The 141,389-nt window shown below is 42.9% G+C and overlaps 1 pseudogene; it reads right to left on the reverse strand.

Annotated features, from left to right (window-relative positions):
- Window positions 1-23,677: 23,677 nt before the first annotated feature.
- On the reverse strand, window positions 23,678-114,600 carry LOC140210643 (deoxynucleoside triphosphate triphosphohydrolase SAMHD1-like; annotated as a pseudogene).
- Between the last annotated feature and the right edge of the window lie 26,789 nt (window positions 114,601-141,389).

Below are 141,389 nucleotides of genomic sequence, written 5' to 3' on the forward strand. Positions count from 1 at the left end.
GCCGTTACCTGCGGTTGGTTCTGTCCCTTCCTGTCCCTTGCCTTCGTTGGGTAAGCCAGGTCGTCTTACCGTTACCTGTGGTTGGATCTGTCCCTTCCTGTCCCATGCCTCCATCGGGTGGTGATCCGTGCCCTGCCCAGGAGGAGCCTGCCTAGCCTCAAGCCTGAAGACTCCAGCCTCCTGCCAAGCTTCGCCTCAAATCTCTAGCCTCTGGCCTCAAGCCTGAAGACCCCTGCCTCCTGCCAAGTCTCACCTCTAGCCTCAAGTCTGAAGACTCCAGCCTCATCCTGCCTGCCTGCCAAGCCTCGTCCTTGCCTAGTTCTGGGGTCCGAGCCAGAGGCAAGACCCAGGTACTGGGTCCTTGTCCAGTCTCTGGCTCGGAGTCCAAGCCCAGGCTCCTAGCTCTCTTGTCCAGTCCTGTTCCGGGTTCCTGGTTTTTGTGTCCATGTCCTTGCTCTCACCCTGTATCCTAGTCCTGTCCCTCGTCCTTCAGTGTCTGTGTCTTGCACTTGGGTCCGTTCCCAGCCACCTCCTTATGACAGGGAGGTACAGTTCCCATACCAGGCAGTGATGCAGTCAGTCACGATGCTCTCAATTGTGCCCCTGTAGAAAGTTTTTAGGATTTGGGGACCCATATCAAACTTCCTCAACCGTCTGAGGTGAAAGAGGCACTGTTGTGCCTTTTACACCACACAGCTGGTGTGTACGGACCACGTGAGGTCCTCGGTGATGTGGATGCCAAGGAACTTGAAGCTGGTTATCCTCTCAACCCCAGATCCATTGATGTCAATAAGGGTTAGCCCATCTCCACTCTTCCTGTAATCCAAAACCAGCTGTTGATGTATATTTGGATTTTCTGAAGGCCTTTGACAAGGTGGCACACATGAGGCTGCTAAACAAGCTATGAGCCGATAGTATTACAGGGAAAATTCTAGCATGCATAAAGCAGTGGCTGATTGGGTGGAGGCAAAGAGTGGGAATAAAGTGAGGCTTTTCTGGTTGGCTGCTGGTGACTAGTGGTGTTCAACAGGGGTCTATGTTGGGAACAATTCTTTTAACATTACATGTTAAAACTGCCCAGCAGATTATCAGCACCCAAATGCCCACCATTGAAAACATCTACCATAAATGCAACCTGGGCAGGATGAAAAGCATCATCAAGGATGCATCTCACCCTAACCATGGACTTTTTAACTCTCTTCCCATCGGGTAGGCACTATAGAAGCTTCTGCTTCCGCACCAGCAGGCACAGGAAGAGCTTCTTCCCTGAGGCTGTGACCCTGCTGAACCTCACATCTCAGCACTAAGCAGTATTGCACCCATATTGTTCTGTCTCAGTACTTTTATATTTGTGTGCTGTAGCATTTACTTTTTATTCGCTGTTATTTTGTAAATAATACTATTCTTTTGCACTTTTGGTTAGATGCTAATAACATTTCATTGGCTTTGTATCTGTACTCGGCACAATTCAATAACGTTGAATCTAATCTAATCTTAATGATTTGGATGAGGAAGTAGAGAGGTTATGTAAGGAGTTAGACAAATTAGGAGAATGGGCAAAGGAATGGCAGATGGTATACAATGTCAGGAAATGGAAAGTCATGCACTTTGGTAGAAGAAATGAAAGGGTTGACTATTTTCTAAATGGAGAGAAAATACTAAAATCTGAGGTACAAAGGGATTTATTTGGGAGCCCTTGTTCAGGATTCCCTGAAAATTAATTTACAGTTTGAGTCTGTGGTGAGGACGACAAATGCAATTTTAGCGTACATTTCAAGAGAACTAGAACATAAAAGCAAGAATGTAATGTTGAAATTTTGTAAAGCACTGGTGAGGCCTCACTTCGAGCATTGTGAGCATTCCTTTCGAAAAGATGTCCTGAAAATGGAGAGGGTTCAAAGGAGGTTCAGGAAAATGATTCCAGGATTGAATGGCTTGTCACATGAAGAGTGTTTGATGACTCTGGACCTGTATTTCCTGGAGTTCAGAAAAATGAGGGGTGACCTCATTAAAACCTATCACATGGTGAAATGACTTGATAGAGTGGATGTGGAGAGACTGTTACCTATGGTGGGAGAGTCTAAGACCAGAAGACACAATCTCAGATTGGAGGGGAATCCTTTTTGAATGGACATGTGGAGGAATTTCTTGGCAGCTGTGAAGGTTGTATGTATATTTGAGGCAGAGGTTGATAGACTCTTGATTGGTCAGGGCATGAAGGGATATGGGGAGAAGGCAAGAGATTGGGGTTGAGAGAGAAAATGGATCCGCCAGGATGGAGTGGCAGAACAGAATTCATGGGCCAAATGGCCTAATTCTACTCCTATATCTTTTGGTTCTATATACATACTTCAATAATGAATTGACATTGACTCTGAATTTACTTTGGAAAGCAGAAAACATTTTTGTGACATTTGACCTTGGATCACATGGCTTCATCAGTCCTGTTCAAGCACACCCAACAACCTCCAGTGGTTAGATGGTGACATTAATCTGTGAAAACTAAAGTGACAAGTGTGTTAGTGTCATGATACAGATGCACAGAATACACTAAACTGATCACAATTAGAAATGAATAAAAAGTTTAGTTAGTCAGTCCTTGTCAAAAAGGGTTTTCTGGCCATCGGTTCTCTGCTTTGTGACACTGTTTTCTTAATGTGTGATGTGTGGATCCTCATCGGCTTCACTTGCACCTTTAGAGCAATGTACCTAGTTAGCTGTACTTAAAATGGGCCTTCCCACCAAGGCTCAAGGCAATGGTTTCGTCAGTTCGATCTCACCAGTATCCCATCTCCAGGCTGGTAGGTGTGACTCTCTGAAGCCAGCACAATCTTCTGCCCTTTCAATACCTGTTAATGAAAACCTTTGAGTGTGTATCAGAGCCACACAATACAGCAACATGTTTTCACTCATGGTCTGGATGTCATCTGTCTAACCCAGAGGGGAGGAACAACTGGTAAGAGCATGAGGCATCCCAATACTTTCTCATTCATGGATAGGCCGGTCACATGACTGGGAGCACAGCACGTAGTCATGAGAACCAAATTACACTGTACTGTTGTCACAAAGCAACAACATTCATGATGTTTGCAAGAGAATAAACTTGAGTGTTTCCTTGAATGATGACAGTTCCTTGTTGAATTGTACTCCTGTGATCAGTAGTAATTAGAACAGGAGAAGGGTATTTGGACCCTCAAACCTCATGATTGATCCGATTTTGGCCTCAGCCTCTTCACTTTCCACCCTGAGGCCAAAATCTATCTGAGACTTGAATCTATTGAATGGCCAGTTTCACAGGTCTCCAGATAAAATGTTCCAGAGATCCAGGAACCTCAGAGGGTGAAACAGTCCAGTTCACCGTCTTTAGAAGTAATTCACTTAATCTGACCGATTGTGTTAAATGACTCTGTCGTCACTGCTACAACACAAGAACTGTACCAACAAAGTTACACACAATGAGATAGTGATCAGATTAAACCCAACTCTATTGATATTCCACAGTCATTAATTATATGTTGTAAGATTCAAGAAACAGGCAAAACATTAAATATTGCACTGTTGACGAAGAAAACCCAAATAAAAGGGTAAACAAAGAAGAGAAGGTCTGCTGATACTGAACAACTGAGCAAACTACACAAAATGCTGGAGGAACTCAGTGGGCCAGGCAACATCTATGAAAAAAAGTACAATCGACATTTCAGACTGGAACCCTGTTGAAGGTACATTTTTCCAATGATCATACAAACTCACTCCAGGAGACACATCTTAAACTGGGCTGATGGAGCTGTGTGATCCAAAGTCAGATGCCACAAAAATATTTCCCACTATCCAAAGTAAATTCAAATCAAAGTAAATTTATTTTCCAAGTCCCTATATGCTATTCTCATGAGATTCATTATCCAGCAAAGACTCTCTAAAGTGAGTCCATAGGTTGTGGATTCAGTTCAGTATTGGATAACTTCACTCACCCTAACAATGAAACCTATGGATTCACTTTCAAAGACTCTTACTCGTATTCTCGATATTTACTATTATTGTTTTGTTTTTTTTGTAGTTGCAGTACCTGTTGTCTTTATCACACAGGTTGTTTGTCAGGCTTTGTAGTATGCAGATTTTCATTGATTCTATTGTGAATGCCTGCAAGAAAGTGAATCTTGAATTGAAGAAAAAATATAAGGAAAAGGAGTTTAATGACATTCAGTTGTCCAATCACAGAAAACTTGTACATTCACACTACCCTGAAATACCCCAGTTAGGCAATTGATTGCACAGTGTTGCAGCCTGTGCCCCCCCAGAGATAATACCCTCCCACTTCCCGCAATAAATTGTGCAAACAGAGTGGCAGAATGCATTCTTGCATCTCTCTCTCTGTCTCTGTCTCTCTTTCCCTCCCTCCCTCCCTCCCTCTCCCACCTCCCCCCTGCCCCGGGCACAGGCAGGCTTCACCTGGGGAGCACCTGAGCTCCAGTAAACAACTCCCATATATACAGTAGAATTAAATTCACCTGAGACCATTTGGAATGGGGGAGGGGGGAATCAAAATGACTTCAGCTCTCCATTAACTGTCAAAAGGGCCATGGACAGTATTAGCAGAGACATTACCAGCTCCTCAGTGATCGATTATACACCACATTGTACTTGCATTGTCTACAAACCTGACCTGTTATCTTTCAGACGACCCACAAGATTCTTGCGTTGGCCAATCTGCACATTCTCTTTTCTCCCACATGCTTTGCCAAACAACGAAATGAATTTCCATGCTAATCTGGGAAAGGATGGAGTGGGGAGCAGTTGTCCATCGTTAACACCCATCAGGAATTATCAGTGGGGACACCGGACATCCTAGTTGCTAGTCAATCACAGAATTAATTCTGTCCTTCCATTTCCCCACATCCATGAATTTCACAAAAGACCATATGACCATAAGACAAAGGAGCAGAAGTCGGCCATTCGGCCCTTCGAGTCTGCTCCACCATTTTATCATGAGCTGATCCATTCTCCCATTTAGACCCACTCCCCCGCCTTCTCACCATAACCTTTGATGCCCTGGCTACTCAGATACCTATCAATCTCTGCCTTAAATACACCCAATGACTTGGCCTCCACTGCCGCCCGTGGCAACAAATTCCATAGATTCACCACCCTCTGACTAAAAAAATTTCTTGGCATTTCTGTTCTGAATGGGTGCCCTTCAAACCTTAAGTCTTCCCTTCTCATACTAGACTCCTCCATCATGGGAAACAACTTTGCCACATCCACTCTGTCCATGCCTTTCAACATTCAAAATGTTTCTATGAGGTCTCCCCTCATTCTTCTAAACTCAGGAATACAGTCCAAGAGTGGACAAATGTTCCTCACATGTTAACCCTCTCATTCCCGGAATCATTCTAGTGAATCTTCTCTGTACCCTCTCCAACGTCAGCACATCCTTTCTTAAATAAGGAGACCAAAACTGCCCACAGTACTCCAAGGGAGGTCTCACCAGCGCCTTATAGAGCCTCAACATCACATCCCTGCTCCTATATTCTATTCCTCTAAAAATAAATGCCAACATTGCATTCGCCTTCTTCACCACCGACTCAACCTGGAGGTTAACCTTAAGGGTATCCTGTATGAGGCCTCACAAGTCCCGTTGCATCTCAGAACTTTGAATTCTTTCCCCATTTAAATAATAGTCTGCCCATTTATTTCTTCTGCCAAAGTGCATAACCATACACCTTCCAACATTGTATTTCATTTGCCACTTCTTTGCCCATTCTTCCAATCTATCCAAGTCTCTTTGCAGACTCTCTGTTTCCTCAGCACTACTGGCCCCTCCACCTATCTTCGTATCGTTAGCAAACTTAGCCACAAAGCCATCTATTACATCATCCAAATCATTGATGTACAATGTAAAAAGAAGCGGCCCCAACACGGACCCCTGTGGAACACCACTGGTAACCGGCAGCCAACCAGAATAGGATCCCTTTATTCCCACTCTCTGTTTCCTGCCAATCAACCAACGCTCTATCCATGTATGTATCTTTCCCATAATTCCATGGGCTCTTATCTTGTTAAGTAGCCTCATGTGTGGCACCTTGTCAAAGGCCTTCTGAAAATCCAAATATACAACATCCACTGCATCTCCCTTGTCTAGCCGACTTGTAATTTCCTCAAAAAATTGTAATAGGTTTGTCAGGCAGGATTTTCCTTTAAGGAACCCATGCTGAGTTCTGCCTATCTTGTCATATGCCTCCAGGTACTCTGTAACCTCATCCTTGACAATTGACTCCAACAACTTCCCAACCACCGATGTCAAGCTAACAGGTCTATAATTTCCTTTTTGATTCCTTGCTTCCTTCTTAAATAGCGGAGTGACATTTGCAATCTTCCACTCCTCCGGAACCATGCCAGTATCGACTTTTGAAAGATCATCGCTAATGCCTCTGCAATCTCCACAGCTACTTCCTTCAGAACACAAGGGTGCATCCCATCTGGTCCGGGAGATTTATCTACCTTTAGACAAATCAGTTTCCTGAGTACTTTCTCTGTCGTAATTGTAACTGCGCACACTTTTCTTCCCTGCCATCCTTGAGTGTCCGGCATACTGCTGATGTCTTCCTCAGTGAAGACTGATGCAAAATACTCATTCATTTCCTCCACCATCTCCTTATCTCCCATTACAATTTCTCCAGCATCATTTTCTATCAGTCCTATATCTACTCTCACCTGTCTTTTACTCTTTATATACTTGAAAAAGCTTTTAGTATCCTCTTTGATATTATTTTCTAGCTTCCTTTCATAGTTAATCTTTTCCCTCTTAATGACCTTCTTAGTTTCCTTTTGTAAGCTTTTAAAAACTTCCCAATCCTCTGTCTTCCCACTAATTTTTGCTGCCTTGTATGCCCTCTCCTTTGCTTTAACTTTGGCTTTGACTTCTCCTGTCAACCATGGTTGCATCCTTTTCCCATTTGAAAATTTCTTCTTTTTTGGAATATACCTGTCTTGCACCTTCCTCACTTCTCGCATAAACGCCAGCACTGCTGCTCTGCTGTCTTTCCCGTCAGTGTCCCTTTCCAGTCAACTTTGGCCAGTTCCTCTCTCATGCCACTGTAATCTCCTTTACTCCACTGAAACACCGACACATCAGATTTCGGCTTCTCTTTTTCTAATTTCACAGTGAACTCAATCATGTTATGATCACTGCCTCCTAAGGGTTCCTTCACCTCAATCCCTCCAATCACCTCCGGTTCATTACACAATACCCAATCCAGTACAGCTGATCCCCTAGTGGGCTCAGCGACAAGCTGTTCTAAAAAGCCATCTCGCAGACATTCTACAAATTCTCTCTCTTACGATCCAGTGCCGATCTGATTTTCCCAATCCACTCGCATGTTAAAATCCCCCACAATTATCATAACACTGCCCTTCTGACAAGCCTTTTCTATTTCCTGTTGTAATTTGTAGTCCACATCCCTGCAGCTGTTTGGAGGCCTATAAATAACTGCCATCAGGGTCCTTTTACCCCTGCTATTTCTTAGCTCAACCCATAAAGATTCTGCACCCTCCGATCCTATATCACCTCTTTCTAATGATTTAATATCATTTCTTACCAATAAAGCCATGCCTCCCCGCTGCCTACCTTCCTATCCTTCCGATACACCGTGTATCCTTGGACGTTCAGCTCCCAGAGACATGCATCCTTTAGCCACGTTTCAGTGATGGCCACAATATCATACCTGCCAATCTGTAGCTGTACAACAAGATCATCCACCTTATTCCTTATGCTGCGTGCATTTAAGTATAACACCTTAAGACCAGTATTTGGTACTTTTCGCTTTGATTTCACTGCAACTTTATTGCACTGTAACTCATCCCAATGGCTACACATTTGCCCCATCACCTGCCTGTCTTTCCTGACATCTTTACTGCTCACTATCTAAGATTTATTTCTGTTTTCCCCTTCCTCCGCTCTATCATTCTGGTTCCCATCCCCCTGCCAAATTAGTTTAAACCCTCCCCAACAGCTCTATTAAACTTTCCCGCCAGGATATTGGTCCCCTTCGGGTTCAGGTGTAACCTGTCCTTTTTGAACAGGTTATACTTCCCCCAGAAGAGATCCCAATTATCCAAGAATCTGAAGCCCTGCCCCCTACACCAGTCTCTCAGCCACGCATTTATCTGCCTGATCCTACTATTCTTGCCCTTGCTAGCATGTGGCACAGGTAGCAATCCCGAGATTACTACCCTGGAGGTCCTGCTTCTCACCTTCCTTCCTAACTGCTGGAAATCTCTCTTCAGGATCTCCTCCTTTGTCCTATCTTTGTTATTGGTACCAACATGTACCAAGACAACTGGCTGCTCGCTCTCCCCCTTCAGAATATTCTGGACCTGATCCAAAAAAGCCCAAAACATCTTTCTTCTCTTGACTGTGGATTTACTAAATCCTTTAGTCAAATGTACTGCTTAAATATTTCTCATCATCACATTCATACAATGCTATATTTACACTAAAATAAGCTGGTGGGAAGACGGTGGGCACAGATGGCTAAGGTTACATCACACCCTGGTTACGACCTTTACTGCTATGTTGTAGGTATTTCATTTCAGCAGTTCTTTCTGTAAGAGCAGTTTGTTCTGCTTTCAGCCTGTTTGGGTTTGAGCTGAGTAAGGGGCTTTACTGTTCAACCCTGTAACTGTATGGGTTTCCTCCAGGTTCTCTGGTTTCCTCCCAGAATCCACAGAGGTACCGATAGGTTAATTGCTGACTGTAAGTTGCCCCATGATCCGGTGATGGTTAAATCAGGGGTTTCTGGGTGGCAGGTTTCGAAGGGCCGGAAATACCTGTTCCACGCATTATCTCAACCAGGCAATCAGTCAATGCATAAATAAACCTAATGAGCTGAATGACCATCTACGTCATAAGAAAATATAAAATGTTGATACCAGAACCCCACCAGACATGGGTTTCAGTCACCCGATAGAGACTATACTATGTCACCAGGGAATGCAGATGCTAGAATCTGAAGGAACTCAGAGGGGATTTGATCTAAAACATCAACAGATCCTTCCCACACTCCAACCACCCCTGACAGATTCTACTCAGCCTGCTGAGTTCCTCCAGCCTATTGCTTATTTCTCTTTCTACTGAGCATGGTTCTTTTTATCCAGAGTTTTCTTTCCCAACTTTTTGGTGCTTTTCAAGATTCAAGATTATTTATTGTCCTTCTTCAATACATGAATGTAAGGGAGCCTAACATATCGATGCGATTACAAAGAAGGCATGTCACCAGTTATATTTCATGAGGACTTTGAGGAGATTTGGTATGTCACCAAAACTCCCACAATTTTCTACCGATATACCACAAAAGCATTCTAACTGATTACTTCACTGTCTGGCATGGTGGGATATCTGTACAGAATCAGAAAAAGCTGCAAAAAGTTGTAATCTTATCCTGTTCCATCATGGGCCCTGGCTTCAAGGACATCTGAAAGAAGTGATGCCTCAAATAGGCGGCATCCATTATCAAGGTTTCCATCACCCAGGACATGCCCTCTTCTTATTACTACCTGCAGAGAGGTTTCAGGAACCTGAAGACACACACTCAACATTTTAGGAACAGATTTTTCCCCTCCATTATCAGATTTCTGAATGGTCCATGAACCCATGAACACTACCTCACTACTTTAGTAATTTCTAATTGTAATTTATGGTATTTTTCTGTATTTCACTGTCCTGCAGCCACAAAAGAACAAATTTCATATAAACCATATAAAACCATATAAAAATTACAGCTCAGAAACAGGGCATCTCGGCCCTTCTTGTCCGTGCCGAACTCTTACTCTCACTTAGTCCCGCTGACCTGCACTCAGTCCATAACCCTCCATTCCTTTCCTGTCCATATATCTATCCAATTTAACCTTAAATGACAACATTGAACCCGCCTCAACCACTTCTGCCGGAAGCTTGTTCCACACAGCTACCACTCTCTGAGTAAAGAAGTTCCCCCTCATGTTACCCTTAAACTTTTACCCTTTAACTCTCAACTCATGTCCTCTTGTCTGAATCTCCCCCATTCTCAATGGAAAAAGCCTATCCACATCAACTCTATCTATCCCCTTCATAATTTTAAATACCTCTGTCAAGTCTCCCCCTCAACCTTCTATGCTCCAAAGAATAAAGACCCAACTTGTTCAACCTTTCTCTGTAACTTAGGTGATGAAACCCAGGCAACATTCTAGTAAATCTCCTCTGTACTCTCTCAATTTTATTTACATCTTTCCTATAAATCGGTGACCAGAACTGTACACAATACTCCAAATTTGGCCTTAACAATGCCTTATACAATTTCAACATTACATCCCAACTCCTTCATTTCGTGACTTATAGCAATGCTAATAAACCTGATTCTGATTCTGACAGAGAATTATTGTTACTCTGGATCTGGTGCAGCGCAAAAAAAACACAATAAGCATAAAAACACAATAAATGTAAATATGAAAGCAATCCTATAAAACAATGAGTGTTGCTGTCCTGTATGTACATAAGATTAGCTTGTATACATAGCCTGATTGTATGTAGAGGTCGACCTTCACTAATCCAGCACCATTGGGACCTGAGGAGTGCTGGATTACTGAAAATGCCGAAGTACAGAAGGATCACATTAAGCAATAGCTAACCAACTCATCATACCTTTAAAACATCATGTAAATCACTACAAGTTAGATAATAATGAGACAGAAATATTAAATGAGTAGCAAGTGAAATTTTAATAAAGTAATATACTGTACAGGCACAGTTAAAATAAAGGGTACAGGTAAATGTACAGGAATTAACTTGTACAGAAAAGTTGAGCACTTCCACTTCTAAAGTGAGACTTTAATATACCTTCAGGCAAAGTTACATGTCTGCAAGTGTGGGGTTGTCAGGATCATCAACATCTCCATCTTGAAAAATGAATGACGCATCAGGAACTGGTGCTGAAACTGGCACAGCAGCTTCTTCAAAAGAGTCTAGCAAAGTCAGATGATCTCTCAATGCCTTATACCCTGTTGGCAATTCAGCATCTGCTGTTGTTAGTGTTCTTCTTGGTGAACATCTCCAATACAAAGCAGTCTCATCAGCATTGTACACCTGCTCGGGACTTAATTTTTCATCGGAGACTAACTTGGCGAACACGTCAACAAACTCTGCTGCTGCTTCCTTGTCTGCTGAACGTTTTTCACAACACACTGAACAAAATTGTAAGCCGTGACACTGCTTGAACTGATGAAGCCAGCCTTCACTATAGTCACTCTCATAATTTAGTCCTGGTTCTTCGTGAAACACTTTTGTTTGTTCCTTCACCATATCTCCAGATAGTTCAACACCTTCACTTACACTGTTACGAACTGCAACGTTTTAGACATGTGATTTCACACTGAGTCGGGTTTTAATGTTAAAACCATTATCTTTATTAGTAACTACTTATAATATCGTGACTTAACCAAGGTAAACTAAAGTTAACAGTGTTATGTGTGTAATATAGCTCCCAAATTAAGTTAAGCTTGGGGAAATAAAGCTTAAAGTCTTGAGATGATAAAGGAGGGAAAGTTCAGTCATCCACAGAATAAGTGATAGGAGAGAGGTATTTGTAATCCAGGGTGAAATGTAGAGAAGAGGTAATTACAAAGTATTCCACAGATTCTACGCTGGTAAAACGAGAGAACAGTCGCTGTAGATCTTGTCCGTCGTGTCGTTCCAAATCCACATACAAATTATCAGCGAAAGTGACCTGTCACAGGGATATCGTCTTCAAGTGATCACCACACAACATACCCAGGCAAGGGTTTACACATCAGCAGTCTCCATCCCAAACAAAATACACTCCTTTGGATTATCTGAGGTGACAGTCCCACATTCATTGTGCACTCCGAGCCGATTTTTAACCCACACTTGTGGGCATAAGAGAGTTCCAAACCCCAGCTGTGACAAGCTGAAGCTACTGGCTTCCCAGTCTCTCTCTCTCTCGACTGTGACTGTTTAATTTTATAATTTTATAATAGTTTTCTATATTTTAAGAGTCCATTTCACACACGGGCTGGCAATATTATTTATGTAACTTTGTAGGTTGTTATCTGCCAAAATTGCCTGTATGGGGATGGAAAGTATCCTCTCCTCAATGTTTTTCCATTGAGCGTCATATGATGGGTTGCACCAGCATATCACAGCTCTCAACTGTGCTGCAAAATAATAATCTCTACGAGAAGGTAGGCCCCATTTCCCCTTTTCCTTGGCTAATTGCAAAGTTTTGAGACAAACCCTAGGCCTTTTACCTTGCCATATATATCTTGATAGCATCTTGTTCCATTCATTGAATTGATTTTAGTTAATCTCTATTGGTAGGGTCTGAAAGAGATACAGTAGTCTGGGCAGTACATTCATTTTAATAGATTCAATCCTTGAACTGAGACCAAGAAAAGGAATTAGATCCATCTTGTTATATCTTCCTTAATTTTTTTAATACAGGCTGATAATTGCATTCTGATAATTTTGCCAAATCTTTTAGCATAATGATGCCCAAATATTTGACGGACTCTGTTTGCCATGCCCAAGGATATCTACTTTCAATTTCTCTTGATGGGCAATAGTTATATGAAAGTAGTTGGGTTTTATCTATGTTGATCTTGTATCCTGATAATTAGCTATATTGTTCAAAGGACTGCATCCATTTAGGTAAAGAGTATGTTGGTTTTCCTGGATAGATCAAAATGTCATCTGCATAACAGGCCAATTTATGCTCTGTCCCTTTAATAGTAATTCCCTGATACCTTCATTTTGTCTGATGTATTGAGATGATGGTTCCAGATATAATGCGAAGAGTAGCGGTGACCATGCACAACCCTGTCTCGTGCCCCTTTCTAGGGTAAAACTATTAGATAAATATCCATTGATTTTAGTCCTGGCAGTAGGATTGTCGTATAGTGCCTGTATAGTTTTAATAATTGTGTCATGTAGACCAAATCTATGTAAAACTCTGTAAAGAAAATTCCTATTAACCGAATCAAATGCCATTTCAGCATCCACGCTTATCATTATTGCTTCAATTTCATTTTTTAAAATATTATTCATAATGTGGTGTCCTTCATATATTGTCTTGTGTTTGGCGTTGTTGTATAAAACCTGTCTGATCATTATGTATCAGTGTGGGTAGAAACTCTTCTAATTGTTTGGCCATGATGGAGTTAAATATTCTATAATCCACATTATGAACAGATATTATTCTAAATGACCCACTTTCCATTTTATCCTTGCCTTCTTTCGGTATAGCTGAGATTATTGCCTCCTTCCAGCTGGGTGGCATTTGTGCATTTCTTAGGGCCCAGTTCAGTGTGGAGAGTAAAATAGGAATTAACTCACTTCTAAACTCTTTATACTACTCTGCCATATATAAATCTGATCCTGGTGACTTGCTTAATTTAAGCCTGCTAATTGCAGTTTTTAGTTCGGCTTCAGTTATGTCAGCAGTCATCGTTCTATTTTGTTCTTTGCTTAAAGTGGGTAACTCTAAAGAATTCAGGAAGTTGTCAATTTGGGTTATGCTTCCCCCTGGAACTTTGGAATATAGAATTTTGTAAAACATTTCAAAAGCTTCTTGAATTTCACTTAGCTTATTTTTTTAAATCACTCTTGTTCTTGGATCCTTTATTCTATGAATTGTATTTTCTGCTATCTTTTTTTTCAGTTTCCACGCCAGTATTTTCATAGATTTAGATCCACTTTCATAGTGTCTCTGTTTCAGAAACATTAAATTTTTTTCTAATTTCTTGTGTAGCCAAACTGTTAATTTCATTCCTAATTTTTAAAATTTCCTCTAGTGTATCCTGTGCCAAACTCAATTTGTGCTTTTTCTCTAGTTCCTTCAGCTTATTTTGTAATTACTCTAATGTTCTATTCCTTATTTTTTATATGAAGATATCGCTATAATTTTCCCTCTTAGACAGCCTTCAGAGTATCCCATAGAATGGGAGGTGAAACCTCTCCATTACCATTGAATTCTAAGTAAAGACCAATTTCTTCTTTAATTTGTTCCTTAAAATAGGGATCTTTGAGTCGACTTGAATTTAGTTTCCAAGTAGTATTCTTTGGTTGTAGGTCAAAATCAACAGATAAATATATAGGTGCATGGTCACTTACATCTACTGTCCCAATTCCGCAGGTGATTATTTTGTCTCTATCTTTTCCAAAAGTTATGAAATAGTCTATTCTTGTATATACAGAATGGGGGGCAGAATAATGAGTGTAATCCCTCCTGTCGGGGTAAAGGTCCCTCCATATATCAATTAGACCAACATCCTCAAAAAGAGTGTTAACTTTTTTATGTAAGGACTTTGTTTCATAAGTTTTTCTATTGGAAGAGTCTTACTTTGGCTGTAATTGTAAATTTAAGTCTCTCCCACATATCAAGAGACTTTTTGTTTCCGTTACCATAATATTAGAAATTTTCTGGAAGAAAGTAATTTCACTTCCTGGGGGTGTGTATATATTCAATAAAGTAACTGAATTTCCATCTATATTCCCCCTTACCAGAATATATCTGCCCTCCTTATCTCCAATTTCGAATACTTTTTCAAAATTTAGCTTACTTGAGATGAGAATAGCAACTCCTCTTCTATGTCCTGATTTATATGAGAAAAACAAAATCGTAAAGCCCATACTCTTTAATTTTCCATGCTCATTATCAGTTAAGTGAGTTTCCTGTAAATATACTACATGGACTTGTTCTTTTTTTGTTTTTGATAGAATTTTACTGCGCTTGACTGGATTCAACAGCCCATTGACATTAACAGAAATGAATTTTACTTTGTCCTTAGCTATGTGTATTTATCTGTTAGTATACAGTATCATTGAAATTTGCAGAGTATAACTTTATCGATCTACTCCCTGAACAAGTAAGAGCCAAGAAACGCGAATAAAAAAAAGGTAAGGAAGGTGTGGTTCCAAGGCTGGGGTTTCTAGATGACCCTGGGTTGGGCTGGAAGAAAAGTCTAGCCGTGGGGGATAATCCCTCCTACCTGTGGGTTGAGGGCCCCCACTGCAGTACCTAGAAAAGTAAAAAAAACTACGTCCATTACACAGAAATGATTTCCCTGTGTATTCCTCCCATGAATATATTCTCATGTAGGTGGGGAAAAAGGAATAAATAAATGAATTTTTAAAAAATTGAGTAATATGAAAATCACATTATAACACGTATTTCTCGAGATATGTATATCACCGTCTATTTTTGCTTTCGTTTAGTTTATCAGCACTTTTAAAGTTAGCCAAACCTTATGGCTCTTCTGGAGGAGGTGAGGGCTGCCCTCGGAGAACTGACAGTCTCTTCCTAATATCCTTCTCTCATCCTACTCCCGTCCCCAGCTTTCTAGGTTCTCTTACTGTTTGCCAAGCAGTTCGGGATAACTGCTCAGCCAGACTTTTCCGTGGTTTGACCACGCTAATGGACAGTCCTCTGTTGTTCATGTCTGTAGTTGCTTCTTCCACCGTCTGGTATAGTCGTATCCCTTCTTGGTAAAATACCCTCAGTTTAGCAGGGTACGGGGTTTGGAATTTAATCTTTTCTTGCTTTAATATTCGTTTCGCTTCGGAATACTCCTTCCGTTTCTGTGGGGGGGGGGGGGTAATCATGATCAAAGTATATTAACTTTCCATTCCAAAAAACCCTCTTCTTACCCCAGGCCCTTCATTGAATCTCCGCCTTGCTCTGTCTGTCTGTCTGTATCTTGTTTTACAGCGGTCGGCATCCAGCTTAATGGTTCATTACTGCCACCCTCTGCTCCGGAATGTGCACTAGACATGCATTCTAAATCCCTTCACCCGATCACACACACACATACACACCTACACTTTACCCTTCCATCTTTGACCATCCTAGTACCCTATTCCTGTTTATCCGTCATATCCTATAAAAAACCCCTGTACTCCTTAAAAACGCTAAAAGTACCCAGACTTGTGCTCTCTCACCCATGCCCAGCAACCCTTTTAATGTGAATTCCTGCACCCCCAACTCCCTTAATTTAATTCTCATCATCTCTTTCTGTATCCCATACTTCCTGCAACACAAAACTACATGTTCTACTGACTCCTCTTCCTGACATTCCTCACACAATCCTGTCTGGTGTTTCCCTATCATTTTCAATGTTTTGCTTAATGCACAATGCCCCAGCCTTAACCTAGTCCACACAATTCCCTCTCTTCTGTTTCCATTACCTACCCTAGTACCTGCAACACTCTTTTGTATTTGATATAAATGCCTCCCTTTCCCCTCTCTGTCCCATCTTTCTTGCCACATTCGGTTGACTTTTTCCCAGATTACACACTTAACCTCTGCTTTACTGATACTAATGTGCATTTCCACATTTTCTTTCTTTAACACCCTCTTTGCCAACTCATCCACCCTCTCATTCCCCTTCACCCCTACATGTGCTGGAACCCATAGAAATTTTACCTGACCTCTCTGATTTGCAATTCTTGTAAATAACTGAAGAACCTCATAAAGTACATCTTGCCGACTGTTTGTGTGAAAAGATCTTAAACTTGCTAGAACTGAGGATGAATCTGAACATATCAATGCTTTGACTTGTCTGGCTTTCTGCACCCATTGCAACGCAACCAACACTGCCAGCACCTCCACTGTAAACACCCCTAACTTATTAGATGTTCTTCTGCTGATTCCAATTTCTTTTGCTGGTATAACCACCCCAAACCCTGTCATTCCTGTTTCAGGTTCCTTCGCACCATCCGTATAAATGTGAGTATAATCACTATACTTTTCCATCACATGACAATTAAATGCATTTACCAAATCTGTTTTATATCTTTCTTTCCTTTTTATCTCTGACAAATGCCAGTCTATGTCAGGCTATACAAGTTTCCATGGAGCTACAACCGGATAAACTACTGAAGGACTTATCCTCAGATCAAACACTCCACATTCTTTCGCGATAGCATTCCCTACCCGACTAAAGGTATCCCTCTGAAACCTCCCATTTTCCCAGCACTCCTGCAACACTCCTTTAGCAGGGTGAGAATCATTGTGCCCCTGCAAGTTAGCCCAGTAGTTTGCCATCAGTTGCATCCTTCTTAGTTCCAAAGGCATTATTCCCATTTCTACCTGTAGGGCTGACACTGGTGATGTTTTAAAAGCCCCACTGCACACTCTCAAGGCCTGAGCCTGAATCACATCCAGTTTCCTTATAAGAGACCTAGCTGCTGATCCATATACTATATTTCCATAATCCAATTCAGATCTTACTAAAGCCACATACATTCTCTTCAAAGCTGAACAACTTGCTCCCCATTCCCTACCAGTCAAACATCTCATCACATTTATTACTTTTTTACATTTCTCCTCAACTTTCCTGATATGGTCTGCCCATGTTAATCGTGAGTCAAATATAACTCCCAGAAATTTAAATGATGCAACCCTTTCAACCCCTTCTAATTCAACCCCATACAACCTTAACTTCTTCCTTACCTCAACTCTTTTCCTGCTAAAAAATGCAGTCTGAGTTTTATCTACTGAAAATCTACATCCCCAATCATAACCCCACTCCACCACTTCATCAATTGCTTCTTGTAGTTTCCTGATTATATGGTCCATGTTCCTGCCTCTTTTCCACAAGGCCCCATCATCCGCAAACAGTGACCTACCTATATCCACTGGTACCTTTGTGAAGACATCATTGATCATAATGATGAAAAGTAATGGGCTAATCACACTACCTTGAGGTGTGCCATTTTCCACTATGTACTGTTTTGATAATTCTAATCCAATCCGAACTTGAATTTTTCTACCAAACAAAAAATCTTTAATCCAATTAAAAACTCTCCCACCAACCCCCATCTTGTGCAGTTTAATTAATAATCCTTCCTTCCACATCATATCATAGGCTTTTTCAATGTCAAAGAACACTGCCACTACTGACTCTCTATTTGCCTGGGCCTTCCTTATTTCAGTCTCTAACATTATCACTGAGTCCATGAAATTCCTTCCCTTTCTAAAACCACTCTGATAACTTGCCAGCATTCCCCTTTTCTCAAGCTCATACGATAACCTTTCTGTTATCATCCTTTCCATTATCTTACATATACTTGATGTTAATGCAATTGGTCTGTAGCTAGTGGGTTTTGATGGATCCTTGCCAGACTTCCTTATTGGAATTACTACTGCTTCTTTCCATGCAGTTGGTAATCTTCCCTCCTCCCACACTCTGTTATAAAAATGCAGCAACTTCAAGAGCGCTCCTTCTCCTAGATTTTTTAGCATCACAGAGCATATCAGATCTTTCCCTGGGGAGGTTGGTCTCGATCTCTTTATTGCTCTCACCATTTCTGCTAATGTAAATGGATCATCAATTATATCATCTGTCCCTTCCCTCCTGTTTAACACACCTGGGTGTTGGCTCATTATTCTTTCCCTTCTCCTTCTCCCTTCTTCAGACAAATTTTCTGAACTGTGTATCAGTACAAATGACTTGGCCATGATCTCAGCCTTATCCCTACTGGAGACTGCAGTTTCCTCCTCAGATATCATTACTGGATATTCCCATTCCCTTCTATCTCCTCCCATCCTCTTAATCATTCCCCATATCTCTCCCACAGGTGTTGTTCTTCCTATCTTGTCGCAAAAACTCCTCCAACTTGCCCTTTTAGCTTGACGTATAGTTCTTCTCACCACGGCCTGTGCTTTCTTATATTGAACCAAATGCTGCATATTATGGGTTCTTTTAACTAGCCTGAATGCTCTATTTCTGTTTTTTACAGCCTGACAATATTCCTCTGTCCACCATGGCACCAGTTTCCTATTCATCCTATTTTTACTCCTAGGTATAGATCCTTCTGCTGCCATGATAATTGCTGAAGTCACCTGACTGTTTAATTCATTTACATTTCCAGAAATATCAATCTTTGTCAACCTTTCTTCACTCAATTTCTGGAACTTACCCCAATCTGCTTTTCCAAACACCCACTTTGGGGTTCTGCCACCTGGTCTTACTTCAACTCTTTCACCCTTCCACCTTGCTCTTGAATTGAAGGAATTTAAGTACCCCCCGGCGGTCCTACAGAAACGTTAGGAATATTCTGAAGCAGCAACTCAATGACATAAAATCAGAAAATAGCCGTGGCAGAGACTCGAATTGAGAAGGTGGAAGATCGCGTGCAAAACGTGGAACAGATACTAAGTAAGATGATAAAAATATTAAATCAACAGGAAAGTAAACCTTCTCAATTCGAGTCTATTTTCTGATTGACATTGAGTTGCTGCTTTGTATCTTTTTGGACTTACCTTATCTCTGCCAAAATCTTTATCATATTTGCCGCTTCGCCTGCAGGAGGCCCCGCGTCACCTTTGCCGCCACGCGCACGTGTGGGAGAGCCGCACATTGTACCTCTCTATTCCATAGGCTCCGCAGTGATGCTTTTTTAATCTCCATTTTTTTCCCCCATTCTTGTCCCCCTTATCAGTTCAGATATTTTCGAATGATCTTGTATTTGATGGAATAACGGGGCAAAATATGCGTTTTTCCAGACGAGCTGTTTATTTAAGCTGCCATTCTGAACGATGATGTCACCGGACAACCCGAATAATTTCTAAGGTAGGGATATGTTCGGCACAACTTTGTGGGCCGAAGGGCTTGCACTGTGCTGTAGATTTTCTGTGTTTCTATGTTTCTATGGGTACAAGTGAGGAAACATGGCAGCTGAATAGTGGGAAACTGTTTTCCAACTCTGTTACCACAAGAGTTTGGTCAGCACCTGATTTTTCTCTCGTTACATGCTACAGATGTACGGTAGAGAACATTCTAGAATATTCTGACAGGCTACATTACCGTCAGGTATGGAGGCTCCAATACACAAGCTCGAAAGAGGATGCAAATATTTGCAGAATCAGCCAACTCCATTCACAGGCAATAGTTTATTGAGGACATCTTCAAATGGTGATGCCTGAATAAGGCAGCATCCATCATCAAGGACCCTCATTATCCAGGACAAGCTCTCTGCCCATCACTACCATCAGGGAGGAGGTGCAGGAGCCTGAAGATGCACAGTCAACCTTTGAGGAATAGTTTCTTCCCCTCCACCATCAGATTACTGATTGGTCCATGAATTCTTGAACACTAACTCACTATTCCAATTTGCCATTATTTATTTTTTATTACAACTTATCATAATTTTTAATTATGTATTGCATGGTACTGCTGCCACAAAACAACAGATTTCTCAGTGTACGCATGTGATAATAACCTGATTTTGTTTCTTTGAATTATGACAGTGCCTTGTTGGACAGGAGTTGGGTATTTGGCTCCTCAAACCTGATGATTGATCTGATTTTACCCTCAGCTCCTAACTCTCCACCCTGAAGCCAAAATCCATCCGAGCCTTGAATATATACTCAGTGGCCACTTTACGAGGTACACCTCGACAAGTGAATTTGAATGCAAGTATCTAAGCAGCCAATCATATGGCAGCATCTCAATGCATAAAAGCATGCAGACATGGTCAAGAGGTTCATTTGTTCTTCAGAATGGGGATGAAATGTGATCTGAGTGACTTTGTCGTTGGAATGATTATTGATGCCAGTTGTGTTGGTTTGAGCATTTCAGAAACTGTTGATCACCAGGGATTTTCATGCACAACCTTCTCCAGAGTTTACAGAGAATGGTGCGAAAAACAACAAAGCATCCAGTGAGCGGCAGTTCTGTCGACGGAAATTGGTTAATGAGAGAGATTAGATGAGAATAGCCAGACCGGTTCAAGCTGACAGGAGAACGATAGTAACTCAAATAACCATGTATCATAACCGTGGTGTTTAAAAGAGCATCTCTAAACACACAACACATCGAGCCCTCAAGTGGATGAGCTACTGCAACAGTCGAACATGAACCCACACTCAGTGGCCATCAGGGGCCTCCTCTACCTGATACAGTGGCCACTGGGTGTATTTGACACCACTTCCACAGTTCTCTGGGAAAAGAGATCCAGAGATCTAGGAGATCTCAAGTTGTGAAAAAGTCCCATTTGTAGTCCTTTGTAGGTAATAACTTAATCTGATTGATTCTGTTAAATTGACTTTAACTGTCGTCACTCTACAATACAAGAACTGTACTAACAAAGTTACACACAATAAGATATTGACCAGATAAGCCCAACTTTATTGATATTCCACTGTCATTAACTGTATCTCCACATAATTCAAGAAACAGGCAAAACATTAAATATTCCACTATGACAAAGAAAACACAATTAGTGTCTAAATGATTATGCAAACTCACTCATGGAGAGACCTCTTAAACAAGGCTGATGGAGCCGTGTGATCCAATTTCAAATGTCACAAAAATATTTCCCACTATCCAAAGTAAATTGAAAGTCAAAGTAAATTTATTATCAAAGTACATATTTGCCTCCAAATAAAACCGTGATTATCATTATCCAAAGAAATAAAGAAAATTATCAAAGAAGAGTGAAATGACGTTCAGTTGTCTAACCACAGAAAACTTGTACATCCATATTAACCCTGAAATACCTCAATAAGGCAATTTATTGCACAGTGTTGCAGCCTGTGCCCCACCAGAGATAAAACCCTCCCACATCTCGCAATAAATTGTTCTGCCAGCAGAGTGGCAGAATCCATTCTTCTCTCTCTCTCTCTCTCTCTCACTCTCTCTCTCACTCTCTCACTCACTCTCTCACTCACTCTCTCTCTCACTCTCTCTCTCACTCTCACTCTCACTCTCACTCTCACTCTCACTCTCTACCCCCTTGGGCACAGGCCGGCTTCACCTGGGTAACGCCTGAGCTTCAGTAAACAACTCACATTTGTAAGGTAGAGTTAAATTCGCCTGAGACCATTTGCAGTGGGGAGACAAAGAAAAGAACCTCAGCTCCCCACTAAATGTCAACAGGGCCGTGGACAGCATAAACAGAGACATTACCAGCTCCTCAGTGATCAATTGTACACCACAGTGTACTTGCATTGTCTACAAACCTGACCTGTTACCATTCAGACCACCTACACCATTCTTGTGTTGGCCAATCTGCACATTCTCCTTTCTCCCCCATGCTTTGCCAAAGCATCTAAATGAACTTCCATGCTAATCTGGGAAAAGATGCAGCGGGGAGTGGTTGTCCATCGTTAACACCCATCAGGAATTATCAGTGGGGAGAAGTCAATCACAGAATTAGTTCTGTCTTTCCATTTCCCCAACTCCATGAATTACACAAAAGCTCAAAATGTCTTTCTTCTCTTGCCTCTGGATTTACTAAATCCTTTAGTCAAATGTACTACTTGTATATTTCTCATCATCACATTCATACAATGCTATATTTACACTAAAATAAGCTGGTGGGAAGACGGTGGGCACAGGTGGCTAAAGTAACTTGCGATAAGTAACCAGTGTCTGCATGGACCAGTTTACTCTGCACAAAAACACCATTCAGTACAAAGGACTGACCTCACCTGTAATCTTCTCACTTACCCCCTTGGACACTAACCACCCAGATTGAGTAATAACTGTGCAGTCTGAAAATTTGGCTTCCAATGTTGACTAGTTTCTATTTCTGCAAGGATGAGATGTTTGTGATATCTGAACAAGATTCCGCATGTCATGAAGAGTGAAGATTCGAATGAGCTTGTATTTCAGAGCTGGGAATGAGGCAGGTTGGGTGGGGTTTGACACTGAATGGAAGTTCAAGGGACGATCTGAATACTTATCTACAGTGTTCCTATTTGAGTCTACAAATGATACCACATCATGATCACATTTATATCCATCATATAAAACATTGCATAAGCTCTCCATTATTGGTCAGAAATCCATAGTGTTCTACAATGAAACCTGGACACACTGGTCCATTCTCACCCTGCAGTGATTGAACATTAAGTGGCCAACAAAGTGGGAGGAGAAACTAAACTTGGCTTGAATTTTAACAGGTTTAAAGTTTATAAAAGCCACAAATCATAACTTTTAACCCCACACATATGGGCAAGGAATTTGCGTAAAACATGTTTTAATGCACTGATTTCTATAGTGCAAATCCAGCTGCCTTTTCACAAGATAAAAGCATCCTAAGGACGCTAAAAAGCAAGTGATTCCGCTGACGATTATTAAAAAGTGCAAAAGCAAAATGTCGCCTCAACTCCCAGAAGGGATGGAAGGTGTAGCTCCTCCACCCTGACGGCGGCCTCACCTTGGCTCAACAAGGTGTGGGGAATACAAGGTGTCGGAACAGGAATGGGAATCAGAATTAAGAAGTTTGGCCACCAGGAAGTCCTGCTTGTGGCGGACAGTGCGGAGGTGTTTGACGAAGCGGTTCCCCAGTTTATGATGGGACTTACCAATGTAGAGGAGGCCTCATCGGGAGCACCGTATACAATAGACAACGCATTTGATTTACAGGTGAAGTGTTGCCTCACCTGGAAGAACCATTTAGGGCCCTGAATTGAAGGAGGAGGTGAATGGACAGGTGCAGCCTTTAGGTTGTTTGCAGGGTTGTGTGCCTGGAGGGAAATTAGTGGGAAGGGAGAATGGAGAAGGGAATCGCAGAGGGAGTCATCCCTGCAGAAAGCTGGGGGGTGGGTGAACTGAAGATATGTTTACTGTGAATGTTGTATTCCACACACTGCAACGTTCTGCATGGTGACACAAACTACATGGTTTACAGTCTGAGGTTAGCTACCAACTGGAACAGGGAGCAATCAATCAATAAGATATTGTGTTAACAAAGAAATCAATTCTTCTCAACTACCCTGCTCCTAAGTCATTTAGATTTCAATTTCTTCGCACGAAGATTTCTTTTCACCATTGAAGCAAGCGCTCTGTTAACTGGGAATCAGAAAATAACCAAGGAAACTACGAGATTAAACCAACAAGGACGAGAAATAAAACAATTACATGATGCACAGGAAATTCCCCACTCTTCCTACTCGAAGAGCTACAACATTCTCTTTCTACTTAGACAGCTTTATCGCTCCACGCCTGACGATGTGATTGATCGTCACTCCTGGGCTTGTCACAACACCAGCGCAGGGTCAGTATCATCACTGTCCTGCAGGTAGATACAAACATGCAATGATTATCCACCATTCTGAAGAGAAAAGAAAATCACTTCATGTTATTTAAACTTGAAAAGGGCTTAAGAAAAACAATTTCCTTGCACTGCCACACATCTCCAAATCCACACTGATCTCAGCTTTCAACGAAAGCCCCTTCCACCCATCTTCTCCTTGTCATTATTTCTGAGGAAGGAAAGGGGACATTTCCACAGTCTCCCTGCATGACAAACGTCAAACTGTGACTGGAGAAGCTCACACACCCATAGCAGGCGAAAACCAACACTAATATTTCCTGAGTATAACAGCCAAACAGAGAAAGAATTGAGAGCATCTGCAAGAGGCAATGTCTCAGGACAGTGAGATCATTCAGCACCTCTTCCCTCTTCCTGTTGTTGCCATTGGGCAGGAGGCAGAGAGCAGCAAAAAGCTAATTTTGTGGCATCTGTATGCAGGGTATGTATGCCCATGATAGTCACACAACATTACAGCACAGAAACAGGCCTTCAGCCCATCCAGTCTATCCCAAACTATTAATCTGCCTTGTGCCATCAAACTGTACCCGGACCACCACCGTCTGTACCCCTCCCATCCATGTATCTATCCAAATTTCTCTTAAATGTTGAAACTAAGTTTGAATCCACCAATCCATTCCACAGTCTTATTACCCTCTGAGTGAAGAAGCTCCACTTCATGATCTCCTTAAATATTTCTCCTTTCACCCTTAACCCATAACCTCTGGTTGTTATCTCACCCAATCTCAAAAGCTTGCTAGCTTTTACCCTATCGATACCCATCATAATTTTATCTTACGACTTTGCAGAAGCTATTACCGTAGCACTGTGACATCTCACTCTTCTTACCCATGGTGGAGGTAAGTCATTCTCAATACACCATTTGGCAAAGTGTCTCCGTGCAGCTTGCACAGTCTCCTCGTTGGTCTCCTTGCAGTATACTTGGATCAGCTGCTCTGAAAACTTATCTGGTAGTATCTGAGATACCTGGGTGGGCACCAGAGAGAGAGAAGATTAATACCCACAACCACAAGGAGATATACAAACATACGAGGTTGTTGGCCACACAGTTCTTCGAGCCTATTGCACCTTCCAGTAAGATCACGACTAATCTGTTGTAACTTCCAATCTACAATCTTGACTACCCACAGTGACCACCCACTAGTTTATCATGCCTTTGTCTTAAAAATACTTAAGTTCTCTGCTTCAAAGAAATAAGTTCCAAGGATGCATGATCACTGAGAGAAAAGGCTTTGCCTCACCTCTTAAACAAGCAACCATCTATTTTTAAAAACTGAACACCTAGTTCTACAGTTTCAAAAAGAAAACATCGTATGTTTCATACGATTCTCCTCTCACATTTATAAAGTCCAGGAAATGCACGTTAAGCCTGTCCAAACTATCCTGTTATGACAACTGACCACAATAAGCTTCCTAGAGCAGTGGAGCAAGGTTCAGATGGAGACACACCAAGTTCAAAGCTGGATCCCAGTGAGACGGCCAAGATCTCCAGAGACTATGATGGCTGGGAAGCAGACTGAAAAGACTGGAAAGCCCACAATGAGACCAGGTCACACCCCCAGCAGTGGCCGGTACAAGGCTGGAAGGAAACAAGTTCACACGCTGCTTCAGCAGCCAGATGTGTTTATACCTCTGATGCTCGGGAGGTTACCTGCTCTTTTTTGATTGAGAAGGCCTTGTTGGGGTTATTCTTGCAGTAGAATCGAACATAAGTAATGGGGTTTTTCTCTTTCATCCCGTAGTTCATTGGAATAACCTAGTGTGAGAAATTTTAGTTATATTTATTCACGGTCAAAAACAAATTATTCTCTCGTAGACAGCCACAAAATAAAACAAACTGTATTTTTTATCACATTGGTCACAAGCCCATCGATTATGAAAGTTACTCTGTTAATAGAAGTGCAGTCTCTTAGTTCCACAGCGCAGGCTCAATCCCGAACTCCTGTACAGAGATTACACAATTTCCCTGTGAACACGCAAATTTCCCTGAGGTGCACCAGTTCCCCCCACGTGCCAATGACATATGGGTTAAATGTCTGTGGTAAATTACACCTACAGTGCGGGTAAGTGATAGAATCTGGGGGGATTTGATGGAAATGAGGGAAGAATCAAATGAGATGTGTACACAGGTGTTTGGTGATTGCCACAGAGTCAGTAACCCGGGTTTAATCCTGACCTCAGGGACTGTCTATGTGGAGTTTGCATGCTCTCCCTGTAACCAAGGGGAATTCCTCGGGGTCTCAGATTTTCTCCCAAATCCCAAACTGTGCACATTTATAGATTAAGTGACCACTGTAATGTACCCTTGGTGTGCAGGTGAGTGCTGGAATCTGTACTGAGTCAATAGGAACATGTGGAGAATAAAATAGGTGAGGGTAGGATGAGGTAAATGGGTACCTGATGACTGGCTGAAGGGCTTGGTTCCATAATGGCACAATCTGCCAGATGTATGGAGAACTCTCCTCTCCATCATTAACGAGCCAGTACTCACATTTACAATGAGATCCTCTGCCTCGAGTTGAATGTTCCCAGGTTCTGAGGAAACAGCTGCAGCCACTTTAGTCTTCAGATCATCAATCTCCTCCTGATGGAGAGAGAACATTTCAAGTGAGTTTGATTAAATTTGTAAATGTACAAATAAAATCCAATGTACAATAGAACACTGACCGCAGTCTGTGACAGTCAACGCCCTACAGGGATTGTAATGTTACAAATGACCGTCTAGGAGAGCAAACGTTTTTGAGAGCATATGCCCAAATTTTCTCGAATGCCATTATAATTTTGAGCAGGGATTATCAATGATTGATGAATTAGTAACAATAATTATGGACTTTTATTCCCAAGGAAATATAAAGGGTCCTGTTGCTTATTTACGTGCATTCATCGTGTAACACCCTGGTTAAGATTTTTACGATGCTGTAGTTATTTCATTTTAGCTGTTCTGTAAGAGCAATCTGTTCTGCTTTTAGCATGTTTGGGCTTGAACTAAAGATAAAAGGCGATGTTATTCACCTAGGAATGTTGTGTCAGCCAATCAGGATGGCGGGATTGGGAGAAGGTTCTAGAGAACACTGCATGGAGAGGTTTTTGTGATGGACACTGTGGTGTGGGTTGAGGTATTTTTGGTGAGAGCTGGGAGAAGATGGAGGGAAGATGATTGAGGATACCATCCCTGTTGCACAAGGTGCTTTGTTCAGATGAAAGGCTTCAAGGAGGAAGGACCAATTCCCCCGTGGGGGAGCCCATTTGTTCAAGATGAATTTTGAGTGACATGCCGAAGATGGTGTGTGCTTTCATGCAGACCGTGGTCCACCACGTGAGTTAAAAACAACTTCAAGATGAGCTCCAATGGATGTGCACAATTGGACTGGGTTAACTGAAATCGGCCCTTTTTAACTTTTTTTCTTTTCTTTTCCCTGCTGACTGTTTGATAAAGCTGACGTTTGTAAATATACTTTCTTTATAACTGTATGCAGTGCATCATCTGTTCTTTCTTGTCAACAGCTAATTGCATGGGGGCGGTATTTGCACGGTATTCACACAGATCAGGGTTCCATGGCTCAGACATCCCAACTTCCCAGTTTTGGTGGGGCCCAAGTCATACCAACCCTAGATATACGGAGTTTGAGGTGGGTGGTTTTCTCATTGCTGAGTCCACCGGCTGTCAGTGAGGGGCTAATGATACTTGTTAGAAAAGGAGTTGCAATTGCTTACTTTAATAAACGTATAACAGAGAGAGATTGAAAAAAATGAAGCATTTCAGAAAATCTGTTCAAAAATTATTGTAGGAGCAATGTATCTGTTCTCTCTCTGCTTTGTACTTCTATGCTGTGGGGTTTATTATGTTTATGATGGTAACTGGCTACATGAGTGGGGGTGGGGTAAATCGAAGGGACTAAGTTGCATATTCTTGTTTATTTCATTGCAGTTTATAGCTTGGGACTGATGCAGCTCATATTATTTGCTGACTTCCGAGATAACGCTCAATAATGCTTAGAAAAGCTGACATCATGGTGTAAAACAAACAATCAGATAATCACCAACACTTGGTTTAAACAACATCCAAGAAGGAAATGGACATGCAGAAGCCCAGATGGGAACAGCAAAAATCAAATTGACTACATAACAATCAATAACAGATTCAAAAACTCGATAAGTCAGTCTAAAAGCTACCCTAGAGCAGACTGTGGAAGCGACCACATACCAGTCATTTGCAAAATGAAATAAAGATGAGAAAATTAAAGAAACCAAAAAGATCAGAACCACTGGATTATCAACAACTACAAAACAACCCTCATCTGAAAACAGAATACACAATCAAGGTGAAAAATCGTTTTCAATTGCTGCAGGATGAAGGAGGCAAATCTTCCTGGGACATACTGAAGGAATCCATGGCTGTAGCTGCAAAAAAAACCATCCCACGAAAAGATCGGAAAAGTAAGAAGAAATGGAAAATTGAAGTTATAATACAATTGATGCAACAAAAACAGACCATCAAACCAAGAGACAGCGAAGAATACAAACAACCTGATAAGACAATAAAAAGAAAATGCAGAGAAGCTAAAGACAGATGGCTAAATGAGAAATGCTCAGAGATAGAAATGCAACAAACCCATAACTCTGGAACAAAGTTGATGCACAGTAAGATTAAAGAACTAACGGGGAAATTACCTTGCTCAGCAAGTGGATGCATCAAGGCAAAAGACGACAGCTTAATTATGAGCAAAGAGGAAATCCTAAACAGATGGACAGAATATATAAAAGAACTTTTTGAAGACCAAAGAGAGAAAACCGAACATAAAGAAGAATCTTGAAGGACATAGCATTCTAAAATCAGAAATTTGAGCAGCCGTAAATAAAACAAAACATAACAGAGCAACTGGTCCAGACAACATCGTTGTTGAAATGATACTGGCCTTAGAAGATTTTGGAATAGGGAAAATAGCAGAAATAGCAAATGAAACCTATGATCATGGGGAGATACCTGATGATTGAAGTAAATCAGTGTTCATCATCAAAGAAAGAGGGAGCAACAGAATGTGAGTTACATCGTACAATAAGCCCGATGAGCCACGTGGCAAAAATTATTCTCAGAGTAGTATGGAGGAATTTAAGGTGGGGGGTTACATGGGAGGCAGGGTTTAAAGGTCGGCACAACATCGTGGGCCGAAGGGCCTGTACTGTGCTGTACTGTTCTATATTCTATTTTCTATGTTTTAATCATGATGAGAGCAAGATGCTGTATAAAATCAGAAATCAGTAAAGAAAAATGCGGCTTTGTGGAAAACACTGGAACCAGAAATGCAATTTTCATGCTACGGATGATCTGTGAACGAGCAATCCAGGTACAAAAGGACATCTACCTATGTTTCATCGACTATACATAAACTTTTGACACTCTCAGACAGCAAGATCTCCTGGAAATGCTTCAAGATCTTGACATAGATGGGAAAGATATATGTTTCTTAAGAAACTTACACTGGGACCAGACAGCATCCATCAGAAAAGAAAAAGTAAGTGAGTATGTGAATATCGTGAGAGGAGTCAGGCAAGGTTGCGTCTTTTCGCCAGACTTATTCAACCTGTGTAGTGAAAATATCTTGAGAAGTATTAAAGACATCAAAGGATTCACAATTGGAGGCCATAATATAAATAACATCAGATATGCTGACGACATTGTACTAATAGCTGAATCAGAAACAAAACTTCAAGAACTACTCACTACAGTGGCAGCAGAAAGTAATCGCAGAGGCCTCTCAATCAACACCAAGAAGACAGAAAGCATGGTCATCTCCAGAAAGACAAACATCCCACAATGTGTGATCAAGATCGGAAATACAAACATCAAACAAGTCAACAAATTCAGATATCTTGGCAGCCTAATAACAAGCAATAGCATGTGCGACACAGATATCGAATACAGAATAGCAATGGCGAAAGAAACTTTCCAAAAAATGAAGACCATATTAACAGACAGAAAGATGAGCATGTACACTAAAAACAGAATACTGCAGTGCTACATTTATTCTATCCTGACTTATGGAAGTGAATGCTGGACCATTTCCCCAGCAATGGAAAAGAAACTAGAAGCAGCTGAATTATGGTTCTACAGGAGAATATTAAAAATATCATGGACCACACGCACCTCAAATGAAGAAGTTCTCAGAAGAGCCCAAGCAGTTCGATCACTCATACCAACAATAAGAGAAAGACAACTCAGATTCCTAGGACACATCATGTGGAAAGATGAACTAGAAAAACTCATACTCTCTGGAAAGATTGAGGGGAGCAAACCTAGAGGAAGACCTCGGCTTATGTACATCAAAAGCATAGCCAGGTGGCTACACATCGAGGAAATGGAAGTCATCCAAAAAACGAAGGATAGGTCTATATGGAAAACCATGGTCACCAAAGTCCGCATCGGATATGGTACCTAGACAGACAGAATGCCTAGTTACATGTTTGCTAATTGCTAATAGAGGGTCAAATGAAAGGTTCGACTTCTGGAGCAATCAGTGGAGCAGTGGGCACATCACCCAAGTATAACAGTCCATATGGTCGCAGGTAAGAGGCAAATGTTCTGTTTTGATTTTGGATTATTTTTGTCACTACTTTTCTGTCAGCAAAACTTTTCTAGTAGTTATACTAAATGAACATCAGCTTTTGGATATGCTGAGAAATTAGAAGCACCACAGCTTGGAGCAGCTTGTTGATTCATGTTGTGTATTTTGGATTTGAAACAAAGCATTGAATGGTCAGTGTTGCTGTGTCTGACTAGGTTGGAGTGAAAAGCTCTATAGTGTTTTCCTGAAGTGTTTGACCCTTAAATCTGTTGAAAAGTTGAATTGAAACTGCCATTGTTTTGTCTGGGACAAGATGAGTTCAGCTGGAAGCAGTAACCTGGAAGGCAACACGGAGAGTAATTAAACATATATGTGATGTGGAAGGTCAGTTCCCTGGGGAAAATGAAAATATTTACAAAGTCAAAGAACAGTCTGTAACCATGGATACAGCTGATGAGTTACAGGATGATGTACGCCCTGAGGAGAGTGTGTCTAACGCACATACAGCACGTATTGCAAACGCAAGCCAAACATCCCATGCGTCTGATACCACATCAGTATACATTAGAATAGAGGCTGATTTAGCTGTGTTATATGCAACACATATTAGACAATAGACAATAGATGCAGGAGTAGGCCATTTGGCTCTTCGAGCCAGCACCACCATTCACTGTGATCATCCACAATCAGTACCCCGTTCCTGCTTTCTCCCCATATCCCTTGATTCTGCTATCATTAAGAGCTCTATCTAACTCTGTCTTGAAAGCATCAAGAGAATTGGCCACCACTGCCTTCTGAGGCAGAGCATTCCACAGATCCACAACACTCTGGGTGAAAAAGTTTTTCCTCAACTTTGTTCTGAATGGCCTACCCCTTATTCTCAAATTGTGCCCTCTGGTTCTGGACTCCCCCAACATTGGAAACATGTTTCCTGCCTCTAGCGAGTCCAATCCCTTAATAATCTTATATGTTTCCATCAAATCCCCTCTCATCCTTCTAAATTCCAATGTATACAAGCCCAGTCGCTCCCATCTTTCAACATATGACAATCCCACCATCCCGGGCATTAACCTCGTGAACCTCTGCTGTACTCCCTTAATAGCAAGAATGTCCTTCCTTAAATTTGGAGACCAAAACTGTATACAATACTCCAGATGTGGTCTCACCAGGGCCCTGTACAACTGCAGAATGACTTCTTTGCTCCTATATTGAAGTCCCCTTGTTATGAAGGCCAACATGCCATTAGTTTTCTTCACTGCCTACTGTACCTGCATGCTTACTTTCAGTGACTGATGAACAAGGACACCTAGACCTCATTGTACTTCCTCTTTTCCTAACTTGACACCATTCAAATAGTAATCTGCCTTCCTGTTCTTGACACCAAAGTGAATAACCTCACATTTATCCACATTAAACTGCATCTGCCATGCATCTGCCCACTCACCCAACCTGTCCAAGTCATCCTGCATTATCTCAACATCCTCCGCACATTTCACATTGCCACCCAGCTTTGTGTCATCTGCAAATTTGCTAATGTTACTTTTAATCCCTTCATCTAAATCATTAATGTATATAGTAAAAAGCTGCGGTCCCAGCACCGAGCCTTGAGGTACCCCACTAGCCACCGCCTGCCATTCTGAAAAGGACCCATTAATCCCTACTCTTTGTTTCCTGTCTGCCAACTGATTTTCTATCCATGTCAGCACCCTACCCCCAATACCATGTGCTCTAATTCTGCCCACTAATCTCCTATGTGGGACTTTATCAAAGGCTTTCTGAAAGTCCAGGTACACTACATCCACTGGCTTTTTCTTCTCCACTTTCATAGTTACATCCTCAAAAAATTCCAGGAGGTTAGTCAAGCATGATTTCCCCTTCGTAAATCCATGCTGACTCGGACTGATCCTGTTACTGCGATCCAAATGTGCCGCTATTTCATCCTTTATAATTGACTCCAGCATCTTCCCCACCACTGATGTCAGGCTAACTGGGCTATAATTCCCTGTTTTCTTTCATCCTCCTTTCTTAAAAAGTGGGATAACATTAGCTACCCTCCAGTCCTCAGGAACTGATCCTGAATATATAGAATATTGGAAAATAATTACCAATGCGTCCACGATTTCTAGAGCCACATCCTTAAGTACCCCAGGGTGCAGACTATCAGGCCCTGGGGATTTATCAGCCTTCAGTCCCATCAGTCTATCCAACACCATTTTCTGCCTAATGTGAATCTCCTTCAGTTCCTCTGTTACCCTAGGTCCTCCGGCCACTATTACATCTGGGAGATTGTTTGTGTCTTCCCGAGTGAAGACAGATCCAAATTACCTGTTCAACTCGTCTGCCATTTCCTTGTTTCCCATAATAAATTCACCCATTTCTGTCTTCAAGGGCTCAACTTTGGTCTTAACTAATTTTTTCCTCTTCACATACCTAAAGAAGCTTTTATTATCCTCCTTTATATTCTTGGCTAGCTTGCCTTCGTATCTCATCTTTTCTCCCTGTATTGCCTTTTTAGTTATCCTCTGTTGCTTTTTAAAAGTTTCCCAATCCTCTGGCTTCCGGCTCATCTTTGCTATGTTATACTTCTCTTTTATTTTTATACTGTCCTTGACTTCCCTTGTCAGCCACGGTCGCCCCTTACTCCCCTTAGAATCTTCCTTCCTCTTTGGAATGAACTGATCCTGCACCTTCTGTATTATTCCCAGAAATACCTGCCATTGTTGTTCCACTGTCATCCCTGCTAGGTTATCTTTCCAGTCACCTTTGGCCAGCTCCTCCCTCATTGCTCCATAGTCCCCTTTGTTCAACTGCAAAACCGGCACTTCCGATTTTCCCTTCTCCCTCTCAAATTGTAGATTAAAACTCATAATATCACGGTCACTGTAATGTATTGTGTGAGTATTCGTAGCGTCAGAGTGCATATGACGTCAGGACATGGAAAAAGGGTTTAAAAAATGGAAGTCTGGTGAATAAACGAGGTTGTTCAATCTACAGCGGTGTCCGAGTCACATGAATATTACATGGTGTCAGAAGAAAACGCGAAAAATAAAAAGGAAGAGAAGACACGTAAAAGATGTCACAGTTACAGCCACCGTCAAGTTTAAGTCTACAAGGTAATCTTGCTGAAAACTGGAAAATATGGATCCAGAAGTTTGAGCTGTTTTGCAACGCGAGCGGCCTAGCTGAAAAGACAGAGAAAGTGCAGTGTGCTACGTTTCTGCACGTAGCAGGAGAAGAGGCAATAAAAGTTTGCAACACGTTTGTCTTCCTAGATGATGAGCAAGAAAAAAATTGAAGTATTGGAAAAAAAGTTTCAAGATTACTGCGAACCGAGAAAGAACTTACCTTCTTGTACTGTATTCTGCATTGTATTTTACAATACTAACAGCAGTGTATTTTCTTTTACTAACATGGACTAATCAACCTTTTATTTCACACCTTGGAACTTGTGACATGTGTGACTTTGCCTCAAACTATATGTCTAGTCTCTGTATCTAGCTGGAAGTTTGACTTGTCTCCCAACCCGTGTGTGATCCAACTGTGACTGTGCTTGACCTTCATCCGCGTCAGTCTCTCGAGTGGCCTCTGTGTCTTTGGGGTCGCATCACTCTTGATGTCGTTTGTTTCCATGTCTGTATATGTAGAAATGTCCTGTCCATCTGTGCATGGAAACTCACACTCGCCTGTCTTCAGCAGATGTTTCCCGTTCCTTGAGTACTGGTGCATTGGTAACCAACTGCTTCAATGTGTCAAAACTTTTCTTTTGTTTGTCTTCCCAATGCCATTCAGTGTTGCTCTCTAGTATCTTTCGGAGTGGAGTGCTGACCTCTGATAAGTTGTGAATGAATTTGGCAAGATACTGTATCCTGCCCATGAACCTCAATAGTTCTTACTTGTCTTCAGGTGGCGGTAGCTGTACCACAGCTCCGACCTTTTCATCATCTGGTTTTAGCCCATCAGCACTGAGCACATGACCTATGTATTTGATCTCTGTAGTTCTGATCTTACATTTACTTTTGTTCAGTTTTAGGTTGTACTCACGTGCTCTCTCCAGGAGCTTCCTCAGTCTCTGACCATGTTCCTCAATTGTGTCACCCCATATCAGCAACTCATCAATGATGTTGACCACCCCGTCCAGGTCTTCAATCATCTGTGCCACGGATCTCTGGAATACCTCTGATGCAGAAGAAATCCCAAAGGGTAGACGCAGGAAATGATATCTCCCTATGGGCGTGTTGAAAGTACATAATTTGGAACTTTGTTCATCCAGCTTGATCTGCCAGAAACCTTGATTTGCGTCTAATACTGAAAAGTATTTTGCATTAGGCATGCGGGAGACAACCTCTTCAACTGCGAGCAGCGGATAGTGCTCTCTTTTGATGGCTTGGTTGAGATCTTGTGGATGCATGCAAATCTTTGTCTTTTTTTTCTGTGACCACTGTCACCATACTATTCACCCAGTCGGTTGGTTCCATTTGTCTTGTTATGACTCCCATCTGTTCCATTCTGTGTAGCTCCTCCACTACTTGATCCCTGAGAGCTACTGGAATCTTTCTCGGGGCGTGCACGACTGGTGCAATAGTTGGATCAATCTGGATATGGTGTTTCCCTGGTAAAAATCCTAATCCAGAAAACAAGTCATCAAAGTCTTTGAGAATGTCATTTTCTTTTTCAACACCATAGATTCGCTTCACCAGGCCTAGCTTTGTGCACGTTGCTTTGCCCAGTATTGCTGAAACATGTTGCTGTACTATTTCAAACTCGATCTTGTGTTTTTGACCCTTGTATTCACAGGTGAGTGCTTTTTTGACCAGTGGCGCTGTCTTGTGGCCAAAATATGCAACAAGCTTGCAGGTGGGTTTTTCCAGTCTTCCTCTGATGTCCAGTGAGTTGAATGTTTCTGCCGACATTACATTGCACTTTGCCCCAGTGTCAAGCTTAAATGTCACTTTCCTCCTGTTTATTATCAGATCTTGAGTCCAATCATCTTCATCCTCCATCTCTGCATTGTCAATAAACCAGTGATGATGTCTGTGGATGCCAGTTCAGAAGGAATAGGAGCTGTTATACTGCAGGATGAGAGAGCCTCTGCTTCCCCACCCACTACCAGCAAGACCATGGGGGAAGATTGGCACAGATCTCTTTCACTACAATGGTGCAGAACATCCGCTTTGTGTGGACTACTATTCAAAAATATCCAGAGATCACCAAGTTAAGTGACACGTCCAGTCGAGGTGTCATTACCGCAATGAAGTCGACATTCGCAAGACATGGTATTCCAGATATTGTCATTAGTGACAATGGTCCACAATATGTCAGTGGTGAGTTCAGAGGGTTCTCAGAAAGCTGGGAATTTCAACATGTTACTTCCAGTCCAGGGCACGCTCAGTCTAATGGACAAGCAGAGAGAACTATACAAACTGTCAAGAACATGCTCAAGAAGGCACATAGCAGCAACGGTGACCCTTACATTGCTCTGCTTGAATACCGCAACACACCGATTGAGGGTGTGGGGTTCTCTCCTGCGCAGCTGTTGATGGGACATCGTCTGAAGTCCAAACTGCCAACATGCACAACTCTACTGAGTCCTGAAGGTAATGCTCAAGTACATGACAAGCAAAAGTGCGAGCGAATAAAGCAAAAGAGCTACTGTGACAGACATACAAGACAGTTGCCAGATCTGCATACAGGTGAAAATGTCAGAATACAGAGAGGAGACACTTGGCAACCAGCTGTGGTTGTGAACAGACATCAGCAACCAAGATCCTTCATAGTTCGCACGCCGGATGGAAGAGTCTACAGGAGGAACAGGAAACATCTGCTGAAGACAGGAGAGAGGGAGTTTCCATGTACAGGTGCACAGGACATTTCCACATATACAGACATGGAAACAAACGACACCAAGAGTGATGCGACCCCAAAGACACAGAGGCCACTCGAGAGACTGACACGGATGAAGGTCAAGCACAGTCACAGTTGGATCACACACGGGCTGGGAGACAAGTCAAACTTCCAGCTAGATACAGAGACTAGACATACAGTTTGAGGCAAAGTCACACATGTCATAATTTCCAAGGTGTGAAATAAAAGGTTGATTAGTCTATGTTAGTAAAAGAAAATACACTGCTGTTAGTATTGTAAAATACAATGCAGAATACAGTACAAGAAGGTAAGATTTTTTTATGTCATAGTTGTTGCCCTGAAAGAAGGGCATACCTAGAGGCATTGTTTTGGTAATTCACAGTGTTGTAAAAAAAAATCTTGAGGGGGGGATGTAATGTATTGTGTGAGTATTCGTAGCGTCAGAGTGCGTATGATGTCAGGACGTAGAAAAAGGGTTTAAAAAATGGAAGTCTGGTGAATAAACGAGGTTGTTCAATCTACAGCGGTGTCTGAGTCACATCAATATTACAGTCACTACTTCCTAATGGCTCCTTTATCTCGAGTTCCCTTATCAAATCCGGTTCATTACACAACACTAAATCCAGAATTGCCTTCTCCCTGGTAGGTTCCAGTACAAGCTGCTCTAAGAATCCATCTCAGAGGCACTCCACAAACTCCCTTTTTTGGAGTCCAGTACCAACCTGATTCCTCCAGTCTACCTACATGTTGAAATCCCCCATAACAACCGTAGCATTGCCTTTGCGACATGTCAATTTTAACTCTTGACTCAACTTGCACCCTATATCCAGGCTACTGTTTGGTGGCCTGTAGACAACTCCCATTAGGGCCTTTTTGCCCTTACAATTTCTCAGTTCTATCCATACTGACTTTACATCTCCTGATTCTATGTCCCCCCTTGCAAGGGACTGAATTTCATTCCTCACGAACAGAGCCACCCCACCCCCCCTGCCCACCTGTCTGTCCTTTCGATAGGACGTATACCCTTGAATATTCATTTCCCAGCCCTGGTCCTCTTGCAGCCATGTCTCTATTATTCCTACAACATCATACTTGCTGATTTCCAACTGAGCCTCAAGCTCATCCACTTTATTTCTTATACTTGGTGCATTCATATATAATACTTTTGATCCATTACTCCCCTCACCTTTCACATCAATTCCTATTGCACTTGGCCATACTCTCCGATCCCTTCCTGAGCTTTCTGCCCCGTTAATTCTGTTGCCTTTCTTAACTTTCCTTATTTTCTCTTTCCCTTTAACTCCATCCTTATATTTCCTCTCCTCTCCCGCACTACTTAGTTTAAACACACCCGTGTAGCAGTGGCAAACCTGCCTGCCAGAATGCTGGTCCCCCGCCTGTTAAGGTGCAACCGGTCCCTTTTGTACAATTTATCCTCACCCCAAAACAGATCCCAGTGGTCTAAGGATTCAAATCCCTCCTTCCTGCACCAGCTCCTCGGCCACACATTCAGATCCCCTATCTCCCTGTTCTTGCCCTCACCAGCACGAGGAACTGGAAGCAAACTGGAGATAACCACCCTGGAGGTCCTGCTTTTCAGCCTTCTTCCGAGTTTTCTGCAGTTACGCTGCAGAATTTCTTTCCTCCTCTTCCCGAGGGATATTGAGGGATAAGCAGGGTCAGATTGGGTAACAAGGCAGTAAAGACCAATGTGTAAGTGGAGCAAGAAATTAGGAAAGGCAAAAGGAAATTTGACCTTTTCTCTAAGACCATAGTGAGTACTGGATAAGTGACAGTGGACACATGTTGTTGCATTTGTCTTTGGCCCAAATGAAATCCCACATGGAGTCTGATCCAGCTTTGGTCTCCTGAATTGGCAAAAGGACATGCATGACACTGTAGAAGAGCTGCACAAGAATGCTTTCAGAGTTGGCAGAGAAATTAAGCAGACTAAACTTGGATTTGAGGTTAGAGGAACAAGAGGTTCTATTGAAATCCACAGACTGGAGCTCACAGGATAGATGCAGGAAAGCTGTGTACGAAAGGAATGGGGTTGCACCTGAACCCAATGGGACCAATATCCTTGCAGGCAGGTTTGCTGGAGCTATTGCAGAGAATTTAGACTAATTTGGCAAGATGTTGAGAACTGGAGAGATAGGGCTGAGGACGGGGCAGTTGGTAAACAAATAGAGGCAGTGTGTAGTGAAACTGCATGGACAGGCTGAAGATTCGGCAAAATTGCAGACAATGGGATGACTAGCAATGTAAAGGCGAGTCAAAATTGAGAAGTGTGATGAGTACAGGACTGAAGTTGTTGTATTTAATGCACACAATATATGGAATAAGATAGATGAACCTGTAGCACAGTTACAGATTAGCATGTAGGACGCTGTGGGCATTACTGTGAGTGTAACGTCGATGGATACACATTGTATTGAAAGGACAGATAGGTAGGCAGAGGGACTGGGTGGCTTTATTGGAAAAAATGCAATCACATCATTAGAAAGAAGTGACATAGGGTCAAAAGGTGTAGAGTCATTGTGGGTCAAGCTCAGTAACTGCAAAGGTAAAAAGACCCCAAACAGTAGCAAAGATGTGGTTTACAAATTACAAGCGGAAATAGAAAATGGATGCCAAAAGGGCAAAGTTATGATAGTCATGGGGGTTTTCAATATGCAGATAGATTGGGAAAATCAAGCCGATGCTGGATTTCAAGAGGTGATTATGTAGAATGCCTACAAGACATCTTTTTAGAGCAGCTCATGGTCGAGCCCACAAGGGGAACAGCTATTGTGGATTGGGTGTTGTGCAATGAATTGGACTTGATTAGAGAGCTTAAGGTAAAGGAATGCTTAGGAGCCAGTGATCACAATATGATAGAATTCACCCTGCTATTTGAGAAGGAGAAGCTAATGTCACATATATCAGTATTACAGTGGAATAAAAGGAATTGCGGAGTTATGAGAGAGGAGCTGGCCAAAACTGATCAGCCTGTGTGGACTTCTGGGGCACCTATTGAGTGGCGATCTCGAGCAGTACCAGAGCTCAATGGATATTAAATATTCCCATTTCAACCTGATACAGATGGGAATCACAAATACATCCAAGGTCTGTACAGTCAATAAAGATGTTGCAATGCAATTGAATAAACTGTCACTGCTAAAAACCAATGGAAACAAAGCTGATTGTAGTCGCACTTCTCACTGGATTCCATGTTGGAAACGTGGCTGCAGGTCAGGAATACAAGTGCATTAAAAAAAATGGAGCTTTAGGCTCACAATATCAACTATCTTGCTGGCAAACATGCAGTCTCCAGTAAATAAAATCAAAGATCTCAGAGCTAGGGTGCTGTATCAGAGGGACATTAGGATCTCATGCATCCTTTGCTTCCAAGAATCCTGGTTAACCCCTTCCATACTGGATGCAGCGATTCAGGTTGTCAGGTTTACGATACACTGTCATGACAGGACTATTGATGTCTCAAAAACAGGGGTGGAGGTGTGTGCCTCATGATCAACTTCTTTTGGTGTACAAACGTACAGTGCTGTCCCAATTCTGCTCACCAGATCTGGAATATCTCGCAATTAGGTGCCTTCCAATTTACCTGCCACAGAAGATTTCTGTGATCGTTTTGTTAGTGGTATACGTTCTACCTCAGGCCAATGTCAAGCAGGTTTTAGATGATCTGAGCAATGGGATCAACATGCATGAAACAGAACACCCTAATGCCTTCACCATCATTTTGGGGTATTTTAACCAGGCCGGCTTGAAAAGTTCACTAAGTATTTACCATCAGCAAATCACTTGTAGTACCAGAGGAAACAACACACTGGACCACTGTTACACCAGCATCAAGAATGCCTACCGTGATATTCCACGCCCTCACTCCGGAAAGTCTGATCACCTAGTTGTATTACTCCCTGAGTATAGGCAGAGACTAAAGACTGTAGCACCAGTAGTGAGGACCAAGAAGATGTCGACAAGGGACGCTTACAGGACTGCTTTGAATCGGTGGACTGGACCGTATTCAGGGATTCATCTTCGAATCTGGATGAGTATGCTGCAGTTGTTACTGGCTTCATGAAAACCTGTGTGGATGAGCGTGTGCCTGTGAAAACTGGCTGTACATTCCTAAACCAAATCTATGGATGAACCACGAGGTATGTCGTCCACTGAGGGATAGATCTGTAGCATTCAAATCTGGTGACACAGCTCTGTACAAGAAAGCTAGGTATGGTTTGTAGAGGGTGAATTCAAGAGCAAAGAGACAATTCTGAGCAAGGTTGGAGGTGACATCTGATGCATGTCAACCCTGGCAGGGTTTGCATGACACTACTTCCTACAAAGTGAAACCCAACAGCATGAATGGCAGTGATGCTTCACTACTAGGTGAGCTCAAAGCCTTCTATGCCCGCTTGGAAAGGGATAATATAACTACAGCTGTGAAAACCTCTGCAACACCCGGTAACCCTGTGATCTCTGTCTCAGAGGCCGATGCTAGACTGTCTTTAAGGAGGATAAACTCTCACAAGGCAGAAGGTCCCGATGGAGTACCTGGTAAGATTCTGAAAACTTGTGCCAACCAGCTCGCGGGAGTAATCAAGGAAATTTTCAACCTCTCTCTGCTATGGTCGCAAGTTCCCAGCTACTTCAAAAAGGTGACAATTATACCAGTGCCAAGAAGAGTAGTGTGATCTGCCTTAATGACTATCGCACAGTAGCACTCACATCTAGTGTGATGAAATTCTTTGAGAGGTTGATCATGGCCAGAATCAATTCCTGCCTCAGCAAAAACCTGGACCCACTGCAATTTGCCTATTGCCACAATAGGTCTACAGCAGATGCAATCTCAATGACTTTTCATACAGCCTTAGTTCACCTGGACAATATGAACGCCTATGTCAAGGTGCTGTTCATTGACTATAGCTCAGCATTTTACACCATCATTCCCACAATGCTAATCAATAAGTTACAGTAGCTGGGCCTCTGTACGTCCCTATGAAATTGGATTCCATGTTGGAAACATAGCTGCAGGTCAAGAATACAAGTGCATTTAAGGAAATGCATTTGTAGTCTCCTAATACCAACTGTCTTGCTGGCAAACCTACAGTCTCTAGTGAATAAAACTGAAGGTCTCAGCACTAGGGTGCTATATCAGAGAACATTAGCCGGATGTAGTGATTCAGATTGACAGGTTTACTATACACGGTCAGGATAGGACTATTGATGTCTCAAAAGCAGGGTTGGAGCTGTGTGCCTCATGATCAACTCCTCTTGGTGCACAAATGTACCAGTGCTGTCCCAAATTTGCTCACCAGACCTGGAATATCTCGCAATTAAGTGCCTTCCAATTTACCTGCTGCAGGAAATTTCTGAGATCATTTTGGAACCAGTGTACTTTCCACCTCAATCAATGTCAAACAGGCTTTGGATGATCTGAGCAATGGGATCAACATGCACGAAACAGCAGAAATTGATGTCTTCATCATCATTTTGGGAGATTTTAACTCACTAAATAATTACCATCAGCAAATCACTTGTAGTACCAGAGGAAACAACACACTGGACCATTGTTACACCATCATCAAGAATGCCCTCCGTGCTCTTCCATGCCCTCACTATGGAAAGTCTGATCACCTGGCTGTACTTCTACCCCCTGAATACAGGCAGAGACTGAAGACTGCAGCACCAGTAGTGAGGACCCAGAAGGTATGGACAAGGGAAACACAGGGGCGGTTGTAGGACTGCTTTGAATCGGTAGACTGGACTGTATTCAGGGATTCATCTTTAAATCTGGATGCGTATGACACAATTGTCACTGACTTTAGTTCAGCTGGAAGTAGTATTCTAAAGGCAGGATGATGCAACCCTGGCTGACAAGGGAAGTCCAAGCCAACATAAAAGTCAAAGAGAGAGCATCTAATACAGCAAAAATTAGTGGGAAGTGAGAGGATTGGGAATCTTTCATAAACCAACAGAAGGCAACTAAAAAAGTAATGAAGAAGGAAAAGATAGAATATGAAGTTACGCTTGCCAATAATATGAAAGATGACACCAAAAGTTTCTTCTGATATATAAAGTGTAAAAGGGAGGGGATAGTAGGTATTGGACTGCTAGAAAATTATGCTGGGGAAGTAGTAAATGGGGGACAATGAAATGGCCAATGAACTGAATAAGTATTTTGCATCAGTCTTCACTGTGGAAGACAGGAGCATCATTTAGGAAGTTTGAGAGAGTTGGGGACAGAAGTGTGTGAAGTTGCCATTACTAGGGAGAAGGTGCTGGAGAAACTGAAAGGTCTGAAGGTAGATAAGTCACGTAGACCAGATGGTGTACACTCCAGGGTTCTGATGGAGGTGGCTGAACAGATTGTAGAGGCATTAGTATTGATCTTTCAAGAATCGATGGACTGTGGCATGGTTACGGAGGACTGGAAAGCTGCAAATGTCACTCCACTCTTCAAGAGGGGAGAAGAGGCAGAAGGAAGTAAATTACAGGCTAGTTAGTTTGATCTCAGTGGTTGGGAAAATGTTGGAATTGATTGTTAAGGATGTGGTTTCTGCTTCTTGGAGGCACATGTTAAAATAGGGTGTAGCAGGCATGGTTCCCTTCAGGGAAAATTTTGCCTGATAAATTTGGTGGAATTCTTTGAAGAGTCTACCAGCCAAAGTAATAATTACCCGTGTAATTGTTCTCCTTTCTTTAGCCTGTGTCTGCCAAATACATTTGTACAATCTGCGGTTTATGATGTTTTTCAGGATTGTCCGTGCCTCTTCCAGCTCAGGTTCAGAGGAATTCAGAATCTGTTCAAAGATACTGTCTGTAAAAACAAAATACAAGATCAAAGACAAACATTGTAACAACATGTAATTGCACTGATCTAACAAACTTTTGTTTTCTGGTTGACTTAAAGCGAATTAGGAAGATAAATGTGTGATTCGTACTGATTAGCAATGGAGTTATACAGTTATAGAGCAATACGACACAGACCCAGGCCTATCCTGTACATGCCAAACTGTTATTCTGTTGAGTCACTTTGGCCCGTTCCTGTACCATAGGAAAAAGTTCAATGTGATTCCTACTTGGTATACACTAAAAGAAAACGGAAGTTTGAAAGACAGAATGGTGCTAATTTTCAGTGAGATTATTTAGGAGAGTACAAGAGACCCAGTTGACAGCAAAGTTTGAGAAAATTAGGGGAGTACACGTGTACAGCCATAACAGTGGAAGATGGTGAAAACATGACTTTCACTGGAAGCTGAATTCATGGTGCAGGTATCACATGCATGTAAAAGTACCAGTGTAAGGGGTTTTGATGGGTATAAAAGGGGCACCTGTTTGGTGCAAGAGCTGAGTGTTTTGTCCAAGGCTAGACCACGGCTGGTGGCCAGTGTTGCGATAGGGAACAGTACATTGAGAGAGTCAGAGTATGTTGAGTCAGAATTAAACTTAGTCTGTCGACATTCCACAGATCAGCTCATTTAGAGGATGGTAAGTATTATTTTGATTTCTACATTGCTATTACTTACTGCTATTGAGATTCATTTTATAATTCTTAAAATTATTTAAAAATTTATTATGTGCTTTTTCCTGGTTCAGATGAAGGTTTCACATATATATTTTTAAACCAATGAGATGACACACATGTGCAAGGCCACAAGTAAACACTACTGGAACTAGCACAAACACATCACAAAAGGAAAAACAAATCTCAATAGCAGCAAGAGTAGCAGTACAGAAATCAAAATATTACTTATCATCCTCTAAATGAGCTGAACTGCGGAATGCCGTCATATAGATGACAAACAACAATGGACTCAGCACCGATCCCTACGCCACACTAGTCACAGGCCTCCAGTTAGCGAGACAACAATCTACAAACTACTCTCAGGGTTCACCTATGAAGCCAATGTAAAATCCAATTTACTAACTCATCCTGAATGCCAGGAGACTGGACGTCCTGTTGTTAACAGTCCACTCCGAGTTCTGCGTCCAGGGAGTTTGTACTTTTCCAAACAAAAGGGATGATTTTGCATTAATTTAGAAAAGTGATTAGTAATGTACAGTTTTCTGCTTAAAATCTCTCAATGTTATAGTTTTAGACTACAGACCCTGACACCAACCATTACATCACCCATCCTCTGAGTACATTGCCCACAGTGGACTTTTGTAAGGGAATCAAGGAATACAGAGATGCTGCAGAGATAGAATTTTTGCCATGGTCTTCAATAGTAGAGAATGTTCGATGGACCAAATGGTCTTCTGTTACTCTGGATTCTTACTTTCGTCACTTGTTTGAAGGGAAGTCTCACTGCCTTCTGCCTGGAGGAGTAATCGAAAGGTGCAGTAATGTGTACGTAGTGAAGTTCCGGAACAGCCACTGTTCTTCAACCATTCGGTTCTTGAAGCAGCTGACAGAAGCCTAGTCACCACATTTACCAATACTATGACCAGGTTGATTGTGTATAATTTGTTTTATTTTGTAGCTACCGCCTGTTACCCAGCTGGTGTTTAGGGCAGCAAAGAAGATCCACAGTCTCTGTCTGTCCATGGCCATGTTCTCTACTGTGCGCCAAGTGTAATTCAGGGTCCTCATTTCCGCCTCAGTGATGTGGCATCAAGTTGTCTTTGGTGTCTTGTGTTTCCTCCACCCTTCAGGGGTCCAATGAAGTACTGTTTTGGTGATGGAGTTGGCCTCTCTTATCATCTTGTGCCAAATCCATCTCCAATGTTTCCTCATGATGATTGTGGCCAATTCCTTTTGATGACACTGAAAGAGAAGAGCATGGTTGGAGAACCTTCTTGGCCAGAAAATACAGAGGATCTTCCAGAGGCTCATTGGATGAAATGATGACTGTTTGGCATTGAGCTTATCAGGAAGTGAAGTTCTGCTGTCCCCTATGTCACAAGATTTAACTTTGTAGGAGGTTATGGCATTCAAACCCTGTCACAGCTGTTGAACATCCCTCCTTGATTCCAGTCTAGTCTGGAATCTCCACGTCGCCTGAGAGACAGCTTTCCGGAGATCATACCTACATCGTTTGTAGCATTCTTGATCTCCAAACTTGAATGCCTTTAATCCGGCTCTCAGAATATTCCAGATTTCATTGTTCATCCAGGGTTTCTGATTGGCGAAAGCCCTGAAGGATTTTGTGGGGACACACTCATCCATTGCTGTTTTAATAAAGTTTGTAATGACTCTGGCAAAGTCACTCAGCACCTCAGATGAGTTCTTGAACACGGCCCAGTCCGCTGACTCAAGGCAATCCTGTGGCCATTCCTCTGCCTCCCGAAACCACCTCTTACTTGTCTTGATGTCTGGAGTCTTCCTCTTTAGTCTCTATCTGTATTCAGGTAGTGGAAGTGCAGCCAAATGATCCCACTTGCCAAAATGTGGTCTCCGGAACAAACAATGGGCTTTCTGCATTGTAGTGTAGCAGTAGTCTAGTGCGTTGGGACCTCTGGTGCAACAGATCACATGCAAGTGATAATTGGGCAGATCTCCCTTCAAACAGACCTGGTTAAAGTCACTGACTATCATTTACAATGCATCAGGATGGTCTGTTTCTTGTTCACAGACAGCTTCATGCAGTTTCACAAATGTTTGCTGATAATCAGCCGCTGGTGGTATGTAAACTGCAGTCAGGATCACGGAGGAGATCTCCATGTAGAATGGTCTACATTTAATCATTAATTGTCCTCATTCAGGAGACAAGAAGTTGAAATAACCCAAAGTCGATCTGCTTAAGAGAATTGACTGAAAAGCTTACACTGCCGCCTTTTTCCTTCTCAGATCTATTCTGAAAATTGTAAAACCTTCCCGTCGTACCACTGTGTCAGGTGTGTCTACATTTAACCAAGTTTCAGTGCAACATCATCTGAGACCTGCCTTATCTCCCTCTGAGACAGTAGCCTTGTCCTGAGATTGTCAATCTTATTTTCCAGCGACTGCACGTTCGCCAACAAGATGGTGGGCAGAGGATGCCTTACCCTCCTGCACTTCAGCCTGGTTTGAATTCAATCTCTCCTGCTGTGCTTTCAGCCATGCCATTGACCCTTAAAGGCGCCACGCTGAACCGGTCCGTATTCAATTGTTGAACGTGTGATCTGAAGATCATTGATGATCAATGATATCGTATCCGTTAAATAAGGGCTGTGGACAATTCTGATTTGATGGAGACGGACGTGAAAGCACAGAGGAACATCCGGAGAAATTTCTGAAACGCTCGTTCGCTGCTGTCTTTACTGCGTGGTTGGGAATCTTCCGGAGGGAAGGCCTAAAAATCCCTGGCTTTGCCTGCTGTTGGCAACCGAGATTGAGGTCAAATCGTTTGGACAGAGATGGCGCTCAGTACTCAGTGTCGGAGAGCTGATCGGAGGCTCGAAGTTTTCGGATGATTCAGAGACGGATTGTGGTCGGGCATGACAGGGAGAGATTTTCTTCCTTCCCCCGTCTGCGTGAGATGTGGAACATTTGAGAGACTTTGAACTTTTTACTGTGCTCATGGACTTCTTCATCAAGTTATGGTATTGTTGCACTGTTGTAACTATATGTTATAATTGTGTGGTTTTGTCAGTTTTTTCAGTCTTAGTCTGTCCTGTGTTTTGTGATATCACACTGGAGGAAATATTGTATCATTTCTTAATGCATGCATTACTAAATGACAATAAAAGAGGACCGTGTGTCTGCATAGTCTAATTCTAATTCTAATTTCATTGTCTGCTGTTAAGAGGAAATTTATATTCTGCAGATGCAGTAAGAGTGGTTCAAAAGGAGTATGTTTAAGAGGAGAACAAGTACAATTTCCTGCAGCCCGCTGAGTGTCGCCAATGTACACCAGTGCCATCTTGGAGTGGGCCCTTGATCAATCTGGTTGTTGTCGCGTCTGCTGGGTGAGCACCATGTCAGTTTATGGATTTCATGGTGTGGAAAGAGGGTCCCTACTTTGACCAGATTGTTCATGGCACAGAATTTTAACAGTCTTTCACCATTGTTATTCATCGTTTCATATCCATGGTGCCCATGTCCCTTGTGAAGTGCAAGTTGATAGAACATAGAACATAGAAATCTACAGCACATTACAGGCCCCAGTTATTCCCCACTTTGGTGTTTAGATCTCCCATGATGACGATTATTCCATGGCATGGTGTTAACTCTACTTCCAATTGCAGCTGTTCATAGAAGCCGTCCTTTTCTTCAATACCACTATCATTAGTCTGAGTATAGCACTGGATCACAGTCATGTTCACTACCTTCCCTCTCAGCCTGACTCTCATCATTCTACTGTTGATTGATTTCCACTCCGGCAAGCACTTCTCAATGTCTTTCTTCAAAATGACAGCTACACCATCATGATGCTGACCATCTCCCCTTCCTGAGTATAAAACTGTTTCACCAGTTGCTGCCTTTAGCCTGAAGAGAGGAAAGAACAAAGGGGAAAAAGAGCAGAGCGGGTGCAGTTACTGGGAGTTTGAGAATTCCATTTTCATGTGCCAGGTTGAAGATGACCAGATAGAATACGGGGTGCTATTTTATAACAAAATGCAGCAGGCTAGAGTAATGACAAGGCTTGCCCAGAAACACCTGCAAAACAGAGTTTGATCTTCAAATAAACAGCGAAAGAATGAAGGACAACAGGGGAAAGACCAGGGCAGTGGGATTTATTGGTGGGCACTCACAAATAGGTAGCAATGGCTGGATGGCCTTGTCCTGTGAAGTGAACATTCAGGATTAAAGAGTAAATTCTGGTCAGACATAAGGACAGGAGTACTCACCTGTGAGTTTAATGTAAGCCTCATGTCATTAATGGCTGTTGACATTGTATACTGGTTCCCACCCGAGCTGCTGATCAGGATGTGTGGATCTGCCAACACCATTGCTTCCATGATCCTAATGGATGAACATGTTTAGAATCGTGTCAGTACTGTTGTCCCACAGCCTCCTCATGATGTTGACAGCAAACACAAGAAATGGATGTGGGAATGGTCTCAGCATACTTGGGTTATGGGAGAGGAATGTGAAGGAAACATGTCTTCAGATTCACTACTCATCAGCAACACCCGAGTGAACACTGCAACAAACACACCACGTTCTGGTTAGTAAAGGGCGTGACCAAATTATCTGTCAGTTAGTAGCCAAAGGCTGACCCACGTGGTGACAGTGCCTTTCACACAGGCCAGTGCCTTTCACCAGCACAAGGGCTGGGAGAAGATGAGTGGGTGGACGCAAGGGTGTAAAATGAGTGAAAGCACCGTACCAGCCACACTGCAGGAATACTCACATGCTCTCAATGATGTTGACCACTTTGTGCTGATAGGCCCTGCGATGCAAGGTGTTACGTGTGTAAAACATGTTGTACAAGTCGTCAGCTACCTGTAGAACAAGATGGAAAATGAGAGATCACTTCACCCTGTATGTGTCAGGAACAGATCCCAGGCATTGAAGAGTATCAACACGCAAGTTATTCACCAATCTCATGATGATGACATTTATGCCCGTTCACAGATCCGACAGATGCCAATATCTCTGCTCCATCACATACCCCATTCATTCAGGGATTTTAATGTCAAATAATTATCCAACAGCCATTTCTGTAAACTGACCGTTGTCCCAACACCACTCTTAAACCTCTTGTACCTCTATTGGTTGTGGCCCGTCCTCCCCATTTTGCTTAATTTTCCATGTTTAACTTTAAATTGTTTTTATATCTGCAGATGCATTTCTAAAAGGTCAGCAAGTTCTGAATGAGTGAGAACATAGACCATTACACCACAGTGCTGAACATTGAAACTACTCCACAATCAATCCAACACTTCCCTCCTACATAACCCTCCGTTTTCCTTCCATCCATGTGCCTATCCAAGAGTACCATAAATATCCATAACGTATCTGCATCTACCACAATGCCTGACAGAACAGTTCACACACCCATCACTCTTAGTTAGCCAAACCTACCTCTGACACCCAACTATATTTTACTCCAATCACCTTAAAATTATGCCCCCTTGTATTATCCATTTCTGCTATGGTAAAACGTCTCTGACTGTCCACTCTACCTACGCCTCTTATCAGCTTTTACACTTCTATCAAGTCATCTCTCATCCTCCTTCATTCCAGGAGAAAACCATTACCTCGTGGCTCTGGAACTCAATTCTGCGACTACTGAAGACCAACAAACCATATTCCTTCTTAATAATTCTATCAACTAGTGCAGCAACTTTGAGGGTTATGAATGTGGATTCAAAGACCTCTCTGTTCCTCCTTGGTGCTAGGAATAGAACCATTAACCTTATACTAGTTATGGCTACCCTAAAGTTTAAATCTTCTCTTCTACCATAGTTCAGTCAGACCCATTCTCACTGATCCCCCATTGTGATCTCAGCTGTTCTTTGACTGTTCAATTCTGTGCAAAGCCAGTTACCACATAGAAACATAGAAATCAACAACACATTGCAGGCCCTTCGGCCCACGATATTGTGCCGACCATACAACCTGGTCTAGAAATTGCCTAGAATTTCCCTCTTGCATAGCCTTCTCTTTTTCTAAGCTCCATGTACCTATCTAAGAGGCTGTTAAAAGACCCTCACATGAGGAATTCTGCAGATGCTGGAAGTTCAAGCAACACACATCAAAGTTGCTGGTGAATGCAGCAGGCCAGGCAGCATCTCTAGGAAGAGGTACAGTTGACGCTTCGGGCCAAGACCCTTCGTCAGGACAAACTGAAAGAAGAAATAGTAAGAAACTTCGGCTGTACCTCTTCTTAAACGACCCTCTTGTGTCCGTTTACACCACTACTGCCGGCAATGCATTCCATGCACCCACGACTCTCTGTGTGAAAAAGCTACCGCTGACATCCTCTCGGAACTTATTTCCAAGCACCTTAAAACTATGCCCCTTCGTGTTAGCCATTTCAGCCCTGGGAATAAGCCTCTGGCTATCCACACGATCAATGCCCCTCATCATCTTATACACCTGTATCAGGTCACCTCTTGTCCTCTGTCGCTCCAAGGAGAGAAGGTCAAGTTCACTCAAACTATTCTCATAAGCTATGCCTTCCAAACCAGGCAACATTCTTGTAAAACTCCTCTGTACTCTTTCTACTGTAGGGGGGTTTCGTCTTTTATGTTACTGCGGAGGCTAATTAAAATGGCTTCTTTGTTATGTTATAATAGGGAATGCTTCGTTGTTATGTTAAAAGCTGAGAAAGCTTTGCGCTAGCAGCTTGTTGTGGGTTAGGGTGTGATAAGAGGATGTAATGAACCAATTGGGATAGTTGTTATGACTTTGGTGTATTTGGAAGATTTGTATGTGTGGGGTTTTGAGGGTGAAGGTGGGAGAGAGAGACAGAGAATGGACCAGGTGCTGTGATGTCCACTAACGGGGTGGAACCCCAAGGAGGGCGTTCGGCGAGGAGACGGAGACGGACTTGTGTGGAGCGTCTGGTCGGCCACCGTTGTTGATCCCAGGCAGCCGGTCGAGGCGGACCGAGGGGTCGCAGGGTGAAGAAGAAGGGTCCAGAGCTCCAACTTTTTTGTGCACGAAGAGATTGAACTTTGATAAGTGTGGTGCCTTTTATTTTCCTTTTATATTTTATTCTCTATTAATTATATAGTTCCAGTAGTATCTATAAACTGTAGATCACTCAAACCTATCTGGTGTATTGTCTGTTATTTGGGCAGGGTGGGTACATCACACAGCATCCACACAAACTATTACCCAGTTTGGTGGGGCCGAGGGCTGTTTCCCTAGACGACAGTGAGCTGAGCGACCCTGAGGGTGGCCAGGGGGGCTACACTATAGTATCCACATCCTTCCTGTAGTGAGGAGTCCAGAACTGAAAATAGTACTCCAAGTGGGGTCTGACCAAGGTCTTATATAGCTCTAACATTACCTCATCAATCTTGAACTCAATCCCACGGTATTCCGGTTCACGGTCCGGTCCATCGACCTTTGCTCCAGGTTTTCCTGTTTACCCTGTTTCTGTTCTTGTTTAGCTCTAACTGAGGCAGCTGATGCTCGTTGGGGCTGGCTGCATAAATACCTTCGGAGACCAGGGTGTGGCTGCTGGATTGTTCTTGTCCTTATTTCTTGTATCCCTTCCTCTGCCTTCTGTTTCCTCGCCTGAAGCCCTGCCTTGTCTTGCCGGTAACTCTCGCCTCACCTGAAGTTCTCGTCTCGCCTTGCTTTGCCAGAAGCCTTGCCTTATCTTGCCGGTAACTCTCGCCTCGTCTCGCCTGCAGTCTTGTCCTGGAGCCACCCTGTACCTAGCTCCCTTCCTGTCCCTTGCCTCCACCAGGTAAGCCAGGCTGTCTTGCCGTTACTTGGGGTTCATTCTGTCCCTTCCTGTCCCTCGCCTCCGCCTAGGTAAGCCAGGCCATCTTGCCATTACCTGGGGTTGGTTCTGTCCCTTCCTGTCCCTTGTCTCTGTCGGGTGGAGATCCGCGCCCTGCCCAGGTGAACTGCGCCCTGCCCAGGTGAACCGCGCCCTGCCCAGGAGGAGCCCAGCCACGCCTCGCCTCGTCTCCTGCCTCCAGCCTCCAGCCTCGCCTCGCCTCGTCTCCTGCCTCCAGCCTCCAGCCTCGCCTCACCTCAAGTCTACTGCCTCTTCCCTCCAGCCTCATCTCGCCTCTACTGCCTCCTGCCTCCAGCCTCACCTCAAGTCTCCTGCCTCCAGCCTCTAGCCTCGCCTCGCCTCGCCTCAAGTCTCCTGCCTCCAGCCTCAAGTCTCCTGCCTCCAGCCTCATCTCACCTCAAGTCTCCTGCCTCCAGCCTCTAGCCTCGCCTCGCCTCAAGTCTCCTGCCTCCAGCCTCAAGTCTCCTACCTCCAGCCTCGCCTCAAGTCTCCTGCCTCCAGCCTCCAGCCTCGCATCGCCTCAAGTCTCCTGCCTCCAGCCTCCAGCCTCCAGCCTCGCCTCACGTCAAGTCTCCTGCCTCCTGCCTCCAGCCTCGCCTTGCCTCAAGTCTCCTGCCTCCAGCCTCACCTTGTCTCTTGCCTAGCCTCAAGCCTGAAGACTCCTGCCTCCTGCCAAGCCTCGCCTCTAGCCTCAAGCCTGAAGACTCCAGCCTCTAGCCTCTTGCCAAGCCAAGTCTCTAGCCTCTAGCCTCTTGCCAAGCCAGGCCAAGTCTCTAGCCTCTAGCCTCAAGCCTGAAGATTCCAGCCTCGTCCTGCCTGCCTGCCAAGCCTCATCCGTGCCTAGTTCTGGGGTCCGAGCCAGAGGCAAGACCCAGGTATTGGGTCCTTGTCCAGTCTCTGGCTCGGAGTCCAAGCCTGGGCTCCTAGCTCTCTTGTTCAGTCCTGTTCCAGGTTCCTGGTTTTCCTGTCCATGTACTTGCCATCGCCCTGTATCCTAGTCCTGTACCTAGTACTTCAGTGTCTGTGTCTTGCACTTGGATCCGTTCCCAGCCACCGCCATATGACAACGCCTTCTCAACAACACTGTCAACTTGCGCAGCAACTTTGAATGTCCTATGGATGCAGACACCATGATCTCTCAGATCCTCCGCACTGCCAAGAGTCTTACCATTAATATTATATTCTGTCTTCAAAACCTCTCTCTGGTGTTCGTCTTCATTCCCTTTCTCCATGTTCCACTCTCCTCTCCTATCAGATATCTTCTTCGGCCTATTACCTTTTCGACCCATTAGTTCCCAGTTACTCACTTTATCCCCCTCCCCCGTCCCCACTCACCTACCTTTCCCCCACCTGACTTCACCTGTCAGCTTCCAGCTTGTACTCTTTCCCTTACCCACCCCCCCAACAGCTTCTTCTCATTTCCTTTCTGGTCTTGATGTAGGGTCTCAGCCCAAAACATTGGTCCTTTATTTCCCTCTATCGAAGCTGCCTGGCCTCCCAAGTTCCTCTAGCACTTCGTTTGTGTTACTCTGGATTTCCAGTATGTGTAGAATCTTTCGTGTGTACTTCTCCATGGTGCTTTGAGATAATATTTCTGACTGACAATATACAACAGTTAAATTTAGTTCAGGCTGGATAAGCCAAGGATTTTCAAACCAAACTTAAGGGACTCTGCTGTTTCTCAAAACATCTATCACCTTATCTCGAGTGCATATGATCTTCATGTTGTCGACTTCACAGACTCGAGAACACTTCAGGATGCGTTGATAGTCAAAGTTGTTCCGGATTCCAAGATAGTAACTGTCCCTTCAGAGACAAGAAGACACATTAATAGCAGCCTCTGCCATTTCTTTGGTAACTGGTTTATTGTGACATGTACCGAGATACAGTGAAAAGCTTTGTTTCCCTTGCCATCGAATCAGATTATCCTAAGAGACAACTTTGTCAAAGTAGGAGAAAAGGAAAAGCAATAACAGAAGGCAAAATATAATGCTACAGTTACAGAGAAAGTGCAGGTAAACAAATGATGTGTGAGGGCTGCAACAAGGTAGATTGGGAGAGCAAGCATTCACCTTTATCATTCAACAGGACTGTTCAACATTGCAATAACAGTAGAATGAAGCTGTCTGAATATGAAGATACAGTCTCAAGCTTTTCCATATCCTACTCAATGGAAGGAGAAGACGAGAGAATCTCCGGGGTGGGGGCTGTAGCTGCAGACAGAGTCCATGGAGAGGAAGCCAGGTTTCATGTTGGCCAGAGCTGCGTCTGCATCTCTCTGCAATTCCATGCAGTCTCAGACAGAGCATTTCCATATCAAACTGTGATCCAGTCAGGATGCAATAGTGCATCAACAAAAATCAGTGAGGATCAATGGGAAACAGGTTGAATTAGTTCAGTTTTCTGAAGAAGCAATGGTGGGTGTAAGAGGGAATGGAAGACACACACACACACACACACACACACACACACACACACACACACACAACTTCAAACAAAAGAAAATCTGCAGATGCTGAAAACCTGAGCAACACACACAAAATGCTGATGGAACTCAGCAGGCCAGGCAACATCTATGAAAGAGTACAATTGATGCTTCGGGCCGAAACCCTTCGGCAGGACTGAACTTGACCACGACTTGGCCATTTCTGATTTTCAAACATTAAGCTCCCAGCAGAAACAATTAAGCCTGGTCCAAATTAACCAAACCATGTGCCTGGTAAGCTCACACTGAGAAAAGGCAGAGATGATGAAACATCCATAAGCAGTTGATGAATACTACAGAGAGGCCTACATACCTGGCAAAATAATCCCACTTATCGACATCAATCCCAGTTCGCTTATTGGCAACGATTTCATACAGAAATCTTTTCTCCTGAAATCTTTTCTCCTGAGGACGACCTTCGTACGGCCACTGGGGAGACGAGATGGCAGAGTTAGTGCTGAGCAGCACACAGGAGAGTGTAGATGGATCCACCACTCAGGCTCTCCCTCATTCCCGCCACATGACATAGACCGAGTGCAACACCATTGGGAAAACCAAACCGTACTCGCCCAGGATGAGATGCAGCACCTCACCTAAGATCAGCAACAGGAACCAAAGAGGCGAACAGTGAGTGGAGATGGGGGTGCGGGTGAAGTCCTTAATGAAACCTACTCATCTGTACTTACCTAGGAGTCACAGAGTCAGAGAGCACCTCCACACAGAGGGAGGCACTTCAGCCCATCTAGCCAGTGCCAAACTGTTATTCTACCTCGTCCCATTGACCCACACCAGGATTAAAGTCTCCAACTCCCACTCAAGTTCAAGTTAACGTTTATTGTCATCTGACTGTATATATTTACAATCAAATGAGATAATCTTCCTCCAGACCATGGTGCACCTGCAAATCATATACCTCACACACCACATAAAACAAAATATTACCACAAGTAAATTAATAAAATATAATATAAATTGAAGTGTACAGTATGTAGTGTGTAGCACAGATAAACAGTAAACAGCTTGCTGTCGGTGTGACGAGATCTCAGTGGTGGCAGGTATTCATTTGTCTCACAGCCTGAGGGAAAAAGCTGTTAGCAGTCTGGTAGTCCTAGTCCTGATGCCTCTGTGCCACCTTCCGACAGCAGGGGTTCAAAGAGATAGTGGGATGGGTGGTAGGAATCCTCAACAATTCTTTGGGCCCTTCATATACAACACTCCTATAGGGGGGAGGGAGCCCTGCCGATGCTCTCAATGCGTTTTATTTATTTTCCACCCTCCCATCTATACATAGTACTTTGATTTATCCTTCCAAAGTGCAACACCTTACACTTATTTGCATTAAAATCCATCTGCCATATTTCAGCCTATTTCCCAGCTTGTCCAGATCTTAGTGCAAGTTTTGACAGATCCCTTTCTGTCAACTATAGCACAATTATGAGGTCATCCACAGAGCTGCTGATCTAATTTTCCATCTTATCATCCAGATCATTTATACAGATGACAGACATCAACGGATCCAGCACCAATCCCTGTGTCACACTACTCATAGGTCTCCAGTTAGAGAGGCAATCATCTACAAAATACTCCCAGGATTCACCTCCGAAGCCCATGTAAGATCCAATTTACTAACTCGTCTTGACTGCCAGGAGATTGAACATGCTTCTCTTAACAGTCTTCTCTGAGTCCAGAGATATATTGGAAGCCTTGATAGCTTTCTACACTGTTCACTATGCCCCTACCCATGGAGTCATCTGAAAATGTGATGATCAGTTTATCACATTATCATGCACATTGTTGATACCGATGACAAAAAACTACAAACCTAGCACTGATTCCTGAGGGACACCACTCATCACAGGGCTCCATCTACTCGTCAGAGATATCTACCACCACCCCTGGTTTCTCCCAGCAAGCCAATGCAGAATCCATTTACTACCTTATCCTCAATGCCAACTGAACCTTGTTGAACAACCTCCCTACAGCACCTTGTGAAACGCCTTGCTAAAGTCCACATAGATAATGTTCATGATCTTTTCTTCATCAACTTTCCTGGAAACCTCTTCGAAAGATTGTATAAGAATGTTTAGACATCGCCTACCGCACAAAGAACCATACTGACTATCCCTAATACTTACACATCCTCTCCATTACAATGCATTAGAATAATTCACCCACTATTGGTATCTGACTCAGCAGCCTATAAATTCCTGGTTTATTCTTAGAGCCTTTCTGGAACAACGCAGTAACATTAGCTTTCCTCTTGCCCTCTGGCACCACATTCACAGCTAAAGACATTTTAAATACTGTCAGGGCTCCTGCAGTCTCTCCACTAGCCTCCCACAAGATCCGAGGTGACACCTTGTCAAGCCCTGGGTAGTTATCCACCCTAATTTTCCTGAAGACAGCAAGCACGACCTCTTGGGTAATCCATATATGATCACTGTAGTTTTGCATCAGTTCTATAGACTCCTGAGTTAATCAAACATCTCATTCTTCTTCTTAACTAGGACCTCAATATTTCTCAAATCCAAGGTTCCCCAAACCTGTTAGTCTTGCCTTTTATTCTAATAAGAACATACAAACTCTGCACTCTCAATACTTCATTCTTGAAGGTTTCCCATTTACCAAACATCTCTAAGCTGGAAGACAACAGATCCCAATCCATACCTTGCGCACTAGGCTCTCAATCACTTCAACACTTTAAATTCTCCAAACCTGATCTCCTCATTGTCACTGTGGATGTCCAGTACCTATACACTTCTGTCCCCCTTGGGAAGGCCTTACAGCTCTCCACTTCTTTCTAACAACAGGCTAAGCACTTCTCCTCTACCAGCATTCTCCTCTGGCTGTCAGAACTGGTTTTCAACCTCAACAACTTCTCTTTCAACTCCGTCCATTTTCTCCACCTCCAAGGTGTAGCCGTGGGGACCCACATGGGCCTCAACAATGCCCGCCTGTTGGTCAGCAACATGGCACTGTCCATATTCCAATACTATACTCATAATGTTTCCCCCTTCTTTCTCTGCTACGTCAATGACTGCATTGTGCTGCTTCCTGCACCCATGCTGAACTCCACAATTTCATCAACTTTGCCTTCAACATCCACATCATTCTCTGGTCTTTACTTAGTCCAACTCTCCCATTTATCGATCTCTCTCCATCTCTGGAGATAGACTATCTTTCAGAAAGCTATTGACTCTTACAGCTACCTTGACTCGAAAGCTGCCCACCCTGTCACTTGTAAACATGCTATTCTCTTTTCTCAGATCCTCCGTCTCTGTATCTGTTCTTAGGGTGAGGCTTTCAGGTCTGGAACAGCTGAGATGTCCTCCTCCTTCAGGGAACAGGGTTTCCATCATCGACCATCAATGCATCTCCTTCATTTCCCGCATGTCTACCCGCACCCATTTTCCCTCCAGCATAGTGGGGATAGGGTTCCCCTGGACCTTACCCACCACCCCATGAGTCTCTTCATCCAGGACAGCATTCTCCATAACTTTTGCAAAGGGATCCTACCACTAAGCACATTTTCCTATCCCACATTCAACAGGGATTACTCTCTATGTGACTTCCTTGTCCACTTATCTCTGCCTACTTATCTCCCTCTTGGCACTTGCTCTTACTCCTCCCTCACCATTATTCAGGGCCCCAAACAGTCCTTTCATGTGAGGTGATGCTTTACCTGCAGGTCTGACAGATCATCTATTGTATCCAGTATTCTGGTTCAGCCCCTAAAACATCAGTGAGAGTTGATGTTAATTGGGGGAACCAATTCATCAAGCACATTTGAGATTTTGCTATGGTCATCCATTTTGATTTGAATTCCCATCTTGACATGTCAGTTCATGGGCTTTTCTACTGCCTCAATGAGGCTGCACTCAATGTAGAGGAGCACCAATTCATGTTCTATCTGGTAACCTCCAATCTGTTGGCATAACCAATAATTTCAATAATATCCAGTAATTTCTCCCCCTCCCCCTTCTCTCTTTTTCCAGTCTCCTTTCTGGATCCCCTATTACTTCTCTTCTCCTCACCTGCCTGTCACCTCCCTCTAGTGCCCCTTCTTGTTTACTTTCGATCATGGTCCACTGTTCTCTCCTATCAGATTCCTTCTTCAGTCCTGTACCTCTTCCACCTATCACCTCTAAGATTGCTACTTCATTCCCCCTCTCCTCATTCCACCTATCAGCTGCCACATTGTACTCTTTCCCCTCCCCTCACTTTCTTATTCTGGCTTCTTCCTGCTTCTTCTCCAATCCTGATGCAGAGTCTCAACCTGAAACGTTGACTTATTTCTTTCCATGGATGTTGCCTGATCTGCAGTTTTCCTCCAGGTTTTCCAGTATTTGCAGAAGTTCTTGTGTTTATTCACACTGGCCAGATACTTTCTGGTACCACCTCAGTTAGCCTTTTCCCAATTTTGATTTGCAACCTGAGAACCAGCCCTAAGCTTCTCCATAATTACCTTGAAATTTTTAAAATTATGATCTCTATATCTAAAGTATTCCCCTACACACATTTCTGTCACCTGCCTAATTTCTTCATTTCTTCTACCAAAGTGCATGACCATACACTTCCTGACACTATATTCCATCTGCTATTTCTTTGCCCATTCTCCTAATATTACTAAGTCCTTCTGTAGCCTCTCTAGTTCCTCAAAAGTATCTGGCCCTCCACCTATTTTCTTATCATCTGCAAACATTGCAACAAAGCCATCGATTTCATCATCCAAATTATTGATGTATAACGTAAAAAGAATTGGTCCCAACACAGACCCTGTGGAGCATCACAGTCACGGGTAGACAACCAGAAGAGGCTCCCTTTATTCCCACTCTTTACCACCTGCCAATCAGCCACTGCTTTATCCATGCTAGAATATTTCTTGTAATACCATGCATTCATAGCTTGTTAAGAAGCCTTAGGTGTGGCACCTTGTCAAAGGCCTTCTGAAAATCCAAATACACAACATCAAACAATTCTCCTTTGTCTACCCTGCTTGTTATTTCTTCAAAGACTTTCAACAGCTTTGTAGGCAAGATTTTTCTTTGAGGAAACCATGATATCTCCGGCCTAATTTATCCTGTGTCTCCAAGTACCCTGAGACCTCATCCTTAATAATTGACTCCAACATCCAGCACTGATGTTAGACTAACTGGCCTCTAGTTTTCTTTCTTTTATCTATCTCCCTTCTTGAAGAGTGGAGTGACATTTCAATTTTCCAGTCTTCTGGAACCATTCCAGAATCTAGCGATTCTTCAAAAATCATTACTAATGCCTCCACTACCTCTTCAGCCACTTCCTTCAAATCCCTGGGTGTACACCACCTGGTCCAGGTGACTTATCCACCTTCATACATTTCAGTTTCCCAAGAACCATCTCCCTAGTTATGGTAACTTCACACACTTTGTGATCCTTGACACCTGGAATTTCCACCATACCACTAGTATCTTCCACAGTAAAATATTTATTCAGTTCATCCAACGTTTCCTCTTCCCTCATTAATACATCTCCAGCATTATTTTCCAGTGAGCCGATATCCACTCTCACCTCTCTTTAACACTTTATGTATCTGAAGAAACTTGATATCCTCTTTAATATTATTGTCTAGCTTACTTTCATATTGCATCTTTACCTTCTTAATGACTTCTTTAGTTGCCTTCTGTTGGTTTTTAAAGGCTTCCCAATCCTCTAACTTCCCACTAATTTTTGTTCTGTTATATGCCCTCCCTTTGGCTTTTATGTTGTCTTTGACTTTTCTTGCTAGCCACAGTGTGTCATCTTGCCTTTAGAATACTTCTTCCTCTTTGGGATGTATACATCCTGTTCCTTCCAAATTGCTTCCAAAAATTCCAGCTATTGCTGCTCTGCCATCATCCTTGCCAGTGTTCTTTTCAAATCAATTCTGGCCATCACCCCTCTCATGACTCTGTAATTCCCCTTACTCCACCGTATCACTGATACATTTGACTTTAGCTTCTCCTTCTCAAATTTCAGAGTAAATTCATTCATATTATGATCACTTACCCCCAGGGGTTCTTTTACCTTAAGCTCTCCCATCAACTCTCATTCATTGCACAACACCTAATGCAGAATAGCTGCTCCCCTAGTGGGCTCAACCACGAGCTGCTCTAAAAAGCCATCTCATAGGCACTCTAGAAATTCCCTCTCCTGGAATCCAGCACCTAATTTTCCCAATCTACCTGCTTGTTGAAATCCCTCATGACAATTGTAACATTGTCCTTTAGGCATGCATTTTCTATCTCCCATTTTAATTTGTAGGCCACATTCTTACTACTGTTTGTGGGTCTGTATACATCTCCCATCAGGGTCTTTTTTACCTTTGCAGTTCCTTAGCACAATGATTCAATGCTTCTAACCTGATGCCACCTGTTTCTGATGATTTGATTTCATTTTTACCAAGAGAGCAACGCTACCTCCTCTTCCTTCCTGCCTGTCCTATTGATACAATGTGTATCCTTGGACATTAAGATCCCAGCTATAATCTTTCAGCCATGATTCAGTGATGCCTACAACATCATACCTGCCAATCTGCAACTGTGCTGCATGTTCATCTATCACATTCCGTATACTGTGCGAATGCAAATATAACACCTTTCGTCCTGTAAACACCCTTCTCGATTTTGTCTGCTTTTATGTTGCAACTCATCATGTTGACTGCAAGTTTGTCCTAGGAAGAGCCTCTCCTCACATTGCAATGCCTCTGTTGGTAAACTAACTCCCTCATCTTCAGCACTATTATCTGCCTTTCCGACAATACTTCTTGCATTGAAATAAATGCAGCTCAGACCCTTATATATATATGGATTAAATAAATCTTCCTGAACACATTTGACAAAGTCTATTTCATCCAGCACTCTTACAGTATGGGAGACCCAGTCAATGTGCGAAAGGTTAAAATCTCCTACTATCACTGGCTTATTTTTCTGCAATTGTCTGTTATCTCTCTACAAATGTGTTCCTCTAAATCCTGCTGACTATTGGGTGGTCTATAATATAATCTTGTTAATGCAGTCATTCTTTTCTTACCCTCAGTTCCACCCATAGAGTTTCAGTAGACGGGCGTGGTCTGAGCATAGCTGTGGCACTTTCACTGACTAATAATGCCACCCCTCCTCCTTTAATACCTCCCCCTCTATCACGTCTAAAACAACAGAAACCAGGAACACTGAGCTGCCAGTCTTTCCCCTACCGCAGCCAAGTCTCACTGCCTACATTACTCATTGCATTGAAATAGATGCAACTCAGAACATTAGTCTCACCATGGTCAATGTTCTGTTTCCCGTGTTTATATCTTCATTTTCCACAGCCCATCCACTTGCTGCCCAAGCACTCTGGTTCTCATTCCCCTGCAACTCTAGTTTAAACTCCCTGGAGTAGCAGTAGCAAACCTTCAAGAGAGGGTATTGGTCCTGCTCCAGTACAGGTGCAAACTGACCTCTCTATACAACTCTCATCTTCTCTGCAAGGGAGCCCAATGATCCAAAAATCTGATGCCCTCCCTCCTGCACCATCTCCTTAGCTACATGTTAACTGTATTTTCTTTCTCTTTCTGGTCCCACTAGCACGTGGCAGTGGCAGCAACCCTGTAATCACCACCATGGAGTACCTGTCCTTTAATATAGCACATAAACCCCTGAACCCACCCTACAGGACCTTGTCACCCCTCCTGCCAATGTAATTTATACCGATATTGAACATGACCTCTGGATGTTCACCCTTCCCCATAAGAATGCTTTTGACTCATACAATCCAGGAACCACATTCTCAACACCAGAACCTCTTCTCTGTTCCCCTTAACCAATGACTCCACACTTATATCTGAGATCTGAGAATGGCAGGCGGTGACTAGTGGGGTACCGCAAGGCTCAGTGCTGGGACCCCAGTTGTTTACAATATATATTAATGACTTGGATGAGGGAATTAAATGCAGCATCTCCAAGTTTGCGGATGACACGAAGCTGGGTGGCAGTGTTAGCTGTGAGGAGGATGCTAAGAGGATGCAGGGTGACTTGGATAGGTTGGGTGAGTGGGCAAATTCATGGCAGATGCAATTTAATGTGGATAAATGTGAAGTTATCCACTTTGGTGGCAAAAATAGGAAAACAGATTATTATCTGAATGGTGGCCGATTAGGAAAAGGGGAGGTGCAACGAGACCTGGGTGTCATTATACACCAGTCATTGAAAGTGGGCATGCAGGTACAGCAGGCGGTGAAAAAGGCGAATGGTATGCTGGCATTTATAGCGAGAGGATTCGAGTACAGGAGCAGGGAGGTACTACTGCAGTTGTGCAAGGCCTTGGTGAGACCACACCTGGAGTATTGTGTGCAGTTTTGGTCCCCTAATCTGAGGAAAGACATCCTTGCCATAGAGGGAGTACAAAGAAGGTTCACCAGATTGATTCCTGGGATGGCAGGACTTTCATATGAAGAAAGACTGGATGAACTAGGCTTGTACTTGTTGGAATTTAGAAGATTGAGGGGGGATCTGATTGAAACGTATAAGATCCTAAAGGGATTGGACAGGCTAGATGCAGGAAGATTGTTCCCGATGTTGGGGAAGTCCAGAACGAGGGGTCACAGTTTGAGGATAGAGGGGAAGCCTTTTAGGACCGAGATTAGGAAAAACTTCTTCACACAGAGAGTGGTGAATCTGTGGAATTCTCTGCCACAGGAAATAGTTGAGGCCAGTTCATTGGCTATATTTAAGAGGGAGTTAGATATGGCTCTTGTGGCTACGGGGGTCAGGGGGTATGGAGGGAAGGCTGGGGCGGGGTTCTGAGTTGGATGATCAGCCATGATCATAATAAATGGTGGTGCAGGCTCGAAGGGCCGAATGGCCTACTCCTGCACCTATTTTCTATGTTTCTATGTTTCTATTACTGCCTCTTCAATTCAAGGTCTACTAATACTGGACAAGTCCAATGACGGCAGTGACAGCCACATCATGCAAATGAGTAGTAGTGATCCAGGGGCAAAAACATTAATTCAATCATTTTGCTCTCTTTTGTTTGGGTGCACATAAACCAAAATAAAATTTCCAGCTTATATTCCAATTGCTTAGCTAAACAGTGTCACTTACCCCTTCCTTTTCTTCTGCACCTCTGATCAGTTCCTTTATAAAATTCACATCTTGTGGCAACACCAGACCATATGTTTTCAGCACCACTTCCAAGTTATTGGAGGAGATCAAGTGTTCGAACATCTTTACCGAAGCATCCTCGTGCTGCACCAATAATAAATCAGAGGAAAGAGTGAGTCGTCATTCTATGGAAATGACTAATATTAAAATTAACAATTTATTGTGCTGGAACAACAGTTTAGTTTACTGCATTAACCCCCATGGACAGGAAGCTGATGTAGCACCACACAATGCCAGCAACTCATGTTTAAATCAATATGCAGTAAATGTTTGTCACGTCATACAACACGGAAACAGGCTCTTCGGCCCAACTAGCTCATGCTGACCAAGATGGCCATGAAAGCTATTCCTATTTGTCAGCATTTGGCCCATAATCTTCTAAACCTGTCCTATCCATCTACATGTAGAAGTGTCTTTTTGAATTTGTTAAATTGTACCTTCCTCAATGACTTTCTCTATCAGCTCATTATACATACATATCTCTCTCTGTAGAGGTGGGAGGAGAAGATGATATCGTATCTGTTAAATAGGGACCATGGACAATTCTGATTTGATGAAGACAGACATGAGAAGCAGAGGAACATCGGGAGAAATTCCTGAAATGCCCGGTTCACTGCTGTTGCTACTGTGCGATCGAGAATCTCTGGAGGGAAGGCCCCAAGATCCCCGGCTTTGCCTGCTGCTGGCGACCGAGTCTGAGGTCGAAGCGTTTGGATAGAGATGGTGCTTGGTACTCGATATTGGAGAGCTGATCAGAGCTCGAAGTTTTCGGACGACTCAGAGTCGGACTGTGGTCGGGCATGGCAGGGAGAGTTTTCTTCCTTCTCCTGTCTGCGTGAGATGTGGGACTTTCGAGAGACTTTGAACTTTTTTACTGTACCATGCATTGTTCTTCATCAAGTTATGGTACTGTTGCACTGTTGTAACTATATGTTATAATTATGTGGTTTTGTCAGTTTTTCAGTCTTGGTCTGTCCGGTGTTTCTGTGATATCACACTGGAGGAATATTGTATCATTTCTTAATGCATGCATTACTAAATGACAATAAAAGAGGACTAATCTAATCTCGCTCTCTCAAGTCACGATGGCATCCTTGTAGATCTTAGAGGCATTTATTCTGAGACCAGGTTGACTAAAACTGAACACAACATTCCCAATGTCATACAACTGCAACGTAATGTACAACTTCTGTACTCAAATCCTGAATGATAAAGGCCCAGTGTGTGAAACGCCTTCTTCATCGCATAGTTCAGCTGTCACCACACCTTCAAGAAACCTATCTGATTGCCCAGATCTTGTCCTAGAAATAGGCCACCACCTCTAACCACAGCTAAACCGCCACCTCTAACCACAGCTGTCTGCTTCAAGGATACCCAAAACTAAGGCTGACTGCTCCAGAGGGCAATAGACAACAACATGGCTGCAACTCCAGAGTCACAAATGGACCAGGTTATGAGCACCATGACCATGACTTTCTGTCCCAGATTTAATCCATTTCAAATTATCCTACCACTGTGAACCTCTGGATTTCTTGCTGTGTAACCAACCTTCATGTTACCATCTCTTGTTCATGACACACGCAGTTCTATGGCACTGAGCCATACTCGTTGGAAGCTGGGTTGAAACATCTCACTCAGAATGCAAACAGACACATGGGACACTGATATACACTCAGTGACCCCCACTTTATTAGATACCTAATTATGTGGCCACTGAGTGTATGTTCATGGTCTTTTGTTGTTTTAACCCATCTACTTTAAGGTTTGGCATCCTGTACATTCAGAGATGCTGTTCTGCAGTGTGGTTATTTGAGTTACTGATGCCTTCCTGCCAGCATGAACCAATTTGACCATTCTCCTCTGTCCTCTCTCATTAACAAGGCATTTTCCCCCCACAGAACTGCTGATTACTTGATTTTTTTTGTTTGTTTTTTCAGACCATTCTCTGTAAATCAGAGACCTTAGTGTGTGAAAATTCCAGGAGATCAGCAGTTTCTAAGATACAGAAACCACCTCATCTGGCAGAAACAATCATTCCACAGTCAAAGTCACTTAGGTCACATTTCTTCCCCATTCTGATGTTTGGTCTGGGAAATAACTGAACCTCCTGACCATCTCTACATGCTTTTTTGCATTGAGCTGCTGTCACATGATTGGTAATTTTGATAATTGCATTGAAGAGCATGTGCACTGGTGTATCTAATAAAGTGGCCACTGAATATATCAACAGCAAGGCAAAATGAAATAGATACCAACCCCAGAAGTGGTAGAAGAGTCATTGTGACATTCCCTTTACTGGAAATCTGCTGCTTCATTCTGAGTGAATATCCTTGACAACAAGGTCTGCATTGATGGGATTCTGGCACCTAACCCACTGCCTCATCACTGCTAATATACACCGTTACTAAAAGCATACGGAGAGAATTACCTTCCATTTCAAATCTTCCCGTGTTTCGGAGATAAAACTTCCAAACAAGTGCGAAAATGGTCCATGACCTGGGAAATGAAACGTCAGTGTTACAGTGGACAGACACTTAATTGACCAGAAGAGCCAGAGAAAGACCTCAGGATTAAAATCTCATCAATACACCTCCAGCAAATCACTGCCTCAACTATGGTGATCTGCACCATCACTCCCTGGTAGACCACGAGTTGGGTTTGAACCCTTTGTCTTTCAGAACCCCTTTTGCATGAACCCCAATCTCTGAAGTCAACAAATAGCCCAAACTTTGTAAGACAATAAAAAGGAGGATGCTGCCCCACCAACCGCTCCAATGCCCCTGTGGCATCTTTACCTGTGAGGCAGATCAGCCTCTACCTCACCTAGATCGTGGCAGAGTCCAGCGATCTGAACACACAGGATATCCCGATTGTCAATGTTAAGTTCCGGTTGGCGCCCAGCCAGGACTTTTACCAGTTCTCCTGCCAGATGTGCCACACTGCAGGACAAAGAGACGGTATTTATATAGACACACAACTTTTCTTCAGCTGCTTTCAAATACTATTTAACCTTAATGCCCGTAGTTTATCAAGTATTCTTACCAGCTGTTGTCCAGTCATAGACTCTGCCATTTTATTAATACCATGGTGTTGGAGAGAGGTTGAACAGGTTAGCACTTTATTCATAGGAGGGAAGGAGAATAAGGGTGACCTTATAGATGTGTATAAAATTATATGGGCCAGAGACAGGATAAGTACATAGTCTTTTCCCCTGTGTTAAGGACAAGGGTTGAAGGAGAGACGGAAAAGATTTAATAGGAATCTGAGTGGCAGCCTTTCTCACAGAGAGGATGGTCAATAGATGGAATAAACTGCCACAGTAAATGGTTAAGGGAGGGACATTAAGAAGAGTCTGATTCAATTCTCCAGGTTAGAAGTCCATTGAAAAGGGAAATTCATAAACATAGGGTCGACATACATCTGGGTTCTTTCTTGCCTTCTCTGTTCTGACTTCAGTTCTGAACTTTGCCCACTCCCCACATTCTGCTTCACACTGTCCCATTGGTCTCCATCCCACTCAGTAATACCGTGACACTGTCTGCCTGTCGGACAATGCACTCTCTCACTCAATCAACATCAGGGAACTCTTTACAAACTGGAACAATCACAGATTGAGAACACCACTGAAAAGAGACAGCAATTAATGTATTTTTACATATAACCCATAACTAATTATTTAAATGAATAAGAATTCTGAATCAATCTATATATATATATAACAGAAGCAGGGGTCTTTCACACCAGACAAGCCTCAAGATGCAGACTGTGCTGGCAGGGACAGCAAACACTGAAAAGTACAACCAAGTTGCAGGAATTGTCGACAGGAACATCTGCACTGAGTATGGATTGAACGTTCCCAATTCCAAATGGGAAACACCCAAGAAGGTAGTGGAGAATGACAGAGCCAAGATCCCGTGGGACTTCCAAATGCAGACTGATGAGCAGGTAAGACACACAAAAATTGCTGGTGAACGCAGCAGGCCAGGCAGCGTCAATAGGAAGAGGCACAGTCGACGTTTCGGGCCGAGACACTTCATCAGGACTAACTGAAAGAAGAGATAGTACGTTACTGGCCAACCGACCAGACATAATAATACTGGACAAGGAAGAGAAGAAAGCAATAGTAATAGATCTGGCAATCCCAAGTGACAGTAACACCAAGAAGAAAGAATATGAGAAGCTGGAGAAATACCAGGGCTTGAAAGAGCAGATAGAAAAGACGTGGGAAGTGAAAGCCAGAGTAATCCCAGTGGTGATAGGAGCACTCGGGGCTGTGACACCTGGGCTGGGAGACTGGCTCCAACAAATCCCAGGAACAACATCTGAGATCTCGGTCCAGAAGAGTCCACTACTAGCAACAGCAAGGATACTGCGCTGAACCATCAAGCTGCCAGGCCTCGGGTAGAGGGCCCGAGATTGAGGGAAAATACACATTGACGCCACTCATAAGGGTGAGAAAAATTACGTGTGTGTGTGTACATATATATATATATAATATACCATAGTCGATGGAGTGCTTGAATACCCCCAAGTCCTTACCCAACTGAGCGCTCAAATCTCCCTGAGTCCTTACCCGATGGAGTGCTCGAATCTGGTGTGAGTGGCCCCGGGATACACAAAGTGTGCCCCTCCGAGCTGCTTAATGAAGCGGAGACGCTGGAACTGCGGCGTGTCTATGATGCGGACGAGCAGTGGGTGCACCTCAATCTGGCCATGGATCGGGTCGTTGAACACCTGTGGGGGGATTGAAAGGTCTCTGCTCACATCACAAGGCACCATTCTGTCCCTCTGTCGAAGAAAATGCCTGACCAATTGGGTACTGTCAGTATTTTGTGTTGTAAGGGGTTCTTCTTTTACGTTACTGTGAAGGCTGACAAAATGGCTTCTTTGTTATGTTATAATTAAAATGGCTTTTCTGTAATAATGATTGCCATGTAAGGAGTTTTTTTTCTCTCTCTCTCTCTCTCTCTACTTGTTTGGGTTATATTATTGATAAGAGGACGAACGAACCAATTGGGAAAGATGTTATTCTTTCATCTGTGTCTGTAAGCTATTATGTTTTGCGGACTTTGAGGGAGAAGGCGCGATGCGGACAGAGAGAGGAGGCGCTATGCTGTGACCCTGGGCAGCGGGACCGACCCTGGGCAGGAGTCCGAGGCCCAGGGTCTTCGGCAAGGAGAGGAGACGAAGACAGACTCGTGTGGAGAGACTGGGCGACCACTGTGGTTGGTCCCAGGTGGTGGGTCGAGGGGGTCGGAGGGGATTGAATGATGGAAAGAAGACTCGGTTAATCGAGCTCCAACTGTTGTGCACAAAGTGGTTGAACTTTGATAAGTTTGGCACCTTTTATTTTCCTTTTATATTTTATCTCTTTTAATTACATAGTTCCAGCAAGATGTATAAAGTGTAATCATTTAATCGCATATGGTGTATTGTCTGTTATTTGGCGGGGTGGGATACATCACACAGCATCCACACAAACTTGATTATCCAGTTTGGCAGGGCCGAAGGCTGCTCCCCCTGGACGAAAGTGAGTTGAGCGAACCTGAGGCGAACCAGTGTTTTATTCCACTGAACTTGCGGATACAATATCATGAAACTTTTGGATCTCTCTTTTTCTCAACAGAATACAGATCAGAGTCAATATATCGGGTTTACGTCCCACTGATCACTCTATATCACCAGTAATCTGTGTCACAGACCTGAAACACTGACCATCTCTTCTCACAGATATTGCCTTGTCCTTCTGAGTTTTCCCACCATTTTTTGTTTCTGCAACAGAATCCTCAATTTCTTCACTTGCAGACCACAGTCTGTTCGGAATGGCAACAGTCACCATCAGCACAGGCGCACCACAAGGCTGTGTGTTTAGCTCCCAGTTTTTCTCACTTTAAAGCTATGATTGTGTGGCTAAGCACAGTTCTAAACGAGTATTTAAGCTTACTGACGGCATTGCTGTTGTTGGCAGAATTAACGGTGGAGATATGGAGACAGGGAATGATTGAAAATCTCGTAAATGGTGCCATAGCAACAACCTCTCACTAAATGCCAGTATAACTGTTGTGATGAATATTGACTTCAAGAAGAAGTTGGAGGTCCATGAGCCAGTCCTCATCAGGAATCAGAGGTGGGGGAAGGGGCAGTAGCTTTAAATGCCTCGGCATTATCAAATCAGAAAATTTGTCAAGGATTTTGTACTTTAACTGTTGTTAATTTATTTGCGTTAATATAACTTGCACACAACACATAAGATAACATGTATTGTGTTGTGCCCTTTGGTGGAGGAATGTTGTTTCATTTGGTGGTATACATGTATATATATATGGCTGCATGACAGTAAACCTGAACTTGAACCAGATTTGTTATGTCATCTAAAATTTCGACAAACTTTTATAGATGCAAGGTAGAAAGTATTCTAGCTGGCTACATCACGGACTGGTTTAGAAACACCAATGCCCAGGAATGGAGATATCTACAGACATGCCCATCAGAGGCAAATCCCACCCACAATTGATCACATTTACATGGAGCGCTGCCAAAAGAAAGCAGCATCCATCATCAGGGACCCCCATCATCCAGGCCATGCTCTCTTCTCACTACTATAATTGGACAGGAGGTACAAGGGCCTGAGGTCCCATGCCATCAGGTTCAGGTACAGTTATCACTCTACAACCATCTGGCTCTTGAACTGGTGTGGGAATCTGCACTCACCAAAACTCTGAACAGATTCTACAATTGACAGACACACATTGTTCTCAGTATTAGATATATATATTATACTTTCACAATAGTTGTAGGTCATTCTTTGATTATGTATAGTTTTTCATAAATGCTCTTGCATTGCTTTATTTTCCTCATGAAAATGAATTTCAAGGTAGTAAATGGTAACATATGCACTTTCATAATAAAATTTTACTTTTAATTACTTTATCTTTAGTTCTATCTATTCTATATTTCCATAAGAGCATAAGCGGTAAGAGCAGAATTAGGCCATTTGGCCCATTGAATTATTTCATCATGGCTGATCCATTTCCCTTTCAGACCCAATCTCCTGCCTTCTCCTCATATCCCTTCATGCCCTGACTAATTAAGTATCTATCAAACTCTGCCATAAACGTACCCAATGAATTGTCTTCTTGCGACAGCAAATTCCACCAATTTACTACTCCCCTGTTTTAAGAAATTCCTCCTCAACTCTGTTCTAAATGGATGTCCCTGTTTCTGAGGCTGTGCCCTCTGGGCTTTGACTTCCCCACCATAGGAAGCATCTTCTCTATCCTCTCTATTGAGTCCTTTCAACATTTGATAGGTTTCAACCATATCCCCACTCATTCTACTGAATGCCAGTGAGTTCAGGCCCAGAGCCATCACAAGCTCTTCATATGATAAGCCTTTCAATCCCGGAATCATTTTTCTGTACCTCTTTGAACCAATGACAGCACATCCTTTATCGGATAAGGGGTTCAAAACTGCCCACAATACTCCAAGTGAGACCTCACTGGTGTCCTATAAAGCCTCAACATTACATCTTTGCTTACATATGCTAGTCCTCGTGAAATGAATGCCGACATTGCATTTGCCTTTCTCAACATCAACTGGACCTGCAAATAAACCTTTTGGGCAATCTTGCACAAGGACTCCCAAATACCTTTGCACTTCAGATGTCTGAATTTTCTCTCTTCTTGGAAAAGAGACTATACTTTGATTTCTTCAGCAAAAACACATGAACATACATTTCCTGACACTTGCAGACTATTGCAAGAAACGTAAGATTGTTGTAATAGCTGATTTTAACTTTCCAGACATTGACTGGGATTCCCATATGGAAAAAGGACTAGATGAGATTGTGTTTGTCAAATGTGTTCAGGAAAGGTTTCTTAATCAGTACATAGAAGTCCCAATGAGAGAGTGTGCAATACTTGATCTGCTATTAGGGAATGAGACAGGGCAGGCCACAGAAGTTTATGCAGGTGAACACATTGCATCTAGTGATAAGAATACCATTAGTTTCAATGTAAATATGCAAAAAGATAGGTCTGGTGCATGGGTTGAGACTATAAATTGGAGAAAGGCCAGTTTTGGTGGTAATCAGAAAGGATCCGGCAAGCGTGGATCGGATCAGGTTAATCTCTGGCAAAGGTGTATTTGTTACATGGGAGGACTTCCAAAGTGAAAATTTAAGATTACAAAGCTTGTATGTGCCTGTCAGAATAAAAGGTGAAGATAACAGGTGTAGGGACCTTGGTTTTCAAGAAATATTGAGGCCCTGGCTAAGAAATAAAAGGAGGTGCATAGCTGCTATGGGCAGGTAGGAACAAATGAGGTGCTTATGCAGTATAAGAAATGCAAGAGAACACCTAAGAAGGAAATCAGGAAGGCTAAAAGAAGGCATGAGGTTGTCTAAGCAGACAAGGTGAAGGAGAATCCTAAGGGATTCCACAGGTATGTTAAGAGCCAAAGGATTGCAATGGACAAAATCAGTCCTCTAGAAAATCAGAATGGTAACCCCTGTGTGGAGCCAAAGGAGATGGGGGAGGTCTTAAATGCAGTTTTTGCATCTGCGTTTACTCAGGAACCCAATATGGAGTCTATAGATGTCAGGCAAAATGGTATCAACCTCATGGACTCTATACAGATTGCAGAAGAGGAGGTGTTTGCTGTCTTGAGGCAAATTAGTGTAGATAAGTCCTCAAGGTCTGACAAGGTGTTTCCTCGAACCCTTTAGGAGGCAAGTGCAGAAATTGTTGTGACCCTGGTAGAGATATTTAAATCATCCTTAGAGACAGGTGAGGTGCTGGAGGATTGGAGAATAGCCAATGTTGTTCTGCTGTTTAAGAAAGGCTCTAAAAATAACCAAGGAATTATAGGCAGCCAACCAGAAAAGGCTCCTGTTATTCTTACTCTTTACCTCCTCCCAATCAACCAATGCTCTAACCATGCTTGTACCTTTCTTGTAATACCATGGGCTCTTAACTTGTTAAGCAGCCTTATGTGTGGCATCTTGCCAAGGCCTTCTAAAAATCCAAGGACATAACATCCACTGATTTTCCTTTGTCTATCCAGCTTGTTATTTCTTCAAAGAATTCCAACAGATTTGTCATGCAAGATTTCCCTTGTGGAAACCATGCTCACACATGCCTGCAACCACCCGAAAACCACATCCTTATCAATCAACTCAGAAGAGATCCCAATGGTTCATACTTCTGAACCCCTGCCCCCTCACCAGTTACACAGCCGTGCATTCATTTGTCAAATCATCCTATTCTTACCCTCACTGGCATGTGGCACTGGCAGCGATTCCGAGATTACTATCCAGGAGGCCATGTTACTCAGCTTTCTATCTCGCTCCCTAAAATCTCTCTCGAGGACCTCCTCACTTTTCAGACCTACACCATTGGGGCCAATATGTACAAAGACTTCTGGCTGCTCGCTCTCCCCCTTTAGAATGCTGTGGACCTGATCCAAGACATCCCTGACTGGGCACCTATACCGTGTCTATTCCCCTAGCTATGGACTCTGCTATTATCACCATTGCAGTCCTCTTCACCTCTCTTCTCTTCTGAGTCACGGCACCAAACTCTGTTAGAGACCCAGTTACTGTGACTCCCACTGGGGTCTGTCCCCATCAACAGTATCCAAAGTGATATACCTATTATTGAGAGGAACAGCCACAGGGGTACTCTGCACTGACTGCCCATTTCCCATCCTGCTCCTGGTAGTCACCCAGTTACCTGCCTCCTGCAACTTGGAGTGACAACCTCCCTGTAGCTCCTCTCACTTCCTCAGTCTCCCGTATGAGCCAAATGTCATCGAGCTGCAGCTCCAGTTCCTTAACACATTCTCTGAGGAGCTGCAGCTCGGTGCAACTAGTGCAGATGTGGTTATCCAGGAAGCTGGAGGTCTCCCAGAATTTCTACATCTCACACAAAGAACAAAACACAGCCCCTGGAGCCATCCTCACGGACTAACTGTGTCCTAACAGACGAAGAATGAACATGGTCTCCTGGGGAGGAACAGCTTCCACATTCTCATTCGCATCACCTTGTCTGACCCTTTCCAATATTCTTACCAATGGAAATGTCTTTTCTGTCAAATCTCTTCATTTACAAAAACTCCATCCATGTCACCCTCTCTGGGGTAATGAGCCCCTGCTTTGGCTGACAGTTTGACTTTCTCTGGATAATGCACCTTATCAGCCCCTTACTCATCCCTAGACGCCCATAAACTTCAACCAGCTTCTAACCTGCTTTAAACCTCAGCACTTGTGTGACTGAACTAGAATAAAAATTAACGGAAGCTTGGTGACGATTTCATGCCTCTGACAGATGCATTATCTTACCTTTCCTTCAGCATTGATCATACTGTTCCTGAATTTGTCTTGATCTCTCAAGAAGCTAGATGAAAAATGTAACCGTAACTCGAGTAGTTACTGTTATCTCTCTGGTACCGAGTAGATCTTGAACACCTGCAGAACTTCTTGAACAAGTCAGCAAGGTATGCAGAAATAGCTTAAAGCACATGATGACATCAACTTAAGAACTGGTTCTTGTAGCAGCGATTACAAGTTGCCAAGTTATGAGGAAATGTAAACACTGAGAACTACTGACAAAACAAACTTCATTCTTGCTGTTGTTTAAAGGGCTTCTATTTAAACACATCAGGAATGAGGCAGAGCAGGTGGATAGGACAATGTTTGTGGAACAAGTTTCTCTGAAACTGTGAGCTATGGTAATAATCACCGGCTGTACTGGATCAGACAATAAGTGTTGGAACCACTTCTTTTCATGCTGTATATGAATGATTTAGATGATGGAATAGGTGGCTTTGTTGCCAAGTTTGCAGATGATACAAAGAGTGGTGGAGGGGAGGGTAGTGTCGAGGAAACAGGTAGGCTGCAAAAGAACTTGGACAGATTAGGAGAATGGGCAAGAGAGTGGCAAACGAAATACAATGTTGGAAAATGCATGGTCATGCACCGGTAGAAGAAATAAATGTGCAGACTATTTTCTAGATGGGGAGAAAATCCAAAAATCTGAGTTGCAAAGGGACTTGGGAGTCCTTGGGCAGAACACCCTAAAGGTTAACTTGCAGGTAGAGACGGTGATGAGGAAGCAAATGCAATATTAGTATTCATTTCAGGAGGTCTAGAATACAAGAGCAGGGATATAATGCTGAAGCTTTCTAAGGCACTGGTGAAGCCTCACCTTGAGAATAATGAATAGTTTTGGGCTTCTGATCTCAGAAAAAATGTGCTGGCATTGGAGAGTGTTCAGAGGAGGTTCACAAGGATGATTCCGGGATCAAAACGGTTATCATACGAAGAATGTTTGATATCTCTGGGTGTGTACTCGCTGGAATTTAGAAGGCTGTGGGTATCTCATTGAAACTTTTCAAATGCTGAAAGGCCTAAACAGAGCGGATGTGGAAAGGATGTTTCCCATGGTGGGGGAGTCTAGGACAAGAAGGCACAGCCTCAGGATATAGGAGTTTCCATTTAAAACAGAGATGCAGAGAAATTTCGTTAACCAGAGGGTGGTGAATTTGTGGAATTTATTACCACAGGCAGCTCTGGAGTGGGGCTGAGGAGGGGAAAAAAAGGATCAGCTATGATTGAATGGTGGAGCAGACTCGAAGAGCCAAATGGCCTACTCTGCTTCTTTGCCTGATTGATTATGAGCTGGGCATGGAGCAGTGGTGGGGGATCACTGCTGGTATAGTGATCATAGACAGATTATGGTGTGAAACCAGCATCACTTTGCATATTAGAACAACGGACCATCTTGTGAGCTCTGAGTGCAAACACAACAATATAATTCTTCTCTTGGTATGGTGCCACTGGTAACTTTGTGTATGTTCAAATTCCTGATTAGCATAATAAATCACCAATAACATTCTGATAATACAGATTTTAATAAAATAGAATCTACATCGTAAGAGCCTACAATCTGACTTAGTAAAATAACTGGCTGACTGTTGGAGTTTGTGATCTGCTGTTCAGCGCCTGGTGGTGCATTTTCAGGCTGATTGAGTGATCTGGTGCTTTGCTGTCTTCGAGAGTGTTCCGTGATGCTTCAAGTGAAGCCTGGAAATGGGGCGTGAGCCCATGATCGATTCCATTTCTCGCTGACCTCCCAGGTTAAAGTGCTGAGAAAGATTGCAATAATTAAGGCGGGTGCAGACAATGCGTGGGTGCTCAGCGTGCCTACCAGCCTCTTGCTCGCTGCTCCGAGAGGAAAGTGTCAGTGTGTGACCCTCTCTCTCTCTCACACTGCATTCGAATAATCTCTCTCTCCCTCGTTGCTGTCGGGGGGATGGTACTTCAGCAAGGTTTAGTGGCCACACATTTTAATTCCACATCCCATTCCCATTCTGACATGTCTATCCACGGCCTCCTCTACTGTAAAGATGAAGCCACACTCAGGTTGGAGGAACAACACCTTATCTTCCGTCTGGGTAGCCTCCAACCGGATGGCATGAACATCGACTTCTCTAACTTCCGTTAATGCCCCACCTCCCGCTCGTACCCCATCCGTTATTTATTTTTATACACACATTCTTTCTCTCACTCTCTTTTTTCTCCCTCTGTCCCTCTGACGATACCCCTTGCCCATCCTCTGGGTTCCCCCCCCCCGCCCCGTCTTTCTCCCCGGACCTCCTGTCCCATGATCCTCTCATATCCCTTTTGCCAATCACCTGTCCAGCTCTTGGCTCCATCCCTCCCCCTCCTGTCTTCTCCTATCATTTTGGATCTCCCCCTCCCCCTCCCACTTTCAAATCTCTTACTAACTCTTCCTTCAGTTAGTCCTGACGAAGGGTCTCGGCCTGAAACGTCGACTGTACCTCTTCCTAGAGATGCTGCCTGGCCTGCTGCGTTCACCAGTAACTTTGATGTGTGTTGCAAGGTTTAATCAACGTGGTTTGTGGGTTGGACTCTGTAGTTCACGTTATGATGTGTTTCTGGTTTCTGGCTGCTCCTAGTCTGTTGCTAATTCGGGCAATTTTGAATCAGGGCGGCCTGCACATAGTGAACACGGAGCTGAACTGAATATGTCGTTTACGTGATTTGTTTTTTAATATGTGTGTGGAGGGGGTGCTGGCCACCTGTGGGGAAGATGGAACTCAGAGCTGTATACTGTCTACAGAGAAACAGAGAAAATCTACAGCACAATACAGGCCCTTTGGCCCACAAAGCTGCACCAAACATGTATTTACTTTAGAAATTACCTAAGGTTACCCATAGCCCTCTATTTTTCTAAGCTCCAAATACCTATCCAGGAGTCTCTTAAAAGACAACCCTGTCATTATAACACCGTTCCAGAATCTGTCTCCCTATCTGTTCCTCGATGTCCCTGTTACTATTGGTTGGTCTATAAAAAGCACCCAGTAGAGTTATTGACCCCTTCCTATTTCTAACTTCCACCGCAGAGACTCAGTAGACAATCCCTCCATGAGTTCCTCCTTTTCTGCAGCCATGGCATGATCTCTGATCAACAGTGCCATACCCCCACCTCTTTTGCCTCCCTCCCTGTCCTTTCTGTAACATCTAAAACCTGGCACTCTAATTAACCATTGTTGCCCCTCAGCCATCCAAGTCTCTGTAATGGCCACAACATCATAGCTCCAAATACTGATCCACGCTCTAAGCTCATCCGCTTTCAATCTTTTCAATACACACTTTCAAAATAAATGTACTTTTAATCTCTGATTTGCTGAATCAACTGTAAATGTTATCCTATAATCCTTCATTTGCATTCTTGTCTTGATATGCCAAATGGCTCTGGTCCTATGCAGTGCAAAGGGGAGAAATGCTGCTCAAAGTGTTTCCTTGCCTGTGTTGATTAAACACTATTTGTAATCTGTCTTTGCACAGACATTATCTGCAACTATTGCCTTGCTGTACCTTCCACACTCCTCCCTTTTGTTCTGTAAAGGACAACTCAAATCTTATTGAATCTCAACAGCACAGTCTCTGAAACCCTGTGACAGTTTCATCAGGGGCAGTTAACTGTTGGATTGTGATGGAGGTGGCTGCTGTGTGGGCCATCACTGTACAGAGTGCTCTCAGGCAAGATATTAAAGCAAATATCACAACTAGCAGGAATTGGAACAGAGTTCACAGCCTCAGGATAGTGGGATGTCGCTTTAGGACAAAGATGAAGAAGAATTTGTTTAGCCAGAGGGCAGCAAATCTGTAGAATTCATTACAGATGTCTGTGGAGCCCAAGTCATTGGGTATATTTAATGCAGAGGTTTATAAATTCTTGATCATTGAGGGTGTCCAGGGAGAAGGAAAGAGAATGGTGTTGAGAAGGATAATAAATAAGCCATTATCAAATGATGGAGCAGACTCAATGGGCCAAATGGCATATTTCTGCTCTTATGTCTTATGGCCTTCCAGTCTTATGGAGTAAGGCATCGACTCGCAGCAGTTTGGTATCTTGATCAGCAGCCAATTGTAGATTGGAAGTGTGACGTGATGTAACTCACACAGGTTTGCTGAGTGAGTATATAAGGCATCGACTCGTGGCAGTTTGGTGTTTTGAGCAGTGGCCGATTGATGATTGGGATTGATTATCAAGAACAAACTAAAAGAAGGCAGGGCAAGTGGAGCGGCCATTGTTGGAGTGGACAGTGTTAGAGTGGGGATTTTGAGCCTTTAACTCTTTGAGGCATCAATGAGGAGAGACTTGAGCGAGAGAAAGTGAAAAGCTGTAGGTACAGTAGGGATGCCAAGCAGGATAGTTGAATGCTCCACTTGTGGGACGTGGGAAGACGGGAGACGTCCCGTGTCCCTGACAACTGCATCTGTGAGAAGTGCATCCAACTGCAGCTTCTAACATGCCGCTTTAAGGAGTTGGAGCTGGAACTGGGTGAACTCCAGATCAATCGGGATGCTGACGGGTGATAGTTGGGACATATGGAAACGTGGTTACACCCAAGGTGCAGGTCACAGGAAACTGGGTGACTGTCAGGAAGTGGAAAGGTGTTAACCAGCCAGTGCAGAGTACCCTTGTGGCCATTTCCCTCAACAATAAGTATATCACTTTGGATACTGTTGAGGGGGATGGGGGCTATTACCTAGCAGAGGAAATTCACAGCGGTCAGGTCTCTGGCCCCTGAGTCTGGCTCTGTGACTCAGAAGGGAAGGGGGGAGCAAAGAGGTGACTGTGGTGATAGGCAAGTTGTTAGTTAGGGGACAAGAAAGGAGATCTTGTAGACAAGAATGATATGTTGCCTCCGGGGTGCCAGGGCCCAGGACATCTCAGATTGAGTCCTCAGCATTCTTACGTGAGAGGGTGAACAGTCAGAGGTCATCGTCCAGGAAGTAGAAATGACACGGGCAGGAAGAGTGAAAAGGTTCTGCAAAGTGAGTCCAGGGAGTAGGGTGCTACATTAAAGGGCAGGACCTCCAGGGTTGTGATCTCAGGATTGCTACCCATGTAAAGTTCTCATGAGGACAAAAAAGAAGATATTACAATTTAATGTGTGGCTAGAAGTTGGTGTAGGAGGGAGGGCGTAAGATTTTTGGATCATTGGGCTCTCTTCCAGGAAAGGTAAGACCTGTACAGAAGGGATGGTTTGCACTTGAACTGGAGGGGGATGAATATCCAAGTGGGAAAGTTTGCTCGTGCTGCACGGTGGGAGGGGAGCGGGGTGTAAACTAGAGTTGCAGGGGGACAGGAACCAGAGTGCCAGAACAGTTAGTGGAGACGTTATTTGAGAGAGATGGGAACCAGCATTGGGAATGGAAAAAGAGAGGAGCGTTAAGGGATGAATTACCAGACTAGCTTGAATTCCTCGTTCTGATTGTTTGCAAAGACCTGTTCTCCATGCTATTCCTAATTGACAGGGTACAGGTATCCTTTCTAAAACACGTACTTTGCTCAGTGGTCTGAGGGAAGGAATGATTCCTGCTGAATAATGTTTTCACTTTCAACTCTCTGCAGTCTGAATAATGGTTTCACTTTCAATTCTCTGTACACTCTCAGATGAAAAGTTGGCACAACCCTGTCCTATCTGACAAAGGGTGTGACTTGTGAAACCTGTAGTCATTTGGGGAGGGGTGGGTGGGGCATTAATGAACTGACAGGAGGAATGAAGCTTCACAGCAGAGAGAGTTGTTGGATTAAACTGTAGAATAGTTATTTAACTTGATATTTCTTGTAGTTTAACTTTACTATGCTTGGTTAATTTTTGATGTAATCACCAATATATATGTAATAGTTCAACTAATTTTCCAGTAATTACAGTACAGCTGCCTCAACATTTTTCTAGAAACTTCCCAGTTTTAGTAGCGGGTGTCACATTGGTTAAATCTGGCAATCTTAATGGCTAACTGTTACCAATGAAATTTCTGTTATCTCCGTCTGGTATGAGAAGACCATGACTAATTTTTAGTCTTCTCTCCTTCTTCTGTTTCTCTTGACACTTCTTCTTTCCTCTTGTAATATACAATAAAACAGCCATGAGCAACAAATTTTATGCCCCGTTCTTGACTTCTGAAGAACCTTTGCATCGCAACACAGCCAAGAATATTTCTCTGAAGTGTGAGGCAGCAGGGAGAAAGGTGGAATCCTCATCTCCTTGTTTATCTGCACTTGAGGATTCATGGGTTCCATATTTGTTGTTTTTGTTAAGTACCATCAAGTCACCATTGACTCATGGTGACCCTACGGCTGGTTGGCAATGTTGCAATGCTGGCATTTATTTCATCGGGAAGCGAATATAAAAACAAGGAGATAAAGTTGAAGCTTCCTAAGATACCAGTCAGTTCACACTTGGAGTACTGTCAACAGTTTTGGGCCCAATATCTCAGAAAGGATGTATTGGAGAGAGTCCGCAGGAGGTTCACAAGGATGAATGTGGGAATGAAAGGGTTTACATACGAGGAGCATTTGGCAACTTTGGGCCTATACTTACTGCAACTTAGAAGAATGTGTGGGAATCTCGTGGAAATCTATCGTGTGGTGAAAGGACTAAATAAGGTGGATATGGAGAGGATGTTTCCTGTGGTGGAGGTATCCAGAACTAGAGGGCACAGCCTCAAAACTGAGGGGCGACCTTTAAGAACAGAAGTAAGGAACAAGTATTTTACCCCAAGTGTGGTGAATCTGTTGAATGCTCTGCCACAGGCTGCAGTGGAGGCCAAGTCCGTGGGTATATTTAAAACAAAATTTGATGGATTCCTGATTGGTCGGGCATGAAGGGATATGGTGAGGAGGAAGGTGTATGGGGTGGATGGGGTCCAGGTCAGCCATGATGAAATGGCGGAGTGGACCCATGGGCTGATTGGCCCAATTCTGCTCCTATGTCTTATGGTCTTATGGAATTTGAAGCTGCTCACCCTTTCGTTCCTGACTGCTCGATGAGGATTATTAGATACATAAAAAACCTACAGCACAATACAGGCCCTTTGGCCCACAAAGTTGTGCTGAACATGTCCCAACCTTAGAGATTACTAGGCTTACCTATAGCCCTCTATTTTGTTAAGCTCCATGTACCTATCCAAAAGTCTCTTAAAAGACCCTATGGTATCCGCCTCCACCACCATTGCCGGCAGCCCATTCCACGCACTCACCACTCGCTGAGTAAAAAACTTACCATATAACCATATAACAATTGCAGCACAGAAACAGGCCATCTCAGCCCTTCTAGTCTGTGCCGAACTCTTACTCTCACCTAGTCCCACCGACCTGCACTCAGCCCATAACCCTCCATTCCTTTCCTGTCCATATAGCTGTCCAATTTAACTTTAAACGACAACATCGAACCTGCCTCAACCACTTCTGCTGGAAGCTCATTCCACACAGCTACCACTCTCTGAATAAAGAAGTTTCCCCTCATGTTACCCCTAAACATTTGCCCTTTAACTCTCAACTCATGTCCTCTTGTTTGAATCTCCCCCATTCTCAATGGAAAAAGCCTATCCACGTCAACTCTATCTATCCCCCTCATAATTTTAAATACCTCTGTCAAGTCCCCCCTCAACCTTCTACATTCCAAAGAATAAAGACCCAACTTGTTCAACCTTTCTCTGTAACTCAGGTGATGAAACCCAGGTAACATTCTAGTAAATCTTCTCTTTACTCCCTCTATTTTGTTGACATCTTTCCTATAATTCGGTGACCAAAACTGTACACAGTACTCCAAATTTGGCCTCACCAATGCCTTGTACAATTTCAACATTACATCCCAACTCCTATACTCAATGCTCTGATTTATAAAGGCCAGCGAACCAGAAGCTTTCTTCACCACCCTATCCATATGAGATTCCACCTTCAGGGAGCTATGCACCATTATTCCTAAATCCCTCTGTTCTACTGCATTCTTCAATGCCCTACCATTTACCATGTATGTCCTATTTTGATTAGTCCTACCAAAATGTAGCACCTCACATTTATCAGCATTAAACTCCATCTGCCATCCTTCAGCCCACTCTTCTAACTGGCCTAAATCTCTCTGCAAGCTTTGAAAACCTACTTCATTATCCACAACTTCACCTATCTTAGTATCATCTGCATACTTACTCATCCAATTTACCACCCCATCGTCCAGATCATTAATGTATATGACAAATAACATTGGACCCAGTACAGATCCCTGAAGCACACCACTAGTCACCGGCCTCCAATCTGACAAACAGTTATCCACCACCACTCTCTGGTGTCTCCCATCCAGCCACTACTGAATCCATTTTACTATTCCAATATTAATACCTAACGATTGAACCTTCCTAACCAACCTTCCGTGTGGGACCTTGTCAAAGGCCTTACTGAAGTCCATATAGACAACATCCACCGCTTTACCCTCGTCAGCTTTCCTAGTAACCTCTTCAAAAAATTCAATAAGATTTGTCACACATGACCTTCCATGCACAAATCCATGTTGACTGTTCCTAATCAGACCCTGTCTATCCAGATAATTATATATACCATCTCTAAGAATACTTTCCATCAATTTACCCACCACTGACGTCAAACTCACAGGCCGATAATTGCTAGGTTTACTCTTAGAACTCTTTTTAAGCAATGGAACAACATGAGCAATATGCCAATCTTCCGGCACCATCCCCGTTTCTAATGACATTTGAAATATTTCTGTCAGAGCCCCTGCTATTTCCACACTAACTTCCCTCAAGATCCTAGGGATGATCCTGTCAGGACCCGGAGAATTATCCACTTTTATATTCCTTAAAAGCTCCAGTACTTCCTCTTCTTTAATCATCAAAGTTTCCATAACTTCCCTTCCTGTTTCCTTTATCTCACACAATTCAATATCCTTCTCCTTAGTGAATACCGAAGAAAAGAAATTGTTCAGAATTTCCCCCATCTCTTTTGGCTCCACACATAGCTGTCCACTCTGATTCTCTTCGGGACCAACTTTATCCCTCACTATCCTTTTGCTATTAACATAACGGTAAAATCCCTTGGGACTTATTTTCACTTTACTTGCCAAAGCAACCTCATATCTTCTTTTAGCTTTTCTAATTTATTTCTTAAGATTCTTTTTACATTCTTCATATTTCTCAAGCACCTCATTTACTCCATGCTGCCTATATTTATCGGGAGAAGATGGCAGTGCGAGGACAGTGCGCGCGGCCTCTTCAGTGATGAATATCTGTTATCTGTCAAGTAGGGGACCGTGCACAATTCTGATTTGATGGAGACAGACGTGAGTGCAAAGCAGAACATCTGGAAAATTTCTGAAATGTCTGCTTTGCTACTGCTGCTACTGCGTGGTAATCGGAATCTCTGGAGCTGAAGGCCTCGAAATCCTCGGTTTTGCGTGTTTCAGTGGCCGGGGAGAGGTCGAAGGCGCTCGGCAGAGGATGGCATTCGGGAGGCTGTATCGGAGAGGCTGCTCAGAAGCTTGGAGTTTTCGGACGGATGGACTCAGGGTCGGCCGTGGTCGGCTGCTTCCAAGGTATCGGGAAGTTGACAGTGCCTGGAGGTTTATGGCAGAGAGTTTCTCCCTTTTGCTGCTGCTATCGGGGACTCGGAAGTCGATCGACTCGGGGACTTTGAGACTTTTTTTACTGTGCCTGTGGACTGTTCTTCATCAAATTATGGTATTGCTTTGCAATGCTGTAACTATATGGTATAATTATGTGGATCTGTCAGTGTTAGTCTTTGGTTTGTCCTGTTTTCTGTGATATCACTCTGGAGAAACATTGTATCATTTCTTAATCATTTGTAGGTATCTCTCTTTTTCTGAACCAAGTTTCCAATATCCCTTGAAAACCATGGCTCTCTCAAACTTTTAACCTCTCCTTTCAACCTAACAGGAACATAAAGATTCTGTACTCTCAAAATTTCACCTTTAAATGACTTCTATTTCTCTATTACATTCTTCCCATAAACAAATTGTCCCAATTCACTCCTTCTAAATCCTTTCGCATCTCCTCAAAGTTAGCCCTTCTTCAATCAAAAATCTCAACCCTGGGTCCAGACCTATCTTTCTCCATAATTATATTGAAACTAATAGCATTGTGATCACTAGACCCGAAGTGCTCCCCAACACAAACCTCCGTCACCTGACCTATCTCATTCCCTAACAGGAGATCCAACACTGCCCCTTCTCTAGTTGGTACCTTTATGTATTGCTGCCAAAGACTATCCTGCACACATTTTACAAACTCCAAACCATCCAGCCCTTTTACAGTATGGGCTTCCCAGTCTATGTGTGGAAAATTAAAATCTCCCACAATCACAACTTTGTGCTTACTACAAATATCTGCTATCTCCTTACAAATTTGCTCCTCCAATTCACGCTCCCCATTTGGTGGTCTATAATACACCCCCATAAGAGTTACTACACCTTTCCCATTCTTCAATTCCACCCAATTAGCCTCCCTAGATGAGTCCTCTAATCTATCCTGCCAGAGCACCGCTGTAATATTTTCTCTGACAAGCAGTGCAACACCTCCCCTTCTTGTCCCTCCGATTCTATCACACCTGAAGCAATTAAATCCAGGAATATACACCTGACATCTCCTCTGTACCTCCTCCCCAGCACCTTAAACCTGTGTCCTCTTGTGGCAGCCATTTCAGCCCTGGGGAAAAAACCTCTGACTATCCACACGATCAATGCCTCTTATCATCTTATACACCTCTGTCAGGTCACCCCTCATCATCCATCGCTCCAAGGAGAAAAGGCCGTGTTCACTCAAGCTATTCTCATCAGGCATGCTCTCCAGTCCAGGCAACATCTTTGTAATCTCCTCTGCACCCTTTCTATGGCTTCCACATTCTTTCTGTAGTGAGGTGACCAGAACTGAGCACAGTACTCCAAGTGGGGTCTGACCAGGGTCCTATATAGCCTCAGTATTACCTCTTGGCTCTTAAATTCAATTCCACGAATGATGAAGGCCAATATACCGTATGGCTTCTTAACCACAGAGTCAACCTGCACAGCTGCTTTGAGCGTCCTATGGACTCGGACTCGAAGATCCCTCTGATCCTCCACACTGCCAAGAGTCTTACCATTAATACTATATCCTGCCATCATATTTGACCTACCAAAATGAACCACTTCACACTTATCTGGGTTGAACTTCATCTGCCACTTCTCAGCCCAGTTTTGCATCCTATCAATGTTCGGCTGTAACCTCTGACAACCCTCCACACTATTCACAACACACCCAACCTTTGTGTCATCATCAAACTTGCTAACCCACCCCTCCACTTCCTCATCCAGGTCATTTATAAAAATCATGAAGAGTAAGGGTCCCATAACAGATCCCTGAGGCACACCACTGGTCACCGACCTCCATGCAGGATATGATCCATCTACAACCACTCTTTGTGTTCTGTGGGCTAGCCAGTTCTGGATCTACAAAGCAATGTCCCTTTGGATCCCATGCCTCCTTACTCTCTCAAAAAGCCTTGCATGGGGTACCTTATCAAATGCCTTGCTGAAATCCATATGCACTACATCTACTGCTCTTCCTTCATCAATGTGTTTAGTCACATCCTCAAAAAATTCACTCAGGCTCGTAAGGCACAACCTGCCCCTGACAAAGCCATACTGACTATTCCTAATGATATTATACCTCTCCAAATGTTGATAGATCCTGCCTCTCAGGATCTTCTCCATCAACTTACCAACCACTGAAGTAAGACTCACTGGTCTATAATTTCCTGGGCTATCAGTACTCCCTTGCTTGAATAAGGGAACAACATCTGCAAACCTCCAATTCTCCTAACCTCTCCCGTCCTCATTGATGATGTAAAGATTATCGCCAGAGGCTCAGCAATCTCCTCCCTTGCCTCCCACAGTAGCCTTGGGTACATCTCATCCAGTCCCCGTGACTTATCCAACTTGATGCTTACCAAAAGCTCCATCACATCCTCTTTCGTAATATCTACATGCTCAAGCTTTTCAGTCTGATGCAAGTCATCACTATATCACCCAGATCCTTTTCTAAAGTGAATACTGAAGTAAAGTATTCATTAAGTACCTCTGCTAATTCCTCCGGTTCCATACACACATTCCCACTGTCACACTTGATAGGTCCTATTCTTTCACGTCTTATCCTCTTGCTCTTCACATACTTGTAGAATGCCTTGGGGTTTTCCTTAATCCTGCCCACCAAGACCTTCTCATGGCCCCTTATGGCTCTCCTAATTTCCTTCTTAAGCTCCTTCCTGTTAGCCTTTTCATCTTCTAGATCTCTAACATTGCCTGTGCCTTCCCACTCCTGAGGTCCATATTCAATTCGGTTGTATGTAGAAAGAGTCTTGGCAGATGGTATATAAATGGTCTACATAGGCCAGTTAACAACACCCCTCCACTCCTTTGGTTTAACCAAAAATTCCACTGCTGACCACCCAATAAGAACTGGACTATCCCTTCCTAATGTTCACATTCAATTAGATCGCAGTCTTGCGTGTATGGATGTACAGAAAGTCTAGGCAGGTGGTACAAATAGGGTACTGTGTAGGCCAGATAACAACACCATTCCACATCATTGGTTGAAGCTGAAGGTCCCATTTTAGAATGAAGGAGATAAGTATCACTAATGTGATTTGGAGAGTCATGAGTGATATAGACATTGCTCCTCCTGTTACTCAAATCAAGTCCCAGCTCACCTGGTTGCAGTAGAAGACTTCACTCTGCTCCTCAACCTCAGGGCTGGGGATTTATGCAATGTGTTCTAAGAAGGTTGATACCATCCTTCAAAGCATTTTCATTTACAAAAGTCATTTCTGTGCACAGTGCAGTTTCATACGCCCTTTACAACTCTGGTCTGGTTATCAAAGTAGAAAACAGAATCAAACTCTGTACATTTCAGGAGTATATTCAATAGCAACCCACCTTCTCAATGTATGGAGGCCTATGAAGCACAACCAACAACCTCTCTGGTTAGATGATAACACATTAATCTGTGAAAACTAAACTGACAAGTGTGTTAGTGTCATGATGCTTAGAATACACTAAACTTATCACAAGCAGTAATCAAAAAGTTTAGTTAGTCAGTCCTTGTCAAAAAGGGTTTTCTGGCCATTGGTTCTCTGCTTTGTGACACTGTTTTCTTAATGTGTGATGTGTGGATCCTCATCGGCTTCACTTGCACCTTCAGAGCAATGTACCTAGTTAGCTGTACTTAAAATGGGCCTTTCCACCAAGGCTCAAGGCAATGGTTTCGTCAGTTCGATCTCACCAGTATCCCATCTCCGGGCTGGTAGGTGTGACTCTCTAAAGCCAGTACAATCTTCTGGCCTTCAATACCTGTTAATGAAAACCTTTGAGTGTGTATCAGAGCCACACAATACAGCAACATGTTTTCACTCATGGTATGGATGTCATCTGTTTAACCCAGAGGGGAGGAGCAACTGGTAAGAGCATGAGGCATCCCAATACTTTCTCATTCACGGATAGGCCTGTCACATGACTGGGAGCACAGCACGTAGTCATGAGAACCAAATTCCACTGTACTGCTGTCACAAAGCAACAACATTCATGATGTTTACAAGAGAATAAACTTGAGTGTTTCCTTGAATGATGACAGTTTCTTGTTGGACTGTACTCTTGTGGTCAGTAGTAATTGGAACAGGAGTAGTCCATTTGGACCCTCAAACCTCATGATTGATCCGATTTTGGCCTCAGCCCCTTCACTTTCCACCCTGAGGCCAAAATCTATCTGAGCCTTGAATCTATTGAATGGCCAATTCCACAGGTCTCCAGGTAAAAAGTTCCAGAGATCCAGAAACCTCAGGGGGTGAAACAGTCCAGTTCACCGTCTTTAGAAGTAATTCACTTAATCTGACTGATTGTGTTAAATGACTCTGTCATCACTGCTACAACACAAGAACTGTACCAACAAAGTTACACACAATAAGATAGTGATCAGATTAAACGCAACTCTATTGATATTCCACAGTCATTAACTGTATTCCATAAGATTCAAGAAACAGGCAAAACATTAAAATATTGCACTGTTGACAAAGAAACCCCAATTAAAGGGTAAATGACTATATACGAAACAAGAGAAAATCTGCTGATACTGAAAATCCAAGCAACACACACAAAATGCCAGAGGAACCCAGCGGGCCAGGCAACATCTATGGAAAAAAGTAAAATCAACATTTGGGCACGAAACCCTGTTGAAGGTACATTTTTACAATGATCATATAACTTCGCTCATCTTAAACAGGGCTGACAGAGCCATGTGACCCAAAGTCAAATGTCCACTATCCAAAGTAAATTCAAATCAAAGTAAATTTATTTTCAAAGTCCCTATATGCCATTCTCATGAGATTCATTGACCAGCAAAGACTCCTCAAAGTGAGTCCCGAGGTTATATTTTCAGTTCAGTGTTGGATAACTTCACTCACCCTACCTCTGAACTGATTCCAAAACCTATGGACTCCCTTTCAAAGACTCTTACTCGTGCTCTCGACATTTACTATTATTGTTTTGTTTTCTTTTGTGTAGTTGCAGTACTTGTTGTCTTTTTCGCACAGGTTGTTTGTCAGCCTTTGCTGTATGCAGATTTTCATTGATTCTACTGTGTTTCTTCATCTTGACTGTGACTCTCTGCAAGAAAGTGATTCTGAAATGAAGAAAAAATATAAGGAAAAGGAGTGAAGTGACAATTACAGAAAACTTATATGTTCATACTACACTGAAATACCCCAAATGGGCATTTTTTGCAGTATTACATCCTGTGCCCCACCAGAGATAATACCCTCCCACTTCCCACAATAAATTGTGCAAACAGAATGGCAGAATCCATCCCCATCCCCATCCCCGCCCCTCCCCCTCCCCTCCCCCTCCTCCTCCCCTTCCCCATCCCACTCCCCCCTCCCTCCGCCTCCCTCCTCATCCCTCTCCCCCTCCTCCTCTCCCCCACCCCCTCCCTCTTCTCATATTTACTCATATTTACACAATAGAATTGAATTCACCGAGACGATTTGGGATCGGGCACGGGGAGTGATAATAACTTCAGGTCTCCACTAAATGTCAACAGGGTCATGGACAGCATAAACAGAGACATTACCAGCTCCTCAGTGATTGATTGTATACCACAATGTACTTGCATTGTCTACAAACCTGACCTGTTATTATTCAGACCACCCACAACATTCTTGTGTTGGCCAATCTGCACATTCTTCTTTCTCCCACATGCTTTGCCAAAGCAACTAAATGAACTTCCATGTGAATCTGGGAAAGGATGGAGTGGGGAGTGGTTGTCCAACGTTAATACCCATCAGGAATTATTAGTGGGGACCCCAGGTTTCCTAGTTGCAAGTCAATCACAGAATTAGTTCTGTCCTTCCAATTCCCCACATCCATGAAATTCACAAAAGCCCAAAATGTCTTTCATCTCTTAACTGTGGATTTACATTGGCAAGAGTCATTTCTGTGCACAGTGCAGTCTCATACTCCCTTCACAGCTCTAGTCTTCTTATCAAAGAAGTATACAGAATCAAAATCAGTACAATTCAGGGATATATTCATTGGCAACCCACCTTTTCAATGTATATAGGCCCTCGAGAGCACACCCAACAACCTCACCAGTTGATATGTGGCACAGTGATACCCTAGACAAAGAAAAGTGAAGTTTGTTAATATCATCTGTGCTTAGGCAGGAAGCAGAAACACTGAATATACAAAGATTATTGGAAGCAGTAATAATCAAACAATTCAGATAGTCAGTACTTGTCATCAGGTTTTTCTGGCAAATGGCTTCTTGGTTTGGTGGTACCACTGGCTTGACGTATGATGTGTGGATCCATATCAGCTTCGTTTAGACCTTCAGAGCAATATATCTAGTTAACATCACTTGAAATGGGTCTTCCCACCGAGACTTGAGACAATTCTTTCGTTGGCAGGATCTCACCAGCACCCCCTCTCCTTCCTGGTAGGTCTGACACTCTCTAGCGAGCACGATCTCCTGGACTTCAAGTACCTATTGATGGGAAACCTTTAATGGTTTGTATCAGTGTCACACAATGCAGCAACATGCTTTCACTCATGGTATGGAGGTCATGTGCTTAACCCAGAGGGGAGAAGCAACTGGTAAGAACATGGTACTATCACACATGGATTTAGGCCTGTTACGCAGTTTGGAGCACAGTGCATTCTGATGAGAGCCAGTGGAAGCCCCGCTGGCCACTTCAATCCAGTTTCCTCCAACAGTTTAGTCAACTTGTCTTTCAGGGTTCCATTCTGACTTTCAACTTCATTAGTAGATTGTGGGTGGTAAGGATAGGTGAAGTGATGCTTACCCTGCAAGACCTTTGTCAATTGCCTGTGCAGTGTGGCCATTATCATTTGAGGTCTACTCAGGGATTCCAAACGATAGATGAAATTCTCATGAGTAAAGGTTAGCAACACTTAAAGCATAATTTCTACTAGTTCGATAATTTCAACGATTTGTCCACCACACATCCACAGATTGTGAAGTGGCCATGGCGATAGAAAACCTTTAACATCCTGTCCCAAGTCCAGCTTCCCTTCAGGAACTGATACCGGAACGGGGATAAAAGACCTTTTTTGAGAAGATGGTAGTCTGTTTCCAATTATCAGAACTAACAGTAAATGCCTAAACAAATATGACTAATAGCAAGGTATGCTGAAAGTGTGGAAAGCACATGACAAAACCAACTTAAGAACTGGTTGATGTTGCAACCAGTAAAAGTTGTCAAGGTAAACACTGAGAACTACTTACAAGACAAACTTCATTCCTGCTTGTGTTTAAAGGGCTTCCAATTTAAACCCATATAGGAATGAGGCAGAACAGGAAAATGTTTTCCATGATAGCGTGCCATAAGAAATAGAACGAACACGTAGCTATGGTAATGAGCTCTGTGAGTGCAGGATTGCAAATTAATAGTCAGAGGAACTCAGCAGGTCAGGCAGCATCAAGTTCAAGTTCAGATTTATTGTCCTTCGACCATAGACAAGTCTACCACCGAATCCAGACCAAGGTGCTCAACACAGTACGTATAACTCACACGCAACACATAAGGTAATATTAGCACAAATAAATTAACAATTAATAAGGTGTATTTATGACACATGCCAAAAATATAACACTACTGGTGCTTCGTACGTGATGTGGTCTGGGTGGTGACAGGGAGGTCAGGAGTCTGACAGACTGGTGGAAGAAGCAGTTTCCCATCCAACAGTCAATGTCAATATGACACCTCCTGCCTGATGGTAGGTGGTCAAAGAGTTTCTTGGAAGGATGGGAGGAATATATATGCTGCGCTCCTGATAAATATCTTGGATATCTAAAATTAATGAATATTTGTGGACCTAATTAACAGTCAGAGAGCAGAAGAAACCTTTCTTCGTCATGCAGAGGTCTGAGCGTAAATATTTTGTGAACAGAACAAAGACGAACACAGGGCTGGGCTTGGGGCAGTTATGAGAAATCAGTAGTGTTGCGAAACTGAGCACATTGGCAGAGCAGGGAAGGGTCAGCTCAGGAGTTTTGTACTGAATGCAAAGACAACAATAGGTTTTCCCTCTTGGTATGATTGCCAATACAACTGAAATATCCACCCATGCTGAGTCAAGCGAGAGAGCATCAGAGACAGAAGTGACACACACCACTTTAACAAGTGACAAAGGGTGAGTGAACAATGGTGCACGAGTACGTTGATGAACTAATGGACCAATAAATATGTGTCCCGTGAAGCTTCAAGTACAGTTGAGCACAGAGATGAGGATTCCACCTTTCTTTCCGCTGCCCGTGTTTCATCGAAATTTTCTTGCTATGTTGGACCCTGAAGTTTCTGCGATTGAACAGTTCTTTAGAAGTCAAGAATAAGGCATAAGAATTATTGCTTATGGCTGTTTTATTGAGTGTTACAAGAGCAAAGAAAAAGAAGGAGAAGCTTTGAGACAAAAAGAGACCAGTCTAAAAATAAGTCATGGTCTTCTCAGACCATACTGAGTTAACAGAAACTCTATTGATCCCAGTTAACCAATAAGATAGCCAGATTAAAGTAATGTGACACTGTTCTGACTGTCATCAAAGTCATCAGAGAGACAATAAAGCTGCTGATAAAGAAATCTTTCTTCATTACAGGAAGCAGGCATTCTTTTGGAAACGCTCAAAGTAGAGCCTGTCAAATCCAAAAGTACATCAATGTAATCAAGGGCTAGATCCTCCAGATGTTTCTCATAACTACTTCTTTCACTTCTCTTAAGTCTTCTCTTTTTTTGAAACGTGTTTCTGCCACTGTTGGAGTCTGTATCCTATATTTTGGTGGAGTGTTTTTGGGCCTATTAGGTGATCCGGTGCTTTGCCGTCTCTGAGAGGATTCCGCGAGGCTTCAAGCGAAATGTGTGGCCTCAAGGCCAAGAAGCCTGGAGATGGGCACAAGCCCAAGGTCGGCTCCATTTCTCAACAATATTGCAGATTAAAACACTGAGAAATCATCGAGGTGAGAATGGAAGGCAAGCAGGTGTTCAGCACGATCTACCAGCCTCTCTCTCTCTCTAAGGAAATTCCTGTCTTCAAAATGGTCTTTCTCCATCAAAACTATTGGAGGATAGTGCCGGGCCTCTGGATTTTGGACAAGATTTAATCACTGCAGTTTGTACTTCTGGTCACATGGACCAGATGGTGAGCACCACAGGGTTTTGAAAGAGATGACTGAAGAGATTGGGGAGGCATTAGTAATGGTATTTCAATTGATGGGAAGATGTTGGAGTCGATCCTTAAGGATGTGGCTTTGGGGTAGTTGGAGGCATGTGATAAAATAGGCTGTAGTTGGCTTGGTTTCCTCAAGGGAAAATCTTGTCTGACAAATCTGTTAGAATTCTTTGAAGAAATAACAAGCAGGATAGACAAAGGAGAGTTGAATTGAATTGAATTGACTTTCTTCACATACACATGAAGTAAAAATCTTTATGTTACTTCTCCATCTAAATGTGTCATGTGCAATCATAGTAATTTATAATAATTTGTAATAAATAGAACATTCAATGTAATATAGAGTACACTCAAATCTACGTGAGTTCATCAGTCTGATGGCCTGGTGGAAGAATCTGTCCTGGAGCCTGTTGGTACTGGGTTTTATGCTGCTGTACTGTTTCCTGGATGGTAGCAGCTGGAATAGATTGTGGTTGGGATGACGTGGGTCCCCAGTGACCCTAAGGGCCCTTTTTACACACCAGTCCTTGTAAATGTCCTGAATCATGGGAAGTTCACAACTACAGATGTGCTGGGCTGTCCGCACCACTCTCTGCAGAGTCCTGCGATTAGGGGAGGTACAGTTCCCATACCAGGCAGTGATGCAGCCAGTCAGGATGCTCTCAATTGTGCCCCTGTAGAAAGTTTTTAGGATCTGGGGACCCATATCAAACTTCCTCAACCGTCTGAGGTGAAAGAGTCGCGGTTGTGCCTTTTACACCACACAGCTGGTGTGTACAGACCACGTGAGGTCCTCGGTGATGTGGATGCCAAGGAACTTGAAGCTGGTTATCCTCTCAACCCCAGATCCATTGATGTCAATAAGGGTTAGCCCATCTCCACTCCTGTAATCCACAACCAGCTGTTGATGTATAATTGGATTTTCTGAAGGCCTTTGACAAGATGGCACACATGAGGCTGCCGATAGTATTACAGGGAAAATTCTAGCATGCATAAAGCAGTGGCTGATTGGGTGGAGGCAAAGAGTGGGAATAAAGTGAGGCTTTTCTGGTTGGCTGCTGGTGACTAGTGGTGTTCAACAGGGGTCTATGTTGGGAACAATTCTTTTAACATTACATGTTAAAACTGCCCAGTGGATTATCAGCACCCAATTGCCCACCATTGAGAACATCTACCATAAATGCAACCTGGGCAAGAGGAAAAGCATTATCAAGGATGCATCTCACCCCAACCATGGACATTTCACTCTCCTGCCATCCGGTAGGTGCTACAGGAGCCTCCGCTCCCGTACCAGCAGGCACAGGAAGAGCATCTTCCCTGAGGCTGTGACCCTGCTGAACCTCACATCTCAGCGCTAAGCAGTACTGCACCCACATTGTTCTGTCTCAGTACTTTTATATTTGTGTGCTGTAGCACTTACTTTTTATTCGCAGTTATTTTGTAAATAATACTATTCTTTTACACTTTTGGTTAGATGCTAATTGCATTTCATTGGCTTTGTATCTGTAGTTGGCACAATGACAATAAAGTTGAATCTAATCTAATCTTAAACAGTTGGATGAGAAAGTAGAGACGTTACAAAAGGATTTGGACAGATTAGGAGAATGGGCAAAGGAATGGCAGATGGTATACAATGTCAGGAAGTGGAAAGTCATGCACTTTGGTAGAAGAAATGAAAGGGTTGACTATTTTCTAAATGGAGAGAAAATACTAAAATCTGAGGTGCAAAGGGATTTATTTGGGAGCCCTTGTTCAGGATTCCCTGAAAATTAATTTACAGTTTGAGTCTGTGGCGAAGACGACCAATGCAATTTTAGCATAAATTTCAAGAAAACTAGAACATAAAAGCAAGAATGTAATTTTGAGATTTTATAAAGCACTGGTGAAGCCTCACTTCGAGCATTGTGAGCAGGTTTAGCCCCCTTCCTGTAGAAAAGATGTGCTGAAAATGGAGAGGGTTCAAAGGAGGTTCAGGAAAATGATTCCAGGATTGAATGGCTTGTCACATGAAGAGTGTTTGATGGCTCTGGTCCTGTATTTCCTGGAATTCAGAAAAATGAGGGGTGACCTCATTAAAACCTATCACATAGTGAAAGGACTTTATAGAGTGGATGTGGAGAGACTGTTACCTATGGTGGGAGAGTCTGGGACCAGAAGACACAACCTCAGACTGGAGGGGAATCCTTTTTGAATGGACATGAGGAGGAATTTCTTGGCAGCTGTGAAGGTTGTATGTATATTTAAGGCACAGGTTGATAGATTCTTGATTGGTCAGGGCATGAGGGGATATGGGGAGAAGTCAAGAGATTGGGGTTGAGAGAGAAAATGGATCTGCCATAATGGAGTGGCAGAGCAGAATTGACGGGCCAAATGGCCTAATTCTGCTCCTATATCTTCTGGTCTTATATATATACTTCAATAATGAATTGACATTGACTCTGAATTTACTTTGGACAGCAGGAAACATTTTTGTGACATTTGACCTTGGATCACATGGCTCCATCAGCCCGTTTCAGAGGTTTCTCCTGGAGTGAGGTTTCATAATCATTGAGCTGTTAATTGTGTTTTCTTTGCCATAGTGCTATATTTAATGTTTTGTTTTTTTTTCTTGAATTATCTGGAGACACAGTTAATAACTGTGGCATATCAATAAAGTTGGGCTTGTGTGATCAATACCTTATTGTGTGTAACTTTGTTGGTACAGTTCTGGCATTGTAACAGTGGCAAGTAAATGTCACTTAACACAGTCAGTCAGATCAAGTAATTAGAAAAGTGAACAATCTCATGCTCTGAGATCTCCTGGATCTCTGGAACATCGAATAACCTCAGTGGCCACTTTATTAGGTACCCCCTGTACCTTATAAAATGGCCACTGAGTGTATGTTTGTGGCCTTCTGATGCTTCCCAACCACCTAAAGGGTTGATGCATTGTGCGTTCAGAGATGCTCTTCTGCACACCATGGTTATGACACGTGGTTATTTGAGTTACTGGTGCTTCCCTGTCCATTCACCTCTGACCTCTTAACAAGGTGTTTTTACCCACAGATCTGCCACTCATTGGATATTTTTTGTTCTTCTCACCATTCTCTATAAACTCTGGAGATTGTTATTCGTGACAATTTCAAGAGATCAACAGTTTCTGAGATAATCTATCCCGTCTGGCACCAACAATAATTCCATGGTCAAAGTCATTTAGGTCACATTCTTCCCCATCCTGATGTCTGGTCTGAACAACAACTTAACCTCCTGAAACTGATCCAATCACAAACAAGAGAAAATCTGCAGGTGCCGGAGTTCTAAGCAACACAAAATGCTGGAGGAACTCAGCAAGTTTTCCTGTGTTACATCGGTGACTTCATTGGTGCTGCTTCCTGCACCCATTCGGAGATTGTCGACTTCATCAACTTTGCTTCCAACTTCCATCCTGCCCTCAAATTTACCTGGTCCGTTTCTGACATCTCCCTCCCCTTTCTCGATCTCTTTGTCTCTATCTCTGGAGACAGCTTATCTACTAATGTCTATTATAAACCCACAGACACTCACAACTACCTGGACTATACCTCTTCCCACCCTGTTACTTGTAAAAATGACATCCCCTTCCCTCACTTCCTCAGTCTCCACCGCATCTGCTCTCAGGATGAGGCTTTCATTCTAGAACGAAGCAGATGTCCTACTTCTTCAAAGAAAGGGGCTTCCCTTCCTCCCTCATCAACGCTGTCCTCACCTGCAACTCTTCAATTTCGCATACATCTGCCCTCACCTCATTCTCCCATGACCCCACCAGGCATAGGGTTCCTCTTGTCCTTACCTTCTACCCCACCAACCTCCACGTCCAGCACATAATTCTCCGTAACTTCTGCCATCTCCGATGGGATCCCGCCACCAAGCACATCATTCCCTCCCCCCTCACTTTCTGCTTTCCACAGGGATCACTCCGTGCCAATCTCTCTTGTTCATTCATTCCTCCCCACTGATTTTCCTCCTGGCACGTATCCTTGCAAGCGGAACAAGTGCTACACTTTCTCCCTCACTAGCATTCGAGGCTGAAAACAGTCCTTTCAAGTGCGGTGACACTTCTCCTGTGAGTCTGTTGCGGTTATAAGACCAAAAGACAAAGGAACAGAAGTCAGCCATTCGGCCCATCGAGTCTGCTCCGCCATTCTCCCATTTAGTCCCACTCCCCCGCCTTCTCAGCATAACCTTTGATGCCCTGGCTACTCAGATACCTATCAATCTCTGCCTTAAATACACACAATGACTTGGCCTCCATTGCCACCCATGGCAACAAATGCCATAGATTCACCACTCTGTGGCTAAAAAAATTTCTTCGCTTCTCTGTTCTGAATGGGCGCCCTTCAATCCTTAAGTCATGTCCTCTCGTACTAGACTCCCCCATCATGGGAAACAACTTTGCCACACCCACTCTGTCCATGCCTTTCAACATTCGAAATGTTTCTGTGAGGTCCCCCCCCATTCTTCTAAACTCCAAGGAATGCAGTCCAAGAGCGGACAAACGTTCCTCATATGTTAACCCTCCCATTCTCGGAATCATTCTAGTGAATCTTCTCTGTATCCTCTTCAACATCAGCATATCCTTTCTTAAATAAGGAGACCAAAACTGCCCACAGTACTGCAAGTGAGGTCTCACCCGCACCTTATAGAGCCTCAACATCACATCCCTGCTCCTATACTCTATTCCTCTAGAAATGAATGCCAACATTGCATTTGCCTTCTTCACCACCGACTCAACCTGAGGTTAACCTTAAGGGTATCCCGCACAAGGATTCCCAAGTCCTGTTGCATCTCAGAACTTTGAATTCTCTCCCTATTTAAATAATAGTCTGCCAGTTTATTTCTTCTGCCAAAGTGCATAACCATACACTTTCCAACATTGTATTTCATTTGCCACTTCCTTGCCCATTCTTCCAATCTATTCAAGTCTCTCTGCAGACTCTGTTTCCTCAGCACTACTGGCCCCTCCACCTATCTTCGTATCATCAGCAAACTTAGCCACAAAGCCATCTATTCCATAATCCAAATCGTTGATCTACAACGTAAAAAGAAGCGGCCCCAACACGGATCCCTGTGGAACACCGCTGGTAACCGGCAGCCAACCAGAATAGGATCCCTTTATTCCCACTCTCTGTTTTCTGCCAATCAGCCAATGCTCTATCCACGTATGTAACTTTCCTGTAATTCCATGGGCTCTTATCTTGTTAAGCAGCCTCATGGGTGGCACCTTGTCAAAGGCCTTCTGAAAATCCAAATATACAACATCCACTACATCTCCCTTGTCTAGCCTACTTGTAATTTCCTCAAAAAATTGTAATAGGTTTGTCGGGCAAGATTTTCCTTTAAGGAAACCATGCTGAGTTCTGTCTATCTTGTCATATGCCTCCAGGTACTCCATAACCTCATCCTGACAATTGACTCCAACAACTTCTCAAACACCGATGTCAAACTAACAGGTCTATAATTTCCTTTTTGCTTCCTTGCCCCCTTCTTAAGTACTGGAGTGACATTTGCAATCTTCCAGTCCTCCGGAACCATGCCAGAATCTATCGACTTTTGAAAGATCATCGCTAATGCCTCCGCAATCTCCACAGCTGCTTCCTTCAGAACACGAGGGTGCATTCCATCTGGTCTGGGAGATTTATCGACCTTTAGCCTATTCAGCTTCCTGAGTACTTTCTCTGTCGTAATTGTGACTGCGCACACGTCTCTTCCCTGCCACCCTTGAGTGTCCGGTATACTGCTGATGTCTTCCTCAGTGAAGACTGATGCAAAATACTCATTCAGTTCCCCCACCATCCCCTTATCTCCTGTATTGGTTATCAACTGCATCCGGTGGTCCTGGTGTGGCTGCTGTATATCGGTGAGACCTGATGAAGATTGGGAGACTACTTCACCGAACACCTATGCTCCATCTGATGAAAGAAAGCGGGATCCCCCAGTGGCCATGCATTATAATTTCACTTTGCATTCCAATATGTCAGTCCATGGCATCCTCTACTACCGCGATGAGGGCACACTCAGGGTGTAGGAGCAACACCTTATATTCCATCTGGGTAGCCTACATCGACTTATCAAACATCTTGTAATTCCCCCTCCCTACTCCTACCATGCCCCCCTGCCGCACGGTTCCCCATTTCCTTTTCCCTCTTCACCTTATCTCCTTACCTGCCCATCATCTCCCTCTGGTGCTCCTCCCCTTTTCTTTCTTCCATGGCCTTCTGTCCTCTCCTGTCAGATTCCCCCTTCTCCAGCCCTTTATCTCTTTCACCAATCAACTTCCCAGCTCTTTACTTCACCCCTCACCTGCCCACCCCCCGGTTTCACCTGTCATCTACGACTATTTGTGCCTCCCTCCCCCCTCCCCCACCTTCTTACTCTGACTTCTCATCTATTTTCTCCACTTCTGATGAAGGCTCTTGGCCCGAAACATTGACTGTTTACTCTTTTCCATAGATACTGCCTGGCCTGCTAAGTTCTTCCAGCATTTTGTATGTGTTTTCTGACAATGTCTGCAGGTTTTCATGCTGCCACAGGATTGTCTGATTAGACAGTTGCATCAATGCGCAGTGGTCTGTGTGTACCTAATACAGCAGCTGCTGAGCGTTGATACGAGGCTCCGTTGGATTTTTGCTTCAGGATGGAGAGTTAAGGGGCTGAGACCAAAATCAGATCAATGATGAGGTTTGAGGAGCCGAACAGGCGACTCCTGCTCTGATTATGACTGGTCACAGGAATGCAATCCAACAGGGAAATGTCATAATTAAAAAAAAGACAATTATGTTTATTACTAGGCAGGGCAGCACTGTGAGGATCATGTGTTTATTGATTTCTGAAGCACCTTTAACACCGTACAGCCCTCATTGCTGGGGGAAAACTCTGTTCAATGCAGTTTGAGACTTGCATCGTAACCTGGATAATGGACTGGCCGACTGGAGTTTGTGCTTGTGTGTTAGTGTGGCTTCAGAGCTGTGTGTCAGGAATGTCTATAAGCAGCACTGAGGCCCCACAGGGGACCGTATTAGCTCCCTTCCCCTGTTTACCATGTATACCTGGGACTTTAAATACAACACTGAGTCATGTCAAATAGCAGAAATTCCCTGGTGACTTAGCAATAGTTGAGGAGGGACAGGAGGATGAATACAGGGTCCTGATGGAGGACTTTGTCAAATGGTGCAAGGTGAATCATCTGTAGCTCAACATCTGTAAGGCAAAGGAGATGGTGATGGACTTTAGGAAGACTAAGCCTGCACTGCTCCCTGTTACTGTTGATGGTGAGGATGTGGATGTGGTGAGGAACTTCAAGAACCTGGGGGTGCACCTGGTTGACAGACTTGAGTGGAGCACCAACACAGAGGCTGTGTGCAAGAAGGGCCAGAGTCGCCTCTACTCCCTGAGGAGACTGAGGTCCTTTGGAGTATGCAGGCCTCTTGTCGCCAGTAAAATCTTCTATGTGGTGGTGATATCTGTTATCTGTCAAATAGGGGACCGTGCACAATTCTGATTTGATGGAGACGGATGTGAGAGCACGGAGGAACATCTGGAAAACTTCTGAAATGCCCGCTTCGCTGCCGCTGCTACTGTGTGGTAACCGGAATCTCCGGAGCTGAAGGCCCCGAAATCCTCGGCTTTGCGTGTTTCAGAGGCCGGGAGAGGTTGAAGGCACTCGGCAGAGGATGGCGCTCGGGAGGGTGTATCGGAGAGGCTGGTCGGAAGCTCGGAGTTTTCGGATGGATGGACTCAGAGTCGGCTGTGGTCGGCTGCTTCCAAGGTATCGGCAAGTTGACGGTGCCTGGAGGTTTATGGCAGGGAGTTTCTTCCTTTTGCCGCCTGCTATCGGGAACTCCGGAGTGAATCGACTCGGGATCTTGAGACTTTTTTTTACTGTGCCCACTGTCTGTTCTTCATCAAATTATGGTATTGCTTTGCACTGCTGTAACTATATGTTATAATCATGTGGTTCTGTCAGTGTTAGTCTTTGGTCTGTCCTGTCTTCTGTGATAGCACTCCGGAGAAGCATTGTATCATTTCTTAACGCATGTATGCATTTCTAAATGACAATGAAAGAGGACTGAGTGTTCTCATCACCTAATATATCTCTCTTTTTCCCAACCAAGTTTCCAATATCCTTTGAAAACCATGGCTCTATCAAACTTTAAACCTCTCCTTTCAACCTAAGAGGAACATAAAGATTCTGTACTCTCAAAATTTCACCTTTAAATGACTTCCATTTCTCTATTACATTGTTATGACACTATTCACAACACCGCGAACATTTATGTCATCAGCAAATTCACTAACCCATCCCTCCACTTCCTCATCCATGTCACATAATGAAAAAATGTTTTAAAAGATGCAAAACTGAAATAATTAGTGTTCATGAGTTGAAATCTGATGGTGGAGGGGAAGAAACTGGTCCTAAAATTTTAAGTGTGCATCTTCAGCCAGCTGCAACTGCTCCCTGATGGGAGAAGTGACAGAGAGCAAGTCCTGGGAGATGAGGCCCTTGATGATGGATTCTGCCATCTTGAGGCAATACCCTCGATATCCTCAATATGCTGACCAAGTCTGCAAACATTTGCATCCTCTTTCGATCTTGTCTGTTGGAGCGTCCATAGCAGATGGTAATGCAGCCAGTCAGAATATTCTCCACTGTACATCAGTAGCATGTAACGAGGGACAAACCAGATGCTGAGCAAACTCCTGTGGTGACATAGTTGGGGAGCAGTTTCCTACAGTTCAGCTGCCCTGTTTCCTCACTTGTACTCAGTCACTGCTCCGACCTGCCAGACTGCCTGCAAGCTGTGCACGCTGCCCGGCCATCTCTGCGTCTGAACGAGGATCTGGCCCTCTAGCTGTTTGCTGTAATAGTGTGCTTCCTTCCAGTCTTTTCTGTGACATTCTCCTATTACAGAAATACCAGATCATCTGCTGCACAACATGGGGAAGGTGCGTTGTGTGATGGAGGGAGAGATGGGAGAAGGGGTAGTGCATACACTTCAGAACAGAGAAAGGTGACCATCATTTTGCAAGATATTGTGTTGTGACAAGACAAGGGTTGCATATGATGACATATATATATACTTTGATAATAAATTGACATTGTGCTTTGCAAGATAATGTACAGATAGTGTGCAGTCAACCTAGGTATAGAATCGCTTAGAAGAGCCATTTGTTTACCAAGACAAGGTAAAGATGTAAACAAAGGATTCTAGGGTGTTGGATTCTGATGCTTTTTATCCAAGGTTCTTTTGGAAGTCAAGAAAGAGGCATGAAACTTGTTACTTCACGAACATTTGATTGCGTGCTGAAATAACAAAGAGAATTGGAAATTATAGAAGGTGAAGGAAAAGAAGAGTCAAAGACTTAAAGAATAAATGTGGCAAGATAAGGTGTTCGGCTCCTTTTATACCATAAATAAGAAACATTGCATTCAAATCTGTAGATAAGAGTTAACCAATCAAATGGCCCCTATCCAAATAATGTGATGCCCAAGAACTTCATAGAATCATATAGAATTGTAGCCACTAGGGGGCAGACTGAACAACTGCATACACACACTAGGAAACGTACTAAACAGTTATTTGCATATAGGCAGCCACTGTATATGAAATACAACCAGGCAATTATTTGTTAAACTGCACAGAAAATAGCTATTTTACAGGCTAATCCAACAAGGGTGACATTTGCTATGTGTCAGTTGTTTTATTAAATCTGTAGTATTATTTGCCTTTAACACATGGATACTATTGGCTGTTAACACTTGTAATATCATGGCCTACCACGGTGTCTTCATACTTAGGGTGTTCTCTTTCAAGTGGCCACAGACTGGGACTTCATTGGGGAAAAAATGGGATAAATTTCTCAGTTCCATCACCTGAGTATGCAACTACTTTATCTAAAGGAAAATAAAATGATTAAGATGGTTTATCTCTGGTTGGTCAAAAGTTCTAAGAAAGAACATAGAAACAACTATAGATGGAAAAGGGCCAGCAATATCATAAAGGATCCCACCCAGACTGTTGATGGACTGTTTGTCCCACTCCGATCAGGGAAGAGGCTGTGCAGCATCCACACCACGACCACTGGATTCAACAAGAGTTACTTCCCCCACACTGACAGGCTGATCAACGTCTCCACCCACAAACCCACCCCACCACCCCCCACCACCATTACATCCACATCAGGCACTTAATCATTTCCCGTCAGCATCACCTTATGTTCAGATACTCCTGCACCAAACATCACTTTATGTACATAAAATCAGTCTCTGTATACAAACTAATCTAATGTAAATCTCTGTATACAAACTAATCTAATGTACATACTGGACAGCAACACTCAACAATTACTTGTTCTTGTGATTCATAGGATTGCTTTTATATTTACATTTATTGTGATGGAGAGGGATAAGTTTACAACTTTCTGCAGCTTTTTCTGATCCTGTACAAAGACCCCGCAATACCAGACAGTGAAGTAACCAGTTAGAATGCTTTTATGGTACATCTGTAGAAAATTGCTGGAGATTTGGTGACATCCCAAATCTCCTCAAAGTCCTCATGAACTATAACTGGTGACATGCCTTCTTTGTAATTGCATCAATATGTTGGGCTCCTTTACACTCATGTATTGAAGAAGAGAAATAAATAATCTTGAATCTTGAAAAGCATCAAAAAGTTGGGGGGAAAACTCTGGATAAAGAGAGCCACGGTCAGTAGAAAGAGAAATAAACAATAGGCTGGAGGAACTCAGCAGGCTGAGTAGCATCTGCAGGAGGTGGTGGGGGAGAGGAAGGAATTATGTATCTGACAATGGAAGCTTTGTGACTGGTTAGCAAATCCATCCATACTATCCTTTGGCCACACACTTACAGATACTGATCGGAATGTTTCAACAGTAAACCTGATCCATGCCCTGCTCACTTAAGAGCGTTTACGAGGAGGAGTCCCGAGGGGGACATCATGTGACTAACTTAGCCCTGAAGAAGACAGTCAGGTTTATAAGACCATAAGATATAGGAGCAGAAGTAGGCCATTTGGGCCATTGAGTCTGCTCCACCATTCAATCATGAGCTGATTTAATTCTTCCAGTCATCCCCACTCCCCTGCCTTCTCCCCATACCCTTTGATGCCCTGGCGAATCAAGAACCTATCTATCTCTGCCTTAAATGCACCCAATGACTTGGCCTCCACAGCCGCCTGTGGCAACAAGTTCCACAGATTTACCACCCTCTGACTAAAGTAATTTCTCCACATCTCTATTTTGAATGGACATCCTACAATCCTGAAGTCGTGCCCTCTTGTCCTAGACTCCTCTACCATGGGAAATAACTTTGCCATATCTAATCTGTTCAGGCCTTTTAACATTTGGGATGTTTCTATGAGATCCCCCCTCATTCTCCTGAACTCCAGGGAATACAGCCCAACAGCTGCCAGACATTTCTCATACACTCACCCTTCCATTCCTGGAATCATTCTCGTGAATTTCCTCTGAACCATCTCCAATGTCAGTGTATCCTTTCTAAAATAAGGAGCTGAAAACTGCACACAATACTCCAAGTGTTATCTCACTAGTGCCTTATAGAGCCTCAGTATCACATTCCTGCTCTTATATTTTATATATCTAGAAATGAATGCCAACATTGCATTTGCCTTCTTCACCACCAACTCAACCTGGAGGTTAACCTGTAGGGTATCCTGCACAAGGACTCCCAAGTCCCTTTGCATCTCTGCATTTTGAATTCTCCCCCCATCTAAATAATAGTCTGCCCGTTTATTTCTTCCACTAAAGTGCATGACCATACACTTTCCGATAATGTATTTCATTTGCCACCTCTTTGTCCATTCTTCTAAACCATCTAAGCCTCTCTGTTTCCTCAACACTACCCACTCCTCCACCTATCTTTGCATTATCGGCAAATTTAGCCACAAATCCATTAATACCATAGTCCAAATCATTGACATACGTTGTAAAAAGCAGTAGTCCAACGCTGACCCCTATGTAACTCCACTGGTAACCGGCAGCCAGCCAGAATAGGATCCCTTCACTCCCATTCTCTATTTTCTGCCGATCAGCCAATGCTCCACCAATACTAGTAACTTCCCTGTAATTCCATGGGCTCTTACCTTGCTAAGCAGCCTCATGTGCGGCTCCTTGTCAGAGGGCTTCTGAAAATCGCAGTACATCACATCTACTACATCTTCTTTGTCTACACTGCTTGTAATTTCCTCAAAAAATTGCAGTGGGTCAGTCAGGCAGGATTTTTCTTTCATGAAACCATTCTGGCTTTGGCCTATCTTGTCACGTGCCTCCTGTACTCCGTAATCTCATCCCTAACAATCGATTCCAACCACTTCCCAACCATTGATGTCAGAATTACAGGTCTATAGTTTCCTTTCTGCTGTCTCCCACCCTTCTTAAATAGCGGAGTAACATTTATAATTTTCCAGTCATCCAGCTTTACTGTTTAAACATTGGAATCAGTATTTGTAAATATGACACCATTAAAGCCAAAGGACATTATGGACAGGGGAAGGAATTGTCGATGTTTTAGGTCAAACCCCTGCTGGGTTCCTCCAACAGTTTGTGTGTTCCTTCAGATTCTAGCATCTGTGGTCCATTGTGAAATAGTATAGTCCCTAAAAGGTGACTGAAACCCATGTATGCTGTGGTTCTGGTATTTACAGTCTACATATATTCTGATGGAGAAGATCATTTGATGCATCTAATTTATTTATTGTGATAGAACATGGAACAGACCCCTCTGGCCCTTCCAGCCATGCCACCCAGAAACCCCCGATTTACCCCTCGCCCAATCATGGGACAATTGACACTGACCAATTAACGTACCAACTGGTATGTCTTTGGACTGTGGGAGGAAACTGGAGCACTCGGAGGAAACCCACACTGTTATAGGGAGAATGTACAAACTCCTTACAGTCAGCAACGGGAATACTGGTCCTCATTGCATTCCTTTCAGCCCCCTCACCTATTTCCCTGTATTCTCTCTCACTTGTCGATTAATCTCTTGACCCTCTTGCTTCCCACCAAAGCCAGAGGCAACTTACAGTGGACAACAAACTGACTAGTCTGTGTCTGGGATATGGGAGAAACCCACAGGAGAACCTCATGTTCTCTGCTGGAGTGTCGTGTAGAAACTCCAGACAGACAGAAACTGGGTCTGATTACAACTTAATGCTTCAAAGACTGGTGGAGCAAGAAATTCTTATGTAGATCATCACTCAGGGTTGTGGACTGAGAGCTGTGAAATGGGTTAAACCTATAGTCTGTCTTTAGCTGGCATGGACACAATAGGCCAAATGACCATTAAGCACGCTGTTCTCAGTGAATGATTTTATGGAAGCTCCAGCTCAGAGGTAAATAGACTACCAACAGCGAGCAGCAGATGATGGAAGCACTTTAGAAACAACCTGGATTGCCACTTGAAGGGAATAGCTAAGGGAACAAAATGGAAGTTTGCTCTATCCAGAATTATAATGGACTTAATGGACCTAGGGGCTCCAATCCATGCCATAATGGCTGAAGGATTGTACATTTATGACAGAGCGGGCGATGTCTGATCCAGTGTGAATTAGTGATAGAGCACTGCAGCACAGAACCAGGCCATTTGTCCCATTTAGTCCCTGCTGACCTCTTTTTCTACCTGTTCCTATGGAAGACCAGAGCCCCACCTCATCCATGTACCTAATGTTGTGTTTTTAATATTTAAGTACTGTTTGTGTAATCTCAATCCTTTTCATTTAATTCATTTTTCATTATATGTATAAATACCTGTATTGCATCAGTCGTCACACTGTCATGTGGTACGTCCGTGCCTCCCTTAAAGTAAACTCGAAGTTGGACCTAAAAACGCAAAGGAAATCTGCAGATGCTGGAATTATGTGCAGCACACATAAAAGTTGCTGGTGAACACAGCAGGCCAGGCAGCATCTCTAGGAAGAGGTACAGTCGATGTTTCAGACCGAGACCCTTCATCAGGACTAACTGAAGGAAGAGCTAGTAAGGGATTTGAAAGTGGGAGGGGAGGGGGAGATCCAAAATGATAGCAGAAGACAGGAGGGGGAGGGATGGAGCCAAGAGCTGGACAGTTGATTGGCAAAAGGGATATGAGAGGATCATGGTACAGGAGGCCTGGGGAGAAAGAAAGGGGGTGGGGGGGGAGAACCCAGAGGATGGGCAAGGGGTATAGTGAGAGGGACAGAGGGAGAAAAAGGAGAGAGAGAAAAAGAATGTGTGCATATAAATAAATAAATAACGGATGGGGTACGAGGGGGAGGTGGGACATTAGTGGAAGTTTGAGAATTCAATGTTCATGCCATCAGGTTGGAGGCTACCCAGATGGAATATCAGGTGTTGTTCCTCCAACCTGAGTGTGCTTTCTCTGGCGGATAGAGTGTAGGGCCAGACAGCAACCTGACGCGCGCCCGCCCGATCCACCCACCGCAGGTCGGTGCGGGACGGTTCAGGAGTCGTGGCGACAGGCTCAGACTAAAACTGACAAATGTGTTAGTGTCAGACAGAATACATTAAACTTATCACAAGCAGTAATGATCAAAAAGTTTAGTTAGTCAGTCCTCGTCAGAAAGGGTTTTCTGGCTGTTGGTTCTCTGCTTTGTGACACTGTTTTCTTAATGTGTGATGTGTGGATCCTCATCGGCTTCACTTGCACCTTCAGAGCAATGTACCTAGTTAGCTGTACTTAAAATGGGCCTTTCCACCAAGGCTCAAGGCAATGGTTTCGTCAGTTCGATCTCACCACTATCCCATCTCCAGGCTGGTAGGTGTGACTCTCTGAAGCCAGCACAATCTTCTGGCCTTCAATACCAGTTAATGAAAACCTTTGAGTGTGTATCAGAGCCACACAATACAGCAACATGTTTTCACTCATGGTCTGGATGTCATCTGTTTAACCCAGAGGGGAGGAACAACTGGTAAGAGCATGACGCATCCCAATACTTTCTCATTCACGGATAGGCCTGTCACATGACTGGGAGCACAGCAGGTAGTCATGAGAACCGTATTACACTGTACTCACCTCAGGGGGTGAAACAGTCTGTAGTAGTAATTCACTTAATCTGACTGATTGTGTTAAACAACTTTAACTGTCGTCACAAGAAGCGTACCAGCAAAGTTACACACAGGATACAGGTGGCCCCCGTATTCCAGACGATTGCTTTATGACACCTCGCTGTTACGAAAGACCTACATTAGTTACCTGTTTTCACTAACAGAAGGTGTTTTCACTGTTATGAAAAAAGGCAGCGTGCGCCCGAGCAGCCAAGCTCCTCCCCCGGAACTGCATTCTAGCCGGCATTGCTTAAACACGTGCTTTATCACGATTTATTTTGTGCATCTGATAGCAAGATGAGTTCTAAAGTATCGGAAAAGCCTAAAAGAGCTCGTAAGGGTGTTACACTTAGTGTAAAACTAGACATAATTAAGCGTTTCGATCGTGGTGAACGAAGTAAGGACATTGTCCACGCATTGAATTTTCCTGTGTCCACCATTCGCACTATTTATACGCAGAGATAAAGAATTTTGAAAGCTGCCGATGTTACTGTGGTTCTGCTCATAGCAAATTGGTCTCTCGGCATCCAATAATGGATAAAATGGAAAGTCTATTGCTTGAGTGGATTGATGGGTGTACAAAGCGTGGTGTTCCGTTAAGTTTTCTTATACTTAAGGACAAATCAGTCAGTCTTTTTAATAAGCTGAAACAGAAAGCACTAGACGATGGTAATGAAAGTGTTGCGAGGTGGAATTTAAAGATAGTCATGGGTGGTTTGAACGGTTTCTTTTTTTTTAATATAATTTTTATTGAGTTTTTGAAGTGATTAAATAGAAAGATATGACTACCCTACCCCCTCCCTTTAACCCTACCCCCCCCCCGATATATACCCCTAGCTGAAAAAAAACGGAAAAAAAGAAAAAGAAAGATGAACTGCCCAGATATTGGAAAGTTTCCACATGCTCCATGGGATTCAAAATAAATTTAGTACATTTATTTATTACTTTCCCCAAGGGACCAATATCTTTATCATCGGAGCAAATAAATATGCCATCCAATCTTTTGTAAATAAGGGCGCCAAATATTCAAAAATATATCATATTTATCTCTTAAATTATAAGTAATTTTTTCGAGTGGAATACAACTAGACATTTCATTGTTCCAACGATTCATACTTAAATACGAATCCGATTTCTAAGTAACTGCTATAGCCTTCTTGGCTACTGCCAATGCAATTTTTATGAATTCTTTCTGATATTTATTCAGTTTAAGTTTTGGTTTTATCCTTTCAATATCACATAATAGAAATAATACAGGGTTGTGTGGAAGTTGAGTTCCAGTAATTTGTTCCAATAAGATTCTTAAATTTATCCAAAAAAGTTGAATTTTAGAACAAGACCAAGTAGAATGTATGAAAGTACCAATTTCTTGATGACACCGAAAACATTGATCAGATAAGTTTGAATTTATTCTATTTATTTTTTGCGGTGTAATATATAATTGGTGTAAAAATTTATATTGTACTAACCTAAGTCGAATGTTTATTGTATTTGTCATACTGTGAAGACACAGTCTTGACCAATTTGTTTCATCAATATTAATATTCAAATCTGTTTCCCATTTTTGTTTTGACTTGTGGATTCCTTGTTTAATTATACATACATACAAGAAATTATACATACAAGAAATAATTTTTAAAATTTTTCCTTTTTGAATTAAAATTTCAATTTCATTGGGTTTTGGCAAAAACATTGTTTGACCCAGTTTGCCTTTTAAGTAAGCCCTTAATTGAAGGTAACAAAAGAAAGTGTTATTTGATATTTTATATTCATTCTTCAGTTGTTCAAATGACATCAATATACCTCGTTCATAACAGTTTCCTATAGATCTAATCCCTTTTTGGTACCAGTTATATAAAAGTTGATTATCCATTGTAAAAAGAATAAGTCTGTTTTGAAACAAAGGTCTCCTTGCTAATAAAGATTTCTTTATTTCATTATCAACATTTATCTTATTCCATAGATCAATCAAATGTTTTAATATAGGAGATTCTTTCTTTTCCCGTATCCACTTAGATTCCCATTTATATATAAAATCTTCGGGTGTATTTTCTCCTATCTTATCTAATTCTATTCTGATCCATGCCGGTTTTCGTTCATCAAAGAAAGATGCGATGAATCTAAGTTGATTTGCTTTATAATAATTCTTAAAGTTTGGAAGTTGTAACCCTCCTAACTCAAATTTCCATGTCAATTTTTCCAATGATATTCTTGACATCTTACCTTTCCAAAGAAATTTTCTCACACATTTATTTAATTCTTGAAAAAATTTCTGTGACAATTGTTTTGAAACAAATACTGTAATCTAGGAAATATATTCATTTTTACAACATTGACTCTATCCACCAATGTTATTGGTAGTATCATCCATTTGTCAAGATCTTCTTGAATTTTTTTCAATAGCGGTAAATAATTAAATTTATATAAATTCTTTACATCATTATCAAGTCTTATACCTAAATACTTTATACCATTTACCGGCCATCTAAATTGGGTTGCTTATCGACATTGGCAACAGTCTCCTTTAGTAAGAGGTAAAATTTCACTCTTATCCCAATTTTATTTATACCCTGATACTTTCCCATATTCATCCAATCTAGAAGATAATTTATGTAACGAATACTGTGGGTTTGTTAAGTAAATCAAAACATCATCAGCAAATAGGTTAATTTTATATTCCTCCTGATTAACTCTAAAACCCTTAATATCTGATCAATTCTAATTAGTTCTGCTAATGGTTCTATTGCCAATACAAATAAAGCAGGTGATAATGGACAAACTTGTCTAGCTGACCTTTTTAACTGGAATGGTGTTGAAATTTGAGTATTTGTCACTACTTTAGCATTAGGGTTAGTATTTAAAGTTTTAATCCAGTTTATAAAAGGTGGTCCTAACCCATATTTTTCTAATACTTTAAATAAGAAATCCCATTCCAATCTATCAAATGCTTTTTCTGCATCCAAGGCTACTACTATACTCATCTCCTCCCTTTTTTGTGCCAAATGAATTATACTGAGTAGCCGAGTTACATTATCTGCCAATTGTCTATTTTTAATAAATCCTGTCTGATCCATATGTATTAATTTTGGTAAATATTTAGATAATCTATTCGATAAAATGTTTGCTATTATTTTATAATCCGTGTTCAACCCAAAAATAGGCCTATATGATGCTGGTTTTAAAGGATCTCTATCTTTTTTTGGCAATACTTTTACAATCGCTGTTGAGAAAGATTCTGGGAGTTTATGTATTTCTTTCCGCTTGGTGTATTAACTCCATAAAAGGAGGAAATAATAAATCTTTAAACTTTTTATAAAATTCAGGTGGAAAACCATCTTCTCCTGGAGATTTATTACTTTGGAGTGATCCTAAAGCTTCTTCAACCTCTTTTAATGTAAAAGGCATATCTAATCCCTTCTGTTCTTCCGAATTCAATTTTGGAAGAGTTACTTGTGATAAAAACCTTTCTATCTCATTAACATCATTTTGTGATTCTGATTGATATAATTCAGAATAGAAACTTTTGAAGGTTTCATTAATTTCTAAAGGTTTATAAGTAATTTTATTTGCACTTGTTCTAATTGTATTTATCGTTTTGGATGCTTGTTCTGTTTTCAACTGCCAGGCAAGAATTTTGTGTGCTGTCTCACCTAACTCATAATACCTTTGCTTAGTTCTCGTAATTGCTTTTTCCATTCTATATGTCTGAAGCGTATTATATTGTAACTTCTTATTGACAAGTTGTCTTCATTTTTCTTCTGTCATATGTCTTTGAGATTCTTTTTCTAATTTTGTAATCTCTTTTTCCAATTGATCTAGTTCTGCCATATATTCTTTCTAAATTTTAGTCGTATAACTTATTACCTGACCCCTCAAATATGCTTTCATCGCATCCCATAGTATAAATTTATCATCCACTGAATGAGAGTTTGTATTGAAAAAAAATTGGATCTGTTTTTTCATAAAATCACAAAAGTCTTGACCTTTTAATAATGTTGAATTAAATCTCCATCTACAAGTCACTTCTTCCTTATCCGTCATTATTATTGTCATTAATAAAGGAGAATGATCTGACAATATTCTTGCTTTATATTCCATATTTTTCACTCTGTGTTGAATATTCATTGATAATAGAAAAAATCTATCCTTGAGTAAGTTTTGTGTCTATTAGAATAGAACAAATAACCTCTTTCTTTGGGATTAATTCTTCTCCATATATCAATCAAATTTAAACCTTAAAGTTAAAGTTAGTTTTACTACCTTCGATTTTGTGACAGCCTTAGTTATCTATCTAAGACTGGGTCGAGGCAAAAATTAAAATCTCCTCCTATTAACAATTTTTCATGTGCATCAGCCAAATTCAAAAAAGCTTCTTGTATGAATTTTGCATCATTTTCATTTGGTGCATAAATATTCATGAAGGTCCATAATTCAGAAAAAAGTTGACAGTGTATAATCACATATTGGTCCCCCTAGGATTCAAGTGCAACCTGTACAAAAAGGACGGGTTGCACTTGAATCCTAGGGGGACCAATATCCTGGCAGGGAGATTAGCGGGGGCTACTGAGGTGACTTTAAACTAGAATGGTTGGGGGTGGGAATCAAATTAAAGCGGCTAGGCGTGAGGAGGTTAGTTCACTACAGGGGGATGGGAACCAGTGCAGAGAGACAGAGGGGTGTAAAGTGAGGGTAGAAACTAAAAATACTATGGAGAAAAGTAAAAGTGGCAGGCCGACAAATCCAGGGCAAGCATTAAAAAGGGCCACTTTTCAGCATAATCGTATAAGGGCTAAGAGAGTTGTAAAAGAGCGCCTGAAGGCTTTGTGTGTCAATGCAAGGAGCATTCGTAATAAGGTGGATGAATTGAAAGTGCAGATTGTTATTAATGATTATGATATAGTTGGGATCACAGAGACATGGCTCCAGGGTGACCAGGGATGGGAGCTCAACGTTCAAGGATAGTCAATATTCAGGAGGGATAGTCAGGTCTGGCGAAGGGTCTCGGCCTGAATCGTCGACTGCCTGCTGCGTTCACCAGCAACTTTTATGTGTATTGCTTGAATTTCCAGCATCTGCAGAATTCCTGTTGTTTTAATTTCTGATGTTCTGTTTCTGTTAAATGCGTTTCCTGTAAGAAGGCTAAATCTACCTTCATTTTCTTAATATGTGTTAAGATGCTTTTTCTTTTCACCGGTCCATTAAGCCCATTAACATTAAAACTCAAAAAATTCAACAAATTAGTCATTATTCTTAACAAAGTTACTCCAATCTAAAACGTTACTTAACATCTCAACTCTCATAGTTCCTTGGGGAATCTCTTTAAACTTCACCATGTTGCTATGTGTTTCCCTCTCAATCTTCCAGGCAAAAAGAAAGAAATAAAAAAAAGATAAGATACAAAAAGAAAAACAACAAAATACCCCCCTACTAATGTTGTTATTGAAAAGATACACAAAACTACCCCCCTCCATTTTGCGGGTCATGGCTATTGCCACGCTTGCACAAATGAATTCCGTAGCGATTGGTCAGTATTTCTTCCAGCTCCCCCATAACAAAAACATTGTATATATATAGAAAAATTAATGTCACTATTCCCAACTAATATTCTTCAAAGTTTAACCTTTCTTCCCCTCCATCATATAATTAATAATATATTTATATATTCTTTCGCTTTTAAAAATCTGCCAAGTCCATTCCTTGACAAAATCTTCATCTTTAATCCATCTCGCTCCCCTGGGTTTGCTCTTGTATCTTCAAAGAATCTCGCACAAACTCCTCCGCTTTCTGGTAGTCGTCAAAAAATCTTTTTTCTCCGGCAGCCAAAAAAATCTTCAAGGTTGCAGGATAGCGCAGTATAAATTGATAACCGTGATCCCAAAGGACTTTTTTCACTGGATTAAATTTCTTCCTTCTCTTCAAAAGTTCATAACTTAAGTCAGGGTAGAAAAAGATTTTTTTTTTCCCTTTTATCATCAATGGCCCTTTTCTATTCTTGGCAGCTTGAGCAGCGGCCTGCACAATCTTTTCTTTGTCTTGAAACCTTAAACATTTTATTAAAATTGATCGTGGATATTGGTCACCTTGTGGTTTTGGTCTTAGAACTCTATGTGCCCGTTCAATTTCAATTGATCGGTCTTCCTCTTTCATTTGCGAAGTTTCCGGGATCCATCTTTGAAAAAATTCTATTGGATTGTCTCCCTCTATACCTTCTTTAGGACCAACAATCTTAATATTATTTCGTCTACTAAAATTTTCCAGCACGTCCACTTTCTCCAACAGTCGATTTCTTTCCGTTTTCTAGACAAGCATATCATTTTCTGTTTTTTCCACTCTGTGGTTAATATGTTCCATTGTTCTTTCCAGATTTTGAAGTTTCTTATCCATTTTCTCCTGTCTTCTCATAGCTTTATCATAGCTCAGCTTCATGTTTCTAATCTCTATTTTTGCTCCTTTTAATTCAGTCATTACTTGCAATAAAGCCTCTGTTATGTCTCCATCATATCCTTTACTTTTAGTCTCTTCCAGTTCATCCTCTTCTTCTTTATCTGTGTTCTCTGCAGAATCCGATTCTGATTCTGGGTCACTTTCGCTTGCAGTGGCCGTCGGTTCTTGTAGTCTAAGTTGTATCGATTTGCGCATGCCAACTTCTTTGCGCATGCGCAATTCCGGCATCTTCTTCCCAGGGACCGCCGCTGCTGCTATTGCTCCCTGTTCTTCAACGCCAGAGATAAAACGTGTCTCCTCCGAAGGAGATCCAACCTGAGTCCAAGGATCTATCGCTGCAGTAGGCCCTTTTTCCTTCCTGTCTCGCAGCAACTTCACAACAGCAGACTTCTTCTGTTGCGATTTACGAGGCATATCGTAAAATAATCTTGAGAAGTTTATAAGTAGTTTTTGGAAAGTATTTATTAACTTTGTTTTGTTTAAATGGTACTTTGCTGATTTTTTACGGGAGAGCTGGATTCATACGTCTCAATCACTTGTCATCACGTGATGTCCCCCGTTTGATTGGTTTCTGAGGCAACAGCAGCTTCATAGTTTAAGCAGTTGTCCCCAACGTCTCGGCCATGGACCAATACCGGGCTGCGAAGAATGCAGCGGTGCAGCAGTAGTCAGAACGCACCCACCACATCTTTAAGAAAAAAGCCGAAATAAACAAGCTAATTAATTAAGTGCCACCCGGCACGTAAATGTCGGCCCAGATCAGAGGCGATTGCCGATTGCGTCGGGTAGTTATTCGTATAAGCAAGTGTTTAACTGTGACGAAACTGCAATTTATTGGAGTCTTCCCGATTCCGGTAAGTGAAACTACACTGTACATACATTATTTCTACTTTATATAGGCTGCGTATTTTTATATCTTATTTGGTATGATTTGGCAGCTTCATAGCTTAAAGGTTACTGGAGAGAGTGTTTCTGCCTAGAGCGCTTCCGCAAGATTGTCGCTGCACTCTACAGTGCTGCAGAAAAGTATTTCTACTTTATATAGGCTGTGTGTTTATCATATCGTTCCTGCTTTTACTATATGTTACTGTTATTTGAGGTTTTATGTGTTATTTGGCATGATTTTGTAGGTTATTTTTTGGATCTGGGAATGCTCAAAATTTTTTCCCACATTAATAAATGGTAATTGCTTATTCACTTTACGACATACTGGCTTACGAACCATTTCATAGGAACGTTCTAACTTTGGATAGCAGGGGAAACCTGTATTGATCAGATTGAACCCAACTTTATTGATATTCCACAGTCCACCATTCCATAAGAATCAAGAAAAAGGCAAAACATTAAAATATTGCCCTGTTGACAAAGAAAACGCAATTAAAGGGTAAATGATTATATACCAAAGAAGAGAAAATCTGCAGATGCTGAAAATCTGAGCAACGCACACAAAATGCTGGAGGAACCCAGTGGGCCAGGCAGCATCCATGGAAAAATGTACAGTCGACATTTCAGACTGAAACCCTGCTGAAGTTACGTTTTTCCAATGATCATGTAACCTCACTGCAGGAGAGACATCTTAAACTGGGCTGATGGAGCCGTGCGATCCAAAGTCAGATGTCACAAAAATATTTCCCACTATCCAAAGTAAATTCGAAATACAGTAAATTTATTTTCAAAGTACTTATATGCCATTCTCATGAAATTCTTTATCCAATAAAGACTCCCTAAAGTGAGTCCATAGATTGTGGATTCAGTTCAGTGTTGGATAACTTCACTCACCCTAACACTGAACTGATTCCAAAACCTATGGACTCCCTTTCAAAGACTCTTACTCGTATTCTCGATATTTACTATTATTGTTTTGTTTTCTTTTGTGTAGTTGCAGTACTTGTTGTCTTTTTCACACAGGTTGTTTGTCAGCCTTTGTAGTATGCAGATTTTCATTGATTCTACTGTGTTTCTTTGTCTTTACTGTGACTGCCTGCAAGAAAGTGAATCTTGAAATGAAGAAAAAATATAATGAAAAGGAGTGAAGTGACAATTACAGAAAACTTATACATTCATACTACCCTGAAATACCCCAACAAAGCAATTTATTGCACAGAGTTGCAGCCTGTGCCCCACCAGAGATAATACCCTCCCACTTCCTGCAATAAATTGTGCAAACAGAATGGCAGGATCCATTCATATATATATATATATATATATATATATATATATATCTCGCGCAGTCTCGCTCTCTGTCTCTCTCCCCCAGAGCACAGCCCGCCTTCACCTGGGGAACCAACTGAGCTCCAGTAAACAACTCCCATTTATACAGTAGAATTAAATTCACCTGAGATCATTTGGGATGGGGAGGGGGAAGTCAAAATAACTTCAGGTCTCCACTAAATGTCAACAGAGCCATGGATAGCATGAACAGAGACATTACCGGCTTGTGAATAATCTATTGTACACCACATTCTACTTGCATTGTCTACAAACCTGACCTGTTATCATTCAGACCACCCACAACATTCTTGTGTTGGTCAATCAGCACATTCTTCTTTCTCCCACATGCTTTGCCAAAGCAACTAAATGAACTTCCATGCTAATCTGGGAAAGAATGGAGTGGGGAGTGTTTGTCCATTGTTAAAACCCATCAGGAATTAGCAGTTGGGACACCAAACTTCCTAGGTTGCAAGTCTACCGCAGAACTAATTCTGTCCTTCCATTTGGTGGTACCACTGGCTTGACGTATGATGAGATGTCTAGATCCATATCAGCTTCATTTAAACCTTCAGAGCAATATATCTAGTTAGCATTACTTGAAGTGGGCCTTCCCACTGAGACTTGAGACAATTGTTTCATTGGCAGGATCTCACCAGCACCCCTTCTCCTTCCTGGTAGGTCTGACACTCTCTAGCGAGCACGATCTCCTGGACTTCAAGTACCTATTGATGGGAAACCTTTAATGGTTTGTATCAGTGTCACACAATGCAGCAACATGCTTTCACTCGTGGTATGGAGGTCATGTGTTTAACCCAGAGGGGAGAAGCAACTGGTAAGAACATGGTACTATCACACATGGATTTAGGCCTGTTACGCAGTTTGGAGCACAGTGCATTCTGATGAGAGCCAGTGGAAGCCCCGCTGGCCACTTCAATCCAGTTTCCTCCAACAATTTAGTCAACTTGTTTTTCAGGGTTCCATTCTGACTTTCAACATCATTAGTAGATTGTGGGCGGTAAGGATAGGTGAAGTGATGCTTACCCTGCAAGACTTCTGTCAATTGCCTGTGGAGTGTGGCCATTATCATTTGAGGTTTTTTCAGGGATTCCAAACAATGGATGAAATTCTCATGAGGAAAGGTTAGCAACACCTAGAGCATAATTTCTACGAGTTGGATAATTTCTATGATTTGTCACACCACATATCCACAGATTGTGAAGTGGTCATGGTTACAGAGAACCTTTAACATCCTGTTCCAAGTCCAGCTTCCCTTCAGGAACTCATACCAGAACAAGGACAAAAGTCCTTTTTGGGAAGGTGGCAATGTGTTTCCAATTATCAGAACTACCAGTAAAAGCCTAAACAAATATGACTAATAGCAAAGCATGCTGAAAGTGTGGAAAGCACATGAGAAAATCAACTTAAGAGCTGGTTGATGTTGCAACCAGTAAAAGTTGTCAAGGTAAACACTGAGAACTACTTCCAAGACAAACTTCATTCCTGCTTGTGTTTAAAGGGCTTCCAATTTAAACCCAGAGAGGAATGAGGCAGAACAGGAAAATGTTTTCCATGATAGCGTGCCATCAGAAATAGAACGAACACGTAGCTATGATAATGAGCTCTGTGAGTACAGGATTGCAAATGAATAGTCAGAGGAACTCAGCAGGTCAGGCAGCATCAAGTTCAAGTTCAGATTCATTGTCCTTCGACCATAGACAAGTCTACCACCGAATCCAGACCAAGGTGCACAACACAGTACGTATAACTCACACGCAACACATAAGGTAATATTAGCACAAATAAATTAACAATTAATAAGGTGCATTTATGACACAAGCCAAAAATATAACACTACTGGTGCTTCGTACGTGATGTGGTCTGGGTGGTGACAGGGAGGTCAGGAGTCTGACAGACTGGTGGAAGAAGCAGTTTCCCATCCAACAGTCAATGTCAATATGATACCTCCTGCCTGATGGTAGGTGGTCAAAGAGTTTCTTGGAAGGGTGGGAGGAATATATATGCTGTGCTCCTGATAAATATCTTGGATGTTTAAAATTAATGAATATTGGTGGATCTGATTAACAGTCAGAGAGCAGAAGAAACCTTTCTTTGTCATGCAGAGGTCTGAGCATAAATACTTTGTGAACAGACCAAAGAGGAACACCGGGCTGGGCTTGGGGCAGTTATGAGAAATCAGTAGTGTTGTGAAACTGAGCACATTGGCAGAGCAGGGAAGGGCCAACTCAGGAGTTTTGTACTGAATGCAAAGACAACAATAGGTTTTCCCTCTTGGTATGGTGCCAATACAACTGAAATATCCACCCATGCTGAGTCAAGCGAGAGAGCATTAGAGACAGAAGTGACACATACCACTTTAACAAGTGACAAAAGGTGAGTGAACAATGGTGCACGAGTACGTTGATGAACTAATGGACCAATAAATACATGTCCCGTGAAGCTTCAAGTACAGTTGAGCACAGAGATGAGGATTCCACCTTTCTTTCCGCTGCCCACATTTCAGAGAAATTTTCTTGCTATGTTGGACCCTGAAGTTTCTATAATAGAACGGTTCTTCAGAAGTCAAGAATGAGGCATAAAATTTATTGCTTATGGCTGTTTTATTGAGTGTTACAAGAGCAAAGAAAAAGAAGGAGTAGTGTTGAGAAAAAAAGAGACCAGTCTAAAAATAAGTCATGGTCTTCTCATAGCATACTGAGTTAACAGAAACTCTAATGATCCCAGTTAACCAATAAGATAGCCAGATTAAAGTAATGTGACACCATTCTGACTGCCATCAAAGTCATCAGAGAGACAATAAAGCTGCTGATAAAGAAATCTTTCTTCATTACAGGAAGCAGGCATTCTTTTGGAAACGCTCAAAGTAGTCTGTCAAATCCAAAAGTACATCAATGTAAGTAAGGGCTAGATCCTCCAGATGTTTCTCATAACTACTTCTTTCACTTCTTTTAAGTCTTCTTTTTCTTTCAAATGTGTTTCTGCCACTGTTGGAGTCTGTATCCTATATTTTGGTGGAGTATTTTTGGGCCTATTAGGCGATCTGGTGCTTTGCCGTCTCTGAGAGGATTCTGTGAGGCTTCAAGCAAAATGTGTGGCCTCAAGGCCAAGAAGCCTGGAGATGGGCACAAGCCCATCATCGGCTGCATTTCTCACCGATATTGCAGATTAAAACACTGAGAAATCATCGAGGTGAGAACGGAAGGCAAGCAGGTGTTCAGCACTATCTACCAGCCTCTCTCTCTCTAAGGAAATTCCTGTCTTCAAAATGGTCTCTCTCCATCAAAACTATTGGAGGATAGTGCTGGGCCTCTGGATTTTGGACAAGATTTAATCACTGCAGTTTGTACTTCTGGTCACATGGACCAGATGGTGAGCACCACAGGGTTTTGAAAGAGATGACTGAAGAGATTGGGGAGGCATTAAGTAATGGTATTTCAGTTGTTGGGAAGATGTTGGAGTCGATCCTTAAGGATGCGGCTTTGGGGTACTTGGAGGCATGTGATAAAATAGGCTGTAGTCAGCATGGTTTCCTCAAGGGAAAATCTTGTCTGACTAATATCTTAGAATTCTTTGAAGAAATAAAAAGCAGGATAGACAAAGGAGAATTGAACTGCATTGAAATGACTTTATTTCTTACGTCCTTCACATACACATGAAGTAAAAATCTTTATGTTACGTCTAGTAATTTATAATCAATAGAACAGTCAATGTAATATAGAGTACACTCAAATCAGCATGAGTTCATCAGTCTGATGGCCTGGTGGAAGAATCTGTCCTGGAGCCTATTGGTACCGGCTTTTATGCTGCGGTAATGTTTCCTGGATGGTAGCAGCTGGAATAGATTGTGGTTGGGATGACTTGGGTCCCCAATGATCCTATGGGCCCTTTTTACACACCTGTCCTTGTAAATGTCCTGAATCATGGGAAGTTCATAACTACAGATGTGCTGGGCTGTCTGCACCACTCTCTGCAGAGTCCTACGATTAGGGGAGATACAGTTCCCATACCGGGCAGTGATGCAGTCAGTCACATTGCTCTCAATTGTGCCCCTGTAGAAAGTTTTTAGGATTTGGGGACCCATATCAAACTTCCTCAACCGTCTGAGGTGAAAGAGGCACTGTTGTGCCTTTTACACCACACAGCTGGTGTGTACAGACCACGTGAGGTCCTCAGTGATGTGGATGCCAAGGAACTTGAAGCTGGTTATCCTCTCAACCCCAGATCCATTGATGTCAATAAGGGTTAGCCCATCTCTACTCCTCCTGTAATCCACAACCAACTGTTGATGTACTTTTGGATTTTCTGAAGGTCTTTGACAAGGCAGCTGTTACAAGCTCAAGGAGATCTTTTTTTTTGTGAGAATGATGTAATGGTCTTTTGGAGGTCACCTGATGTGATTTTCCCGCCGATGTGAGGTCATGTGATGACAGGTGTCCCGTGACTATATAAGGGTCGACCCAGGTGACGCACTTAGTTTTTGAGTTTGTAGATTTCCAGGTACGACGTGGGTTTGCTTTTGTGATGCAGTTTCATTTTTAAAACGGAGGGTGCGTTCTCTTATAAGATATAGTATATTATTGGACTGGAAATTTGTGGCTGGATGTGCCAATTTACTCAATTCCAACAGTTGAAGGGGGAGTGAAGAATTCATCGAAGTTACAGGATCGAGAGGAGTCGGATTCGTTTGGCAGTTTAATAAAGAATCGACCTTATTGAGTCTTCGTTGGAGAAGTAGCTACCTGCATCGAGATAACTGTTGCCAGAAAGAGCAATGAGTTCATGCAAAAAGCTGCTCTCTCTCTCTCTCTAAAAGGAATTTAAGGTCAGTCGATTTAAACTGTTTATTTTCGGCATCGTGAATCCTGTGGACAGAACCAGCAGTGAAGTTGCATCTGTGAAGAAATCCTTCTCCAGAGAAGTCTCTCCCAATTGAATGCGTAAAACTGTTGGACTTTCGAAGTTATCGCTTTAAGAAATATATCTGACTGTATCGCTTTAAGAACTGTTTTCGCATTTAATGCTTTAAGAACCAGAGCCGAGTGGAGTTGGTGACAGCTGTGTACCTGTTAATCTCCAGTTAAAGTTTTCCTTTGCTTGTTTTTTCCTTATCGTTTATACTTGTTTAATAAATGTTTGGTTGTTTCTATATAACCTGTCTCGATTAATATTTATTGTTGCCGGTTACGTAACAGCGGCACACATGAGGCTGCTAAACAAACTTTCAGCCCATTGTATTACCGGGAAAATTCTAGCATGGATAAAGCAGTGGCTGATTGGTTGGAGGCAAAGAGTGGGAATAAAGTGAGGCTTTTCTCGTTGGCTGCTGGTGACTAGTGGTGTTCTACAGGGGTCTGTGTTGGGACCAATTCTTTTAACATTACATGTTAAAACTGCCCAGCAGATTATCAGCACCCAATTGCACACCATTGAAAATATCTACCATAATTGCAACACACATCAAAGTTGCTGGTGAATGCAACAGGCCAGGCAGCATCTCTAGAAAGAGGTACAGTCGACATTTCGGGCTGAGACCCTTCGTCAGGACTAACTGAAGGAAGAGCTAGTAAGAGATTTGAAAGTGGGAGGGGGAGGGGGAGATCCAAAATGATAGGAGAAGACAGGAGGGGGAGGGATGGAGCCAAGAGCTGGACAGGTGATTGGCAAAAGGGATATGAGAGGATCATGGGACAGGAGGCCCAGGGAGAAAAAAAAGGGGGAGGGGAGGAGAAACCCAGAGGATGGGCAAGGGGTAGAGTCAGAGGGAGAAAAAGGAGAGAGAGAGAAAGAATGTGTGTATATAAATAAATAACGGATGGGGTACGAGGGAGAGGTGGGGCATTAGCAGAAGTTTGAGAAGTCAATGTTCATGCCATCAGGTTGGAGGCTACCCAGACGGAATATAAGGTGTTGTTCCTCCAACCTTCATCTTTACAGTAGAGGAGGCCGTGGATAAACATATCAGAATGGGAATGGGATGTGGAATTAAAATGTGTGGCCACTGGGAGATCCTGCTTTCTCTGGTGGACAGAGCGTAGGCGTTCAGCAAAACTATCTTCCAGTCTGCATCGGGTCTCGCCAATATACAGAAGGCCACATCGGGAGCACCGCACACAGTATATCACACCAGTCGACTCACAGGTGAAGTGTCGCCTCACCTGGAAGGACTGTCTGGGGCCCGGAATGGTGGTAAGGGAGGAAGTGTAAGGACATGTGTAGCACTTGTTCCGCTTACACGGATAAGTGCCAGGAGGGAGATCGGTGGGGAGGGATGGGGGGGTACGAATGGACAAGGGGGCAGCCTGGGCAGCATGAAAAGCATAATCAAGGATGCATCTTACCCTAACCATGGACTTTTTACTCTCCTCCCATCCGATAGGCAATATAGGAGCTTCCACTCCCACACCAGCAGGCACAGGAAGAGCTTCTTACCTGAGGCTGTGACCCTGCTGAACCTCTCATCACAGCACTAAGCAGTATTGCACCCATATTGTTCTGCCTCAGTACTTTTATATTTGTGTGCTGTAGCACTTAATTTTTATTCGCAGTTATTTCCTAAATAACACTATTCTTTTCCACTTTTGGTTAGATACTAATTGCATTTCATTGGCTTTGTATCTGTACTCGGCACAATGACAATAAAGTTGAATCTAATCTAATCTTAATGATTTGAATGAGGGAGTAGAGAGGTTACATAAGGATTTAGACAGATTGAGAGAATGGGCAAAGGAATGGCAGATGGTATACAATGTCAGGAAGTGGAAAGTCATGCACTTTGGTAGAAGAAATGAAAGGGTTGACTATTTTCTAAATGGAGAGAAAATACTAAAATCTGAAGTGCAAAGGGATTTATTTGGGAGCCCTTGTTCAGGATTCCCTGAAAATTAATTTACAGTTTGAGTCTGGCGAGGATGACAAATGCAATTTTAGCATAAATTTTAAGAGAACGAGACCATAAAAGCAAGAACGTAATGTTGAGATTTTATAAAGCACTGGTGAGGCCTCACTTCGAGCATTGTGAGCATTCCTTTCGAAAAGATGTGCTGAAAATGGAAAGGGTTCAAAGGAGGTTCAGGAAAATGATTCCAGGATTGAATGGCTTATCACATGAAGAGTGTTTGATGACTCTGGACCTGTATTTCCTGGAATTCAGAAAAATGAGGGGTGACCTCATTAAAACCTATCACATAGTGAAAGGACTTGATAGAGTGGATGTGGAGAGACTGTTACCTGTGGTGGGAGAGTCTACGACCAGAAGACACAACCTCAGATTGGAGGGGAATCCGTTTTGAATGGACATGTGGAGGACTTTCTTGGCAGCTGTGAAGGTTGTATGTATATTTAAGGCAGAGTTTGTTAGATTCTTGATTGGTCAGGGCATGAGGGGATATGGGGAGAAGTCAAGAGATTGGGGTTGAGAGAGAAAATGGATCTGCCATAATGGAGTGGCAGAGCAGAATTGACGGGCCAAATGGCCTAATTCTGCTCCTATATCTTCTGGTCTTATATACATACTTCAATAATGAATTGACATTGACTCTGAATTTACTTTGGAAAGCAGAAAACATTTTTGTGACATTTGACCTTGGATCACATGGCTCCATCAGCCTTGTTTCAGAGTTTTCTCCTGGAGTGAGGTTTTATGATCATTGAGCCGTTAATTGTGTTTTCTTTGCCATAGTGCTATATTTGATGTTTTGTTTTTTTCTTGAATTATCTGGAGACACAGTTAATAACTGTGGCATATCAATAAAGTTGGGCCTGTGTGATCAATACCTTATTGTGTGTAACTTTGTTGGTACAGTTCTGGCATTGTAACAGTAGCAAGTAAATGTCACTTAGCACAGTCAGTCAGATCAAGTAATTAGAAAAGTGAACATTCTCACGCCCTGAGATCTGCTAGATCTCTGGAACATCGAATAACTCCAGTGGCCACTTTATTAGGTACCCCCTGTACCTTATAAAATGGCCACTGAGTGTATGTTTGTGGTCTTCTGATACTTCTCATCCACCTAAAGGTTTGATGCATTGTGCGTTCAGAGATGCTCTTCTGCACACCATGGTTATGACATGTAGTTATCTGAGTTACTGGTGCTTCCCTGTCAGCTTGAACCAGTCTGTCCATTCACCTCTGACCTCTTGCATTAACGAGGTGTTTGGATATTTTTTGTTCTTCTCACCATTCCCTGTAAACTCTGGAGATTGGTATTCATGACAATTTCAAGAGATCAACAGTTTCTGAGATAATCTATCCCGTCTGGCACCAACAATAATTCCATGGTCAAAGTCACTTAGGTCACATTCTTCCCCATCCTGATGTCTGGTCTGAACAACAACTTAACTTCCTGAAACCGATCCAATCACAAACAAGAGAAAACCTGCAGAAGCTGGAGATCTAAGCAACACAAAATGCTGGAGGAACTCAGCAAATTTTCCTGTGTTACATCGGGTGACTTCATTGGTGCTGCTTCCTGCACCCATTCGGAGATTGTCGACTTCATCAACTTTGCTTCCAACTTCCATCCTGCTCTCAAATTTACCTGGTCCATTTCTGATATCTCCCTCCCCTTTCTCAATCTCTTTGTCTCTATCTCTGGAGACAGCTTATCTACTGATGTCTATTATAAACCCACAGACTCTCACAACTGCTTGGACTATACCTCTTCCCACCCTGTTACTTGTAAAAATGACATCCCTTTCTCTCAATTCCTCAGTCTCCACCGCATCTGCTCTCAGGATGAGGCTTTCATTATAGAACGAAGCAGATGTCCTACTTCTTCAAAGAAAGGGGCTTCCCTTCCTCCATCATCAATGCTGTCCTCACCTGCAACTCTTCCATTTTGCATACATCTGCCTTCACCTCATCCTCCCACGACCCCACCAGGCATAGGGTTTCTCTTGTCCTTACCTACTACCCCACAAGCCTCCACGTCCAGCACATAATTCTCCGTAACTTCTGCCATCTCCGATGGGATCCCGCCACCAAGCACATCATTCCCTCGCCCTCACTTTCTGCTTTCCACAGGGATCACTCCCTGCCAATCTCTCTTGTCCATTTGTCCCTCCCCACTGATTTCCTACCTGGCACGTATCCTTGCAAACGGAACAAGTGCTATACTTTCTCCCTCACTACCATTTGAGGCCCAAAACAGTCCTTTCAAGACAGGTGACACTTCTCCTGTGAGTCTTTTGGGGTTATCAACTGCATCGGGTGGTCCTGGTGTGGCTCCTATATATCAGTGAGACCTGACGAAGATTGGGAGACTAATTCACCGAGCACCTATGCTCTGTCTGATGAAAGAAAACGGGACCCCCCAGTGGCCATGCATTATAATTTCACTTTGCAATCCCATATGTCAGTCCATGGCATCCTCTACTGCCGCGATGAGGGCACACTCAGGGTGTAGGAGCAACACCTTATATTCCATCTGGGTAGCCTACATCAACTCATCAAACATCTCGTAATTCCCCCCTCCCCACTCCTACCACGCCCCCCACCCGCCGCACGGTTCCCCATTTCCTTTTCCCTCTTCACCTTATCTCCTTACCTGCCCATCATCTCCCTCTGGTGCTCCTCCCCTTTTCTTTCTTCCATGGCCTTCTGTCCTCTCCTGTCAGATTCCCCCTTGTCCAGCCCTTTATCTCTTTCACCAATCAACTTCCCAGCTCTTTACTTCACCCCTCACCTGCCCACCCCCCGGTTTCACCTGTCATCTACGACTATTTGTGCCTCCCTCCCCCCTCCCCCACCTTCTTACTCTGACTTCTCATCTATTTTCTCCACTTCTGATGAAGGCTCTTGGCCGAAACATTGACTGTTTACTCTTTTCCATAGATACTGCCTGGCCTGCTAAGTTCTTCCAGCATTTTGTATGTGTTTTCTGACAATGTCTGCAGGTTTTCATGCTGCCACATGATTGTCTGATTAGACAGTTGCATCAATGAGCAGTGGTCTGTGTGTACCTAATACAGCAGCTGCTGAGCATTGATACGAGGCTCTGTTGGATTTTGGTTTCAGGGTGGAGAGTTAAAGGGCTGAGACCAAAATCAGATCAATGATGAGGTTTGAGGAGCCGAACAGGCGACTCCTGCTCTGATTACTACTGGTCACAGGAATGCAATCCAACAGGGAAATGCTGTAATTAAAAAAAAGACAATTATGTTTGTTATTAGGCAGGGCAGCACTGTGAGGATCATGTGTTTATTGATTTCTCAAGCACCTTTAACACCATACAGCCCTCATTGCTGGGGGAAAACTCTGTTCAATGCAGTTTGAGACTTGCATCGTAACCTGGATAATGGACTGGCCGACTGGAGTTTGTGCTTGTGTGTTAGTGTGGCTTCAGAGCTGTGTGTCAGGAATGTCTATAAGCAGCACAGAGGCCCCACAGGGGACCGTATTGGCTCCCTTCCCCTGTTTACCCTTTATATCTGGGACTTTAAATACAACACTGAGTCATGTCAAATAGCAGAAATTCCCTGATGACTTAGCAATTGTTGAGGGAGGACAGGAGGATGAATACAGGGTCCTGATGGTGGACTTTGTCAAATGGTGCAAGATGAATCATCTGTAGCTCAACATCACTAAGGAAAAGGAGATGGTGATGGACTAAGCCTGCACTGCTCCCTGTTACTGTTGATGGTGATGATGTAGATGTGGTGAGGAACTTCAAGAACCTGGGGTGCACCTGGTTGACAGACTTGAGTGGAGCACCAACACAGAGGCTGTGTGCAAGAAGGGCCAGAGTCGCCTCTACTTCCTGAGGAGACTGAGGTCCTTTGGAGTATGCAGGCCTCTTTCACATATTCTACCAGTCTGTTGTCGTCAGTAAAACCTTCCATGTGGTGGTGATATCTGTTATCTGTCAAGTAAGGGACCGTGCACAATTCTGATTTGATGGAGACAGACGTGAGAGTACAGAGGAACATCTGAAAATTTCTGAAATGCCCACTTCGCTGCCGCTGCTACTGTGTGGTAACCGGAATCTCCGGAGCTGAAGGCCCCGAAATCCTCGGCTTTGCGTGTTTCAGAGGTCGGGAGAGGTTTAAGGCGCTCGGCAGAGGATGGCGCTCAGGAGGCTGTATCGGAGAGTCTGGTCGGAAGCTCGGAGTTTTCGGATGGATGGTCTGTCCTGTTTTCTGTGGTATCACTCCAGAGAAACATTGTATCATTTCTTAATGCATGTTTGCATTTCTAAATGACAATAAAAGAGGACTGAGTGTTCTCATAATCTAAGTGTGCTGGGGCAATGGCATCAACACAGGTGATGCCAACAGCCTCAATAGCCTGATTAGAAAGGCTGGATTTGTTTTAGGAGTCAAACTGGACACACTGGAGGCTGTGCTAGAACAGAGCACTGTACTGAAAATCCTGGCAATTCTGGACAATGTTTCTCATCTTCTGCATGCCATCTTGGCTGAACAGAGGAGCATTTTTTAGTAATAGACTAGGACAACTGTGCTGCTCTAGAGAGTGTTATATGAAGTCATTCTTACCCTCGGCCATGAGACTTTATAATGAGTTAACCTGTCGCCAGGGAAGTGATGCCTCCCTCCTGTTAGACTGTTTGAGGCAACTTATTTTTTATTCTTTCTACTTCTTTTCTAATATTTTTATCTGTGCACTGTAACTTCCTTTGTGATCAATAAAGTATCTATCTTATCACGTACATACATCATGAAATTTGTTGTTTTGTGGCTGCAGTACAGTGCAATACATAGAAACATAGAAAACCTACAGCACAATACAAGCCCTTTGGCCCACAGTGCTGTGGTGAACATGTACTGAGTTCAGAAATTACCTAGGGTTACAAATAGCCCTCTCTTTTTCTAAGCTCCATGTACCTGTCCAGGAGTCTCTTAAAAGACCCTACTGTATATGCCTCCACCACCGTTGCCGGCAGCCTATTCCACGCACTCACCAGTCTCTGCGTAAAAAACTTACCTGTGACATCTCCTCTGTACCTACTTTAAAGCATCTTAAAACTGTGCTCTCTCATGTTAGCCATTTCAGCCCTGGGAAAAAGCCTCTGACCATCCACACGATCAATGCCTCTCATCATCTAACAGGTCACCTCTCATCCTCCGCTGCTCCAAGGGAAAACGGCCAAGTTCACTCAACTTATTCTCATAAATCATGCTCCCCAATCCAGGCAACACCCTTGTAAATCTCCTCTGCTCCCTTTCTATAGTTTCCACAGCCTTCCTATAGTGAGGTGAACAGAACTGAACACAGTACTCCAAGTGGGGTCTGACCAGGGTCCTATATAGCTGTAACATTACCTCTCAACTCTTAAGCTCAGTCCCACGATTGATGAAGGTCAATGCACCAAATGCCTTCTTAACCACAGAGCCAACCTGCGTAGCAGCTTTGAGTGTCTTATGGACTCAGACCCCAAGATCCCTCTGATCCTCCACACTGCCAAGAGTCTTACCATTAATACTATTTTCTGCCATCATATTTGACCTACCAAAATGAACCACCTGACACTCATCTCTGTTGAACTCCATCTGCCACTTCTCAGCCCAGTTTTGCATCCTGTCGATGCCCCGCTGTAACCTCTGACAGCCAACGACACTATTCACAACACCGAGAACCTTTATGTCAGCAGCAAATTCACTAACCCATCCCTCCACTTCTTATCCATGTCACAGAATAAAAAAAATTTAAAAGATGCAAAACTGAAATAATTAGTGTTCATAAGTTGAAATCTGATGGTGGAGGGGAAGAAACTGGTCCTAAAATGTTAAGTGTGCATCTTCAGCCAGCTGCAACTGCTCCCTGATGGGAGAAGTGACGGAGAGCAAGTCCTGGGAGATGAGGCCCTTGATGATGGATTCTGCCATCTTGAGGCAATACCCTCGATATCCTCAATATGCTGACCAAGTCTGCAAACATTTGCATCCTCTTGCAAACACAGGATTCTAGGGTGTAGGATTCGAAGCTTTTTTATCCAAGGTTCTTTTGGAAGTCAAGAAAGAGGCATGAAACTTGTTACTTCATGATCATTTGATTACGTGCTGAAAGAACAAAGGGAACTGGAAATTCTTGCAGGTGAATGAAAAGAAGAAGCAAAGACTTCAAGAATAAATGTGGCAAGATAATGTGTTCAGCTCCTTTTATACAATAAATAAAAAACTTTGCATCCAATTCTGCAGATAAGAGTTAACCAATCACATGGCCCCTATCCAAATAATGTGCTGCCCAAGAACTTCATAGAGTCATACAGAATTGTAACCACTAGTGGGCAGACTGAACAACTGCATACACGCACTAGGACAGGGGTCCCCAACCTTTTTTGCACTGCGGACCGGTTTAATATTGACAATATTCTTGCGGACCGGCCGGCCAGGGTGTGGGAGGGGTAGGGTTGCCAACGAACAAGAGTAGCAGTCAAATGCGTTGTTTACCTCTCTAGACTATAATGACCATGAAGCCTTGCGCAGGCACCAATGCGCATGCGCGTCATGACCTGCCGATTCCTCCCCCCACACCCCACCTCCCAAGCAAATCCTTTTTGGGGATTCTGTTCGTGGGGGTGGCTGTTAATCACTACCGGAATATAGATGATAAGTGGGTAATACACTCAATTTTGTTTCTAAAAGGGTTTATCTAACGAATTTAATATTAAACACACAGCGCATATTTTCCTCGCATAGATGTAATGATAAGTCAATTATCAGGGGAGCTTGAAGTGTTGAGCGAACTTCCAGTAGAAGTGGCAGAAGCAGGTTCGATATGATCATTTACAGAAAAATTGGACAGGTATATGGACAGGAAAGGAATGGAGGGTTATGGGCTGAGTGCAGGTCGGCGGGACTAGGTGAGAGTAGCGTTCGGCACGGACTAGAAGGGCAGAGATGGCTTGTTTCTGTGCTATAATTGTTATACGGTTATATAGGTCACTTATAAGTCAATAGCATCATAACATTTTAAGTAATATTTGGATATTAAACGCACAGCACATATTTTCCCCGTATGAATATATAAAATCATTGCAACACACCAATATCGCTGAATCAGTGGGAGCCCTGGGCTTGTTTTCCTGCAACAACACTGTCCTATCGAGAGGTGATGGGAGACAGCGATACTTGAAGGAGGTTCCTGATGTCCAGTCTATTCCGCAGTTTAGTTTTCGTTGCATTCATTGCAGAAAACTCCGCTTCGCAGAAAAATGTTGGAAATGAAAGCAACGTTTTCAGTGCTTTCATGGCTATCTCAGGATATTTAGCCTCGACTTTGATCCAGAATGTCGACAGAGATGTTCTGTCAAACAAACTTTTTAGCCCACCGTCATTTACAAGCTCGAGGAGTTGATCGCCTTCCCGCCCTGACATGGATGACACGCGGGTCATGACCTCGCATGCGTAATGGCTGATCAGTGGCCGCAACAAGGAATGAGGAAAGGTACAGCTGACTCATATCGCCAAATCATATCGCTGCCTCGCGGCCCGGTAGCGCATGCTCTGCGATCCGGTACCGGTCCGCGGCCCGGTGGTTGGGGACTGTTGCACTAGGAAACATACTAAACCGTTACTTGCATATAGGCAGCCACTGTATATGAAATACAACCAGGCAATTAATTGTTAAACTGCACAGAAAAGAGCTATTTTACGGGCTAATCCAACAAGGGTGACATTTGCTATGTGTCAGTTGTTTTACTAAATCTGTAGTATTAATTGCCTTTAACACATGGATTCTGTTGGGTGTTAACACTTGTAATACCATGGCCTACCATGGTGTCTTCATACTTAGGGTGTTCTCTTTCAAGTGGCCACAGACTGGGACTTCATTGTCAGCTGAGAGATCTCCACTTCCTCAAAAAGAATGGGAAAAATTTCTCAGTCCCATCACCTGAGTCTGCAACTTCTTTATCTAAAGGAAAAAAAATGATTAAGATGGTATATCTCTGGTTGGTCAAAAGTTTTAAGAAAGAACATAGAAACAACTATAGTTGGAAAAGGGCCAGCAATATCATGAAGAATCCCACCCAGATTGTTGATGGACTGTTTGTCCCACTCCGATCAGGGAAGAGGCTGTGCAGCATCCACACCAGGACCACTAAATTCAACAAGAGTTACTTCCCCCACGCTGACAGGCTGATCAACGTCTCCACCCACAAACCCACCCCACCACCCCCCACCACCATTACATCCACATCAGGCACTTAATCATTTCCCGTCAACGTCACCTTATGTTCAGATACTCCTGCACCAAGCATCACTTTATGTACATAAAATCAGTCTCTGTATACAAGCTGATCTAATGCACATACTGGACAGCAACACTCAACAATTACTTGTTCATTGTGATTCATAGGATTGCTTTTATATTTACATTTATTGTGTTTTTATGCTTACTCTGCTTCTTTGCACTGCGTCGTATCAAGAGTAACAATAATTCTCCATCAGAATCAGGTTTATTATCATTGGCATATGTCATTAAATTTGTTGTTTTGTGGCAGCAGGACAGTGTAATACATAAAAATGCTATAAATTACAATTAGAAATTACTAAAGTAGTGAGATAGTGTTCATGGGTTGATGGACCATTCAGAAATCTGATAATGGAGGGGAAAAATCTGTTCCTAAAATGTTGAGTGTGTGTCTTCAGGTTCCTGAAACCTCTCTGCAGGTAGTAATAAGAAGAGGGCATGTCCTGGTGATGGGAACCTTAATAATGGATGCTGCCTATCTGAGGCATCACTTCCTTCAGATGTCCTTGAAGCTGGGGCCCATGATGGAGAGGGATAAGTTTACAACTTTCTGCAGCTTTTTCTGATCCTGTACAGAGACCCCGCCATACCAGACAGTGAAGTAACCAGTTAGAATGCTTTTATGGTACATCTGTAGAAAATTGTGGGAGTTTTGGTGACATACCAAATCTCCTCAAAGTCCTCATGAACTATAACTGGTGACATGTCTTCTTTGCAATTGCATCAATATGTTGGGCTCCTTTACACTCATGTATTGAAGAAGAGCAATAAATAATCTTGAATCTTGAAAAGCATCAAAAAGTTGGGGGGAAATCTCTGGATAAAGAGAGCCATGGTCAGTAGAAAGAGAAATAAGCAATATGCTGGGGGAACTCAGCAGGCTGAGTAGCATCTGCAGGAGGTGGTGGGGGAGAGGAAGGAATTATGTATCTGACGATGGAAGCTTTGTGACTGGTTAGCAAATCTATCCATACTATCCTTTGGCCACACACTTACAGATACTGATCGGAATGTTTCAACAGTAAACCTGATCCATGCCCTGTTCACTTAAGAGCGTCTATGAGGAGGAGTCCCGAGGGGGACATCATGTGACTAACTTAGCCCTGAAGAAGACAGTCAGGTTTATAAGACCATAAGATATAGGAGCAGAAGTAGGCCATTTGGGCCATCAAGTCTGCTCCACCATTCAATCATGAGCTGATCTCATTCTTCCAGTCATCCCCACTCCCTTTCTGTCTCCCCATACCCTTTGATGACCTGGCGAATCAAGAACCTATCTGTCTCTGCCTTAAATGCACCCAATGACTTGGCCTCCACAGCCTCTCGTGGCGACAAATTCCGCAGATTTACCACCCTCTGACTAAAGTAATTTCTCCACATCTCTGTTTTGAATGGACGTCCTTCAATCCTGAAGTCGTGCCCTCTTGTCCTAGACTCCTCTACCATGGGAAATAACTTTGCCATATCTAATCTGTTCAGGCCTTTTAACATTTGGAATGTTTCTATGAGATCCCCCCTCATTCTTCTGAACTCCAGGAAATACAGCCCAACAGCTGTCAGACATTCCTCATACACTCACCCTTCCATTCCTGGAATCATTCTCGTGAATTTTCTCTGAACCATCTCCGATGTCAGTGTATCCTTTCTAAAATAAGGAGCCTAAAACTGCACACAAAACTCCAAGTGTTGTTTCACTAGTGCCTTATAGAGCCTCAGCATCACATCCCTGCTCTTATATTCTATACCTCTAGAAATGAATGCCAACATTGCATTTGCCTTCTTCACCACAAACTCAACCTGGAGGTTAACCTGTAGGGTATCCTGCACAAGGACTCCCAAGTCCCTTTGCATTTCTACATTTTGAATTCTCTCCCCATCTAAATAATAGTCTGCCCGTTTATTTCTTCTACCAAAGTGCATGACCATACACTTTCTGACATTGTATTTCATTTGCCACTTTGTCCATTCTTCTAAACTATCTAAACCTCTTCGTTTCCTCAACACTACCCACTCCTCCACTTATCTTTGCATTATCGGCAAATTTAGCCACAAATCCATTAATACCATAGTCCAAATCATTGACATACATCATAAAAAGCAGCAGTCCAACGCTGACCCCTATGGAACTCCACTGGTAACCGGCAGCCAGCCAAAATAGGATCCCTTCACTCCCATTCTCTGCTTTCTGCCAATCAGCCAATGCTCCACCCATACTAGTAACTTCCCTGTAATTCCATGGGCTCTTATCTTGCTAAGCAGCCTCATGTGCGGCTCCCTGTCAGAGGACTTCTGAAAATCCCAGTACGTCACATCTACTACATCTCCTTTGTCCACACTGCTTGTAATTTCCTCAAAAAATTGCAGTGGGTCAGTCAGGCAGGATTTTCCCTTCAGGAAACCATTCTGGCTTTGGCCTATCTTGTCACGTGCCTCCTGTACTCCGTAATCTCATCCCTAACAATCGATTCCAACCACTTCCCAACCATTGATGTCAGGCTTACAGGTCTATAGTTTCCCTTCTGCTGTCTCCCACCCTTCTTAAATAGCAGAGTAGCATTTACAATTTTCCAGTCATCCAGGTTTACTGTTTAAACATTGCAATCAGTATTTGTAAATATGAGACCATTAAAGCCAAAGGACATTATGGACAGGGAAAGGAATTGTCACTGTTTTAGGTCAAACCCTTGCTGGGTTCCTCCAACAGTTTCTGTGTTCCTTCAGATTCTAGCATCTGTGGTCCATTGTGAAAAAGTATAGTCCCTAAAAGGTGACTGAAACTCATGTATGCTGTGGTTCTGGTATTTACAGTCTACATATATTATGATGGAGAAGATAATTCGATGCATCTAATTTATTTATCGAGATAGAACGTGGAACAGACCCCTCTGGCCCTTCCAGCCATGCCACCTAGAAACCCCCGATTTACCCCTCGTCCAATTATGGGACAATTTACACTGACCAATTAACGAACCAACTGGTCTGTCCTTGGATGGTGGGAGGAAACCGGAGCACTCGGAGGAAACCCACACGGTTACAGGGAGAATGTACAAACTCCTTACAGTCAGCAACGGGAATACTGGTCCTCATTGCATTCCTTTCAGCCCCCTCACCTATTTCCCTGTATTCTCTCTCACTTGTGATTTAATCTCTTGACCCTGTTGCTTCCCACCAAAGCCAGAGGCAACTTACAGTGGACAACAAACTGACTAGTCTGTGTCTGGGATATGGGAGATACCCACAGGAGAACCTCATGTTCTCTGCTGGAGTGTCGTGTAGAAACTCCAGACAGACAGAAACTGGGTCTGATTACAAGTTAATGCTTCAAAGACTGGTGGAGCAAGAAATCCTTATGTAGATCATCGCTCAGGGTTGTGGACTGAGAGCTGTGAAATGGGTTAAACCTATAGTCTGTCTTTAGCTGGCATGGACACAATAGGCCAAATGACCATTAAGCACGCTGTTCTCAGTGAATGATTTTATGGAAGCTCCAGCTCAGAGGTAAATGCACCACCAACAGCGAGCAGCAGATGACGAAAGTACTTTAGAAACAACCTGGATTGTCACTTGAAGGGAATAGCTAAGGGAACAAAATGGAAGGTTGCTCTATCCGGAGTTATTATGGACTTAATGGGCCTAGGGGCTCTGATCCATGCCATAATGGCTGAAGGATTGTACATTTACGACAGAGCGGGCGATGTCTGATCCAGTGTGAATTAGTGATAGAGCACTGCAGCACAGAACCAGGCCATTTGTCCCATTTAGTCCCTGCTGACCTCTTTTTCTACCTGGTCCTATGGAAGACCAGAGCCCCACCCCATCCATGTATCTAATGTTGTGTATTTAATATTTAAGTAATGTTTGTGTAATCTTAATCCTTTTCATTTAATTCATTTTTCATTATATGTATAAATACCTGTATTGCATCAGTCATCACACTATCATCTGATATGTCCGTGCCTCCCTTAAAGTAAACTCGGTCGGACCTAAAAACGCAAAGGAAATCTGCAGAAGATGGAATTATGTGCAACACACATAAAAGTTGCTGGTGAACACAGCAGGCCAGGCAGCATCTCTAGGAAGAGGTACAGTCGACGTTTCGGACCGAGACCCTTTGTCAGGACTAACTGAAAGAAGAGCTAGTAAGAGACTTGAAAGTGGGAGGGGGAGGGGAGATCCAAAGTGATAGGAGAAAACAGGAGGGGGAGGGATGGAGCCAACAGCTGGGCAGTTGATTGGCAAAAGGGATATGAGAGGATCATGGTACAGGAGGCCTGGGGAGAAAGAAAGGGGGTGGGGGGGGGGAACCCAGAGGATGGGCAAGGGGTATAGTGAGAGGGACAGAGGGAGAAAAAGGAGATAGAGAAAAAGAATGTGTGCATATAAATAAGTAAATAACGGATGGGGTACGAGGGGGAGGTGAGGCATTAGCTGAAGTTTGAGAAGTCAATGTTCATGCCATCAGGTTGGAGGCTACACACACGGAATATCAGGTGTTGTTCCTTCAACCTGAGTGTGCTTACTCTGGCGGACAGAGCGTAGGGCCAGACAGCAACCTGACGCGCGCCCGTCCGATCCACCCACTGCAGGTCGGTGCGGGACGGTTCAGGAGTCGTGGCGACAGGCTCAGACTAAAACTGACAAATGTGTTAGTGTCAGACAGAATACATTAAACTTATCACAAGCAGTAATGATCAAAAAGTTTAGTTAGTCAGTCCTCGTCAGAAAGGGTTTTCTGGCCGTTGGTTCTCTGCTTTGTGACACTGTTTCCTTAATGTGTGATGTGTGGATCCTCATCGGCTTCACTTGCACCTTCAGAGCAATGTACCTAGTTAGCTGTACTTAAAATGGGCCTTCCCACCAATGCTCAAGGCAATGGTTTCGTCAGTTCGATCTCACCAGTATCCCATCTCCAGGCTGGTAGGTGTGACTCTCTGAAGCCAGTACAATCTTCTGGCCTTCAATACCTGTTAATGAAAACCTTTGAGTGTGTATCAGAGCCACACAATACAGCAACGTGTTTTCACTCATGGTCTGGATGTCATCTGTTTAACCCAGAGGGGAGGAGCAACTGGTAAGAGTATGAGGTATCCCAATACTATCTCATTCACGGATAGGCCTGTCACATGACTGGGAGCACAGCACGTAGTCATGAGAACCGTATTACACTGTACTCACCTCAGGGGGTGAAACAGTCTGTAGTAGTAATTCACTTAATCTGACTGATTGTGTTAAACAACTGTAAGTGTCGTCACGGAAAGTGTACCAGCAAAGTTACACACAGGATACAGGTGGCCCCCGTATTCCGAACGATTGCTTTATGACACCTCGCTGTTACGAAAGACCTACATTAGTTACCTGTTTTCACTAACAGAAGGTGTTTTCACTGTTATGAAAAAAGGCAGCGTGCGCCCCGAGCAGCCAAGCTCCTCCCCCGGAACTGCATTCTAGCCGGCATTGCTTAAACACGTGCTTTATCACGATTTATTTTGTGCATCTGATAGCAAGATGAGTTCTAAAGTATCGGAAAAGCCTAAAAGAGCTCGTTAAGGGTGTTACACTTAGCGTAAAACTAGACATAATTAAGCGTTTCGATCGTGGTGAATGAAGTAAGGACATTGTCCGTGCGTTGAACTTGCCTGTGTCCACCATTCGCACTATTTATACACAGAGAGACAGAATTTTGAAAGCTACCGATGTTACTGTTGGTTCTGCTCGTAGCAAAGTGGTCTCCCGGTATCCAATAATGGATAAAATGGAAAGTTTATTGCTTGAGTGGATTGATGGGTGTAAAAAGCGTGGTGTTCCGTTAAGTTTTCTTATACTTAAGGAGAAATCAGTCAGTCTTTTTAATAAGCTGAAACAGAAAGCACTAGACGATGGTGATGAAAGTGTTGCGAAAGTGGAATTTAAAGGTAGTCATGGGTGGTTTGATCGGTTTCTGAGGCAATGGCAGCTTCATAGTCTAAGCAGTGGTCCCCAACCTCTGGGCTGCGAAGAATGCAGCGGTGCAGCGGTAGTCGGAACGCACACAGCACATCTTTAAGAAAAAAGCCGAAGTAAATGAACTAATTATCTCTCCCACAGGTGTTGTTCTTCCTATCTTGTCGCAAAAACTCCTCCAACTTGCCCTTTTAGCTTGACGTATAGTTCTTCTCACCACGGCCTGTGCTTTCTTATATTGAACCAAATGTTGCATATTATGGGTTCTTTTAACTAGCCTGAATGCTCTATTTCTGATTTTTACAGCCTGACAACATTCCTCTGTCCACCATGGCACCAGTTTCCTATTCATCCTATTTTTACTCCTAGGTATAGATCCTTCTGCTGCCATGATAATTGCTGAAGTCACCTGACTGTTTAATTCATTTACATTTCCAGAAATATCAATCTTTGTCAACCTTTCTTCACTCAATTTCTGGAACTTACCCCAATATGCTTTTCCAAACACCCACTTTGGGGTTCCGCCACCTGGTCTTACTTCAACTCTCTCACCCCTCCGCCTTGCTCTTGAATCGAAGGAATTTAAGTACCCCCCGGCGGTCCTACAGAAACGTTAGGAATATTCTGAAGCAGCAACTCAATGACATAAAATCAGAAAATAGCCGTGGCAGAGACTCGAATTGAGAAGGTAGAAGATCACGTGCAAAACGTGGAACAGATACTAAGTAAGACGATAAAAATATTAAATCAACAGGAAAGTAAACCTTCTCAATTCGAGTCTATTTTCTGATTGACATTGAGTTGCTGCTTTATATCTTTTGGACTTCCCTTATCTCTGCCAAAATCTTTATCATATTTGCCGCTTCGCCTGCACGAGGCCCCGCGTCACCTTTGCCGCCACGCGCACGTGTGGGAGAGCCGCGCACTGCACCTCTCTCTTCCATAGGCTCCGCAGTGATGCTTTTTTAATCTCCATTTTTTTCTGCATTCGTGTCCCGCTTATCAATACAGATATTTTCGAATGATCTTGTATTTGATGGATTAACGGGGCAAAATATGCGTTTTTCCAGAGGAGCTGTTTATTTAAGCTACCATTCTGAACAATGATGTCACCGGACAACCCTAGTAATTTCTAAGGTCGGGATATGTTCGACACAACTTTGTGGGCTGAAGGGCTTGCACTGTGTTGTAGATTTTCTGTGTTTCTATGTTTCTATGGGTACAAGTGAGGAAACATGGCAGCTGAATAGTGGGAAACTGTTTTCCAACTCTGTTACCACAGGAGTTTGGTCAGCAGCTGATTTTTCTCTCGTTACATGCTACAGATGTACGGTAGAGAACATTCTAGAATATTCTGACTGGCTACATTACCGTCTGGTATGGAGGGTCCAATACACAAGCTCGAGAGAGGATGCAAATATTTGCAGAATCGGCCAACTCCATTCACAGGCAATAGTTTATTGAGGACATCTTCAAATGGTGATGCCTGAATAAGGCAGCATCCATCATCAAGGACCCTCATTATCCAGGACAAGCTCTCTGCCCATCACTACCATCAGGGAGGAGGTGCAGGAGCCTGAAGATGCGCAGTCAACCTTTGAGGAATAGTTTCTTCCCCTCCACCATCAGATTACTGATTGGTCCATGAATTCTTGAACACTAACTCACTATTCCAATTTGCCATTATTTATTTTTTATTACAACTTATCATAATTTTTAATTATGTATTGCATGGTACTGCTGCCACAAAACGACAGATTTCTCAGTGTACGCATGTGATAATAACCTGATTTTGTTTCTTTGAATTATGACAGTGCCTTGTTGGACAGGAGTTGGGTATTTGGCTCCTCAAACCTGATGATTGATCTGATTTTACCCTCAGCCCCTAACTCTCCACCCTGAAGCCAAAATCCATCCGAGCCTTGAATATATACTCAGTGGCCACTTTACGAGGTACACCTCGACAAGTGAATTTGAATGCAAGTATCTAATCAGCCAATCATATGGCAGCATCTCAATGCATAAAAGCATGCAGACATGGTCAAGAGGTTCATTTGTTCTTCAGAATGGGGATGAAATGTGATCTGAGTGACTTTGTCGTTGGAATGATTATTGATGCCAGTTGTGTTGGTTTGAGCATTTCAGAAACTGTTGATCACCAGGGATTTTCATGCACAACCTTCTCCAGAGTTTACAGAGAATGGTGCAAAAAACAACAAAGCATCCAGTGAGCGGCAGTTCTGTCGACGGAAATTGGTTAATGAGAGAGATTAGATGAGAATTGCCAGACTGGTTCAAGCTGACAGGAAAAGGATAGTAACTCAACTAACCATGTATCATAACCGTGGTGTTTAAAAGAGCATCTCTAAACACACAACACATCGAGACCTCAAGTGGATGAGCTACTGCAACAGACGAACATGAACCCACACTCAGTGGCCATCAGGGGCCTCCTCTACCTGATACAGTGGCCACTGAGTGTATTTGACACCACTTCCACAGTTCTCTGGGAAAAGAGATCCAGAGATCCAGGAGATCTCAGGTTGAGAAAAAGTCCCATTTGTAGTCCTTTGTAGGTAATAACTTAATCTGATTGATTCTGTTAAATTGACTTTAACTGTCATCACTCTACAATACAAGAACTGTACTAACAAAGTTACACACAATAAGATATTGATCAGATAAGCCCAACTTTATTGATATTCCACTGTCATTCACTGTATCTCCATATAATTCAAGAAACAGGCAAAACATTAAATATTCTACTATGACAAAGAAAACACAATTAGTGTCTAAATGATTATGCAAACTCACTCATGGAGAGACCTCTTAAACAAGGCTGATGGAGCCGTGTGATCCAATTTCAAATGTCACAAAAATATTTCCCACTATCCAAAGTAAATTGAAAGTCAAACTAAATTTATTATCAAAGTACATATTTGCCTCCAAATAAAACGGTGATTATCATTATCCAAAGAAATAAAGAAAATTATCAAAAAAGAGTGAAATGACATTCAGTTGTCTAACCACAGAAAACTTGTACATCCATATTAACCCTGAAATACCCCAATAAGGCAATTTATTGCACAGTGTTGCAGCCTGTGCCCCACCAGAGATAATACCCTCCCACTTCCTGCAATAAATTGTTCTGCCAGCAGAGTGGCAGAATCCATTTTTCACTCTCACTCTCACTCTCACTCTCTACCCCCTTGGGCACAGGCCGGCTTCACCTGGGTAACACCTGAGCTTCAGTAAACAACTCACATTTGTAAGGTAGAGTTATATTTGCCTGAGATCATTTGCAGTGGGGAGACAAAGAAAAGAACCTCAGCTCCCCACTAAATGTCAACAGGGCTGTGGACAGCATAAACAGAGACATTACCAGCTCCTCAGTGATCGATTGTACACCACAGTGTACTTGCATTGTCTATAAATCTGACCTGTTACCATTCAGATCACCCACACCATTCTTGTGTTGGCCAATCTGCACATTCTCCTTTCTCCCCCATGCTTTGCCAAAGCAACTAAATGAATTTTCATGCTAATCTGGGAAAAGATGGAGTGGGGAGCAATTGTCCATCGTTAACACCCATCAGGAATTATCAGTGGGGACAAGTCAATCACAGAATTAGTTCTGTCCTTCCATTTCCCCAACTCCATGAATTTCACAAACGCTCAAAATGTCTTTCTTCTCTTGACTGTGGATTTACTAAATCCTTTTGTCAAATGTACTACTTGTATATTTCTCATCATCACATTCATACAATGCTATATTTACTCTAAAATAAGCTGGTGGGAAGACGGTGGGCACAGATGGCTAAAG

The sequence above is a fragment of the Mobula birostris genome, chromosome 2 (assembly GCF_030028105.1).
Source record: "Mobula birostris isolate sMobBir1 chromosome 2, sMobBir1.hap1, whole genome shotgun sequence".
NCBI lineage: Eukaryota > Metazoa > Chordata > Chondrichthyes > Myliobatiformes > Myliobatidae > Mobula > Mobula birostris.